This window comes from Aethalodelphis obliquidens, unplaced genomic scaffold (assembly GCF_003676395.1).
Source record: "Aethalodelphis obliquidens isolate GAN/ISIS:26980383/991018 unplaced genomic scaffold, ASM367639v1 scaffold2, whole genome shotgun sequence".
NCBI lineage: Eukaryota > Metazoa > Chordata > Mammalia > Artiodactyla > Delphinidae > Aethalodelphis > Aethalodelphis obliquidens.
In genome coordinates this window covers 1,180,568-1,321,933 of record NW_020837946.1, presented here as the reverse complement: position 1 = coordinate 1,321,933, position 141,366 = coordinate 1,180,568, and the positions used below count along the sequence as shown (strand labels likewise).

The 141,366-nt window shown below is 54.2% G+C and overlaps 4 protein-coding genes across 5 annotated transcripts; all 4 read right to left on the bottom strand.

Moving 5' to 3' along the window:
• Positions 1-34,475: 34,475 nt before the first annotated feature.
• Positions 34,476-83,323, bottom strand: NDUFA10 (NADH:ubiquinone oxidoreductase subunit A10). Of its 2 annotated transcripts, XR_003434900.1 has the most exons (11): positions 83,181-83,323; positions 79,476-79,644; positions 78,518-78,733; positions 77,889-77,975; positions 75,799-75,920; positions 73,785-73,864; positions 69,978-70,032; positions 67,997-68,082; positions 59,240-59,348; positions 55,710-55,807; positions 34,805-34,911 (listed from the first exon to the last, which is right to left on the bottom strand). XR_003434900.1 is itself a non-coding variant. In XM_027116785.1 (10 exons), the coding sequence occupies exons 1-10, from the start codon at positions 83,253-83,255 to the stop codon at positions 34,843-34,845; spliced, it is 1,068 nt and encodes a 355-aa protein (XP_026972586.1). In that variant the 5' UTR covers positions 83,256-83,321; the 3' UTR covers positions 34,476-34,842. The 2 variants fall into 2 exon arrangements, 1 of the variants encoding a protein (XP_026972586.1); XM_027116785.1 differs by lacking the exon at positions 55,710-55,807 and having other exon boundaries at positions 34,476-34,911; positions 83,181-83,321.
• A 4,886-nt stretch (positions 83,324-88,209) lies between these two features.
• LOC113625810 (olfactory receptor 6B2-like) lies at positions 88,210-113,830 on the bottom strand. Its single transcript, XM_027116774.1, is given in 4 exon segments — positions 88,210-88,639; positions 88,642-90,373; positions 104,963-105,126; positions 113,169-113,830. Coding segments are annotated over 2 exon segments (834 nt in total). The 5' UTR covers positions 89,237-90,373; positions 104,963-105,126; positions 113,169-113,830; the 3' UTR covers positions 88,210-88,400.
• Positions 113,831-114,071: 241 nt separating this feature from the next.
• Positions 114,072-118,827, bottom strand: COPS9 (COP9 signalosome subunit 9). Its single transcript, XM_027116777.1, has 3 exons — positions 118,705-118,827; positions 116,697-116,769; positions 114,072-114,341 (listed from the first exon to the last, which is right to left on the bottom strand). Exons 1-3 carry the CDS (start codon positions 118,765-118,767, stop codon positions 114,304-114,306), a joined length of 174 nt encoding a protein of 57 aa, XP_026972578.1. The 5' UTR covers positions 118,768-118,827; the 3' UTR covers positions 114,072-114,303.
• A 4,281-nt stretch (positions 118,828-123,108) lies between these two features.
• Positions 123,109-124,005, bottom strand: OTOS (otospiralin). Its single transcript, XM_027114132.1, has 3 exons — positions 123,948-124,005; positions 123,809-123,835; positions 123,109-123,293 (listed from the first exon to the last, which is right to left on the bottom strand). The coding sequence occupies exons 1-3, from the start codon at positions 124,003-124,005 to the stop codon at positions 123,109-123,111; spliced, it is 270 nt and encodes an 89-aa protein (XP_026969933.1).
• Between the last annotated feature and the right edge of the window lie 17,361 nt (positions 124,006-141,366).

Genomic DNA, 141,366 nt, shown 5'->3' with positions numbered 1-141,366 from the left:
TGAGTGAGGTGGGGCCCCAACAGGAGTTAGTGTCCTCGCCTTGGGGAATCTGACGATGATGACCCCAAGGTCAGGGAAGGGGTCTGGGGGAGGCAGCCACTCCCATATCCCAGCCAACGTGGGCTCTGCTGCAGCAGGTGGCAAGGCCGAGAAGGTTGGAATCACAGCTGCTCTGGGTCTGGCTGGGCTTTCGGATGCGCTCGCCAGCCCCGAACGGAGCCCCGAGGCAGCCGGCGGGTGGGTGGCAGAGGAGGCCTGGTGTCGCTGTCTCCGACGATCAAGGCTGAAGCCATCTCAGGACACGAGGCAAAATAAGCAACCTCCAGTCGGGGTCACTGGACAGCCAGCACGCCAAGAGCTGATTCATGAGTAAAACACCTGTTGTTACCATTAGAAACACGAGCCAGAACCGAAGACGCTGCCCCACGCGCATGAGAAGGGTGGACCAAGCTGGCGGCGCCGCGGAAGACGCAAGCTTGACGCTGAAGGTGAGAACGGGTAATTTCAGTGAATCTGTAGTTAAAAGGAGGTGCTGGACTCAGGTGAGAATCACAGAAGGGCTGGAGAAGAAGGTAAGATGTCACCTGAACAGAGAGAGAAAAGACGGTGGGCAGACAGGGTCACACCTTTCACTGAGGAACAGGTGGGTGTTATGTTTCCTTCGAATACTATCCAGGGTTTAGCACCAGTGCACACCTTGCATTTCAATAAAGAAGGTGAGGGGCACTCACAACAGCTTCTGCAGCTGTGTGGACAGCATCCGGCCTCCTTTGGGGGCACACTGCGACACCGCTGTCTCTGCTGACTCAGGGTCCCTGGGCTGGAACTTCTGATCCACAGCACATAGGAGTGGAGAGCTTTTGTTAAGTGTCCCTTTAATGTCTGAAGAAAGCAGCAGTGCCTGTATGTCTGACTGCTGCTCATAAAGTAAGTATAATCAGGGATTCCTGATGCCACACAGCATGTGGCTGAAGAAAGATGCTCCCCGGTCAGCCTTCACGCGGAGAAACCGCTCTGACGGGGCTCTTCGTGGAGGATCCAGGAACCCCCTTGGAATTATCACAAATAACAGTGTTGAAAATACAGGATGAGAACATTTCTCAGCACCGTCTTCACGTGAAACAGAACTTCAGTGATTATGCACGTTCCCAATCATCTTCTGTGTATCTGAAAAACTAACAGTTTGGCCAGGACAAAACCAAATGCATCAGACTTTGTACCACATTGTTCACTGTCCAAGTTGACTGTCACACGTCACGACACGGACGTTTCAGATCCAACCACTAGCGGAAGCAGTGGTTACTGTACACTCGCAGCGCTTCCCACGGGCTCCAGCACTAAGGGTCACGGCCTTCCAGACAAGGTGTACCAAGGCAGACGCCAGCAGGGCCAGGGGCCCCGGATGCATGTGGGCCGTCACGTGGGTGGAGGGTGCCAGTGAGAGAGCGCGTGAGGCCCTGGGAATTCTGCTAAAGCTCTCCTGGTTCAGGCTCACACCAGCACGGTCGGGCTCTCCTCCCACTTTGTGACGACCAGTGTCTCTCTCCGTAAGCTCCCGGCACGGGGTGGGGGTCTGCTTCCGGCCTCTTCCAGCACCGATTGCATCACCAAGGCCTGTCTCTTCGGCCTCCGTAATGGCTCTGGCTGGCGTCCTCCTCTCGCTACCGATGGGCGCCTTCAGGGCCTGCTTCCTCCGCTTCTCTACCCACGTGGCTCCGTCTGCAGCACCACCCCGCCCCGCATCTTGACCCCCGCCCCTGTGACAGCGCCCCCTCCCGGCTCTCCTCCGCTCTCTGCGACTCTCCCTTCTCCCCTCTCCATGGACCCCCTCTTCTGACACCCTCGCCTCTTCTCTGCCCCTGACGCTCTGTTGATAATGTCACATCTTTCTCATAGGATAGGCTGAAACTTAGGGGCCCCCGACCCCCCCACGAGGCGCCCTCTTCCACGTTGGATGTGGCTACAGGAATGTTCCTGAAGTACCTCGAAGTCAGCAGGTCCCAAATGGACATGCAGTCGCCGCCCAGCAAAGCTGACCCCCTTCTCCACACTCTCCATCTACCCCGTCACCCCAGCCAGAGAGCTGGAGCCTGGCTCCCTTCCCCCCCCCCCCCCGCACCCGTTCTAGCCCGAGGCCGGTGGCTGTGCCGTGAAGAGAAGAGCCTTCACTTCGTCCCCAGCATCACCAGCCTGGTTCCCATCTTCATCCTCCCTCTCCAGGACGTCTGGGAGGCCCCTTGCTTCCCTTGGTTGAGTTACTGACGGGCACTTAGGAGTCTTCTCCACGAACAGTCTGTGCTGAGCACAGGGAACCCAGCGGAGCCCAGCGGAGAACTGAGCAGGGCTGACCCGTCTGTGCCCTGGGTCTGCTGGAGATGAATTTTCTATGCCAGGGGAGTACTGTGACCTCCTTCAGCCCATGGACACCCCCATCCAGGCTGTCTAGCCTCACATATGTCCTTATCAAGATTGATGGCAAAAACAAGAATAATTCTCTCCCATAAACATTCAGAAAAAAAAAAAATTTCGCTTCCACTGAATACCCACCTGAACTACCGGTCAGCGTTGGCCTCATTAAAGGTGGACCCACCAGCCACCACGAGCGTCAAGATGTGATACGGTGAGAAGTCCACGTCACCACCTAGGAGACGTTCTTCCTGAAGACCTGAACCTGAAAATAACTCAGGCTCCGGTCCTAAGTGAACCGGACCTGGTTTCTCCAAGGAGCCAGTGGCACAGAGAATGAAAGGGAGGGGAGAAAAGAGAGTGAAGGAGACGTCACAACCTACGGCGCGGTGCTCTGGTGTCCATCCTGGTTCAGATCAGCGGTGAAAGCACATTCCGGGGTGATTAGGGACCTTTGAACATGAACTTGTGTTTGGTGTAAGAGGGTATAAAGGAAGCCTTGTTAACTTAGTCAGATGTGACAATATGTGTGCGGCTACAGAGGAAACAACCTTTATCGGTGACAGATGCGGGCGGAAGTCTCTACAGGTAAGAGGACAGGACGTTTGACATTTAATGTATTTTATAAAAAGAAAAAAAGGGAGACGGGAATAGATACAACAAGATTGGAAACTTTGAAAATGTTTGCGTCTAGGTGATAGGTACAGCGTTTTATTCTCTCTACTTTTGTAAGTAGTTTTAAATTTTCTGGAATGGAGAGAAGGAAAACAAAACATGTATCATTTTTATTCTGTATTTTTAAAGAGCAAACATTTTCTCTTAGTTTATAAGGAATTCTATTTTCAACACTGAATTATCTTTTTTGCAACAAATTACTAAGCAGTTAATGAAAACACATAAATTCTGTGATCAACAAGTGAGGATTTGGGCATGAAAATCACTTTGTCTCAACTTGGTAGCTGCCTTTTCATTACTTAGAGCAATATGGAAATCTTCCCAGTGCCTAGACACATTTGAACATTCTTTCTTGAAAATGTAAGTATACACATCTAAGTGGCTAATTTTTCAAGTTTCTATTTAATAACAAATTCAAGAGAAATCCTGTCTTATTGAAACATCTATCACTAAAATTATGTGTGACGAATCACCTCCCATGACTGTTCAAGGAAAAGGAAAAACAACATTTTTAATATCACATTTTTTCCCACAGTGAAGAGAACTGAATATGCGTATGTTACAGATGAGTGAGTTAGAGCTTTCGAACAGAAGTAGATTGGATTTGACTAAATATGGCCTTCAATTAATAAAGCCAGAGGGGTAACGTTGACTGGTTTTCAGCTGTTGCGAAGCGCCTGTTGTATTTTGGAAAGTAGCCCTGTGTGATGCAGAGGTTGGGAAAAAACTCCTTAGAATAGACAGAAGCTCCAACAGTGAGGCCAAGGCTGTCTTGCTTTTCCTGATAACCTCGGAAATACTTCTTATTTTATCTTGAAGCAGCTCAGCCAGAAGTTCCCTCAGAAGAGGCAGCTGCCCACGGCTGGTTCTCAACTACGAGACGTGCCACTTAAAACAAAGACAACGGAACCCAAAGGAAGCGTGAACACCAGAGGCTCTTCCCCGTGAGGAGCGCCTCTGGGTGACGTGGGCCGTGGTCTGCTGCTTCTGCGAGGGCACCCGGGCCAGTGCCCAGCCAGCCGGGTCCTTCCTCTGGCCGCTGGGTGGGCCCTGGAGCAGAGCAGTGCTGAGGGAGGGTTTTGTGCTCCTTTGCTGAGCGGTGAAAGGTCAGTAGGTGTATGACTGGGCGGAGGGCTCGTCTGTGAAGACGACTCCCCTTCCTTCCCTTCTCGCGAAGGCAAAGGAGGGGGCCGGTGATGCCCTAGATCCTCCACCCGGTGCTTCTGCGGCTCTCGAGGTGGGGAAGGCACTGGGCCGGGAGGGCGACGCAGCTTTGCCAGAGCGGTGTGGCTGCTTCCAGGCTGTCAGCGGGGGCAGCTCCACCCCACCGGTGGGACACACCTCGGACAAACACCGGGCTATGGGGCACACGGTGGGAGCGGGCACGGACCCTCCAAGGGAGACCTCGCACACCTCCCTGGAATCACGGAACGGTCTTCAGAGGACTCCAGACGGGGACCACAGGGCCTGAAGTGGGCTGGCCTGGGACGGTGCCAGGACCAGGTAGGCAGCGGGCGGCGTCCGCGCCCATGCTTTGGCGTCCCGAGCCGGGGCCTGGCTCCTGACGTGGGCACCTGACACATGAGTAATGGAGCTCAGTGCGGGCCTCCAGGCAGCCGCGCCTCAGGGGCAGCCTCGCCTCGAGGGTGGGCAGGGGAGAGCAGCTCCAGGCCGCCAGCCCTGCCCGCCTGTCCCCCTCCTCCCCCGATCCCACTGGCCCTGCGGGGCTGCCTGGCTCAGTCTGGAAGCCGTTGATGCTGATGGAACGCCTTCGCTTGAGGTGGAGAAACCAAGCCCCAGAGAGGAGTGACGACTCCCTACTGCAAACAAGCGTCCCAGATCGGCGCACGTACCAAGTAGGAAGCCGCTGACCCCAGAGGGTCGGCGCAGCAAGCGGCCTTGGCGGGTGGCTGGAGTGGGCAGAGGCGGGGGGACTGGCCTGGACATGGAGTCTTTCCATTGGGTGTCTCTCACCAGCACAGCCCTGGGCCCCGCAGGAAAGAAGGCGGACTGGCCCGGGCAGAGCCGGGAGGGCGAGGCAGGTGTGGGCCAGAAGGGGAGGTGGAGCTCTGGGCGTCGTGCGGGGCCACGGAGAGGTCAGTAATCGCAGCTCTGGCTTTGGAAGCTCCTGTGAAGAGTCTAAGAGGGATCCCGTGTCTAGGCTCAAAAGACGCTGTTTAAGCCCTAATTCTGTTCCTGTCATTCTAACAAGGCTCAGGGCCCATGGCCAGTGGGAAGGCCCCGGAGCTGGGCCCAGGCCCCCTGGTCTTGTGAGGCGAGAGGCGCCAGGTGCACCCCTCCTCCGATCACAATCCAGGATCGGGGCAGGGTCCGTGGAGAGCAAGTCGTCAGGAGAGAGCGTGGCATTGACTCTGCGCCCAGCGCGTGCGGGCGTTTTGTCTGCCTTCTCTCCGGTGGGGCAGGGTGTCGTGACCCACCTTGCAAGAACCAGGATCAGACAGGAACCTGGCCATGGGGTGTGGTCGGCAAACCTTCATTCTGGGGAAAGTGAGTCTCCCCACTTGCCAGCTAGAGAGGCTGGGCCTCGGAGGCAAAGGCTTCAGCACGGCGCCATCCCGCCCCATCCGGGGGCCCCCCTTGGGCGTGGCACAGGGGAGAGGCCTGTTCGGGGCTGTGGCACAGGCACCACCGGGCACACCTCCCTGGGGGGTGTCGTACCCCGCCTCTGGAGGAAGGGGTCACTGGGCAGGGCAGCGGGGAGAGAGCCCTGCATCCGGAGGGGCTCCGCAGCCTGACCCCGAGGCGCAGACCCAGCGGAGGAGCTTGTGCTTGGACGGGAGGGGTCAGGCTGCAGAGCCCGGCCCTGCCTCTGAGCGGGCGTGCCCTCGCACCAGGGGTGTCCGCTGGGCACTTTGTGGGGCTGTAGGAGGAGGCCCTGGACCAGCCCCAGGGGGCAGGTGGTCCCCACCCCGGAGTCAGACCTGGAAGGGCCCTGGGTGGGATTCCTGGGGAAGGCGTTGGGCTCCTGGGCTCCCGACGCAGGTCTGACTTGATTTTAACTCAGAGAGACAGCTGGAGCCCATCGGATGTTGGGTTGTGTTGAGCCATTTCTTCATTCAGTCTAAGTCACAGCCTTCCAGGCCGGCCACGGGCCTGCTTCACAGACAGGGAACGAGGCCCGGAGTTTAGGGGGCCGTGAGCGGCCGCAGGGGAATTCTAGGGTGTTTTCTGGTCTGACCCAGGTCAGCCTCAGATCTCATTTAAGCGACGACAAATTCTCTAGAGAACCAGACTTCTCCAGTGTGCTCTGAACTTCAATCGAGTTTTCCAGGAACACGGCCGTCATAATTAGGGGCGCCGTGCATTCGTTCCTCATTGAACACAGAGCCAGGAGGTACTTCGTGAACCTTGTCTGGACGTGACCAGGAGGGCGGTGGCCGCGCGGCCCAGTGCGCCCTGTGGTGGGACGGCGCAGCTCTAGGTCCCTCTGGATCGAGACCCCCCGGTCAAAGGCCTGCTTTTCTGTGAGGCACAGGTAAGACACCAGCATGTCTGCCCAAGAGGGCCAGACACAGCCCTGCTCAAAAGGAAGAGAGTTGATCTGCAAGCACGGCACAGGAAAAGCATATACATTGTGCCTATTGTATGTATGGTCAGAACATCTTTGCAGTCTGAAAGCCGTGTCCCGGATCTGCCATTTGTCCCCATTTCCTGCAATTTCCATGCCTGTTGTCCAGCTGCTCTGAGAGCCTGTCTCCCCCCCGCTCGCAGGTGACCACACAGGCCCCGCTGAAACAGGATCACCAAGGCGGGAGGAGGCGGGCAGACCAAAGCTCTTCTAGAGTCGGGGGCACTGCGAGGCCTTCTCGGCCTTGACTCCCGGGGAAAACCGGGGTCGCCTTGCCGGCCTCAGAGGGGAGGCACGTGTCACTGGGCTGCAGACAGCTGGCAACAGGCGGGCAGCACGGGGCGCCCTCGATGACGGGGCGTCTGCTTGTCCCGGGACAGCAAGGCTGTGCCTCCCACTGGGTCACTCCAGGAACAAGACCGAATGCATCCAGCAGGGACCAGGCGTCCAGGCGCCTCGCGGGCACTCAGACGGCCCACAGCGCGGCAAACGGGAAGACAGGCCCGCCGGGGGCAGGGTCTGTTTCCCAGGCGCCCTCACTTTCTGCCCGCTGCCCTCTCCTCAGCACCACTCGGTGACCCGGCACCAGGCCCCCCTCTGCTCTGCAGAGAGGTTTTCTTGCTGGACCTGCTTCTCTCCATTCTGTCCAGACAGAGGCAGGCCGAAGACTGGGAGGGGGTGTCCGCATCGCTGGTCCTTTCCAGAAATGCTTCTCCAGATGACGAGTGGCAAGTTGGGTTCAGGGCATGGACCCCATCGCCCGGACGGGGCCTGAGACCCTAAGTGGCCCCTGTCTTGTGAGGGTCACTGGGGAGGCCTGTCCCCCGGGAAGGGCAGTGCGTCCAGCCAGGGCCAGTTCCTCCCTGGAGCAGGGTGAGCGAGAGCCCCAAGTGTCAGGAAAGCAACTGACCTGCTGCCATCACAGCCCGGGGCCCCCGTGTTGGGGGTCGGCAGCCCTTCTCTCCAGAAGCTCCTCCCGCCGGGCCAGCGCGTGCTCTGCCTGCCGCCACCCAGGTCTCCAGGGCAACAGAGGAACAGAGGCCCAGGACCTGGGAGCCTCGCCATCACCTTCCCAAACTGGAAAGACGGCTGGAATCTCAGATCATCGACATGGAGCTAAATCCCTCCAGCACCACGTTCCGCTGCCTTCCCATTTTCACTCTGCCCCGCCAAGTTTCCGAATTCATACCTTCAGTTTCTGGAAAATGTCATCCCGTTCCTACAGCCGATATCTTCAACCTCCCAGGCTTCAGCTTCCGCTGAGGATTCCAGACTTTCATCAGAAACCCTCAGATGATTTCGGGGCGGAAGCGGAGGGCTGGGGAGGCTGGCTGTCACTTGCTGTCATCAGCCACGCTCCACAGGGGCACAGGCTCTGTCCACACCGTCCCCACCCTGCGCAGGTCCCTCCCGCTGCACAGGGCTTCCACCCTCACCTCAAGGAGGGCTCATACACCCCAGGGGATCCTATTACAGTCCTGCGATAGGAAAGGAAAGCGAGGTCTCTCCTCTGGGCCTGGAGGCAGAGGTCAACCTCGAACTGGACGCCTGACACGCATCCGGCACCACTGGGTGGCGGCACCGGTCCAGACGCGGCGCTTACCACTGGAGGACACTGGACCTCCACGAAGCCCCCGAAAGGCTGTGCCAGTTGCTGACCTGCGTGAGGGATGCAGCCCAGACACTGCCCTGGCCCTTGGGGGGGCTGAGGGCAAAGGTCAACCAGCAAGGGCAGAGCAGGCGGGGGCCTGCACTCCAGGGCCTCTGAGGCTGGTCATCCTGTGCAGTGTCCCCGGGGCCACGTGGTGAGACCAGGCCAGACACCGCAGCCCCCCCGGGCGCCCTCCCCATCTCTAACCGCCAGGCAGTGGGCCAGTCAGTGCCCCAACGGCAGGCGCCCAGCATGGAGGCCAAGGCAAGCTGAGTCCTCGAAGCCGTTCTCGCCCGTAAATGCCACCTCCCACTTCCTACCGCGTCATCCCCTGGGGCAGCAGCAGCCCCAGGACGAAGGCCCCCCGCACCAGTCCCGGGAACTGCGCTTTACCGTTTCCAGTCCCTCCCGCACCCCCTGACTCCCAGGCCAGCCTTGGGCAGTGGGTGGCATGGGGGATCACACCCTCATGAACAGAGCCCCCAATTCAGGGTCAGAACCAAGTGCAACTTTGCAGATCGGTTAGCAGGATGACCGAGTCTCATGGGGTCTCTGGGAGCTGTGTTGTCACTGTCGCCACCGAGGGCAATGACCCCGCCAGCAAAGGGAAGTGACTGCCCGGGGAGACGGGGTCTCCCTCGGGCCCGGGCCTCCCAGCTCTACCTTCTCCTGCAGATCTGGTCACCTTTGCAGCGGGGCTGTCCCCTATAGCTGCTTAAAGCCCACCCTCCCCCATGCCCTCCCCCCATGCCACCCTTCATGGCCCTGTCAGTCATTCGTCAAGCTCACTTCCGTCTCCTTCTAGAAGGGAAGCCCCCCAAGGGCAGGACCATCTTTAGTTTTGATTTTTTCCCACTAAACCTCCAGCACCCAGACCGTTCCTGACACGCAATAGGCATATGATGTGAATAAGTAATGAGTGTAGCCTTAATTGAATATAGTCTTATTAAAGGTTCTACACACAAAAATTCACCACGTGGTCACAGTGATTGCCTCTGGGTACTGGGGACATCGGGTTTGAAGGTTCTTCGTGTAACTCAACCAACCCGTGGACCTGTGAGGTCCCATTTCAAGACAGAATCATATTCCAAGACACCTGACAGGGACTTCCCTGGTGGTCCAGTGGTTAAGACTCAGTGCTTCCAATGCAGGGGGTGGGGTTTCGATCCCTGGTCAGGGAATTCATATCCCACATGTGGCAAGGCCAAGAAAACAACAACCAAAAAAACACAGACACCTGACGTACAAACAAACAAGAATAATTCCCAATTTTTACCTGCTTCGCAAAAGGATTTCTTTTACCCTGCAGCCTCCTCCCAAACGTCACTCAGCCCATGATGCATTTATTTGATAGACTCTGCGGATTTTCATGCCATCTGGGAGGAGGATGTCACGGGAGAGCCCTCAGGTTGGGGGGGCCGTGCACTGGGACTCAGCCATGCTGTGGTTCCCAAGGAGACCTGGTTCCCTCCCATCGGGGGGGTTGTGAGCTAGGGCTTAAAATTAAGGTGCAATTCAGCCATGAGAAAGAATGACATTTTGCCATTTGCAGCAACATGGATGGACTTGGAGGCATTACGCTAAGTGAGATAAGTCAGGCAGAGAAAGACAAATATTGTATGACATCACTTATATGTGGAATCTAAAAAATACAACAAACTAGTGAATGTAACAAAAAAGAAGCAGATTCACAGATACAAAGAACAAACTTGTGGTTACCATTGGGGAGATGGGGGAGGGAGAGGCACGAACTATTAAGTATAAAATAAGCCACAAGAATATATTCTGCAATACAGGGACTATAGCCAATATTTTATAATAACTATAAATGGAGTATAAGCTTTAAAAATTGCGAGTCACTATATTGTACACCTGTAACTTACATAAATTGTATAGAACTCTACTTTAATTAAAAAATAAATAAAAATATTACGTGCAACAGACTACAGAAAAACATTAAGGTGCAACATTAGGTGCCTGACTGTGTGGTGAACCTGGCAGGGCCTCCTCCAGGGGTCTGAGCTCAGGCTCTGTCCCCCACGCTGCTCCAGGGTGCTGCAGACTGACTGTGTGCCCGCCCGCAATTCATATGTTGAAGGCCTAACCCCCACGTGAAGGTATTAGGAGGTGGGGCCTTTGGGAGGTGATGAGGGCTGGACAAGGTCATGAGGGTGGGGTCCCATGGTGGGATTAGTGCCTTTATGAGAAGAGACAGCAGAACCTCATGTGAGGACACAGTGAGAAGGCGGCCAGCCACCTGCAGGCCAGGATGAGAGCTTCCACCAGAACCCGACCTGCTGGCACCTGTTCTCAGTCTAGGACATTTTGTTACAGCAGCCGGAGCCAAGTAAGGGCCCAGAGAGTCCTCCTCATTCAGGGACCAGGAGCAAAGCCTGCTCACCCCTGAGTACTGTCTTCAGCTCACTGCCAGCCTCCAGAATTATGTAAACAAGGTCATCGTGTCCTTTGGAAAGCAGGGAGCCCCACCCTCATGTCACAGCACAGCCCCCCATGTTCATTCCATTGCCCAACACAGCCCATGTGGCCCTGCCTGCCGTGCAGCCCCTCCCTGGGCTGTGAGTGTACGTGACTGATGACTGCTGTCTGTTTGGTCTGCCCAGCATCCCGGGTTCAGCCTCCCCATAACCCCACAGCGGGGACCCCCTCCTTCACCAGCAAGCTGAGTAGAAGGTGACTGAACAGCGGCTGCCTGCCAGACGCTGGGCAAAGCCACCTGCGTCCCACGGAAGGACACTCCCGTCAGAGGACAGGCCTGTGGCCTCTGTGGGACGTGGCAGGAGATGGCTCAGGCCCCCACCTGCTGCGCCTGCAGACAGCCTGGGGCCCGGAAAGGGGCAGCAACGTGAGAGAGGAGGTTAAGCCTTCTGCAGACTGACACCTCCAATTTGAGGAAGTGTTCCCTCCTGGGCTATCCATTGAGAACAGGAGCCTCCAAATAGAAGCCCCATTTCCCAAAAGGAGTCGGGGTCTCTTTAACCTCCCTGGAGTCCTGTAACCCCAGTGGGGCTCAGCCATGGCCCGAGCTACAGAATGTGAGCCCCATGGAAGCAGGAGGCTCTGGGCCCCAAAAGCAGTTGGGGTCAGTGGAGGTGATTGGCTGCAGATCACTTTTAATCCTCAAGCAACTCTGGGTCGGGGGCGGGGGGGAGCAGGGCGGTCCTCGGGAGAGTGCAGCAGAGAGCCAGGCGCGCTGACCCCACGTAAGCTCCCGCAGGTCCCAGCCCATGGGCACTGCTGCAGGGGCCCCATAACAGAGCCCTGAAGCGCCACCTGATCAGACCCCACTTGGGAGTGTGGCCCCCAGACCCCACGGTCTCCCACTCCTGCCTGGGGAGGCTGCTCAGCTGACCTGCTCACCCCACTGACCAACGGGAACAAAACACTTGGGATGAACTGGTCTCCTTTCTCTGGGCCCCTGAGCTTTGGCACCCCACCCTGCACGCAGCCCCCTGCTTAGGGCCCCCCAAGACGCAGCTGGCCTGGGGGAAACTCCCTGGATGGAGGGTGGGGTCATGCCTCCCTTGGTCTCACGTCCCCATTCTTCCAGCCTGTTTGCACCGTCTCTCTAAAAGAAAACCTCTCTGTGCCTGACTCAGACGTGCCAGCAGACTCACGGTCAGTGTTCTCCCCGACAGTGGCCCCCGATCCCCACCCTGTATTGTAATAGCCCCCCCGTGATCCTAAATTCCAGTTTGTTTCTCCTTGGACACCCACCAGCATCCAGTGCAGAGAGGCTCACTTTGAGCGCTTGAGGGATGGAATTTCCACCCGGGGACAGGTGGGTGGAAGGCAAAAATCAAAGTGCGTGGCCACCCGGCTGAAGTCCCTCTAGCGTCCTCCCGTTGTTCTGAGTCAATGAGGATAGATTGTCGTGTCGGACCGATGAAGCAGATGACCGGCATCTCTGGGCCGCGGCTGGCAGGTAGGCAGATGACAGTGGTGACAGCGCCTGGGGCATGAGCCTTGGGGACACGGGTGAGGCCGGGGAGGAGGCTGCCACGTCTGAGCCAAGAGGTGACTCAGGACAGTGGGGCTCCGACGTGAAGAGGGAGGGGAGGCCAGGGAGGCTGAACCCGTGAATCCCACACGGGTTCAGTCCGTACATCCCTCCTGTGCTCACATAAGGGGAAAACGAGAGTGCAAGCGTCTCTTTCAGGGGCACAGAGTAAATGATGACACAATATTTTCTTGTCTCTCAAAATTGTTTAATTGGCAGTGACTTCCGTCTTGGAGAACCAGCGCCTCCTGCCGGGGCTTGGGGGAGGTGATGAGACAGGGGTGCATGGCCTTCCCGGCCTCCCCGTGGGCCCCATGCCTCCACCTCCTCCCGTGGTCCCTCAAAACCAGCCGCTGGGGGCTCCCGGGAGCGTCCACTCCCCCGCTGTCCTTGGGGCAACTCTCGGTCCTCCGCCCCCTCGCTGGTCCGCAGGGCCGCAGGGACCCCGGCCGCCATCCCCGCAGCGTCCTCGCACCGCCTACGGGCTCCCGCCGCTCCAGGGACGGACAGCGCAGAGGATCACCTCCCTCCAGGTCGCCGCATCCACGCGGGGACATTTCTCCGCCTGCCTCTTCCAAGTCTCTCCTGGGCCCTGTTCCCAACACAGAGATGGCTGTTTTCCCCAAATTCCATCCTCACCCCCACCCAGGCTCAGAAGCCACCCTCGCAAGGTCAGCCACACCCATGGGGGAGACCCCCAGCCCCTCCGCCCTCCCGGGGCGCCCGGGGCCCCTCAGACTCTCGCGCGTACACATGCCCACACGTCCTCCGACCGCCTGCGCTGTCTATCCCCTCGCCCTCCTGCGCTGGTCCTCACTGGGCCGCCATCCTCTCTCACTGGCCATCTGTCATGGCTGAGAACTGGTCCTTTGTGTCCCCCCGGTGCTGGAGGGAAGAACGCCCAGAGACGCGCGTCTGTCTCGGCGTGGCGCTGCACGCGCCTCCCTGCTGGAGGAGAGGAGCCCTGAGCGCCCCGGCCCCTTGCGCGACCCTCCGCATCCCTGCCCACTGCCTTGTCCGCAGCTCCCACCTCCCTCAGCCAGGGGAGGGGCCTGGGGTGGGAAGGGCTGGGGAGGGGCAGGAGGCAGGAGGCAGCTCTTCGCTGGAGCCTCTGCTGCCCTGCTCTCTCCTGCAGGAAGTTTCCTTGCTTCCCACTCACGACGGGCCGTGAGCCCCAACTCTGGTGCCACGGGGCTCGTACCTCACCCCCTGGACACTCAGCTCCGGTGCCGTCTTATCAGGCTGCTGTCCCCACGGTTCAAACGCTGATCCAGATGCTGCTGTGAAGGTACCTGGCAGGCTGGTTAGCACCAGCCATCAGCATCTTTGAGTGATGAGCAACCTCAACAAAGCAGGTGGGCCTCACCCAATCAGTTGAAGGCTTTAAGAGAAAACCCGGCGGTTTCCTGTGGAAACAGGGAATTCTGCCTCACGGCTGTGGCTCAAGCCCCACCCCAATTTCCAGACGGCCGCCTGCTCTGTGGGCTTCAGCCCTGCCGGCCGCCAAGCCGTAAAGCTTAAAGATATTCTCTCTTCTCTTGGTTGGGTCTCCCTGGGAACTCACGGTTGATTCACTCCCCAGGTAGAACCTGGGCTGCTGCTTGGAGCCAGGTGTGGGGACGCAGCAGAAAACAGTGTAAACCCCCTGCCCCGGAGGAAACAGGAGTAAAGGGTAAACAGAGCCCGTGGGTTAGAAGGTGAGTGGTCAGGAGAAAAGGGGGAGAGAGGGCAGTGGGGTAGGGGGCGCAGCAGAGGGGGGACAGCTGCCCTGTAACTGCAGCCCCCCTGCAGCGTGCCTGTACACAGGGAGGTGACAGGTGTACAGGGCCAGGGGCCAGGGAAGAAGTGGGCCCAACGGTGGGGCGCCACGTTTGCAGCAAAAACAGAGATTACCTGCCCAAGACGGGCCACTAAGCCTTCCGTTTTCAAAGGGATTTGTCAGTCTGGGTGGGTCGCCACGAGCGGGCTTAAATAAGTGCCCACTTGTGGGACCCCTTCCGTGAACCTGGCTATTCGCTACTCCCTCAAACGCAGTAATTCCGCGTCCCTGACGGCTGGCTAAATGTACGTCCTTCGCTCTGGGAGGAAGTACCCGACAGCTGGCTCACAGGTCCTGATACCGTGCTCCAGAAAGCACTCACGACGAGTTTTGTCACAGCTTCCCGCTGTGCGCTGGACCATTCTGGCTCCTTGCTGAGTGAGGAGTGAATCAAGAGCATCGCCTCTGAACCACAGCGCTGGGGCCAGAGGCGGGTCCTGATCGGGCCGCCTCCCAGAGCTGCCTGGACCCTGTACTCCCGTCTGTGGGCCGGATCCAGAGGGGCTGGCTGCCGGGGTTCGGGTCTTCCCCACACATTGGAGGAAGCCACCCTCTGCCGTCCACAAGGGAGGGTCATGCGGCCGGGTTCCCAGTGACCCCTGCGCCCCACGCCCCAGCTGGGCACACCCCCTCCTCCCCCCAGGAGTTAATGGGTGACCACGCTTCACAGCCACGTGACCTCGGCCGAGGCTCTCTCTCTGAACCCCTCCTTCCTCATCTATAATAGGGTGGGGTCCTGCCTAACAGGGCAGTCGGAGGGTCCAAAGACGCAGAATTTGGGAGCAGATGTGGCTTGGAGACCTTCAGGAGGCCGTCCAGTCACAGAACTTTCTGGGCAGGTGTGCACACGCTGAGGTCTTGAGACCACGCTGTGCCCACACACCCAAGTTGGGGGCCGGGAGACCCGGGACCCCACTCTCTGCGAGGGGCAGCCTGCCTGCCGCGGGCTCCCCTCTGGGCCGCGGGCTCCCCGCCCTGCACAGGTGTGCTCTGGCCCCTCTGTTCCTGCGTGCCCTCCACCTGGACGCAGGCTCATGCCCTGAGTGCGTGGACGGCATCAGGCCCCCCCTCCCTCCCCTCCCGTCCCCTCCTGGGTGGGCCCTGCGGCCCCTCTTGGCTCCAGTCCTGTCTGCTCCATCCTGCACTGCATTTTAAGTGCTCCTTGGTGTTTCCAAGGATCTTCCTAGACTATTCTGGAATCCCGCTCCCAGAAAATGACTCCTAAGATGAGCAAAGTATAGGGCTTCCTTTCTGTGTTGCTCTGACCTCACTGCTGATCCACGGTGTCGACATGCAGACACACCCGCGGGTCCCCACACGAAGCAGACACCCTCCCGCCTCCGGGAGTGCACGCCCACCAAGGTCCGCGGCCCGTCCCGAGGGACGGGGTGGGAGGGGCAGGGGTCCCAGCAGGCGCCCTCTGCCCGAGACACCCTCAGCTGCCCCATGGCCCACCCGTCCCCCGACAGTGATGGCCTGAGCGCGACCCGTGTGTGCACCCCCAGGGCCTCCGGCCCTGCTGCTCACCTGGAATGTCCTCCGCCCGGTCACTGCTCCGGGGATGTCCCAGCCCCCGCTCTGTCCTGCGGCCCCGCGGGCACGGGCGGGCTCTTCTCCCGGGGCTCCCACTGAGCCGGCCACACCGGCCATCTAGCTCGTCTCCGGCTGGAGTTTCCTGGGGCGCCTGCGATGAAGCACCAGGCTGGCTTCAAGCCGTAGCGTGGAGAACAGAGTCCCCGTTCCAGGCGCTGGCGGGGCTCGTCCCTCCCAAGGCTGTGCAAGAGAATGTCCTGCTCCTCGCCCAGCCCCTGGGGGCTGCTGCCACCCTGGCACCAGCCCACCTCTGCTGCATCATCACCTGGCTTCTCCCTGCTTCTTTCTGTGCCTTCTCCGTCCCCTTACATGACACCAGGCGTTGGACTCAGGGCCCGCCCTAAATGCAGAAGGCTGTCTTCTCAATATCCTCAAATAATCACATCTGCGAAGACCCTTTTTCCAAGTAAGGCCACACTCACAAGCCCCAGGTGGACACAGCGTTGGGGGGCCACCCCACACCCACTACAACCATTTTCCAGCAGGCGGGGTCTCTGCACAGACCACTCCCTCCCGGATCTCCAAGCGCCCAAACCAGCGTCTGGAACACAGTAGGCACCCAGTGAGTGTGTGTTCACTCACTGAGTGTAAAGTAAGTAAAATGAGAAGGATGGCCCAGGAATTGCACACAGCCCCTCAAGCCCTGCGTCCTGCGGGAGGACCGCCCCCTCCCCCGCCTCCTGGAGACAGTCGGGCAGCATCTCAACAGGATTTCAGCCAAATCCTATAGTGTGGTGCTCAGCTCTGAATTTTTATTTTGATTAAACACCTCTCTTCATATTTGGAAAGCACAGTAAATAAACCCTCAAATACCCTTTTACCGTAAACGCCAAGGATCCGATTCATAGGCTTGATCCCAGTCCCTATTTTTTACCCTTTTATGTGGTTGAAATAAGCGTATATGCGTTCTTTCACTTTCTCTTTTTCTTCTAACAGTTTAAAAACTGTCTTCCGAGAACCACGAGCGTCCACGCAGCCGCCACGTCGACAGAAGCGAGACGTTTCTGGCTTTGCCGTCGGCACGGTTTCCGGGGCGCCGGCCAGAGGACGGTGGGCGGGTTTCTTTGTGCGTTTGGCTGTTTTCGACAACGAAGCCGTGAATCCTTTTGTAACGTAGGTCTTTCTTTGGGACATGTTTCCAGAAGTGAGACTCTCTGGTCAGCGTATGTCATAGATTGCATAATCCATTTACCCAAAAGTCATTTCTCAGGCTCACACCGTGAATGTCAGCACCCTCCACTCCAGAAGCTTCCCGAGGTGGGGCAGACAGGCCTGTGGACAAAGGGCTGCAGCCCCGAGCGACCTGAGTTCCGACAAGGGCCCGTCCGGGTGGAGGCAGCGCCGCGGCCCCTGCCGAGGTGGAGCCGGGCAGGACCAGGAGCCCGGGGTGGGCTGGGGATGCGGGTCCGCAGAGCTGGGGGTCCATCACGTCTTCACTCCTTCAAGGCTGACAGCAAGTCCGGGAGCCACACTCCCCCACAGTCCTGCCCCTTCTTCCCCATCTGGACTGGGCGCTTCTGACACTGGCCAGAGATCCTCCAAGCTCTTCCACGTCTACCCGGGAGTTCCCACTTCCTACGGTTTCCTGAGGGAGCCCAGGGCCCTGCGGAGATGTCGTCAGGGGGAAAGAGGCCTCAGCCAGGCCTGGGGGAGCACAGGCAGGGCAGCTGGTCCTCGGGGCGCCGTGGGGCCTGGGGCGGCCGCCTCGGTGCTGAGCCGTCATCTCTGACGTGCAGCCAAAGGGCCCCTCCCTGGCCCACGCCGGTCCTCACGGTGCTGGTGCGTGGGGGGTCCTGCAAACTCCTGCGTGAAAACATCTCGGGTCTGCGGAAGCTATGTCGGGGGAACATCCCGAACATCAACAAGATAGGGACGTTCGTTCCCCAAAACCGCGGGCCAGAGAGAGGCATCGGGAGGACACCTTTCCTGGGACAAGCGGCTCTCACACTGAGATGGTCTCATGTTCATTTTTTAAGTGAATTAACAGTGCAGAAGGCTGGGAGTCCCCCATGGCACTACTCCTCTCCTGCCCGGGCCGGGAGGGTGGGCACAGGGCTTCCCACCTCTGAACCTGTAGGCCTGAGCATCCCCCTGTGGGTGTCACACGCCTCCTTCCCGGGAGACTCCTTCCCCGCTAAGCCTCCGTGGGCGCTCACTCAAGGGGCCTGCCTGCCCTTCCAGCAGCACCGCAGGCGTGAATCAGAGCGAACCAAAGCCACCCAAACACATTTAGTGAAAGGATTGGAAGTAACCCAAGGGAAGAGTCCTTCCTAATGTGGACACTGCCCTGTGTCATTGGGTAGGAACATTGATACAGGCGGTCCCCAACTTAGGATGGTTCAACTTCTGAGTTTCTGACTTTACGATGGTGTGAAAGTGATTCGGGTTCAGTAGAAACCGTACTTTGAATTTTGGGTTTTGCATTTCTCCTGGGCAGTGGTATGTGGTCCGATCCCCTCTCGTGATGCCGGGCAGTGCACCTCCCCGTCGGCCCCGTGATCACCAGGTGAACAACCGATACACTGACAGCTGTTCTGTTTTTCATTCTCAGGACAGTGTTCAATAAATCACATGAGACGGTCAGCACTTTACTGTGAAATAGGCTTGGTGTTCAATGGTTTTGCCCGATTGTAGGCTGACGTAAGTGTTCTGAGCACCTTTAAGGTAGGAGGCTAAGCTGTCGGTAGGTCAGGGGTATTAAGTGCATTTTCAACTGACGATATTTCCAACGTAGGATGCGCTTATCAGGACATAACCTCGTTGAAAGTCACAGATCTGTGATTCACGGCAGAATAAGAGAAAGGAACTGCTCTCAGCTCTATCCCAAGATCCCCTGGTCCCGCTGGCCAACGGGACCCCGAGGGGCTGGCTCGGGGCATGTTAACTGCTCAGCTTTTCATTGCGTATTTGCTGATAAACGCTTTTGTAGTCCCCACTGAGCTCACTGGCCTGTAACATCTTCCCACAAAGTCAGGGATGACATCGGCAGGCATGTCCTGACCCGGAGGAGACCCCTGCCACCTTCAGAAACGTCCTGGAAGCCGCCCGTGATTAAGGAAGCTGTCACTACCTGCTCACCCAGGGCTCAGCAGAGCTGGCCAGGCAGCGGGCTGTGTGCTTAGCAAAATGCTGACTGTGGACCCAGCCGTTATTCTTCTGCTCAAGAGCGCTCGTGAGGATGCGGGAGGGTGAGGGAGACGGGGAAGGAAGGACAGAGACAGGCAGTTAGGACGGTTTTGCTGAGAGTAAAGCACAGTTCCCTACACACACCGACTTAAACAGGAACGCTCCAGAACCCAGGATCTCCCGCGTCCCTGCTGGTTTCCTCAAGGCTACAAGACGGCTGGACGTGGAGACGGGGAGAAGTCCAGGGGCAGGGGGTGGGCATCTCGTCCGGTGCCTCCTTCTTAAAAGTGATGAACTCTTTTCCAGAAGCCTCAGCAGCCCTCCCCTCCTGTCTCGTGGGCCAGAACCGGGTCACGTGCCCCCTCTCGGTGAATCAGGAGTGGAGGGAACAGCGTGCCTCATTCCTGGCTCAAACTCCAGGGTGAAGGCGTGGACCCAGGAAGGACACAGAGGCTCAGCCAGCAGAGTCTACCTCGAGACGATCTCCGCTCAGCTGAGATTTACAGAAGTGTCAGTAATACGCAAACTCGAACCCAGTAACTTTATTTTCTTGCCGCTCCGTTTTTTCACAGCTTTACAGAGGCATAACTTACATACCATAAAATTCACCCACTTTAAGTGCACGACTTAACACTTTCTCATCAATCGACAGAGTTGTGCAACAGTCACTGCAAATCCAATGTTAGCACATCCCCACGACCCCAAGGGACCCCCCCGGCTCACTGGCCATCATTCCTCACTCCCGTCCGCCCAGCCCCTGCTTCTCTGGCCTTGAAATTCTGAACATTTCAAATAAGGGAATCGTGAAATACGTGATCATTTTCCGAGTGGCTTCATCCACTCAGTGTCATGGTTTCAAGGCTCACCTACATTGTGGCATGTTATCAGGGCTTCACTCCTTTTTATGGCCAAATAGTATTCCACTGTGTGGACAGACCACGTTCTGATGGACACTGGGGCGTCTCCAGGTTGGGGCTATTGTGAAGAGAGCTGCTGTGAACATCCCTATACAAGGGTGCGTGTGGACACGTGTTTTCATTTCTCTCGAGTATCAACCTGGGGTGGAACCGCCAGGCCACGGGTGACTCTGTTTACAAAACAGCTGCGTGTTTACCCTCCCAGCAGCTGTGCACGAGGGCTCCAGCTTCTCCACGTCCTTGCCAGCGCTTGTTCTTGTCTGATTTTTTTCTACAGCCACTGACTTGCATTGCAGCAAACTGTCTGTGACGCACCTCGCAGCTGCTCATGGCACCCTGATCCTGCACGCTGTCCCTGTGGGACCCACTAGGTCATGGTTAAGTCCCTGGAGAGCAGCCTCTACTTCACCTCATTTTCACACCAGATCCCCAGTACCAGTTTGCGTTGTTGGGACGGAGCTGCTGCAAACACGACCAGCCAGGCTGGCAGCCCAAGATCTTCAGCCGTCAACCATGCAGGCAGAAAAATCAGACCCAGTGCTGGCCCGTCCCCGCTGAAGAGTTTATGGGGTCACGGCGGTCGTGCATGTCCTACGGCTCATCTAACGGGTCAACTGCTCCCCATTTGGCCAGAGGCTGTATAAATAATGCAGGAAGGGACCCTGCGTTTGTGTGCAGAGGATGTGTCCCCTCCCTGTGCCCTCTGCTCCGAGCAGGTGGAGTTGGGTCCCGCCGAGCTGCAGGGCCGAGCTGCCAGGAGAGGACACGGGGGCATGGGCCAGGCCGGGCTCCTGCTTGGCGGGCCTGCAAGGTCAAACCACTAAACCGGAGTGGTCGTGGGGAGACTGGGCGGCCCCGGGCCTGCGGGCAGGGATGCCCTAGGAGTGTTGATTGGCAAGCGCGCCCAGTAAACACACATGGAGTAACGAGGGCAGCGGGGTCTCTCGTCCACCACCTGGTTCCTGTCCAACCATAAAGTTGGGAGAAACACTGCTTGGTGGAGGGACATCACACAGGTGGTGCCACCTGGGGGAGGATGTGGGGGGCCTGTGCCCATCAGGGTCCCGGCAGACAGCACCCATCCTCCCTGGGGGCGCTCAGTGGGAAGAGAGGTGGCTGTCTTAGGCCCCACAGGGTCTCAGCTGGGCGGGCCGTACCCACCCCGGCGTCTTCCCGGAACTTTCCAAGGAGGTGACTCATCCAGCTCACCCCACAGGGCGGCTGCTGAAACAACCGTGGGTTCTGGGGGAGCAGGCAGCAGGGCTCTGCGGAGGAAAGGAGCAGGAATACCCGCCCGCAAAGCTCACGCAACCAGGAGGTGATGCTGCTACGCGCGGCACAGTTCCCCGGGGTTCGCTTATCCCAAGGTTTCCACCGCTGCTTAAAGCATTTCTGCTCTTGCCACACTTTTGTGTGTGTATTTTTAAGAAAAATCTCATTGTTTTGGTAAAAATTATGCAAGTTCATTATAAAGGATAGCCATGCAGAAACACTCAAGAAATGGTAGGAGATGGGGCTTCCCTGGTGGCGCAGTGGTTGGGAGTCCGCCTGCCGATGCAGGGGACGCGGGTTTGTGCCCTGGTCCGGGAAGTTCCCACGTGCCGCGGAGCGGCTGGGCCCGTGAGCCATGGCCGCTGAGCCTGCGCGTCCGGAGCCTGTGCTCCGCAACGGGAGAGGCCACAACAGTGAGAGGCCCGCGTACCGCAAAAAAAAAAAAAAAAAAGAAATGGTAGGAGATGTTTGTAATGTGCACAGTTTCTAGAACAGAAAAGGATTTTCTCCATGTCAGCAACAAAGGGACCACAGCTCTCCCGGCCAGAAAGGAGCCAAGAACGCAGCAGGCGACTCGGAAGAAATCGAGCTCGGGCACGAAGCAAGACCCTAACGGATGACCCTGCCCGCACCCCTCCCACGGGCAATCGTGCGTCAAAAACAGGGCTCTTCAGGGAGAAACAGTCAGGGAGGGGGCGAGCCCGGCACGGAGGGGTGTGGGCAGGGGCTGGGAGCAGCCTGCATTGTCACGTGCAGACAGAGCCGCCGGGAGCCTGAGAGCAGATCTGGGCGGCCCGCCCGGCAGAGGCCTGGCTCCCGGATGTGCTGAAGTGGGTTCTGCTTCACCTGATGGAGGCCCTACCACCAGAACAAGGTCAGAAGGCCTTTCCTGTGTTGGAAAGATTCATCTCTGCCCGACAGAAGAGCCAGTGAATGAGAGACAGCTATGTCCCAATAAAACTTATTTACAGAAACAGACGGTGAGTCGGCCCACGGGCCACAGTTAGCTGACCCCTGATCTAGAACATCACGCATCCCCAGGGCCAGGGAAGTGAGCATGGAGCGCACAGGCCTCATCGGGGGGGTCTCCTCTGCTTTGGAGATGTCGTGTCACCTCTACTCCCGGCCCAGAGACCTGAAGGAGTCGTCCGGTGCCACCTGGCTGTCAGGCACCCGGAGGGAGGAGAGAACAGACGCTGGTGAGAACGTGCAATATGGCCCATCAGCGAGATCCTCCTTTGACACGTTTCCCAAAGAAACACTCGCATGGCTCCCTGCGGAGTCAGGGGTCCCCTCAGCGGACAAGATAACTTTTAGAAAGAAAGTCATGTCTCTCAATGGAGAGATGTAAAAAGGAACACATTAGAGATTTTATTCTATTCATTGTAGGAATAGGACTGACGTTGTAACTGGCTCAGAGAGAATCCGAAGACCAGACACGGATGGACCCGGATTTAAAGGGACAAGGACATTGTGAGAGGAGGTATTGGTTGGCGTCCATGGGTGGTGCAGGGCTTGCCCATCTATAAGGAGTATTTTGTGCTCATCAGTCACCTACGCCCCACAGAGCTGGAAAACAGCCCAAAGCCCACGACAGACTAGAATCAAGTAACCTTGACCGCGTTCTCTAGACAACGTACAGTTTAATGTTGAAGTGGGAACGTTCACACCTGCAGGGTTGTCCTCACAGCGCTGCCGGAGTGTCCGTCCCTGTAGAAGGTACGCCACCACCGAATCCCACGGGGCAGTTAGGGACGACCAGCCAGGTGCACACGGCATCAGGACGGATCTTTAAGACATAGCAGTGGGCAAAACATCCAAGCAGCGCAAGGAGCTGTAGATCCCACAGACACGCGTGTGCATTAAAATGCCTGCACACAAAACAACGCATCAGGCAAGAACACACACGAACGGCACAGATGGGCTAAGCACAGGAGCCCTGCTGCCTCTGTCAGGGGAGAGACGGGGGACGAAACACATCAGCAAACGAACGAGGAGGGGCTGCCGTTGCCCAAGTATGACGACGCACCAGGAACTGAGAGCCTGGTCATCTCAGTCCTTGGTGTCAGACGTCCCTCCATGCCATCTACACAAAAAATCACATAAGGAAGGAGGAAAACAGGCCAAGGTCTTCTCTTCAGCAAAACCACCATTAACATGAGCGAACGTGACACTTTCAAGTGCGTACATACAGAAGGATAGCTACACTTTTATAAAATGAAATCTTACTATAGATGCTACCTCAAAGTATATTTAATTTCATTTAATGTTAGGTTTAACATAATAGAAGTAAAACTAGTGCATTTTCTAAACTTGAAATATTTCTGCACCACAACAGTCTGTACCTTTGATTTTAAAAATCCCTTGAAATGAGAAAAAAAAAACCCACCAAAACTGGTTTTGCATTTTGAAAGATCACATCATGTGCACACACACGTACACGTGTGCACACACACCCACACGTGTACACCCCATATGTGTACATACACCCCACATGTGTACACAGGCGTACACACACAAAACACATATGTGCACTCCACACATACACACACACATACCCCCCCACAGGCACACCTTTTAAGTTCCTTTTGCTGGAAGCTCCACTTCAAGAGCACCAATTATCCTTATGTTGGATTGTCTTGTCTATTCTTAATGTGAATTAGGTTTACACAGTTCTTAATAAAAACCTATTTAACTTACTTCATTTACTGGGTCATCTAAACCAGGCTGGGTGACCCCTGCACCTGGAGCTTCTGAGTCAATATGGTCTGCCTGAGAACCTGCATTTATAACAGAGTTGCTAGCACCGCTGGTCCAGGGACCACACTCTGAGAACACTGCTTTTCGTCCCCCGCTTGACTTCAGCCTTGTCTGTTTTGCTCCTTGCTCTCTGTAATTCACTTATTGGTTCTTTATTGATACTGTTTGGTTTTCAAGTTGTTTTCTGAGGTCTGGAACCTTATTTTCATTTCTTAGCCTTTTGTGTATTTTTGATGCTTATCTTATGAGTCTGCGTTCTTATCAAACTATTCTCTCAGCCAGAGCATGGGAGGAGGTTTCGTTCTGTTCCCTAGCTGTGTTTTTCCTAAGTTGGGTGTGTAGTCATCTTTGCAGGCTATGACCCTGTCCTGTGCACTGAGTCACTTATTTTCCCGTGGTTGTTTGCACACAGCCTGGCCACCCCACCCCTTTCCATCTTGTTCAAGCCTGAGCAACTGTGTCCAAGTGTCCCACTGCATCTTTAACCCTTGTCCCTCCAAGCCTGGCAATGATGTTTTTTTCCCATCGGAGGCACAGATGTTTGTGTTCTGGATGACTTGGGATGCTTGAGGGGCTGGTGGCAGAAGGAAGGTCTCCACGACCTGGGAGGGGTGTTGTTAGAAGCCCGACCTTGCTTCCTCCTGAAATCCCGTGAAATGTCCTGGACTCACAGTGGGAGAGTGGCACGTCCAGTCCCAGATCCCAGGCCACTCCCATGGCCGGTGTGCCTGGAGCCTCCCCTTCCCCCAGGGAGGGTCAGCCCACAGCCTGCCCCATTTCTGCTATGCCACAACCTCCCAGGGTCCGTATGTGCAGACGATCCAGGGTTCCCAGCCCCCAGTCACCAGCCGGCGTGTTTCCAAGGCAGGAGGGCGGGCCCGGGCACCACTGCGCCTCGGCTCTGCTGTGGAGCCCTCCCCTCTTTCCTCAGCAACCTGTGTCTGAAGTTCATGACCTAGCTTGTTTTTTGCTGGGATTCTTTTTCTAATTTGTCATCGTTTCCTTTTTATTCGTTCAGGGACTAGGGGCAGGAGCCTCTGCCTCATCTGCTATCTTTGACCTTTTTTTTGAATGTTCACAAGCAGGGACAACTCTTAGCCCCACAAGAGCATATCTGATTTGGGGATGCTGGGAATGTCCCTGAGAAGGGAAAACGTAGTGCTTTAGGGCCACGACTGGAGCGCAATCCAGGTCAAAAGAGCAAAAAGTAATATCAAGGCCAAGAAGGGAGACGTCCCCCAGGCAGGTTCCGGATCTGACGACGTCCTCCCAGGCGGGACTCGAGCTCCTTAGAAAACGAGGCACTTCCCAGATGCCCTGCGGCCGGCGAAGCCCGAGGCAGGTGGGCTGTGCGACCTGGATGCCGTGCCGGGGCTCAGACATCGCGGTGCCCACTGCTCCTGCACGGCCCGCCCCGCCCTCCCCTTGAGCTCCTGCCCCCTCGGTACCTACCACCCACCCCCTGCAGCCGCGCTGACTTTCCAGACGCAGGACCGGTCGCTCCCCGCTCCTGGGAACTGACTCCAGGGCTCCCCTGCTCTCCCACCCTCCCCACCTCGGCCCACCTCCGGGACCCTGGCCCATCTGTACACGGCCCCCCACCCCTCGCTGCTCTGGCCTCTCAAGAGTGATCCTCAGGGCTCTGTGTGCGACCTTCCACTTGGGCCCCTTCCCCCCGTGCCCCGTCACATCCTCATCCCCCGCAGGCGGCCGGGGGCCTTCCCACCTCCCTCAGTGCTGACCCCTCTCTGCAGAGTGCCTGGCACCCACTGGAGCTTTATAAAGGTGGGAGCGCGAGTGGGGGCAGGTGAGCGTGGGAGCCTGGAGCTCCCGCCTCCTCACGTCAGGGCCCGGTTCCCTATGCCCCTTCCCAGGGATGGACCTCGGCACGCAAGTGCTCGGGGCAAAGAGCTGAGGTCAGCCCTAGCCGGCCACTGTCGCCAGGGGACCTCAGACTCCAGGTGCCCTGCTCCCTCGTCCCGGGGCATCGCGGGGCCTCCCCCGGCATCCTGAGGGTCTGCAGCCACCCAGACTGGTCCTCCCGAGGACACAGAGCACGGATCCAGACCCAGGCTGCTGATACAGGCTGGACAACCCCTGCTGGGCACTGTGGTCCTCCTGCCAGGAGCCCCAGGCCAGACCTGAAAGGACCCGTGGATGCTGAGGCCTTTCCCATCACTCGACGTAGCGGGAGAGCATCCCACGGGGTGGCGGGGTGGGCCTCTGCCCCCCGCTGGGGACCCCTGAGTGCAGTCCCAGACGGTGGAGACCCCCAAGGCCCAGGCTGTCAGACTTGCTCTCGGCGAGCCCACGGGGATGGGTTTTCTCTCCTGTGTTAACTCAGCCCTGGCCTAGCCAGGCCAGGGAGGTGGGGCTCCCACCACGCTGGTTTTGGGAGTGTTTTTCTGCACGGGAACTGGCAGCCTGGATCAAAAAAATGGTCTGCAATTCAATGGAAGCTGGGGTCTTCCTGGGAAGAGAGATCGAACTCCGGGAGCGCGGCTCCAAGGCCCCCTGGCAGCGCTCGCGATGGTGTCCCTGGTCTGGGGCCGCACTGAGCTTGGAGGGAAACGGTCTGCCAGCTGCTACTGACTCAAGGAGCCGATGGTAAAGCAAGGCCGGGTCTCCGGTGCACCCACCCAGAGCCTTGTCAGAGCACAGGCGTGGCCGTGAGACCCCGGGAACCCACAGACAGCTGAAGCCCGCGGAGCCCTCGAGGCGCCTTCCCCTTGGAGATCAGGAGGGTGGCCAGGCCCTTTCCTGCCCTCGAAGACACTGACTTGGGAATCTGACTGGTGTAGGAATCAGAAGCACAGACCCACTCTCCCACGCCCATCTGAGGCTGCAGGCACTGGGCTCGGGCCGCCACGGAACCAGAGACACCCCAAAGCGGGTCCACGTCCCTCACTGGGTTCGGGGGTAGCACCCATGACACCCCGCTTCTTCATCCTGGTGTCCGGGGGCCCCTCGCGCTCTGCCGTGTCCTTAGAACAGGCAGACATTTGAAGGCTACCGTCCCATAGTTTACAGGGAAACCGTTCTCACGACTCCCACACCTGCTTCAGGAAGGCGTCCCGTCAGCGTCCAGCTGACCACGTGCCGGCCACGGCTTCCGTACCTCTCCACTCCAGCCCGGCTCCCTCGGCAGCCAGTTGATCTTGGAGGGCCCTGCCTCAGAGGCTCCGCTAATTAAGTGAAAACTCCTGAATCAACACAGACGGTGCCCACGGAGGCCTCTCCTCGCCAGGCTGGAGGTTGCTGGGCTCCGTGGCCCCTTCTCAGGTCCACACGTGTCCTCGCTCGCGGGCAAGCTCGGCTGAGTCCACGGAGAGGTGCAGGCATCAGAGCTGTGCCCACCACTGCCCGAGGTCCGGCCACAAGGAATCAGGGAACGTTCGTTTTGGAAGAGGGAAAACCAGCAAAGCAAAGTGGCAGAGGTACCAACGCCAGCGGCCCCGTGAGATGCCCGCAGCACTGGGCCAGGGTCCACCGCTCAGCACGCTCCCCCCCCGGTGCCCTGAACCCCCAATACGGGGCACACTGGCCACTGGGCTCAGGTGAGAAACCCCAGGGTGGGATCACAACTTCTATCCCGTCTGGGCAGGGAGCACCGAGCGCCATCACACTGTCTGGGAAAGTCTTTAAGGACGTGGAGAAAGAGAACACAGCTGACTCCGAAGTCCTCTTCCTTGTTGCCACCTGGAATCCCTAAATTGTGTAAAACGGTCACACAGTACTGGCGCATCAGGAAGTGGGGAGGAAGGATTGTAAGGAAACAGGGTACTGATGCCACCGGCTGGGCTGGGGCACTTCCCCAGAGCCCTGACCTCCAGGGCCCCGCCTGGTCACCACCCAGACAGCAGGGAGGGCAGGGGGTGGGAGCATCCCTCTCCGGTCCTGACATCCCCTCCCGTCCCCACGGTCAGGGCTCGAGCAGCGGCTGGTAGGACGTGCCCAGCTCAGCGGGGCCACGGTACCCAGACCGCGCTTGGGAAGGGGCTTTGGTGCCCAGCACTCCTGTCCCCGCCCAGCCTCGGGGTCCAGCCCACGGTCCACACGAGGTATGTGCACGGTGACCCCGCCGGGCCCGGCCCACGCCGTCACGCATGTGGCCCCGACGCTGCATCTCAGAGGAGCTGGGCCATGGGTGGAGCAGCTCGCGGAGAGGTACGCAGCAGAGGCCCCGGGAGACAGAGGCTGCAGGCAGGCCCGGGGAGGGGTTGGGTGGCCGGCAGGGCTCCAGGGACCACAAAGCAGGGCGGCAGCAGAGGGCGCACCCCAACCCGGGCGGGGAGGAGGCAGCGGGTGTCATGGACAGTGAAGGTCCGGGAGGCCAGCGGCTCTGGCGGGGACCCTCCCCAGGGAGCAGCCACCACGCCGGGCAAGCCCATGGAGACCGCGCAGAGCCGCCCCCCAGGTGTGGGCAGCCGGCCTGGGTGCGGGCAGGGTGCCCGGGGAGGGTAGGGCCCACCTTGGGAGCTGCTGGATCCCAGCGAGTGTGGGCCTGGCTCACGACGGCCGGGGCTGTCGACAGCTGCTGGGGACAGCAGGGTACAACCCCGAGGTGGGTCTCAGTGCCGACCACCTTCTCCAGGGATGGACCTGCCCGGCCGGGCCCCTCGGGAGACCATCAGGACCGCCAGGAGCACTGCCAGGCCATCCCCGTGGCCTTTAAAGGGCCTTTCAGTCGTTGTGTTATGGGGTTCGTGGTGGAGAGACTGGCGGCTCCCGAGATGTCCACGTCCTGGTCCCAGAACCTGTGGCTCTGACCCTGTGTGGCAGACGGGGCTCTGCAGATGTGATCGGGGACCTTGAGACAGGACCCCCGGCTTATCTCGGTGGGCCATGTCCTCACAGGGCCCTCAGGGAGGGAGGCAGGAGGGCCAGAGTTAGAGGAGACATGTGGACAGAAGCAGAGGCCAGCTGTGCGAGGAAGGGGCCGCGAGCCAGGGCCTGCGGGCAGCGCCCAGAAGCTGCAAAAGCCAGGGAACCGGCCTCTGTCCGCTGAGCCTCCGGGAGGAACCAGCCCTGCCGGCAGCTGGACCCAAGGCCCGCTGCGAGAGGACACAGGTGTCTTCTGACCCCCTAAGTCCATGGCGGCTGTGACGGCCCCACCCCAGGCCCCGCCGAGCACGCCCTGCAGAATCGCGCGGGGCTCCAGGCACCCACCGCGGGCCCCTCCCGCCTGGACACCTGCTCCATGCGCCGGACACCGCCCTTCACAGGACGGCTCCCCACCGCTGCCTCACCCAGGCTCCAGGCCTGGCCCTGCAGGGAAAAGCCAGTCCCCCGGCGTCCCCATGTGCGCTTGCCACAGCTTCCTCTGGGGTACGTCCCGGCCCCGGGGTGGGGGGGGTGGTCCACCGCCAACCGGCTTCCAGAGCAGCAGCGTCGGGGCGCAGGAGCGGCTCCTAAGGAGGGCGAGGTGACTGCACACTCGGCCGACCCTGCACCTTCGAGGGAAGCAGCAGCAACAGACATGGACCCACGAGAGAGCAAACGTGATGAGACTTGTTGGCGGAGAGAAAAGGGCTGTTTTATGTTACAACAAAGAAGAAGGTCTGGGGTCTTTCTAGCCACCTCTGACCAGGTAAAGACTATCATTAGATTTTTTTTTGTACTCACAGATGTAAAACCTGCTGACAGCTGGAAAAAGCCAGAGCACGACCAGAGATGCCTGACTGCACGGCACAGCTGGCAGGCAGTGACTGACGCCATGACGCTGGCTTCGAGTTCGTTCTGGAAACAAGGGTCCTAAGACCCAGGCGTCACCGCCGTCACCGCCGCCACCCCTCCCTGCCACGGGCAGCCACGCTTCCTCGGACAAGCGGCTCATGTGCCGGCTTTTTGCACTGGGGATTTCTTGCCAGCTGGAATTCTTTCTGCATCTAAGCTACCTTCTCTTGGCAAGACTGTCCCCCTTCACAGAAGGGATTCATTTTCGTTTCAGCTTTGACGGGTGCGTTGCAAGTCTTGCTTTTTATTTCAACAGAAATGGGTTTATTGCATTTATCTCCTAAGAAAGCAAGCCTCACATGAAGTACACAAATACTATAGACGTATATATGTGGAAAACTGCCCTGAGAGCAGGTCATCTCGGCAACCTCAGCACTTGGGGGGCTGGGGGTGGGGGAAGACCCTTCTGCAGAATGTGAAGGGGCCAGAGGAGGGTGGAGGGGCCCTCGGGGTGCCTGGCTGTGTGATGACCGGGCGCCAGCGGGGGCGTCCAGGCCTCAGGATGGCAGAGAGCTCATGGCAACGGGACCAGGATGCGGCTGTCCGGCGGCCAAGCCAGCGCTCAGTGACCAGGCCTCCTCATCCGGGTCCGGCCCACAGGGCCCCTCAGCTCCAGGCTCACAGTGCCCGGTACCCGGACGGAAGAGCCTACGAGGTGAGGGTGAGAGTTGTGAGTCCACTGAAGACCCCCCTCCAGGGCCGCCCACAGGCAGCCTGGGCTGAGGAGGTGGGGAAGCTGAGGGCGGCACTGGGGGAGGGGGCAGCCACCGACCCATGAGCTCTGCGTGGACTCCGCCGCCGGCCCCCTCCGCAGACATGCTCTCCTCCAGCGGCAGCACTGCCTCCCCACTGAGGGACCAAGGGCAGGAAGGGCGGCAGCAGCGAGGCTCGGGGCTGCATGCACCCACGCCGCAGGGGGATGGGCTGGGTGCCCCGGGACTGGGACAGGAGAGGAGGCAGCAACAGGACAAGGGGCCGGGGCCAGGTCAGGGGCCTGGAGTCATCCCTGGAGACACATGCCGCGCTGACGCAGACACACTCATCCCTGGCCCCCGACAGAAAACTGAGCTCTGGACACCCCCCTGCTGACGCGCCGCCCACCTGAGCCCAGGTGAGCCCCCAGGGCCACACAGGTGAGACGCACAAACTCAAGCAAAAACACTGGCGTCCTCACCACGTGTCAGGTGACTCCTCTAGAGGGAGAACAGGTGGGAGCAGCAGCGCAAGCAGGAGGGGGCTTAGCGCTGGCTCCCGTCCGGCCAGGGCCCTGGCCTCACTTAGCACACGTCTGGGAGATTAAAGTCGAAGTCCTCCTTCAGGCTCCCAGACTCCCACGAAAGGGCTCCAGCTGTACACTCCACTGCGACACTCGGAGAAGACGTGGCCTCCCCGGCCCGAGTGTCCCTGCGTCTCGGGAGGGAATGCTCAGCCCGGGCGAGGCTGCCCCTGGTGACCCCCAGCCGTCTCTTCACGGCGCTTCCCAAGCAGACGAAGGCTCAGCAACAAGGAACGGGCACGTGCTCACCCTCGTGTACTTCTGGCGTGGGGACTGACTTTACAAGAAGGCCCAGTGGAAAACTCGGAATTTAACAGGACCCTGGCCTCTGCTCCCAGCTGTCCCCACGTGCTTCCCTGCCCCACCTGGTCCCCACCGACCAGGCTCTCCGTCCACCTCCGGACGCAGCCCTGCCGGGGGTCACATCCCCGGCCGTCTTCCCGGCCCAGATCCTCCCAGGACCTCGGCCCGGCCACCTCCCAAAGCCACACTGTCCCCCGACCTCAGCTCCCGAGTCGGTGCTGGGGTGCCCCGGGGGCCAGCCTGGACCTCCTCGGCCGACACACTCGCCCCGCCAGTCACCGAGCCTCATGGCGTCCAGCGCTTCTCCGCACGAGGGACCCGACATCTGGAGCTGCGGTTGGTGTCTGTTTCTTTTTTGCCCTCCGTCCAGGGCCGCAAATGGTGCCTGGGACCCAGGAGGCTCCACATACCCACGTATTAAAAGAACCCACCGCCACGCAAACCATGCCGAGGAAAAGGCCTTTTTAAAAATGAAAAGCTGGAATTTTATTACAGTCACTAGCATAGCCTCGTGATTAACAAAAAGTTAATTCCATGAAACTACATGGTACCAACCTGAGTACTTTCCAAATTACCAGCAGCAGCCGGGTCTAAGCACGGAGCTTCAGAACCTCAACTAGGAAGCACCACTTGTGAAACACACGTCATTCCTCTTATTACAATTTTTCGTCAGGAATTTCAAAACTAGTAAGTCAACGGTATAGATGTGGAATTTATTTACGTGTTTGAAGGTAAAGTCTGACCACGCTTCACTGCTTCCTGAGGGGAGAATCCTGACGGCAACTTGAGCCAAACTGCGAGCCCGGTGACCACGCTGCGCGGGGAAGCGTCACCTCTTCCTGCAGCCCCGAGGGTCCCAACACCCCAGGTTCATCCTGGCCAAGCCCCCAGCACCTCCCCGAGGAAACCTCTGGTTCAAGTCCTGGATGTGGACTTAAAAGCACACTTTCCTCAGCAAAATTCAAAAAAATATCAGGCGGTCCCTGCAGCGGGGTGGCACCAGAGCCGCTGCCCTTGCGTTTTCCTATGTCCCTGAAGGAAGCCTCAGGTTCCCGCCTTTCATTTGCAGCCACGTGAAAGCCCCGACTCCCTCGGGCGCACGCTTCCATTCACCGAGTCCTGACCAGCCAGGGGCTGCCGCCCACACAGGCGTCTCCTCTGAAGCCCAACGTGACAGTAACCGCAGCTTTCTCTCCACCCGCGCTCTGCCAATGCCCGAGCCTCACTGATCTGCACCCAGTGCGAGCACGGACCGTGCTTTCTTACGAAAAGGCAGCTGAAGGCTTGCTTTGTTCTGACACGTACAAACACCTCTAAGGACGACCAGCCCAGAAACGGGTAACTGGTAAGAACACAGGACACAGCAAGGTCCCAAGCCAAGTTGGTGGCTGATGGGGGGGAGGCTTTGACAAACAAAAGGGGCTTTTTTGGCAGGCAAGGCAGGCGCGCCTTTCATTCCTGTTGTATCACAGACCCCAGCCCTCGAGATCAGATGAGAACAACGTAACCAGAGAGTCCTCGGCACACCTGCCGTCTGAGGAGCCTCGTCACCTGCCCTTGCTGGGCCACACGCCTTGTCGGCACGAGGCTGCGGGCCCCAGCGGGTGACGCTGAACGGCTGCGGCCAGCGGGGGACGGTGAGGCCGCGGCGACCCGCCGGCTAGGGTGGACGAAAGAAACCGTCTGTCGTTTCCCTCTGCGCAGCCGCCGTTCTCACCTTTCTGCTTACAAAACCTGACAGAACAAAAAACGTACTTTAGGAAAAGAATGAGCACTTTTTCCTCAATACAGAGTCTCCCGCCTGGAAACACACACCTGCAAGACACGTAACCGCGTCGTTCCGTCCCGATCCTCGAGCAGGAAACACTCAGAATGTAGTTTGACTGTCACCGTGGGTCTGCCCAGGGCTGCGAGCATTCTTGTGAGGCGACGACGCGGCAGCTCTGGGGGAAGACGTGGCGTCGGCCGGGCCCCTCAGGGCTTCAATGTGCAGAGACTTGGGCACCATCCACTTGCTCTTCTGCCCAACCTCACGGGAAAGGAACCACCGAACATGACACCATTCACCCTCTCAGCCCCACCAATCACAGAGCCACACCCCGTCGGGGGTGTAGGCTGCCCCCAAAGCTGGAACCGGCCTTGCCCGCCCGAGAGGCCTGTCTGCCACCCAAGTCCTCTGGCCACACGCACGCCGACCCCGGCGGGAGGGACACTGCAGGGTGGCGGCGAGAGAAGGGACGCGCTGGCCCGTTACAGCCCAGACGCCAGAGCAGCCAGGACAGTTGAACGCGGTCCCATCTTCCGTCCTCCCCTCTCTAAGGGGTCTGTGCGGCGCCCGGGCCACGAGACTGCAGGACTGGCCCCACGCCTGGTGCACTTTCAGTCAACCGTGAAAGCGCTTTGGGTTTTAGTGAAATGCAAAATGTCGCCCACTTAAATCTAGACTCCAACTCAGAAACTGCTGGGAACCTTTACGTTCAGTTCTTAAAATCCAAAGAGAGAGAGAGGGAGAGACGGGCGAGGGGAGGGAGGGAGGGAAAGGAAGGATGGTGCGGGGGCCAGCGGGAGCTCCAACACAGCCACGCCGGAGGGCACCTTCCACGGTGAGGATGCCGTCTCGCCTGCGCCGTCCGGGACGGAAGCCACGGGCCATGTGGCTTCCGAGCACCTGAGCTGTGGCCAGTGCAACTGAGGACGTGGATTTTAATTCATTTACATTTAAATAGACACGTGTGGGCTCGGAGTGACCATGCTGAACACAGTGGGGCTCCACAGTAGAAAACCCAACTTAACAGGACTCACAGCTTAACTCCGCAACTAAAACGCGGACCTCAGCAATTGGCCTTCAGGAAATCTTACTTTTGTTTCTAAGTTTCAACAGAGGTGGATAAGCAAGTGCGATTTCCTCTCACGTGACTCAGTTTTGATCAACGACTTGACTTTTAGGTGATAAAGAGAGTATGTTGTGCTTTTGTGTTTTACCCACTGACACTGTGCTTGAAAGTCCCCTCAGGAGGAGTCGCACCACCAGCGACGGGGGCCGTCACAGGAGACTCTTCCCAAAGCCCTTTCACAGCCAATACTCTGCTCTTTGAATCTAGGGTAACTGCTTCCTCTTTTTGGTATTTCCTCTTTGCTTTTTTCCTTTTTCTCTAATGTGGTAGTTACATTCTAAAACAAAAAGAAGAAATGCTTCAGAAAAACTCTTCAATCCTAATATATGTCTTGATCAAACCAAACCACATCAAAGCCAACTGCTGGCTAATGGTAAGTGTGTGTGCGTACACACGTGTGTGGCGCGTACGCGTGTGGGCAGATGTATAATGGAGGGATGTGCCACAGGAACGGTTTTATTTCTTGAAGTCTGAACACACAGTGTACAAAACCTGCCTGACACAGAGCATGACTGTGACGAAATGAGATTCTCCAAGTGACACCTGCTCTTTCACAGCAGACTGTTTCTCCCCAGTGATCATCGTCCCAGAATAAAGCTGGAGGGCCCCCCTTTAAATGGGGGCGCCTCCTTCCACTCCCGTAAGTACACTGCAGGGCAGACTGCTGTCTGCTGGGCCGTTTCTTCCACTGTGCAACTTCAGGATCATTCACTCCCACCCCCGATGTTAAGCTACGTGGAGTCCAGGGGAGTCAGGCGGCCCGGGTGCACCTCCATCCTCGCGAGGCAGCTTCCACGGAGGCGGCCGTCACTTCAGCCAGATCCATCTGTCCCCCACGTCCTCGTTGTACCCAGGGCTGTACCTGCGGCCCGGCAGCTGCGGGAGGGAAAGCCGTGGTCACCAGCAGTTTACAACGTCCGTCCGTCCCCGCAGCTCACCTGACGGCTTCCTCCACTCCACCCTTGCCCTCCCCGCGCCGGCAGGGCCTGCTTCTGGCGGTCCCACTGTAAGGGTGAGGGGTCCCGCGGAAGGAAGCACAACACGACCCTGCCCTCGGGAGCCTCCATGCTGCTGGGGGGGCTACAAACGCCAGTGGCCAACCCACGCGTCCGTGCTGCTGCTGGGAGGGTGGCCGTGGAGCCTCGGGCAGAAGTGGCCCTGACCTAGGGGAGCCGCAGCTTTCGGGGGGGAGAGGGCGGGAGGGGAGATGTCGCAGCCCCTCTCTCTGCCCCACCTGCCCGTCTCCTGCCAGCACCTCCTGCCACGGGCCCCACCACAAATCGGGGGCAGGGGCCCAGGGGTGCAGGGCACACACAGGGTGGACCTGGAGGGGCACAGAGGCTCCCTCACATGGCCAGGAGGGCTCCCAGGGGAAGGGAGCCTGCGGCGAGGGCGAGGGGTCCACAGGCTGGGATGGCGCGTCACGGGGTTGGCCTCCACCGTGGAGCGTGGAAGCCTGGCTCTGAAGGCCAGGCTGGAAGGAGTCTTGCGTGGGCCGGGCAGGGAACAGGCAAAGCACAATGAGATTCATCCAGTTAACAGTGGGGACAAAATACGGAGTTTTCTTTTTCCTGCCTTCCAGTTAACGTGGTCCAGCAGTAGATATGTACACACTACATACTGCACACAAAAATCTTCCACACTTTGCCCTTGAGAACAAGTACTGAAGCAGCTTAAAAAAGAAATCCGCCTTTCCTTGATTCTCATCAGCAGAGGGCATTCATTACCAGCCACACCGAGGTGGAGGCAGAGGCTACAGTGCAAGGAGGGGGGTCACAGTCACACCCGAGGCCAGACACAGCCCTGCCTGGACACGCCCCGCGGCCACACTACCCATCCCGCACTGAGCCTGCGTCCCCTCTGGCAGGTGCACAGGCCTGCAGTGGGCGTGCGCGGCTGCAGCACGTGGAGAGAAGCGGGGACCTGTAAGTGGGGAGGACTGAAGTGCAGGCTGACCGCAGCTTCCGGCCCTGGGAGCCTCTGGGCACAAGGTTTCGTCCAGGTGCTAGGAGCACCCTGGGTATACAACAGAGGAGAAAGGAAACACCCAGCTCCCCCCCAGGAGTCATCCTCTTGGGCGGAGACTGGGAAGGGAGCCAGTGGCACACGACGGCCCAGGGTGCCCGCCAAGGGGGAGCCGGCGGGGGGCGCACACGGAGCAGCAGAGCCCGGGGACGGGGTGAGCGGGGACACCTGGCGTGGCCACGGGAGGAGCAGGGGACAGGAGTGGCGGGAGGACCCGGGAGTGAGGGCGGCGCCCCTGCTCTCCAACTCCGACAGGCACTGCGGCAGAAGGTGGTCGCTGGGCCAGAAGAGCTGCAAGTGCGGCCCTGCGTGAGGGTCTCAGCGACCTCCACGGGCCTTAAGGGCTCAGGAGAGCCTGGGCAGCACAGCGGAGCACGAGCGGGGGAGAGGCGGGTGGCGCCCCAGGAAGGCGGGCACCACCCCAGGAAGGCGGGCACCGCGGTTGGCTCCCAAGCGGAATGGAAGCAGCGCGTGGGCCGCCGCGGGGAGACCACCAACGGGAAGGTGGGGAGCTGGGTCGGTGGCCGAGAAAGCGGGGCTCTGCTGGAGACCCAGGTGCACAGCTGCCGCCCCGGCATCTCGAGGGAGGGGCCGCCATCCCAGCGAGGACGGCGCAGGGGAGAACCCGAGGAGAGGAGGGGCCCCGGAGCCTGCGAGCAGGGGGCGCTGTGTGCGGAGACAGGGTGTGAGCAGAGCCTCTGTGTCAAGGGGGTACTGAGATCGCAAAATCCCCCCTAGACTCCCACGCCCTCACCCCCAGACCCTGTGCCTGTGCAGACATGATTCAGCCGGGACCTCGAGGCGGGGAGACCGCCCTGGACTGACAGGTGGGCCCAGGGTCATCATGAGGGTCCTGGGAGAGGGTCAGGTCAGGAGATGCGGTGGCAGAAGCAGAGGTTGGCCTGACCGGGGACGGGAGCCAAGGCGCGACGGGCCCTAGAAGCTGGAAAGGAAAGAAGCAGAGGCTCCCCAGAGCCCCAGTGGGAGCACAGCCCCTCGCCTGGGTTTGTGCTCTGACCTCCAGAACCGGAAAATGACACGGGCACCTTCTCACCCGCTCCGCCGGTGGCCGTTCGTTACAGCTGCTACAGAAAACCCATGCAGCTTGTTCTGCATTTTATGACAGAGACACTGGGCGTGTCTGTACAACGAGAGAGAGGCCGCGCTGAGGCCGTGGAGAGCGGCCACCCCCTGGGAACAAGAACCAGGACGGGGGCAGAGGGGCCACAAAGCAGGAGCCGCGGGTGCATCTCCCCACGTGGTCTCTCCCTGTCTGTCCACAAAGACGTTCCCAGCCAACTGCTATGAATACACAACTGCTGCAGCAATAAAAGAACAATCTTAATTTTTATCACTCCGTAATTTTTATCACACCAGAAAGTGATTTCTTTTCATCGGAAAGGTTTTCAAGCTTCGCCGACACCAGCACACCGGCACCGGGCCAGCCCCCAGCACCTGCTGAGGAAGGGCCGGGAGGCCACAGCTTGGCTCTGCTGTCTTCTTTGCAAATCAAATTTTAAACCACAGAGCAGAGAATAAAAACTCGCAGGATGTGGAACCACTGAGTGCAGCCAGCGTCTATTAACTGCATCACAAAATCTGCTCTCTGGACCTCCTGGGGCACCTAACTGGCCTTTCATACCCAGACAAGGGTCCCCAGACCCTCAGGGTTCCCTTTCAGTGCAGTTAAGCCAACAGGAGGGCTCCCATTTGGGATGTTTCACAACGAGAAAGCAAAACAAAGCTGCTTCCTTTTCATCACTTCATACCTGCATCTGCTTCTTTAAGCCAGCCTTCAAACCTCCCAGCCCCAGTCCACCACATTCACCACTTGAGAAAACACGCTCTGTGGCCCTGTGAGGACGGAGTGGCCCAGGACCTCCTGGCGGGAGCATCTCTCAGAAGCTGACGCGGGCACCTCGTCCGACCGTCAGCACGAGAGCGTGACTCCTGGACGCGGGCCCGCAGTCAGTTTTGTCCTGGGTCAGGCCGGGGAGCCGCAGGCATGGTAGGTCTGAGCTCAGGGTGGTGCGGCTGAAACAAAGTGATGCTGCTGAGTTTGACTGTGAGGACACTTTAAACCCTGGGTGAGTTCTGATTTTAGAAAAAGGCGCCCATCTCTGCATGCTACAGGCCGGGACGGCATGGGTGCCGTGAGTGGCTCAAGAGGTCTGAGCTCACAGAGGCTGCTCCTCCCAGGCACTGCTGTCACACGCAGCTTAGAGATGCCGGCAGCTGCTTGGACAAAAGCCAGCTGAGAAGAGAAACATATATGCACTCATCCTCCTGGAGGAAACTGTGCATTCCTTCTACATTTGATACACTGTGTCCTGGCTGCTTTGAGACACGAATAAAAGTCCCATCTTCTCTAACCTTATAAAATACACAGAACATATAAACCAGTTGGGAAGTGGGATGGTAGCAGGTGGAAAGTGCTGGAGGAGTGGAGGGGATGCAGAAGTCCTCCCTGACCGACCCGGACAGCGGAGAAGAGGACACGGTCAGGAGGACAGGGGGGCAAGGGTGATAGGATGGGGTGGAGCGCGTCCTGCTGGAGCCGCCGGGCGTGGAAAGCTGCTCCCTGATGGCCACGACCTCAGTCACCTTGGCCTCTAGCGGCGCCACTAGGGACAGCCCAAGCGAGAGGACAACCCATGCCAGGTAATGCCTGTAGTTCCCGCCACGAGGGAGTAATAGGGCCTGGACTCAACCCCTGGCCACACGCATCTGGAAACTGGACCACCTGAGTGTGCTGGTGGCACTGCGTAGACATGGGCTGAGTGCTAGGGGGAAGGACCTGGGCAGAAAAGAGCCACGTCAATCCAGCTCGTTTGGTCTCTAGCTGAGCAGCAGGCAGGGTGCGTGGGGCGGTGCCCCCGCGGCGGGTGGAGAGCACCCCAGGCAAAGGACGTCCCAGGGTGTCTCCGGGTGAGCAGTCCAAGAGCTGCCCTGGGGCTGAGCCAGCCAGAGCAGAGGGACCGCTCACTGCACACGGGGGACCGGGCTAACCCTTCCCTGGAAGACAGGCTGCTCTAGACCCACCAAAACGGTTAAACATCAAGCCCCAAAGCTTAAACTGACTTGCAAGTATCTTAACTGCCTGCCATTCAACAGAATGAAACAAACCCCGGTGCTCATAAACATAAAAGCTCATGACTTACGGCAACCGATGTTCTAGACACGTGAGAGAGAAAAATGTAACGTGTAACGAGGGGAAAAAACCAAGCAGACTAAGGACATGACAAAGATGATGGATTAGGAAACAAGGACATTAAAACAGCTATAAAATATTCAATGTAATCAAGAAATTAAATGGAAAAGGAAAATAATCAAAGAACTGGAAAATATAAAAAGAACTTCTAGAATTTAAAAAAACCCAGGATTCCCGAAATACAAATTCCACTGGGTAGGTGTGGCACCCATGCAGATGTGCTGCTCAGATGCCCTGCTGCGAGGAGGCCCGAGTGGCCGAGGGCCCAGGTGCTGACCCTCTGGGCCCGCCACCCTGTTCACGCAGAGGCCACGCCTCCCACGTAAGGGTGCAGCCCACAACCAAGAGCAGCAGAAGTTCCATGGCAGCCCATCCGTGGGCCGTGGGCCTCTTTCAGCAGGAGCCTTTGGCTCTAGGACACCCCGTCGGCCTGGCCAAACCCTTCCTGGACTGTTCCTCCCCAATCTCCTCCCCTCCCCTTCCCTGTCACAGGGCCAGACTCCTTCCACCTCAGGCCTGGTCCGTTTATCCTTCACAGGGGCTTCCCTCCAAAACCTCATCGGTGTTTACTCCCATCCTGGCTGCTGTTTCTCGGAGGACCCAAACTAACGCAATGAATTAGTAGCGTTATTACATGTAACCGCAGAGAAACCAGCAGTGAACTTGAAGACTGAGCAACAGAAACTATCCCAAACAAGACACAGAGAAAAGGTCAAGGACAAATGGACAGACCCTTAGTGGCCTGTGGGACAGGATCAAGTCATCCAGCATACGTGCACTCAGGCGAGTCCTCGATGGGGGAGGAAAACGATCTGAAGAAATAACGACCAAACATCTTCCAAATGATAGGAAAACTAGAAACCCTCACCGCCAAGAAACTCAGTAAACGCCAAGCCGGACAAACAGAGAGGAAACCACAGGAGCACATAATAATTAAAGAGAGAGTAAGCAGCCAGAGAAAACAGCGCCACTAGGTACAAGGGCCAAGGATAAGAATAACCGCATAGTTCTCATCAGAAACTGTGCAAGCCAGGAAGCTGTGGAGTATCTTCAGTGTTGGCAGAAAACAACCGTCAACCCAGAATTCTATGATGAATGAAAAATCTACCAAAATGAAACGGAAATACATATCTTTCTAAACAACGGCTAATAGAAGTCATCACTAGCAGGCCTGTAGTAGGAGCTCAGCTATTGAAGGGGGCTCTGCTCAGCCAGGTGAAACCTGGACCTGCATGAAGGAACCGAGCACAGCAGGAACCACAGCTGCAGGAGGAAGGGCAGGAAGGAGGAAAGACGGAATAAAAAGCTCGAATGAACTGTTTAAAGCCAAAGTAGTAACAGTATATCCTGAGGTTCCTAACATGTGTGGAAGTGAAATACACACGTGTAACAGCACAGAGGACAGAAGCGGGGAGAGAAGCCGGCTGCGAGGGGCTCACGTCATGTGTGACGTGGCCCGATGCTGGCTTTCTGGGGGACCGTGACAAGGTAAAGGTGTGCACTGCACACCTCACAGCAGTCACTAACGATGAGATAAAGAGGTGCAGCGGATAGGTCAACAGAGGGAATGAAACAGAACCACGTTAAACAATCAACTAGCACACAGAAGCCAGGGAAAGAGGGAGGAAGACGCTGCTGCAGGGCTGAAACGTGAGCAGGTCAGGAGCAGCGGGTCCCTCAGCGGAAGCGCCTGGCCCTGACCCAGGAAGCCCCTCCCCGGAGGCGGCTGACAGCACAAAGGTCACGGGCGCACCCCCTTCAATGGATGACCTTGGTGCTGGTACTTCGGTTTCTGCTCAGAGAACGTCTAACTCTCCAGCCCCAGCTGCTACTGCACGCAGTTATCTACCAGTTAGAGAATCACTCTCAGGAAAGAAGTCCCGTAAGAAAACTGCCGCTTTATGAAAACTAACGATTCGGGAGGAAAGAACACTCAGTGAGTCTGATGACCCGATGCCCTTGGAAATACCATTCGGGAGAAAGCCGACCACACCCCCGCTGCTCAGCCCCCATCAGACGAATCCAGGGTCCTCACGGGCCCACAGCGAGCCTCCTGGACGTGCGCGGACCCGCTCTCCCCAGCACTGGCTGCCCTCCCTGGAGCGCCCTCCTGAGCATCTATCTCTTCCTCCTGAACGCCTGCCCTAAACGACGCCCGCTCCTCCACGACACCTTTCCTCAAGCTGAGGGAGCCAGCACCACTCCTGGGAACTCCCGAGTCCACCGTCCCATCCTCTGGGTACCCACCTTGGTGACGCCTGCCGTAATCAAGATGGACTTGGATCCTAGAGGGCGGCCTGCCTACCAGTCCCAGCACCGCCTTGGGATCGGACACGGGAGGTCAGCGGGCAGGCACCGTCTCGGAGGTAAAGGATGTTAAGCGACGCAGTTGAGGTCACCGGGCGGGAAGAGGCAGGCTGACACCCGAGCCCAGATGCTCTGACCCTCGAATCCAGGAACGTCTTGCCCACCAGCCCCTGCAGGTATCCGCTGTATTAAACGGCACGTCTCCGTGCGCTGTTAGCGCGTGAAGTCCCTGCACCACGTGGAGCTTTCCCCTCCTGTCAGCCAGTACACACTGAGCTCTGCCGCTGTGAGACTGCAGGACGCATGTCAGGGTCCAGTCCACAACCATCCTGCCCTGGGAAGGCCCCGCTTTTCCTGCCCTTTTACGTGCGCCTCAAAGAACTACCCGGGGAGCGGGGGCACTTCTATTTCTTAGCACCACCTCAGGGGTAGTCAGTGATGCTCGGGGTTTCCTGGTTGGAAGAGTGTTCCTGGAGGATTAAATATATGTCGTAATTCTAGCATCAAATCCTGTGTTGTATTACCGTAAAAAGGAGAATTTTTTAGAAAAGGATGGACTACGCCTTGCCTCTTCTGGATCTGCTCTACTCCACTGGAGCAGTAAATAGTACTGTTAGGTACTGTTGACTCTGCTCTGTCTAGGTGCGCCAAGGAGCTGGAAACTACTACCTAACTGTGGGGTGGCTCGGGGACGCCAATCCCCCACCCCTGCTACTCATTATTGCATACGAATGCTGATGAGCCCGGCTGAGAACTCTTTAATTTTAAAGAAGAGCGCCAGAGAAATTAGTTATTACAGTCACTGCTTTGATACACAATCTCCCCAGTTTTCCATTACCGTTAAACATAAGTCAAGTATAAAGAAATGAAATCAACGTCCAAAACATCTAATTTTATCCAAGTCCATTTCCAAAAACAATCTTTTTATTTTAGAAATGAGTGCCTCCTATGTTTAGCACACGAACACCACAGCCTGTTACACATACATCCACACCGAGGTCCTATCTTCACCCCACACGTGTCACAACATCATATACTTTAAATGTCTGAATCCCATTTAACTCATATTAACTGTGAAGAAGAAAAGCTCCTAACTCAAGCGCCCGTTCAAATACCTGGAAGCGGGATGTGTCCTAAAAATTCCAAAACCCAAGTAATGACTGGACACACGCAAAGTCCAGGCACCCCTGGTGGGCCAGGGTGCGTGTGAAACACTACCCTATCATTTCGCACCAGCAGGTCCCTGTGAAAACCTGCAACTGCACACCAATCAGTGCACCTGGTAGAAAGTCTACCTTTTATACACTAACTTTCTTCTCCAAGGGACATACGTTATTTCCTGCACGCAGAAATATAAATAACGGGACATGGAGACGAACACTGGACTTCGATCGTGAGCTTTCCATGGGGCATGCACTGAGGGCAGAGGGGTGCATGCCTCCTCCAGCCACAACTAATGAAGGACAGACTGAAGACATTTAGCACCTACTTTCATGTTAAACGACTTCTAAACTGAGAATCGGTATTTTAACATAAAAGATAAATACCAAATTAAGCTCTAACTAAGGTTTGAACATCGAGAGGAAACATGAAATGACCGAGTCTGTACCTTTCTTCTTCAGCAGGTTTAGATACATTGATCCTAAGGCCTTTCTGTTTACTGCGAGTTTGTCTTTATTAAGGTGAACTTCGTAAAGGCAAGAACATACAGTGTTAACATATTAAAGTTATTAAACATCTCTATTTTTAAAAATGGTAACGAGGAACTTGATACGGAAAATGAAAATAGTAACCTGAGATAGTAAAGAAATAAAAATAGCAGGAGAGAAAACCGAAGATCCTGTTGTCCTAGCAACTGTCTTGGACAAGATCGGATTCATGGAAGGAACACAGTATCTTAACAGCATCTGGCCTCCTTAAATTGGAAAGAGATGGAATCGGTAAAGTGGAGACCGACTCACAGCTTGTCTACCCCAAGGGAGGGCTGCACAGTAACAAAAAGTGACCTGGCACAGTGCCTGAAAAATGACTTAAAAGAATTAGCAGGCACTCATGCACACACTAGGTATTTATATGAATTTGTCTATAGGGTCACTTCCAAACAGAAAATGGGAGGGGCTGTGTGCATGAAAAATGCGTTGACACATGCTTCTCAGGCTCCGGGGACTCACGCCCCTCTGAGAGCCCCGGGCAGGCCCTGGAGACCAGAGGGGAGGCTGAAGGTCAGCAGGACCCCAGCCAGTCCAGCCACAGGACTGAGCCACACGCCCAGGCCACCAGATCCACCAAACCAAACCAAACCGACGTTACAAGTCCTTCTGTTCTATGAAAACCCGAGCTCCCTTCTCTCCTAAAAAGGTCGCTCCGCACTAGTGGAGGCCCCAGGGCCACAACACAGCCGAAGGGGCAGTGCTGACACGTGAACTGTGCCACGAGCCGCCGGCCCAGGCTGCACAGGAGGCCCCACGGCCCCAGCCGGGACCTGGGCGTGAAGGGCTGCCTGCCATGGACGGCAGACGCCGTGGCCTCACCTGCCCTCGCGGAGCCGCGGGGCCTCACCTACCAGCGGCGACGAGAACCGTCATGCCTTCCTGTGGGCACAGCGCGGGGCCCGCCCACACGGGGGCTCAAAGCTGGCCAGCGAGGCCACTTCCTCGTCAGCCTCCTCCCCCACCCCGCTCCCATCCCGTGCCCTCAGGCCTGCTCCCACCGTGACCCTCCGGCCTCACCCTCAGGCCAGCCTCCCCGACCGGGTGCCCCAGGTGCGCGGCCGCGGGGAGATGCCTTCCTGACCCGACCTCCACCCAGCTTCTGCCGCACACCTCCTCCTACCAGTGTCGCCCTGGGCTGGCCCCCGAGCCTCACGCCCTTCCCTCGTCTCTCAGGTTCTCCTCACAGGGCTTCTTGCAGTCAGTGATTCTAAACAAAGCCCGCGGCTCATCCCAGGGGCCCACAAAAGCCCTTTCCCGCAGCGAGACTCAGGATCCCCGAGCAGCCGGGAGCCCCCGGGACCTGCCTCGGTTCCCAGTCCTCACCACTCCCCCTTCCCGTCATGAACACACGCCCCGGAGCCAACACACCAGCCCCCGTGCCCGCGGCAGCCCCGTCCCGGCGGCCTCCAGCCCTCCAGCCTTCTCCTCTCGGAGAAGACCCAGGCCCCCAGGCTCCCGACGACTCGGCTCACCCCCTCGTCCTGTAATCCCAACACCCGGGCCACCACCGTGAGGCCCTCTCCCCCGTCAGCCCCCAGCGGGAACCACGTCGCATCCTGTGTCCACGTGCCTGTCGCCCCCACCGGTCGGTGACTCTCCAGAGCTCTGTGTCCTTAGAGCCGCGTCTGGCACTGAGAGCGCAACGAATGGGCACCGGATGAATACACAGGACAGGGGAGCTCCCAGGGCCTCTTCCTGGCTCTGCGGTGTGACAAGCGTGGCCACCACGGAAACGTATCACCCTGCACGCTGCGGAGCCAGATAGCAGGCGCCCGACTCCAGGGCTGCAAGAGCTGAGAGGCCCCATGAAGAAGTTCCCGGAAAAACAGGCCCCTTCCCAGGATATGGGCCACCTGTCGGGGCCTAAGTCATGCAGACCGCATGCCCAAATGTCAGCGTGGACCTCAAACTACACAAGGGCAAGCAAAAGAAAGAATTACAAACGCCCAGGAAGCAAAATGAGTTGCCTGGACCCTGTGACCTGGACACTTCCCACTCAGGCCCCGGCGCCCCTGAGTCTGTCCAGCCTCTAAAGGAAAGATCTCCATAAGCCAGAGTGCCTGACGGTCTACGAAAGGCCACTGTTGCCACAAGCAACTCCCCCTCTTAGGAATCCCCTGCACCCCCACATCGTCCCCACTGCCACCAGCATCCAGTTCAGAGCACACCCAGGTGTGGTCTACACTGCTCCCCACTCTCTTCCTAGGACCATACACGTGAGTCTGAAAGTCGTAAGACCAATACCCACGTCCATCGAAGGGACCTCAGGTGCCCACTCTCCTGTCTCGCAGTCACAGCCCTTCCCCTGTGGACCCTCTTTCGTTTGAATCCTTCAATGATAGTTTAGTTTTGAAAACCTAGGGAGTAAGAACAAATCTGGCTGCACAGGGAATAGCAAGGTTGCCCCGGGAGACAGCAGCTGCAGGGAAGGAAGGTGAGCTTGTCCTGGTCACAGCCATGCCCCCGTCGTCTCTCACCCACACCCTGAAGCTCTGCTTCCCCGCCTCCACCCGTGCCCCAGTCGACATCCAACACGGCACGCAGAGCCATCCTCCTAACACATGGTTCAGATTCTATCGCTCAGAGCATGCCAACGGGCCACAGCTTTGCTACGACTTCAACCAAAGTCCTCACACCACAGCCCACAGGCCCTTGCTGCGCGCGCCCTGCTACCTTCTCACCTCACCTGCACTGGGCCCGCCCCTCCATTTCACCACATGGGCTCTTCCTTTCCTAGAACGTGCCAAGCCTGCCTCTACCTCCCAACCCTGCCCCCTCCCCGCAAGTGCAGCCGGGACACCCACGTCTTCTGGTACCCAAGGCCTCTCTCCACAAAACAGCTCCCACCCGGGACGGCTTTACTTCCGCCCCACAGCACTCAGAGGCCCCCCCTACGTATTTGGTGATCGCTTGCCCATTCCTCCCCCAACTCTGTCTTATTCCCCAATATCCCCAGTGCTCAGAACAGTGCCTGCAACAGAAAGTATTTGCTGAGGGGTAAGTGACTCGATGTAGAACATGGCCTGAGATGACCCCACTGGGGCGTGTCTGCAACGTCAGGCTCAGCACCACGTGCGCGGGCTGAGCCACCATCCCTCGTGCCACTCAGTGCTCTGGAGATGCCCGAATAGCTCTCCCGGACAGAATCCTCCCATCACCGCACAAGCCTTTTATCCTCTGCGTTTCCCTCCTACGCCTTCAACGCTGGGGACTGAAAGATTTCTCCATCCTGGGGGTTCACTGAGCAAATACATACTGAGCAAAGGAAGATACAGAGCTCCCCACTTGGACCCTCTGTGGAAGGGACATGGGAAGAACCAGCACCAAATCAGCTTTCAGATCATACAGAGAAACAGACGCCTTCCATTTCCAGCAAAACAACAGCCCAATACCCTGAAAAACCTCGTGATATAAAACCTCTACAAATGCTTTTAAATGCACTGATGGGCTCTGCGAGAAATCATTAAGGGGCTGAAATGAAGAGCGAGCTGGAAACCAGAGGGAGAGTTGCAGCCTCCGCCACCCCGGGGCATCTGCAGAGCCGCTGGGAGGCAAGGCAAAGCGGCGCCCCGTGCAGGTAGACACCTGTGATGCACCTCTGCACATATGCGCAGCTCCGAGGGCGCACCCTCAGGGGAAGGCGGGAGGGAAGAAAGCGCCCTGACGGCAAGGGGGTCTCAGCGGGCGTCTTAAGAATTCACAGCCTCAGCCTGTCCTCACACAAGTGTGGGGTTCCAATCCTCACCATGCGGGGCCTGGAATCCCACAGGCAGCAAAGGAAGCTTAATTCCTGGTTCCTCCTGAATCTCAGGGCCTGGAGGCGGCAACAGACCTTCCAGGAGCAGGGCTGTCAGCGTTAGCAAACAACACAGGATGCCCCGTGAACGAAATATTTGGGGCGTGCTTACACCGAGAGAGTCTGGGTTCACCTGAAATCAAACGTCCCTGGGGCCCAGGGATAAATACCCACGAAGCATGAACTCAGTGTCCAAAGTCTCCAAAATGCAGAAGGAAATAAGCCACCATGGGTGAGAATCAGAGGACACAATAAACGACAAGAGTCAGGCCTCCAAACCTGAGATCACACACAGAAGACAGTGACTACATTTAAGATGTTCAAAGCAAGAGAAGAAACTGAAAACAGAAGCAAGGAATAAGGTCCTACCAACAAATCAGAAAGTACCCACGTAACAAAAGAGAAATTTAAATCTAGACCTATCTTGGTTAAACTCTAAAACACCAGACAGGAAGAGTAGAAAGTTCCTGAAAGAGAAAAGGAGACCATAATATTTCATTTAAAAAAAAAAAAAAGGAAGCAGACACTTCTGGGGAAGAAACTGTCATAAAGGGACTTCCCTGGTGGTGCAGTGGTTAAGAAGCCACCTGCCAATGCATGGGACACAGGTTTGAGCCCTGGTCCAGGAGGATCCCACATGCCGCGGAACAACTAAGCCCATGCACCACAACTACTGAGCCTGCGCTCTAGGGCCCACAAGCCACAACTACAGAGCCCGAGTGCTGCAACTACTGAAGCCCGCACACCTAGAGCCTGTGCTCCACAACAAGAAGCCCACGCACCGCAACGAAGAGTAGCCCCTGCTCGCCACAACCAGAGAAAGCCCGTGCGCAGCAACAAAGACCCAATACAGCCATAAATTAATTAATTAATTAATTTTTTAAAGAAAGAAGAAACTGTCATAAATTCCTATTGCTGGGGTGTTTATGGCCATGAACATATGGAAAATACCACTTGCACCTGCATAAACAATTAGTATCACAAATTTTCTTACCTCCCGTTTGTTCCCCTAGAAACAAAATTGTTCTTCTGATGCAAGCTTCTTGTTGCCCCTCCCTTTCCCTTCTGAAGTTAACCATGTAAGCGTCTAATTTTAGCCATTTACCACCTACTTATTTTATAATTCCCCATATGCATATGAATAAATTTTGGTTTACTTTTTCTGTGTTTAAAGAAAAAAAAACACAAAAGGACGTTGCATGACTTTTTCCAAGAATCAGAAGTGTTGGCCAATAATTTCCAGCCACAAAGTATCAACAAGTTCCATATCTACTATAAAATATGCATACGATACAATGGATGTATCACGAGAACACCTCCCTCCTCAGGCTTCCCACAGCGCAAGTGCCCTTCAAGCTTCTCAGGAGGCCATGAGGTGTGTCTCTAAGTTTATTCCCTTGTTGTATTAATCAGGATGATACAGGGGACCCCTGAACAACGCGGGCTGAACTCTGTGGGGCCACTCATCTGCGGATACTTTTCGATAGTGAACACTACCGTGCCACCCGGGCCCTGGGTGGCTGAATCCACAGACAGGGGGAACCACAGACCGTGCACACCGAGGCCCGCCTGTAAGTTATATGCCCCCACGTTGTTCAAGGGTCACCTGTATAAACTTCTCACGTTGTCAGTGGAGTTTGGCTAAAACATACTTAACATTAATTTTTTTTTTTCCTAGAATATGAGGAACCAGGGAAACTGATTTCTACAGACCACTGCCATAAAAAAGCACCCCATCAACCCCTCCTTATTCCAGGAAATAAATGACCACAAAACACCCTCCACTCTAATACTGAACCAGTCCTTCTCTAAAAGAAACAATTCCTTAAAATGTTCCCAAACTGCTGGCTCCCTCCCTGCAGGGAACCAACCGGCGTCTCGGTGTCTCAGAGACACACCAGCCTCCCGGCCGCTCGCCTGGGCGTTTCTAGAAATACGCTCTGCAGCCTGGCCAGGGAACCTTCTCTGAGGAGCAACAAACCTTTCCAGCTACAAACAGCTGCAGAAGACGCTCACAGAAGGGCTTCACTCATTCGTCTTTATCCCTCATAACACGTTTTCTAGAGGGAAATTTGGTAATAACTGTTGCTCATGTCTTCAACACTCAAAAGAAATTCTGTGAATGAAGAAATATAGTCACTCTATTTACATTCTAATTTCAATTTATCATTTTTTAAAATATCAAGCAACTAAATTTCCTTTCAGAAAACAGCATTCCTCTAAACAGTCACACAATTTTTACCCCACAGACAAATATAAAGGCTACGGCAGGCATGGTGACTTCTGGGAAGGGGGAAAGAGCAAACACACAGCGGAGAGGCCCGACAGACATACCTCAGCCAGGTGTCAACGTCAACACCAGCAGTGATGTGTCACGTTGATGGTACTTAACCCTGTGGTCTTTCTCCCCCAAACACACACATCCAGGCTAATTGTAAGGAAAACACCAGACAAACTGCAGTTGATGGACATTCTGTAAGACACCTGACCAGTACTCCTCAAAACTGTCAGAATCACTAAAAACAAGCAAAGTCTGAGAAGTCGTCACAGCCAGGAGGGGCCGATGGAGACGTGACAATTGAAAGTCACGTGCTATTCTGCATGGGATCCTGGGACAGAAAAAGGACATTAGGGAGAAAACGATGGAAATCTGAATAAGGTATGGACTTTAGTTAGTAACATGTATCAATATTGTTCAGTATTGGTAACAAATATACCACAAATATAAGACGTTAATATGGGAAGCTGGGGTATATGAGAACTCTCCAGTACCTTCATTTTTCTGTAACGCTAAAACCATTCTAAAAAATGAAGTTATTTTTTAAAAACAGTTAAGCATTTTAAAAGTTAGATTTCCCCAATCATTTAAATATTGATTAAAAATTTCAACATTTCTAAAGTTTAAAATTGTAAGTCCAATACAGTATTAATAGATTCCCTTTAATGCTCACAGATTAAAAATAAGACAGAACTTACCAACGATGAAAACCTGCCAAACAGCCTCCCCGTGTCACTGGGTAAAGCGACGAGTACGTCCAGCTTCTGGTGGACTAGTGCAGAGCAAGCCCCTCCCAAGCCACCAAGACAAACGGACAACATGAAAAACACCTGTGCCGAGACATCAAAGGCAGGGCGGTGCCAAGGCCCCAGGAAAGGAAAGCAAAAAGGACGGCTGCAAGGTGACTGCTGCCCCCCACGGCCCCGCCCACTCTCTGGCAGGAGCCTGGGGGCTGAGCCAGCCCTCAGCAGGGAGGGGGCCATGGGGACAAAACTGCAGGTCAGGACCCACCAAAGAGGAGGGGCTCTAGTACAAGTGCTCCACCAGGAAGGTCAGACAGGAAATACGCCAGACCGCACACACCTAAGTGCAGGGTCCCCTGGCTTGGTTTCTGACAGACTCGGGAGCCTGCCCTACTAAAACGCTGCCAGAAGACAGCAAGGACAGCGACAGCAGCCTCACGCTAGCTGTACAGTTCTTCCAAAATAATGACTGGCCTTTTAAAAAATACCAGCATACCAAAAAAGATTAAATGTCCCCAAACGGAAAGGACAGAGGGAGAATCAGTTTAAACAGATGGAACAGAGGTCCAGATATTACGGTTACCAGATAACTTTGTGATTAATATGTCAAAGAATTTAGATAACAAAAAAATTTCAACAGACAACTCAAAATTATAAAAAAAAATGGAAATTCTAAAATCAAAAAGGACTACAATTAAAGTTAAAACTTCAAATATAGAAAATACATGTCTAGGAGCAGACTGGGAAGCGCTGAAAGAGTAGTAACTTAGAAGACAGACTGAAGAACATATCCGGGCTGAAGGTCACAGAGAAAACAGAATGAGAGACACAGAAAAGAGGGACACAGCACATGGTGAAAAGGTCCAACATGTGGTCAAGTGGAGCCCAAGGAGAGCAGAGAAGACGGGGTGTCGCAACACTGACGAGGTACCAGCAAGACTCTTCTAAAACTGACAACGAATGTCAGCCAAAGAATGTTCTGAGCTACAAGCAAAGCACACACAGAAGCACAGACGCACACACCCCAAGACAGCGTGACTGCGCAGAACCAAGTCAGAAACACCACCTAAAACAAAACAAAACCAAACCTTGCCAGAAACACAGGAAAACGGTCTTCAAAAGAGGTTCGCACCTACATGGGTGGGCAGCAGGACACAGCAGAGGCTGGAGAAACACCAGTGGAAACTGTGGAAGGGAGCAGTGGTAGCAGTGGTGGGAACCTGGTGATACACTGGGGGGAATGATCCAGGAAGGAGACGCACTGACCTGAGGGAAGCCAGGTTTCTCACTATCTGAGAAGGACGTGGGCTGGGGGACAATGAGAACGAGCCTTGTTGTGTCACTCTGGAATTGAAGGTACTGATGTGAATTCACAGCTGTCAGTATACTGAGAGACAGAAACGAATATAGATGTATACGGATAAAACAGAAGTCTGTGAGTCCACAGTGATATAAATAAATAAATGAAGAAACAGAGCATTTCTTTATAGTAGAATAGTAACTAATAATGTAGAAGGAATGACAGAATTAGGAAAATTACCTAATAATTAATTTAGCCATGAAAATCAACAGATGCTAACTTCTGGGTCAAGGTTTGATGAGAAAATGGATATTTACCTAGTTTCAAAGTACTTCCCCTGAAAATACTTATTAATTACAAGGAGTAAAAGAACAACTCTACAGCGAGGACGCTATCTCAGTCAAGTGATCAAAGTTAATAGAAGCAGTGATGGGACAGAGAGGGATCCCGGGCTACCTGATAAGGTAATGAGTTCTGTGACCTGCCTACAAAAAACACAGGAAACCTAAATCCAATCATGGGAAAACATCAAACAAAACCAAATTGAGGGACATTAAAAAGTAACCATCCTGTAATCTTCAGAAGTGTCAAGGTCTTGAATATCAAGGAAAGCCTGAAGAACTGATCAGATTCAAAGATTCTAAAGAGACAAGATAATTAAATGCAATCCATTATCCTGGATTAGGCCTTTTTGCTCTGAAGAACATTCCTGGGACAACTGATTAGCCTTGAACAAGGTCTGTAGATTAGAGGTAGCAATGTATGAATGTTAATTTCCTGATTTTGATAGCTATATTGTGGTCATATAAGAGAATGTCCTTGTTTATAAGAATTACACATTAAAGCAGTGGTTCCCAAACCTTAGTGCATATCAGAATCGGCTGGAGGACTCTTTAAAATAGATTCCTGGGCCCCATCCCCAGAGAATCTCATCCAGTAGGCCTGGGCTGGGGCCTGAGAACTTGCATTCCTCATGAGTGCCCAGGTGATGCCGATATGGGGACCACACTCTGAGAATCTGTGCATTAAGATGTTTGAAGATAGTGGGGTATAATGATGACCACTGACAAAGGTTCAGAAGTTATTTTTCTATTCTTGCTATTTTTGTAAGTTTGAAAAATTCCAAAATAAAAACTAGAACAAATTAAAGACCATTTTAAACAATAAGGGTGAGAATTTGTTGTCAGCAAAGCTTCCTCAGTCAGAAGAACTATGATCCTACGTGGAGGTATGGAGACCAGGGAGGGTAAGAGCAGCAGCAGGGCAGCCATGGGTCAATCTGCACGAACTGACCACATGAACAATAACCACAGTGTCCCGAGGGCTTAAAATACATGAAGAATTACGATATATGACAAAAACAACACAAAACACAAGAGTTGGGTAAATGGAGTTAGAAGTGTTATGAGGTCCTTACAGTGCTCTGGAACTAGAGAGCTACTAACTTATACCAGAAGTTAATAAATCAAGGATGAACACTGCAATTACCAGGTTAGCCACCAAAAACCACTGAAAGGATGGTAACTAGTAAGCAAACAGAGGCGGAAATGGAATAAAAATGTTAAAAAAACACCTCTTAATCCAAAAGAAGGCAAGGAAAAAAGACAACAAATACAAAGAACAGGTAAGAAAAATGTAAAACATGTAGTAGGATAAGCTATTTAAACACAAATGTATCAGTAATTACACTAAATGTGAATGGACAAATATTCCCAATATTTAGACTGGACAAAAACTGAAGACATAACTGTTTTCAGGTTAAAAGGTGTCCACTGGAAATACAAAGATACAGAATGAATGAAATTAAAAGATGTAGAAAGAGCAATACCATGCAAATGCTAACCAAAGGGAAGTTGTAGACACTACATAAGATTCAAATAAAGTAACCTTTAAGGTAAGAACCATGACTAAAGTTAACAGGGAAAATTTCATAACACATAAAAGGGTGACTCTATTAGGAATGTAGAGCAAGTCTAAATTTGTGTATGTCTAATAATACGACCTCAAGATACACACAAAGCAGAACTTGACAGAAATACAGGAGGCAGAAACCCACACAGAGTGACAGATTTCCAGACGCCTCTCACAGCAAACTGACAGAAGAAGGAAACAAAAATCAGTGAGCATAGAGACAATCTGAAGAATGTGATCAAGAGACTTCCTTTCAATGACGCTGCAAGAACCTTGCACACAATGGGGCAGAGTAGGCCTTCTTCTCAAGGACCGTGAAACATCACCAAAATGACCAATGCTCGGCCGAAGAGTCAGTCTCAGCCATGTTCCAAGAACAGAAATCATAAGACTGTTTCTGCCTAAAGTGAAATTAAGCAAGAAATCAGTAACAAAAAGACAATTAGAAAGATTCCAACTGCTTTTAAATGATCCAATATAATTTGAATTCGCACACTGGTCAAAAAAGAAACCAGATTAAAATCAGAAAATATTTTGAATTGAAGGATAATGAAAACATAACATCAACAATTATGAGATCAGGACTTCCTTGGTGGCGCAGTGGTTAAGAATCCACCTGCCAACGCAGGGGACATGGGTTCGAGCAAGCCCTTGTCCGGGAAGATCCCACATGCTGTGGAGCAACTAAGCCCGTGCGCCACAACTACTGAGCCTGCACTCTCAGTAGCCTGCAAGCCACAACTACTGAGGCCACATGCCACAACTACTGAAGCCTGCACGCCTAGAGCCTGTGCTCCACAACAAGAGAAGCCACCACCATCAGAAGCCCACGCACTGCAACGAAGAGTAGCCCCGCTCGACGCAACTAGAGAAAGCCCGCGTGCAGCAACGAAGACCCAATGCAGCCAAAAACAAGTAAAATTTTTTTAAAATTTTATAAAAAAGAAAGAATTATGAGATCAAGTTAATTAAGACAAATTTGGAGGGCAATGTGACCAGCTTTACACGCATATATTCAAAAGCAAGACAGGCTGAAAATCAATGATCCACCCACTCATACTAAGAAGATAGAAAAACAGCAAATGAAAAGGAAAAAATAAGGAGCAATAATCAGTGAATTCGAATGTACAACAAACAATACCAAGCAAGAAGCTAGTCCCTAAATGACAAATTTCTCTCAAGAGTATAGAAGGAAGGGACACACCAGGACCAACAACAGGGATGGAGAAGGGGACAGCGGTCACCATCAGATGTGATCTAATTAAAAACATTAAAAAAGGACACTTTAAACAACTTAGTGAAAGAAATTAGAAAATTAGAAATGAGGGCAACTTCCTCAACAAACACAACTTTCAAACCTAGGAAGTAACAGAATATTGGACATTCCGCATCGATTAAACAAATTTATAATTTAAAATATTTCAACATAGCTCCATCAGTCAATCCTAAACACTGAAAGAAGCAGTAATAACAATCTTAGGCAAACTCTTCCAGAGACTAAAATGTGAGGGTCCCACCTCAGCTTAGTGTTTGATAGCAGCATGATCCCGATAGTAAATCTGACAAGGATATCACAAGAAAGAAACATTACCATCCAACATAAACACAGAACTCCTAAACTAAATACGTGAATTAGGTTCAGCTACACATGGAGAGTTTATAAAGCACACACAAGTGGGACTGATCCAGGAAACCAAGGTTGGCCTCACATGAGAAAATCAATCACTATAATTTTTATGACCATATTAACATAAAGAAGAGGAAAATCACCCGTGACAGACAAATGTGATAAAACTCAACACCCGTACTCGACAGAAGGTCCTCGGAAACTACTAATAAAATGGAACTTCCCCAACCTGATATACAGTATCTACACCTAACCCAGAGCAAACATAGTATCTGGTGAATTATTGAAAACTTCCTCCACGAGATCAGAAACAAGAGAAGGACGACCACTGTTACAATTTCTATCCAACCATGAACTAGAGACACACCCAATGTATTAATAAGGCAAGGAAGAGACACGGGTATAAAGATTAGAAAGAAACAAAACTGTCATTATTTGCTGGCATGCATTTTCCTTTTTATATGGGACTTTCAAATGCCCATTTTCCACACAGATTTAATTTTTGAAACTTGTAGTGTTTCCCGTAATTGTCGTGACGATGGCCTGGGCTGTTGGTTTGTTGGAATTTATTTGCTCTGAGAAGTGTCTCCTCCCAGCAGTGAGCAGGGCCACCTGGGGCCCTCACCCACTCCACGAGGGACAACGTCGGTGCAACTGGGTCTCCTCCACGACACGTCAGGCCACTCCGTCCCCAGGAGCCCTGCTGGACCTCCTGAGCCCCTCATCTGCCCACCCATGCTCGACCACAGTGCACGCCCCCCTACCTGGCTATGAGGGTCCTGCCTGTTCTGGGTACCATTCAACTTCTCTGGGGTCATTTGGCTCAATCCTCCTTGCTTACAGAGATAGAGATAAACACAACCTGTTCATAAAGAGACATACATTAACAGAAGAGACGAAATTCCTATGAACAGTCTCCCACTTGTAAAGATAACTGATGAAGTAATAAACACACAAAAGCATAAGCTCCCTGAAGACAGTGACTTGGGCCCCCTGCCGTCTCCCGCCCCTCTGAACCCCGTGCTCCCCTTCTCTCCTCACTGCAAAGCCGTCTCAACCAGGACCACAGCTTCACACGACAGTCAGACGCTGACAACTTCCAGACTCCAAACCCATTACGGGCAGACCTTGGAAGCAGGTTCAGGTCCAAACAACACAATAAAGCAAGTCACGTGAATTTCTGGCTTCCCAGCGCGTATAAAAGTTATGTTTATGCTATACTGTAGTCTATTAGGTGTGCAGTGGCATTATGTCTGAAAAAAACCACTGTGCATGCCTTAAGGCAAACCTTCAATCGGTGAGAAACACAGTATCCACACAGTGCGATGAAAAGAGGCCGACCACCACTCAGCACCTCCTCTGGGGAATAACGAGCATCTCGAACTTGCCATGGCCAATGAAAAATTCTTGATCTTTCCTGGAAACCTGTACCTCTGCGCCTTCCCAAAGTCTGCCGGTTCCAACTCCAGAGTTCTAGTTCCTGAGGCCAGAAACCTAGAAATCAGCTTCCTTTTCTCACTTCCCAATACAAAAGTTCAATAGCCTCTGTCGGGTCTATCCACGACCTGAGCACTGTCCAAAACGCCTACAAGGACCACCCTGGTCCCAGCTGACATACCTCCCAGTCCGTATGCCGTTACCAGCCTCCTAGCTAATCTCCCTGCTTCTGCCTGCGCCCCTACTCAATCCATCCTTTAATCAGAAACCAGAACGTTCCCACTACCAAGCGCATCTCACAAATCATTCTTATTCCCCGTATCCTGCACAGGACAAGCCAGAGCCCTCACACCAGCCCGGGGGGCCTCCGCCACCTCTTACTGCTTGTCCCAGCCCGCCCTCCACGCTCCAGCCACAGTGGCCTCCTGCCTGTGTCTCTGATGTCCCAGACACGTGGAGCTGCGCCACTGCCTCGGTTCTCCTCCCCGTGTGGCCACCTCCCCCAGCACACCCACCCCCTCCCCTCGCCCCTGCAGCCTCTGCTCACCCATCAGCTTCTGGGTGAGGCCTTCCTGGACCACGACCGGACTTCAAATCCAACTCCCCCAGCCCACAACAGCTGGCCCTGCCCTCCTCTGGGAATTTAATTTTCTCCACAGCACTTGCCACCGTCACTTAACGAATTCTTTGCTTCACCTTCTGTTTATTTTCTGTTTCCTCCCACTCGGATGTAAGTGCCTGGGAGGTCAGGGATTCTTCTCCGGGTCACGCGCTGCTTTGTTCCCAGGGCCTAGGACAGGTCTGGCACCTAGTACACACTCATAATACCTAGTACCACTCATAACACCTAGTACACACACATAAATATTTAGTGGAATAAATAACTGAACTAATGAACAAATGGAGTAAATGCATGAAAGCACAAGATGAAAGCGCCTGATGCCCGAAGAACCTGAAATGAGCAGAGGCGGCTACTCAGGTCATCCGAGGGCACCTTGCCCATCAGGTCACAGCTGCATACCAAGTGCACTGCCGCTTACATTAAAAAATGCAATGCCTTTTTTTCTTACATAAATTCATTTTAAAAGGAAACTTTGTATCAGTAATACAAGTGAAAAGCCATTACCACGCAACCACAGTAGGAAGCATAAGAAAAACCGCCGAAGCAAAGCCACGTCCCTAAACCCCACTCCACGTGGGCGACTGCACAATCTCTGAACCCACTGCCCGCTGCTTCCTTGTTTAAAAGTGAGGTCACAGAACGCTACAGAGGCGTTAAAGACACATTATCAGTAAATCACTACTCTGGTGTAATCAGAAAAATTTACAAGTTAAAAGGGCAATTTATTTATCTGTTTCAAAATTCTCTGTGCACCACCTCCAAACCCCCAGGGCCCCGTATATGGACTCACGGACACCACCAGTGAGACCACGGGCGCTCGCAGGGCTGCGATGAGGGAGGGGACTCTGCAGGGGCCAGGGCACCCACCCTGCAGGACCGAATTCATCAGAGGTCACGGAAGGGCTACAGGCATGGGACAGACTCTGCCGCTTTGGCATTTCAGCTCAGGCACTTCTGCACTGCAGAGGAGGGCTGCAGGGAGAGACCCGACGCGGAGGAGGCCAGACAGGAAGCTGCAGGACAAATTTAAGTAGGACGGTGGAGGCCGGCACAAGGTAGCGGCCCTGATGACAGGACAGCCGCCTGTAAGACAGCCTCATCAAGGCCGGGTGGGTCATTACATGTAGGGTGGGGACAGCGACGGGGTGGGTCTCTCGGCCTCGGCAGGAGCGGCATCGAGGCACCAGCGGCCGAGAGGAGCCAGCTCGGCCTCTGGCCTGCCAGCTCCCCTCAAAAAGAGAAAGAGACACCACGCATGCACTCACATCCCCGCCAACATGAGGAAGAAAGAAATGTGCCAAAATACTAACTGTAGGTCGCTCCGAGTGACACCTTTACAGCTTTACGTACTTCCCCGGATGTCTACATCTAATAACACCACTTCCAAGGCCACCAAAAGAACTTACGTAAAAGAAAAGGCCAAGTACCTCAGGTAAGAAAGAGAGCAACGGGGCACCCCTGGGCATTCGATCGGCGCAGCTGCAAGCAATGCGCTAAGCATCAAATCAGAGAATCACAGTCATGCAAAAATATCCAACCCAGATGCCAACTCACCGAAGTATCGACTGCTCAGCTTGAAGTTCTGACCTAAGTACGATCATTTCACACCTTTGCCGATAACCAAACACAACCACCACTGACGCGGAAACGGGTCACGTTCTCACTACCCCACTGACGCCACGATTCTCAGAGGAGGTGCTCACTCACCGGCCAGGTCCCAAGGCAGAACTTACAATATTCTCCAAGTTCACCATTCACCATGCTGAAAACAGGTAATTCACTAAAAAGCTACGGAAATTGGAAAGACGACCAACAAGCAGTCGGCCCCGCCCAGCTCCCGCCTCACTCCTGCCCCTCCCCCTCCCGAGGGCTCCCGTCCAACCGAGCGCCTTCTGCAGAAACACACACCTTCCCTCCTTATGGAGGATGTACCGTGAAGAGGAAGGCGACGCCAGAGTGAAATCTGACATGAAAGGACATAGAGGAAAGCTGAGGAAGAGAGAAGGGTCTGATGTCAAGACAACACGCTGACCCGGAAGGCTGCCCGCGGCACACACGGCCCAGAGGGGCAGCGCCCTGCACACAGCCCTGCTGCGTCAATACACTGATGAAGGGGGAAAGGAGAATTACTGCAGTGAAAACGGAGCTCTCTCACTAAAACAAACAAACAGAAAGCATTCTTCAGAGAAGTGACTTTGTGCCAGTCGTCTGAGACCCGGCACTCGAGGGCCTCACCTCCTTGAACTCGTGGAAGACCCGGTCGCTCTGGTGAGAGCCGATGGTGACCTCTGGGAGGTACACAGGAATGGTTGTGTAATTCAGCACCTCCAACTTGTTCTGAACCCTAGAAGGTAAGGCAGATATAGTCACACTAAACATCAAAGTAAATATAACAAAATAAGCTATCAGGCTGGTTCTTTAAAACATCCATGTTGAGAAATTCATCCACGCGCTCCCAAGCAGGCATCTCAGAAGCCAAACTCCCCCCCAGAGACCATCCGGGCTGCGGCGGCTGCTCTTCTGAAACCACCTCCGCAGCCGGGGTCTTTCAAGAGTCTCATGGCCACAGGTGACTCCCTTTGGGGACAGACACAGTTTTGAAAAATAAAAAAGGAGCCGCAGTGTGTTTTAAACATAGGACTACCAGGAATACAGAGCTAAACACAAACACCACATGTCACAGTGCCGCGCGTGGTCTGCTCTCATGAACAATGTGCACATTTAATGACTCTTGGGGGAAAGAGAGACGAGCAACTCTCCTGCGTCTCCCCCCGCCCCGCGCGACGCCCACGCCGCCTGGGGGACCAAGGCCAGGGCGGAGGCTGACGAGGCCTTAGCGGAACTGCAGGGCGGGGCGGGGGGAACTGCCCCGCGGACGGCCGGCTGCACCCCTGCTCACAAACGTCTCCTCCCCGGCTTTCCTCGGCACCGAGGAACACACGAGAGGACACACTCCTTGCCTGGCCATTTTATTCTGAATGCTAAAATATTTATACTTTGTTATAACTTGCTTATTTTAAATTAAATTCAGTCTGAATATAACCACTATACTTGAAGATAAAAAGCATTTTGAGTGCTTTTAGGAAAAAATGTTAAAATAAAGTTTCCTTTCTTAAGGGCTCAAAACAAAGAAAATGATTCTTTTAAATGGCCCCTTTCCCATTAATGACTTAGTTTCTGTCTGTAATGGCCCAAACGGAAGCTCTTTTAAATGGATCTGGCTCTCAGACGCTTTGTGAGGACAAGCCCAGCCTGTCCCCTGCACCCTGGGCAGACTCAGCCGCAGTCAGAACCGCCTGGTCCCAGCCCAAGCCCAGGTGACGCTCGGCCCCTCTCCCATAGAGGACCACAGAGCACTGAGAACCTGTGACAGGCTGAATGTGACTGAACAGGAGGCACAGGCACATCCCAGGGTCACCGTAAACACTGTGTCTGTGTCACTCATATGACAACTAGTAATCCAATAACCTAACATCACTCCAAGCAAACACTGCTGCGACATCTTGCATATGGCTATAACGTACACGCTCAAACATGAGAAGTGTTTCTCAGTTTTAACCGTAAGTTGGTTATAGAATACCTTTCATCAGCATGTATCAATAAAGTACATATTTATTTTTAACACAAATAGAATTATTCTATACTTATTACAGCAAGGATAACTTTTAAAGTGATCTCACCATAAACAATTTCAACTAAAAATGAAGTTTATATTTTTAAATGTTAATAAATATCAAAGTGGGGTATGATTTGATTTTCTCTGTGGTTTGAAAAACCTAACACAACCCTGAAGAACTGGAAAGTACAGACTGGCCTAGGGGCTTGTGTGGAATACACAGAGCAACGGCGCCATCTATGCATAAGTTGGCAGAATTACAGTTTACACACAACCCCCCCCCTTTCAAAATGGGCGTATCTTTGAACAAATATCTTCAAACTGCCTTTGGAGATTAAAAAAATAATCTACAGTGACTGTTCTCCCACTTACTCAAACTTGGATAAACTGCTCCTTCACTTTCTGACTACCAGCTTAAACGATGACCAAAAAGAGCCCGTGTGTCCTGTCTCCAGTAAACCCGAAATCTCAGCCTCCAAAAACTACAGACACATTCTAGATTGAAGATAAGCGAGGAACGAAGACAACAGGAAGCCTTTTATGACTCAGGAGCAAAAAGCAGTGAAAGGAAAAATTCTGTTCACAGAGCACTTAGTTTAATTAAGGAGATTCAAAACCTGAGCACACGCTCTTCACATCACAGGCCAAAGTGCCCCCCCACCCCCCGTAAGAAGACAGAGCATCCTACAGTGTGGTTCACAAAACGCGGTGCTCTGCCACATAATTCCAAACAGAAGAGTGAGGCCAAGAGAGAAAGAAAACAAAAACAGTAAACCATGACTTATGACTCAAAGTGTTTCCCAATTAACAGAATGCTTATACTTTCTCCTAAAACATGTCCAAAGCATATTCTTTAGTTTCTCCTGAATTGCAAAGTTCTGCTTGAAACCCTATACTTCTGATACCAAACTCATACCCTGCAGTTTTTGTCGCACTGGAATTTCCTGTTAGAAAGCCATCCTCCAGGAGTCTTAGAAACACAAGTCGCAGTGATGAAGCAGCAAGGGCGAGAGGGGAGCCCAGGCTCTGGAGGGCGGGAGGAAGGTGGGCACAGTGGAGGCCTCACTGGTAACAAGTCTCCAGCACGAGGATGAAACCACCAGGGCGGCGCCGGTCAGTTATGGATTACGGATACGAACACAAAATGCTATCAAGGTTGGGAAATAAGCACTCACACGCACATAATTATACCCCACACACGTTCGGAGATGGTACAAAAATGTCCTAAACCAATAATTTGGTCAGGTTCTAGACAAAATGAGTACAACTGGTAAATGGCAGGTTTACCATAATTATCTTAGAAAATTCTGGCCATAATTTTCACTTGAGTCTCCCAAATTACGAAATGGTACTTAAATGAAAGTAAACACAATTACCATTGTAAACCGTTATGCAATATCCTTGGGAGGCAGAGGAGCAAAAAACTGCGAGAAGGAAGAACAATACCATTTATTTCAAAAATAATTAAACCAATTGAATGCTGTAATCTGTAAACTGTGAGGGAATGACAGGCTCCCTCTCCATGCTCTGATATCAACATAACCGAATAACTAATAAGACTATGATCTTAAGACACGAACTTTGGACATGGTCTAGCATCTAACTGATACACATTCCAGAGTACCTTTAGGAATTACACTGTGCTTACCACCCGGGGAAGGAGTGGAAAAGGCAGCCCACTGGGCTGCTGAGCCCAGTCTCAGCAAGATGTCAGGGTGCCAGGACAGTCACCTTTTTGTATGTTTTTCACGTACTCTGCCCTGCAGTAGCTAATGCTAATGCTAATGCTAACAAGAATCACATATAAATCCACATAAAGCGACAGCCGGAAAAGTTAAGAGAAGGGTTCAAGTAGAAAAGAAGGTGCACAGAGCGAGGCTTAGGAGAATGCTGAGATCTTTGGGTAATTACTGGGCAGAGGGGGAGGTAATGGATTCAGGAGACCGTATCCTGATGGAAGAGGTAGAACCAGATGATTAGGACTCTGAATTAATTCTAGGAAATGAAACTTGGATTTATGCCTAAACCAAGATATGCCACTGAAGGATTCTGAGTAAAGAAAGAACAGGGTCACTGTGATATTTTATGAAAATTAACCTGGCGGGCGTACGCACAGGGGATGGGTGGGATGAAGAAATGACTAACCAAGGAACGGAGATCAAACCCCAAAGAAGAGTCACCGGAGACCAGCACCACCCTGAGGGCGGGACCCAGGGGAAGGTGAGGGGTCAGTAGGGAAAAGGAGGGTTCAAGCAGATGACCCCAGGGGAGGAAGCAACGACCCCACCCGGCCTCCAGGCTGAGATAGGAGGGAGGGCACAACAGAGACCGCAGGAGGGCGCGGCGAGCTGAGGGCGCCAGGACCTCAGCGGGGCAGTGCTCTTGGAGGCCCAGTCCCCCACCTGCAAGAGGACGGGAACCTCCACCAGGCGGAGTGCTGTGGACTCAGGAAACGTTTCCCAGACACCTCCCAGACACGGTGTCGACGCTGACTGTGTGCCTGGGATCAAGCTGACACCTCGAGTTCTCAGCAGAGGGAGAACACCACGCAGCAGCTCAGGCAGACCTCATCTCACGTGCTCTGCTCTACTGCACTGTGCAGATGCTGCGTCTCTTACAAGTTGGAGGTTCGTGGCAACCCTGTGCCGTCAGATGGTGGTTACGATTTTTTAGCAATGAAGTATTTTTTAATTAAGGTATGTACGTTTTTCTAGACATAATGCTACTGCACACCTAACAGACTACAGTTTGGTGTAAACATAACTTTTATATGCGCTGGGAAACCAAACAGTTCATGTGACCTGCTTTACTGTGAGACTTGCTTTACTGTGGTGGTCTGGAACCAACCTGCATTATCTCTCAAGTTTGCCTGTAAAGATTACTTTTTTTAAACAAGGTTCAGAACGAAATAGTACATAATATCATTTAGGTAAATTTACAAACACATATACATATGTAAGTATCTGACAAAAAACAAAGCCAACCACTAAGCTTTAAAAAACAAAGAGGGACTCCAGGTTCAGCGCCAACAAGGAGACAGCCTGGAAACCACCTCTCTAGTCCTTTACAACAAAGGAAGCTGAGAAAAATGAAAATCAATTGCTTGTCCTGGAATAACAGTAGCAACAACATATGGGTGATTAGAGCACACAGAGTGGAATGAACGACAGCAACGCCATAAGGGATGGAGGGAGGAATCTGCCCCAGCCGGGAAGTGGTATCGCCACCTGAAAGCAGGCAGACGTGAACTGGAAACCACAACAACGATGACAAATTTTTACAGAGTACAACAGATGTGCTAAGAGAAAAGATAAAATGGAATCATACAGAATGCCCAATTAAAACCAGAAAAGGTAGAAAAAAGGGGCAGGGGAAGGAAACAAAGAACAAATGCAACAAATAGAAAATGATGACAAACATGGTAGAAATTAATCCAAATATACCAATAGCCACTTTAAATGTGAACTATCCAACTATACTAATTAAAGCTGGAGACTGACAGAGTCGATTCAAAAACATAAGGCCAACTATATGCCGTCTATAAGAAACCCACCTGAAAGCAATCCAAAGACTCGGGCTAAGAGTAAAGGGATGGAAAAAGATACACCACTGCCAGATTAAGTGAAAGCTGGAACAGATGCATTAAAATCAGACAAAGCAGACTTCAGAACAAGAAAGGATCAGGAATCCTTTACACAGGGGCACTGTGTAAGAGTAAAGAGCTCAGTCATCCAAGAAGAGACTTAACATCCTAAACACGCCCGCAACTTACAGAGCACCAAAATAAACGAGGCAAAAACGAATAAAACTCAAAGGAGAAACAGACAAATCTGCCACTGCAGTTAAAGATTTCAACACTCTCCTTCAGGATCGGGCAGATCCAGCAAACAGAAAAGCAGTAAGGACATGGATGACCTGAACATCACCACCAATCAGCTCAGTCTCACTGACATTTGTAGAACACGCCATTTGACGACAGCAGAATACACACTCTTCTCACGCTCAGTCAGAACATTATTCAAGACAGAAAACACTGCTGACCACATGAAACGTCTTAACAAGGGTAAAAGGGCAGAAATCATACAAAGTACGTTCTAGGACCACAGCGGAATTAGACTAGAGGGAAATTTATAGCATCGAGTGCATACATTAGAAAAGAAGAAAGATCCAATCACCTAAGCTTCTACCTTAGGAAACTAGAGAAAGAAGAGCAATTGAAGCCCAAAGGAAACAGGTTAAAAAAATAGCAATAAAAATTGGAGTAGATGTCAATGAAACTGAAAATAAGAAAACAACAGAGAAAATCAATAAAACAAAGAGCTGGTGCTTTAAAAAGATCAATAAACATGAAGAAAAAATTCACAAAGGACAAATAAATAGCCAATAAAAATACACCTGTTTGAAGTTCAGTGTTTATGAAATGCAAAAATAAAGCAAATGCTTTTCTTTGATATCAAAATCACAAGTTTTTGTTCGCTTCTTATTTTAACTATTCTGGCTTAATAAGGGCTTTCAGAAGACCGGTCCAAGTGTGCAAGCTGGTACACATCTTCTGGAGAACAATTTCAAAATGTGTTCATATAATCTGACCAGGTAACTCCACTTTTATACCTTAAGAAAGTAACCTGAAATGGAACAAAAATAAATACACTATGCTCATTACCGTTACTACGATTATGAAGAAATGGAAATAACCCAGAAGACTGATATTAAAGAAGCGGCAAATGGATTATGCCTGTATCTCAGAGGTCAACAACGTTTTCTGTAAAGGGCCAGATAGTAAATATTTCAGCCTGAGAGAGCTACGTACGGCTTCATATGTGCACTTTTTCCTTCAGTCTTTTAAAAATGTAAGGACCATTCTTAGCAGCTGAGGCCTGGGTGGGCCCACAGACCATGGTTTGCCAACCCCTGACCGGCATCAGTCAATGGATTTATGCAGTGTGGGCAGCCATTAAAAAATCGAGTTTTAAACGTCTAACAAGCTAGGGACATGCTCATATTAGAAGTTACAATACAAAGACATAATGCAAGGTAATTTTTATTTAGAAATATATGAACACACCGACACTTTACAAAAGACTGGAAGAGCCTGCATTAAACTCTGACGCTGGCTCCTGTGGTGGCAGAACTGTAGGTGATCTGGCTCCGCCTTGGACTTCTGTTTCCTGACTTTCTTCTACGTGTGGGTGTGACTCTGACCTCTGACCCTCCCGATCCCCGTCTTTTTTCAGTGCCCCTCCCCAGGTTAAATTCTTCATCATCACACTCTCTCAGCTCTCCCGCTCGCTCACATCCACCGGCAAAGCCTGACCCTGTTCGCATGCAGAGCTCTGCCTCACCCCTACGGTACCTCCATGACCATGCACCCCCGTCCGCGGCAGCCGCCCACAGCTCCTTCCCCGTCCGGTCCTCTCCATGGGCCTGGGCGGCGTTCTGGACCTTCTCCTCCCTCCTCAAACCGCAACACGGCCCCTCCCACCCTCAAGGCCTCTCAGGGCTGATGACCCCTCTCTCATTTCACTGTGAAGACAGAAGCCAGCTGAAGAGAAGCTCCAGGCACGCCTGGCACAGACCCACTTCCCTAAGCCCCGCCCTGTCCCCGCCTGCCCAGCGCCAGCGTGGGAAGCAGGAACTGCCCATCAGTGCACCAGCCCACGCCCTCCTCCAGGGCCTCTCCTGTCCTCTCAGCATCCTTACCCCCAGCCCAGCCACAGGACCTCTCTCATTGGTACAAAACATGCGATTTCTTCCACCTAAAACACACAACAGGGTTCCCCTGGTGGCGCAGTGGCTGAGAGTCCGCCTGCAGGGGACACGGGTTCGTGCCCCGGTCCGGGAACTTCCCACATGCTGCAGGGCAGCTGGGCCTGTGAGCCATGGCCGCTGAGCCTGCGCGTCCAGGGCCTGTGCTCCACGACGGGAGAGGCCACAGCAGTGAGATGCCCGCGTACCGCAAAGAAACAAAAAACACACAACAAAAACAGTGAAAAATGAATAAAATTTTAAGTCTTAGTTTTAACAACTAAATCAACAGGTTCAAAAGGAAAACTTATTCACTTTCAAGCACAGGATGTGGAAAACTAACGGCAGGTCCATTTTCCATACACGCTCATATTAGGGTGCGTCCAAGTGGAAAGAAACAAGTGCGTTCGCTATTGAGAGAGACTGACCTAGCAAAGGGCTCTGCACCGCGGAAGGCCAGCAGACCAGCTCCGCGGCGCTCACCCGATGGGCCGACGGCAGAGCGGTCACCCAGGCAGAAGGCCATGCGAGGGTCACACAGACGTGTGTTCCCCAACACTGACCGAGCCCCGCCACCGCCTGAGCCCGGGTGCCAGCAGCGCAGGCTGATGCGAGCCTCCGCCAGGCCCCCGCCCCGGGGCACTACGGGGGTCGGCTCCCCGGATCCCTCCAGCACAGGGGCAGTCACCTACGCTCACAGGAAAGTGACGTTTCCTGGGTCGGAGCTGTCTTCTCTGCCTGGAACACTTCTGCAGAAGCACAGCTCGTACGCCTACAGAACTTGCCCATTGCTGCGAGCACAGCAGGCCTGCACCGCCGTCTCCCTGGGCTGGAGTACCAAGCCCCACGCACCAGGGACAGCGTGACCACGGTGAGCACCTGCCTCCTCGCTGGGAGGCTGGGACCCAAGGAGGTACTAAAGCAGAGGGTGCTGTGTGACCAGCACCCAGCACAAGTTCTGCGCACTGAGTGTCTAATGGGCTTCCTAGGCAAAATACTGCCCACGTGTCACTGCATCTTTCATGAACAAAGTAGCCCACTCAGCATGTCCCCTTCTGCCGTGGCCTCCCCCACCTCCACGTTCACCATGGCCTCCCCGCCCCTCCTCTCCCGGCTCCAGCCCCAGCAGCTCCTGTCTCAGGACCTCTCCACCCGCCGGCATCCCTGCCCCACGCTAACCCCAGACACTGCGGGGCCCAGTCCTCGCACACTCGGCTCTCCTCAGAAGAGAGGCCTTCAAGCCTTCCCCAGAGCGCCCTCTGTCACTCACCCCAGCCACTGGCTGCCCCATTACTCAGGGTTACCTTTCTCCCCGGCCTTTAGCACCCGTATGGCTCTACTGTTTGAGTGACAGCAGGACTTTTATTTGACACTATATTCCCTAAATCTGGAACACTGCCTGGCACAGGGTGCAAGCAAAATACTTGGTGAGTTGATAACGGCTGTCTATCAATTCACCGCCAGGTCAGAGAGAGCAAGAGCCTGTGTGGAAGGGAACAGGAAGTACGCCTCATATCTGGCAACCTGCAACACAGTTACTCCAAAATTCTGTAAGTTCCCACAGCGGGCAACGCGCCATACTGGAAGCCAGCCCTGCCCCCCCCGGCACCGCCCAGCTCCGGCAGACTCACCGCATCCTCAGACTGTGGAAAGTGCGGTCGTCCTGGTCCAGCCACGGGCCTTTCTCATACTTCAGATACTCAATATCCTCGATCACCTGGACAGAGGAATTTAATGAGACAACATTCAGTGCACGACAAGCCACAAATACCTGGCGGGAGAATCGCACCGTGAAAGTCAAAACGAAAGGAAGGTGGGCAGACAGCCTTCTGTGAGGCGGGGGCCGAGTGACGACGCCCAGTGTGGGCACCTGGCCCAGCTGACACCGGGGTGCTGTGGAAACTCCCTGGCAGGCTGGGAGAAAAGGAGCAGGTGCAGGAAGAATCCAGACGAGGGAGGAAAATCAGCATTCCTCAGACTCCTTATTTCCTCCCATGTAACCTTCCTCCAGAAGGCAGGATTCAGCCACTCGAAACAACAGGACAAGAAAATAAATACATGTCCTAGAGAGCGCCAATAATCCAAGTCCTCAGCCCCAAAGCCTGCGGTCCGTACAGCCTGACCTCCCAGAGGGCGGCCATTCCAGACGCACTCTCCCCCAAAACACACCGAACCTGGGCACCTCTCTTTAGCTTTCAAGAATTGGAGCACATTCAGTTATGAACACAAATAATAACCCAGTCTCAGAGAAAATGTATTACTCTTCTGCTCAGGCACATGCCACAGAAACAGTCTGTCAAAGGAACAAAAATTACCCAAAGACAAACAAAAACCAACATCACAGAAAAAGAAGGCTGGAAGGAAATGAAATGCAACTTAACGGGTCCAAGTAGAAAGAGCCAGGCCGAAAAGAACTGCCAGGGCCGGGCCCAGAGCCGGACTTGACTGCAGGTCTCCCGTCCTGGAGGAGAGAGGCCTATTCCCTCCAACTCTCTCCTCCCCTCTCCCCACGCCAGGAGGCAGCTGAGGCTGTGCTGTCATTAAAGCAGCCGGCTGCTTTGCAAAGCTTTCTGTCTGCTGTCACCACCTACACCCCAACCCCACAGCATAAAACCTGTACTTTCTTCTAGATTTTTTACACCTTTTGTTGTGTGTTTTTAGTAATTTATGCTTAATATATAACACAAAATACGGGCCTTTTTTCTTTAACTTAACAGATGGTCATTTGCCTCAATACCATTTAAGAAATAATCTATTTTCCTCTGTTTTGTTTTTTATCAACCTTTAAGGTACTGACTTTTCCAAGCTAAAGTTACAAACACACACGAGCACACATATGCACCTGTTTCTGCACTCTGTTCTGTTCCATTAAGGTATTTATTGATCCTTGCATTAATACCACAGTGCCTTAATTAACGTAAATTTGTAATATGTTTTCATACTTGGGCAGGAAAATGTTATTCTTTCTCAAAATTTTTGGTTATTACTCACTAAGTCCTGAAAATTGCAGAGGGTGACTTGATTTCACAAATGCACCTGCGAATCTGGGGAGAGCTGGTACCTTTACACAGTTGGCTGCTGAACACGCTCCACGCGGTCAAAACCCCGAGTCCAACTTGGAGGCGGCCCTCCCCGTGCGTGGACGGTACCCTGCACATCCGCGCCGCCGTGTAGCACCAGGAGGTTTACTACTGGAAACTGAAGACCGTGCAGTGCTATAGGATTTACTACTGAAAAAATCCACGTATGAGCAGACACGCACGGTTCAAACCCGTGTAGTTCAAGGGTCAACAGTCTTAGTAAGTCTTTCCCGTTAACTAATCCAACTTTCAGTTTTACCATCTGTTTAACAAAAATGTTGGTGCAGATAACCTAAGGTTCTTTGCAGCTTCACCATTCCATAATTTTAAGATTCTAGAAGCTGAATAATTTAAAAGAAAATCAAAATCTCATGACCAGGGGAATGTGATGGGTTGGCTCAGTACTTGTTTTAGATTGTAAAACAAGACGCCTCTAAGACCAGTAGGAGCTGAATTCATTACCTGATTTGTAAAAACCTTATACGTGAATTAAATTTAAGAATAATTATAAGTTTTTCAGCCATTTTCTTACCTTTTCTGCATCTTCAGCTTCCCTTGCACTGTACTGTAAAACCTCACAGTTTTCACTGTTAGAGAAAACAAGACGACATTCATGTAAATTTCCCACGTGGACGTTACTGTACAAATGAATACCTGACATCAAGGCTCCCACTCTAAGTATCAACACTCCACATTCTCTGAACTGGCTCACGGGGCACGACCAGCTAAGGAGGGCAAGTCAGAAGCAGGGACATGCTCGAGGCTGGACGGTGACAGCTGCAGGTCTGTTTCCTGACTTCCCCTCTGCATGGGCGTGAGGCCAGCGTCTACAGGGAGCAGGGACGCGAGTCATCTCTGCTGCCACGCAAACCATCTCCAGCTGCAGCACTCGCTACAGGAAGGTACAGGGGAGCCCGGGGCCTGAGTGGGACGGACGCACAGAGAGCAGCTAAGTGGTGTTTGGAGGGTGGGTGTCGCGGAGCCAGAGGGGGGATGGGAGGGGCACGTTACTTGAGCTGCTGGAATTTCGGAGACAAATGAAACCCTCAAAATAACCTGTTTCAACCAAACTATTTAACAGGACAGCAGCAACTCGGTTCCCTTAGTCCAGGTCCTTAGTCTGGACACTGAAAAGTCACGCTGGTCCCAAAAAGGGGGACAGTGGAGGGAGCTTCCTGCACGTCTACCCGTTTCCTCACCACATCTACTGCTGTGCGGAGACCTGGCTGCCCAGCCAGGCGAAGATGAAACCCGCCTCCTAGTCAGTGCGCCCTTGCCTCCGCCACCACCTCCAGACCAACCCGAGGGACGCTTCAGAGAGGCCCACTGGAGAGCCTGTCTCTGCAGGAGTGTTTGACCCCGCCCCCCCCCCCCCCCGCCCCGCTTCCAGGAGGGTACAGCAGAAAGGCAAGGCTGGACCACCGCTCCCGTGAACACCGCTCCGCATCTTCTCATTCAGGCGTCTTTACACCAGAGCGCCCCCTACTGACGGGAGCCACATCTACACCAGAGTCAATACTCCAAGAACACAGGGCCCCCCACGCATATGGCCACATACAGCTCCTCCAATACAAACTACTGGAAGCAGAGCTCCACCCAACATTCCTGCAAAGCGGCTCCAGGCGGGAAGCCCGGCCCCTGTGCAGTGTCGGGCAGCAGCGCACAGGACGGCCTGTAACACCATCATAAACAGAGTGGAGTTTCCTCCTTTCAGGTGAATAAATGCATCATCTTAAACAGACTCTGTAGTCACAGTGCCGCGCTACATGTGTCGCGTGAAGAGCAAACAAACATCAACAAAAAACCCTCTTTTTTATTTCTTCTGGTTTGCTCACTGCTTATCAAAGTAGAAGCCAGCGTTCGGGCCTGAGGGGCCCGACTGGTGGTGAGTCTGCAAGGAGAGAGACGGAAACAGAAGGACAGCAGCGCAGCCTCTCGGAGGGGAAGCCCGACTCCGTGCCCCAACAGGTTCGGCTCCACAGGCAGAGCCAGACCGTTGGCTGCAGCTTCCCCTTTCAGGTGGCTGAGGCTGGGGACCAAGAGAGAAAGGAACCAACCCGGGAATCTGGGAAGTCCGTGCGGCAGAAACAGAGGTCCGTTTCACAACGCACAGCAGGTCCAACACTCCTGAGCGACTCTGAACTAACTGAGCCCGTGGCACTTAAAAACATCCAGACCCAGCCCAACCTGCGAGGACGCCGGAGAAGCCTCTCCCTCCAAGTGCGACCTGACTCTAGGAGAGCGAGCGGCCCTGGCACGAGGGACCAGCAGAGGCCGCAAAGGCCCCGCTGTACACGGCTGGCGCACCGCACGTCCTCAGGGGCACCTCCCGACGAGGGCCCCGCACACCACAACGCAGGAAGCTCACCCCGCCCGCAGGTTCCTCAGAATGAGGTGCAGAGAAAGCTGCTGTTTCAAGCCCGGGAATCAGCTGGAAGGCACAACACCTGCGCCGTTACGGTGACACCACCAAGCTCCCAGACTGACCCCGCGGGGTGACCCAGCGTGCAGCACCACCGTCCAGCAGAGACCAAGAGCCAGTAAAAACCCATCCTTAGGAACTACCAGTCCATCACCAGCGAGCCACGGCCTCCAAATCGTGCGGCGACCCACAATGCCCGTGGCCGACCACCGAGGCAGGGATGTGAAAACAGAACTGAACGTCTGACCGTCTGCCCTGACCGTCCACTCCACGCTGGGATTCACCAGTCACCAGAGGGCAACGTGCTGGGCTGGGTTCACCAGCGGAGGAGGAGGCTGTCTGGTCTCCAGCACAACGCAAAGCGGCCCCTCGGGAGCGCTGAACCTTGGAGAGGCCACGAGCTGACTCCCAACGCGGCTCAAGGGCGGAGCGCCAAGTGGAGCAACGGATACTTAGAATCACTGCTCAACGCTTCATGATCAGGGAGCCCTGAGGGTAAGTTCTGGAAAATAACTGCCACGTACAAGAAGAATCCCACCCCATCTGCAAGTTCAATCTAGCCCGTGCTTTGCTGATGCCGCAGCTGAGCGGCCTATTGGAGAACCTGCCGGGCAGCCTGTCGGTGGTGATATTGTAGCCAGAAGATCTCCAAGAGGAACCTTTGGAACTGAAATCCGAGGGCCAACCACCTCTGTTTATCCTCATAGCTCTATACATGCCCCTGGACAAGATTTACAGAACTGGCTTTTTTCCTGCACTTCTGGCCTTGAAAATAGAGCAGTACGACCTACAGTCCGCCCTGTTGCTTCTACTGCCTATGAGAGAAAAGCTTATCACAAGCAAGCAGAGATACTATAAGCCTCAATGCTCACAGCTAAAAAAATTACATTCCAATTTAAAATCAAACTTTTCTTCCAGAACTGCTAGACATTACTTTGTTTTTATTCACAATTTTACAGTTACTTCGAAGTTTTAAACAACAAGAGCATAATACTTTAAGGTATCAAGAGAGGCTTACGTTTTCTAAAAGTCTGAGAAATACTACTAGAGACCTTCAGTAACAGCATTATTCAAACATCCTAATTTTACTTGGACTTGAGTGACAGTAGGAGATGACTCCTTCCACACGACACACACACAGACCACAGAATGACCATCTAGAGAGAATGGATGAAACCACGAATCCCTCGGTGCTTTCAATGAAGAAAGAGGGAGGGAGAGAAGAAACCAAATGGAGAAAGGTCTGGTGGTGTTTTCATTTAACCCAGACCCCACTTAAGAACATCTTTCAAAGGTATGTACAGACGTTGCTGACCTTTCACAAATTCTGTGTGGACTCACTGAGCACCTTCGGGCAAGGCTTCCAGGTAATAAACATGACCATTCAGTTGCCACCTAGAGTGAACACATGAGTTCTCTAACCCTAAAACCTGTCACAGAATACAGCTTCAGCTCACTTCTAGCATCAAATATTCTAAAAACACAACAAAAAAATGTCTTGGCAAAATAAGCAAATCAAAAAACAAAAGTCAACCCCAAACCTACTAACTCAAACTGAAATATCTGCTGTCACTGTTGCTTATGAACGTCACATTAAAACTCCCCAGACGACATCCACTGAAATCAACAAGAGCGCGCCCCTGGGCTGGTGGGGCCTAAGGAACTGCACGTATGGAGTTCTGGCGGATAAATCCTTGCGACTTCCCTGGCGGCCCAGTGGTTAAGACCTCCTCTACCAATGCAGGGGGTGCAGGTCTGACTCCTGGTCAGGGAGCTAAGGTCCCACATGCCTTGAGGCCATAAAACAGAAGCAATACTGTAACAAATTTAATAAAGACTTTAAAAACGGTCCACATCAAAAACATCTAGAAAAATAAAATTAAATAAATACATCAATCCACTGTGCCCTGGGCTCACCTCATCTCAGGAAGGAAGGTCCTCTTATAGGCATTCTCGATGCCCTGAAGGTAGGCGGAGGTGATCTTCATCTCATGTGGCTAAAAAGAAGCAGAGAAGTGTGATACGTTTGGACTTTTCTTTTTCCCGTGCTTATGGAAAATGTGAGACAATCAACGAACAGCTTTCCTAGAACGAGTCACGCTGGGTGCTCTAGGAACTGTGGGGTGATGGGAGGGGCTTCGGTACCAGTTAGAACAGTTCTCATTGCACCGCAGAGAGCACGGAAGCCTGCCCAGGTGAACGTATGGCATGACCTTTCTTTCACAGACTCTAAGAGGTGGACTTAGAACAGGATCAGGAAGAACCCCCTTTATAGTTACAGCCCCGCCTCCCGTTCTGGGCCGTGCCCGAGTGCAGGCGATGCAAGACGACACGCCACACGAGGGGACTGGGAGGGGCACTGGCCCACTTCCCCCCCGAGCCGCAGAACCTGCCCCCGTGGCCCACCCCGCTTTTCTACCACTCACCCCCACCTCTCCCGCTTTTTCCATCTCCACTTCCCTTTCATACAACGTTTGCCAATTTCAGAAACATAAAGCTCCAATTATGAGTGGCAAGTCTCCATACTGAAAACCTCTCACGGTTTAGCAACGCTAAAGGCTAAGTTATCTGTCACCCTGTCTGATTTTCTTCATGGCATTTGCCTTTACTTCCCGTACTTCTTATTTATTTCCTTGTTTACTATTAGTCTCCCCGCTAGAATATAAGAACACACAACTATTAATGACATAATGTTTCTTTGATAAAATGTCTCCTTTACTTAGACACAGTGGTAATTTTAGCTGGTGACAGTATTCATGGAATACTGGAAAAATAAAAATGTTCATAGTTCTAAGTTGTTCCTCAAGATGGTTTCTAAAATATTGCTATCCAGATATCAAAAGTTATCTAGAGAATTCTAAATATATATCTTCATATTTCTCAACAAACGTCACTCTAATAAGCAAAAGTGTTCAAAATTATTCCACTGAATGATAATTAAATACTTTTGACTTGCAGTTCCCTCCTTCCGCCACCTGATGGAATATTCTCCAAAGTCTACCTTACACATCACACTTAGGAGGAAACTCTCACACAGGTGCAGACTGGTAACCAACAGGGAGCCACGGGTGTCACATGTGTTCACCACCAATGAGCGAGGAGGGGGACCCACAGCATCTTTCAGTTGCAGCAAAGACGCCCAGAGCGTCTCTGCCACCTTGGCAAGGACCTGCCATCAGAGAGGCACTCACGGAGCACCCACAAGACTCCCAGCGCTAAGGACGGGCCCTGGGATGACAGATATACAGGCAAGCCTACCTTTTCATCACAATGTCAAAAAGAGCATTTCCTCCCAGGAAAAAATACTCCAGGTAGGAGGGATCTTTCCAAATAAGAACTAGTCAAAAGGGCAAAGACGGGCCTTGTTGACCTGCATCCTGCATCACACCTGCAGAGCCAACCTCAAATCGCAGGGTTTCTAGGCACCTGTCTGTCTCGACGCCCCTAAGAGTTAATGAACGCGTGTGGAGATCACTGCTCTACTGTTTTAGGGTCACTGAGTAGGAAAAAGAGGAAGACAGGCCCAACATATGGGAGTGGTAAACTGAAAGGGTATTAGAAATTATTTTCAACTTGTAGGAAACAACAGGGCATGAAAAGCCCATTAGAAAATCAGAAAGGGAAGTCCTGTCAGGAGATGCACCCATCCTCAGAGTGGCTCAGGTGACCCAGGGTCAGGGGACAGTGGCAGGATGGTACCAGGGACGGAGAGCACTGGAGGAGAGCAGTGAGCGGCCAGGGCCTCCTTCAGTCGCCCATCTCACAAGTGCCCGCTCCCCCGGGGGGACCCATGTGCGTGCCCCCGTCCCTGTGGGGGCCATCAGGAATTCACAGTATCCCACTATAAGTATCGGTGTGAAGCGCTGATCTATGTCAAACGTAACGAGGACACATAAAGAGACAGCGGTCTTGGACTTAAAGGCTGAGTTACGTTTCCCTTCTTCTGGATCCGGCTCTGGATCTCGGGAACGGGCACGTCGACGTAGATGACCACGTGAGGGGGCAGGTACTCGCAAATGGTGACCTTCTTCACCTCGTTGTAGTGGTCCACACCTGGCACAAGAGAGGCACCATTTGTCAGCCGATGGTCCACGGACAGCCCTCAGATGCACACTTCTCTTCAAATAAAAGGCCAAAGGTACACGCGGTTCTCAGAGCCACGTGTCGACCTGCGAACCACGTAACAGTCACGGCCGTTACCGCCAGCTGCACACAGTGGCACACGGCGACCTCAGCACTCACAGCCACCCTGCAGGGCAGGGCTTCTCATCTCTACAGACCAAAAGAGTCAGGCCAGAGAAATCAGGCAACTTATACCAACACTGGGATTTAAGGCCCGGCCTAAGAGCTTTCTAAAGGCCAGACCTGAAGTGCGCCCGGCCACACGGAGGGTGCAGCACCTTTACCCCCTCCCAGCCTGCTGCCCCTCCGGGTCCTCCTCGCTGCTGGCCCCATCGGCCCAGCTGGGTCCACTCTTCCTCTCCCACAGAGCTGAGCAGCCGGGCTGGCCAAGAGCGCGCCCGTGTCCAGGTCCGCCCAGCCCAGCAGGCTGCTCCGCTGCCCGCCACGGGCCTCCCTCCCGCGGGGCCCCCTCCAACCCCGACTTGCGCCCAAGGCTCTCCTTTTCCTTGACCTGCCTTCCCCGAACACATCCTTCAGATAAACAAATTCAAACCTAACCACAGGCCTCCCGCACCTAAAACCCCTCAGGGGCTCCTCAGTACTTTCAGGAGAAACCTAAGCGTCCCGGCCAAGGTGCCCATCCTGCTAGCGCGGCCCTGCCCGCCCCTCCGCCAGCACCCGGCCCCCTCCAAGCCGCACCAGCGCCTGCTGCCCTCAAAGCCCCTGTAGCGGCACCACCAACGGCCCAGCCAGCGCTCACACCTCAGGGACGCTGCCCACAACACCCCGTCTCCCGACGGGTCAGACACTCTCGACACGCTTCCTCTGCACCAGGGACCATGCTGCGCAGCCAGCAAGTGCGCTCACTGCAACCACGCACCTAGGCTGCTTCCCCCCCCCCCCCCCCGGATGGCTGCTTTCCCCCCCCGCCCCCCAGGATGGCTGCTTCCCCCCCCCTCCCCCCAGGATGGCGCGGGCCTCGTCTCACCTAAGGCAGAGCCCGGCACACAGCGCGCACTCCGGAAAGGCCGGCTGGCTGGCCTCGAGGCTGTCGGAGTGTCTGTGTGACTCAGCGCCTGGCTCAGCAGCACGGGCTCTGGCTGCCCTCCGCACAGGCACCAGGACTGCGCAGACAGCAGGACGGGCCCGCAGACCAAGGGCGGCCCCCTCACCACTCAGCCTTGGCTGGCTTCGGTCTCCCCATTCAGGAACCCACCGCTCATACTCTGCGCTCCAGATCTAGCCACCTGCTGGATCCAGGCGACCAAGCTCACGGTGAAAATGCCCACAGGCTGAACGACAACATGGCCTTTCCACAGCCCTGTCCAGCACACGCCTAGCTCCAGACACCCCGGCCCCAACCGGACGGGTTCCCTCACTCCTCACGGCCAGGCTACTTTAGCCAGGAGTCTTTGTTCTTGTCACTGGCCACTTGCCAGACTTTCAACAATCCCCCAACCCAGTGCTAGTGTCCCTAAAAGCACTAGACCAGCACGTGCAGGAGAGGAGGAAAGGACACGAATGCTGCAGTCACAGGGGCCAGCAAAGAGGAGGGAGGGAGGCACGGGAACAGGACCGCTCAGTGAAGCTAGGCACGGGCCACGGAGCCACGTGGCTGTGCCGCAAGGTGGCTGGAGAGCCAGGGAAGTTTCCTGGGAGGCTGTGTGGAGTCGGCGTAAGCTGTGCGTTCAGGATCCAGTACACCACCGTGCTTTCACAGGGAGAGACGAATTTAGGAGGGAAAGAGGGTGGAAGGAATTGCTTTTTCCTGTGGAATGGCATTATTCATCTATTTAACGGATGTTCACAGAACGCATACTAACTGCAGGGTGAGTGTAGCAGGGCCTTTACCAAGTCACCCCATGCGCCCAGGAAGGCCAGCCTGCCGGCCGGACTCACACTGCTTCCGGATGAAGCCCTGTCGGTACATCGCCTCCACAAAGACAAAGTCACTGTAGACGGAGCGCTCCAGCACCACACCCTGCCCTGTGTAAAAACATGGAGACAAACATCAAAACCCAGATAGTAATTAAAGCAACGAAAACTAGCCCTTTCGTTTTAGAAAGGGAAAAAATTATTTACAATTCCATTTCCAAACCAAATATTTTCAAAAGAACATACTTGCACTTCTAAGTGGGAAATCATTTTCAAAACTACAATACTTTTTTGGTTTTGGCGATACAATGTTCTGTTTCATTCTTTCAGCCCTGATGAAAGCATCCGGCTACTAGAGAAAGGGATTTCGTTTTGGAACCATAGGTCCTGCCCCGTGCCCCCCCCCCACCCCGTCCCTGTCCACTGCAACCCTGCCCCCATCCCAGATGCTCAGTAAGACCCCCGGGGCGTCCGCCCCACGCCCACCACCATGGATCTCAGAGAATCCATGATCTTATTGGAAAGCCAGAGCTTGCCTCATCAAATACCCTTTAAAAAAAGCTCTAATGAGCAGCAATCTAAAACGACTGCATTTCAGAAAAGGGTTCAAGTGCAGGACACGCCCGACAGCTACCCAACCACAGATACTGCACCTGTGCTCAGCAGGTGCTCCAAGGCGTCCGCGTACTGCAGGAGGCGACTGGCGTACAACCAGGACTGCAGGCGGTAGCTGTTGCCGTCATTACTTTTCGGGTCGTCGTAAAACTTCTCCAAACTGCAGTTGCTGCTGAGCTGTATGTCCAGGGGTTTCCCATCCCCAGTGGTGCTGGCTGCATAATGGATCCCCGCCTCGGGAAAGTGCTTCAGGCCTGAGGAGAGAAACAACCGGACAAAACATGCTATGGGCACGGCGCATCCCACCAGCAAGCGGCGGAGATGCATCTGAACACCATCGCTGAGGCCGGTCAGCGAAGACCTGGGGAAAGTTACCCTGACACCTGTGTTCTTGGTGCGTGAAAGGGAGCACACGAGACACGGAAGACGACATGTCTGAAGCACGTGTGCAAGGGCAGCATGAAGCCCCAGGGCCGCATGGCAGCATTTCCCACTGCACCGCCGTATGAACTCCTCCTGAGGAGAGCTGCCCCTGAGCGGGGTGCCCGCTGCATGCAACTGGGCTTTGGCTTGTCAAACACTAGAGAAAGGCACGGGGACGACGCCAGCTCCAGAGTCGGGAAACGGAGTGGACGCCTGGCCCTACACAAAGCAGCCTGTGACCCAGCTTCTTACTGAGGTTGCCCGTCCGTAAGTGAGAGGAGATTGTCAGCCCTGTTCCACGGGCTGTTACGCAGTTCAAATGAGACTGCTCCTGTGAAAGTGCTCTGCTTACATGGTCAAGATAATCCCAATTCAAACTGACAACCAGTGTGGACTTCTAAAATTTTCCAAATCTGAAAGACTAAAAACAGCTTTTTCAGTAAATATTTCAAAAGCGTAAAATACCTACCTCAGGCGCAGTTCTACCTGCTCAATATTAAAGCAAAATCCAACTCAGATAAGTAACTGTATATCTGAGAAAGTCGTGTCACTCTGCAGGACACAAGTTCATACCTAGCTTCTCTGCTATTTCTTTTGCAAGCCTGCCTTTCCCCGAACATATGTTGCCGTCCACAGTTATCACTTTGCTCTTTCCCGTCAGCTTTTTGGTCGTTCTTTCACCAAGCAGGTACGCCAGCGGGCCGTACTGCAGCTTGCACTGGACACTTGTGTGAATTCCTCCCTGAAAAACACACAGCAGACAACAGCACGTGAGCATTCTGGTCACCGCGGGCACCAGCAGCTATTAGGTAAATATAAATGCCAAGAAGACCCCTGGTGACAAAACACCGACCTCTGTATAACCTATTTGTTGAATTACTGCCTCTCAGCCCCACCCCCGACGTAAGTTCATAAAGACAGCGATTGCCTGCTTTGATCACTGCTAAATCCTCAGGGCCTGGAACAGGACACGCTTACCACGTTCAATAAAAATTGGATGGACGGATGGATGGACGGATGACAGAAAGGCAGGAAGGAGGGGGAGGGGGGACAGGGCGGAAGGGGATAAGGAACATTTCTCTAGTGCAGGCTCCCGTCCTGAGCTCTGGAACGGGTTATCTCATGCCTTTAAACAGCTCCTGATGTCCTAGATGTCCTGAAAGTACCTGAAAGCTAACAGACCTAAAACTGAAATTCAGCATCCGCACCCCAAGCCCCAATCTGCTCCCCTCACAAGCTCCCTATCCACCATCCACCAAGCAGAACAGAGCAAAGCCACGAGTCACCTTTGATACCCTCCTCCTTCCTCCAACTCCATAATCACTCACAAAACCCTACTGATCCTAATCTGAAGTCTCTCGGGCCAGCGGCCCCTCCCCACCCCCAGTGCACCGATTCTGCGACATCCTCATGTCTCTCGTCTGCAACGCTAATGCCTGCTCTGTCTCCTGTCTCCAGTGTCCCAATCTACTCTCCACACTGAAACTCAAACAACCCCTATCCCTGAAAAACAAAAAACCCCACGGATCAGCAAGGGGAGGAGCTGGAATGACCCATGCAGTACCGCATTAGAGCTACAGACACAGCATGAACTCGTTTAGTGGACACAGAGAAGTACTTGTAGATGTGGGCACGTGCACAGGTTAGTACAGTACACTCCCTTGCTCTGTCTGCTGAGAGGACCTGGAAGCAACAAAGCTCCAAGATCAGTCACACGGAGTACCTAGGTCTTGGTTTCTAACGCCGTTCTCCAGTAAAAGGAACAAGGGCTCCTCAGAGAAATGGCTCGTTCTACGCCTACCAGCTTGCCAGGCCAGGTAGTAAGGACGTGCTCAACACACACCGTGAGGGGCAGGTTACAGGGACACAGGAGCCACCTGAAAGAGCTCCCAGTGGCCACAGCTGGAACGGTCTGAGCAACAAAGGAGAGCTGTACTGAACTTTACCCCCAAATTTAAAATAAATATACACAAGTCCATACTGGTATAAATAAATAAATGCGGAGAAGAGACAAACCTCCCATAAAGAAGAATTCCAAACAATTTATGTGGCTGCTCTGCCTTCGAGGAAGGGAGCCTAACCCCCCACTCCCCGTGTGCACGCAGTGACTCCCCTCCAAAGAGGACACGATGGAAAGGAGGAAGCAAGAGTAGCTTCACAGCAGAGACACTACCGCCACCTCAGCCAGGTGACGAAGGTCCTCAGTGATAAGTCATGCTCACAGTGTACCTTTCATATTATGTGATGAGAACAGCACTTTGCCTCTGTGCTCTTCCTCCTAAGAACACACAGCCCCAGTCAAGTCACGAGAAATATCAGACGGGTCCCACTGAGGGACAAACTACCCACACAGTACTGCTCAAAACTGCCAAGGTCAACAGAAACAAGGAGAATCTGAGAAGCCACCGCAACCAAGAGAAGCAACAGGAGGAATGATACATGTCAAAATGCTCACAGAGTAACACCTGCAACAACAACAACAACTGGAACCAACCCAAGGTCCACTGACAGGAGACCAGGAGAGTAAACTCTCAAATCCCAACAACTGCGAATACCCAATTTACTCAGCTGCAACTGTGTGTCATTCACTCATTCATTTATTCATTCAGCAACTGTTCATTAGATTCCCATACTGTGCAGTCTTTTTGCTAGACGATGTGGATACAGCAGTGAGCCAAAAAATTCCACAGGATAACAAAACAAGTAATTATGCAGCATATTAAGTAAGTGCTGTGAAGGGGAGGTCGGTTTACGGGATGGGATGTACGTTAAAACGGGTGGTCACGGAACCCTCGCAGAAAGAGTGACATTTGAACCGAGACTGGACGGCAGTGAGGGAACTGGCCACGTGGCTACCTGGAAGAGGGTCTCCCTCTTGGGCGGGGGGAACAGTAAGCGCCAACACCCTGAGGCAAGGTCAGCAAGGCCAGTGTAGCTGGTGCCAAGTGGACTGGGTGCGGGAAGAGTAGCAGATGAGATAAGTGACGGGGTGTTAATCATATTGGTACCTTGCAGTCAAGAAATTAATCACTCTCTCCTCCAGGTTACCTCTGAGCCACGTGCAAACTGTCTCCCATCTGTGTCCCCAACTTGAATCTACCTCGGATGTGGCTCAGAGCAGGTGCACAGTGATATGTGAATGAAGCAATCAACTCTTCCCCGACTTCAAATCTTTAGAAAGTGTTTTTTTACGGTTATGACAGTTTTTCTATTATTTCCCATCCTCAGTCCCATTCTTCTGCTCTCTGGAATCACAGGGAATAAGTGATCTTTCACGACACATTCCCAATTCCCTCAATTATTCCAAGTATCAAGCTGTATACCCTTTTCATCTTATTCATTTTCTCTGGACCTACTGAAGGCCATCTACATCCCCTGTAGGGAGTAGCGTCCAGAGGTGAACACAGTTTTACAGGTGGGTCCATCTAGTGTGTGCCCGGCAGCCCCCTCTACTCTGGGGCCCTCACTGTCACTAATGCAGGGAAGTACGCTGGGTGTTACAGACAATCACCTTTCCCTCTTTCATTCTTTCTCTCTTTCTTCTATTTTGCAGCCCGAGTTATCTCCTGAAAACATTTATATGACTTTTTAATAAGGTTATTGTACTGTTCTGTTCAAAATCCTTTGCTCATCAAAATCCTGAGCACAGAGGTCAAGTCCCTCTACAGTTCGACACCAACGTTGCTCCAGCCACTAGTATCCAAAGGAGCTATGATAGTCACTGTCATAAAATAGTTTTCCTAAGGTTTCCAGCCACAGTTCATTTGCTTGTCTTGTTGAATCCGCGTACGACGTCATTCCACTGTCTCTACCATAAGAAGTTCTCCTAATCCTTCCAGATCTAACCTGAACGCCTTCTGCTCAACGTTTCTGCTCAACGTCACATCGCCCCTTACCTGGCCCTTGACAGCGCTGCCACATGAATTAATGAATGCATGAGCGCCCCCAGGCTCTCGGGGCTCGCCCACACCAGCTCATTCGCCTATCGCACAATCGCACTGGGTAATAATATCTGCAACCTGGCCTCCCCGAGGAGGGCGGCCAGGCCGCCTATTCCCCTCCGGGCCCCACGTTCTGCTCGGAGCTGAGAGAAAACGACCTGGAGAAGCTCGCGACGGCCCTTCCGAGGCCTACCCTCGCGACTGAGGACAAAACTCTCCAGGGGACAGTAGGATCCCCCCCGAGAATGACGCCGGGAGGCCCGGGGAGGTGAGGAAGGGGCGGCGCCACGAGGACAAGCCAGGTCCCACCCGCGGCCTCCGCCCGCCGCCGCCTCACCACGCGCTGGACGACCGCCGCGAGGCCCCGGGAGGTCGCGGACACGGGGACCAGTCTCAGCAGCCTCAAGGCCATGGCTCCGCTGTCAGCACCGGCTCAAGGACCCGAGGGGACGCAGTCGCAGCAGGGCCCCTCCCGCGACCGGCGCGCCACAGTGACGTCACTGCCGGGATGTCCGCGCAGCGCCTATCGGGAACTTCCGGACGGCGGACGCAGGCGCGCAGAGCGCAGCTGGGGGCTGATTAACTTCGGGTCTCTCTTGGCGTCCGCCTCCTCTGGACCTTGTAGTGCCCGCCCGCCCGCCGCCCGGGCTCCAAGGGGAGGGTCTCCCGCCGCCCGGGCTCCGAGGGGAGGCCTGCCCACTGCCCGGTTTTGAGGACGCGCAGTGCGGGGAGCCGAGGCCGCCCCAGACCTCGTAGTTACTGCTGCAGCACATCCCGCGTCCAGGACGCGCCCCACCCTCCCAAACTCCCTAGACCGGCAGGTGCGGACTTCAAAACCACCTCCTTGAAAGTGTCTCCATAGCTCACAAACCACCCGAGGCTAGGAAGGCGGCCTGGGGCTAGGGGCGGGGGGTGAAAGGAGGGCCGGCGTGAGAGCGACCCAGGACGAGCGCGGGCGTCCGAGAGGCTCTGAAGGAGGACCGTAGACTGACCTTCCCGACCCACGGCGCTTGTCCAGCAGGGCCGGCCTGGCTGAGGTCCGCGCATCCTCCGCCTCTCCAGGGCCCATCTCCCCGCCTGGCTCGTGACTCCAGGTCTAAGAGGTCTCATACCCCTTGGCGGGCCTGGTGTTGTCAACACCTTGAGTAACATGCAAACAAAAGCTGTCCTCATTCCCCTGTTAAAAGCTCAATGATCCAATGACCGGGGGCCTCAGTTCCTTTCAGGTTAGAAGGTGACTTTAATGTGAGATTTCTTACCTACCAGGCTGCCGTTTGAAAAGCCTTTAAGATCCTCACTCTCCTCCGCGGGCTTATTGTTTTTAACACCCTAACTTTTGTTTAAATTTCATTTGGTTTTCAACTTTTCAGAATGATCATGGAGTTGTAAAAACGAAGGTCCTTTCAATGGCTGTTTCTCTAATAAGAGAATCCCTGCTTGTCCAGAATACAGATTCCTAGTCCCCAGTGCCAGAGGGTCTGATTTAGAAGATCTGAGATGGGCCCTAAAATGTGTTTAACAAGCTTCCAGCTAATTCTGATGTCAATGAGCCACATCGAGAGAATAGTGTTCTACACCCTGCATTGTCCGGCAGCATGGGCCACTTCCAGATCCTACACCACTGTGCCCCCAGCCCCAAGCAAAGCTCCTAACACATCACAGGTGCACCTCAAATACAGCTGGATGAGCAGGCGTGACCAGGTAGCCCTAAGTCATCCAGCCCTGTGGAATCACCGCTTGTTACCCAAGGCGTGGCTCTATATTCTGATGTGTCTGAGAAGCTCCGTGTCCTTGCCAGCGCGTCTGAGAAGTCCGGGGGGGTGAGGGCGGGGACACCTCCCTGTCAGACTCTCTGGCCTTGTGTCACTGTCCACATCATTTGCATCTTCCCTCCAGCACTCCGGTTGTCTTTCCTGCTTCACCCCAAGCAAACACACATCCTTCATCTCACTTCCCAAGAAAAAGTTCTGTGTTTAACAACTTTTACTGATGCCCTAGCGAAAACGGGAGAGCGATCCCAGTAGGAAACAAAATAACCTTAAATTAAATATAGGACATCACTGTCTTAGGACTAGGGAAAGAATTCTTTGGCTTGACACCAAGTGCATAATACAAAAAAGGAAAAATTGGTAAACTGGACCTCATCAAAATTTTTAAAAAGTTTTGCTCTGTGAGAAACCCTTAGAGGATGAAAAAGCAACTGTGGGGATGGGGGTGGAGGTGGACACCTGCAAACCACAGGTGTGACCAGGCACTTGCATCTAGAACACATAAAGAAATCTCAGAACTGAACAGTAAGAAGTAATCCAATTAAAAAGTGGGCAAAAGACATGAACAGACATTTCATTGAAGAGGTTATACACATAGCCAATAAGCACATGAAAAGATGTTCAACGTGATCAGCCATTAGAAAAATGTAAATTAAATCCACAATGAGATACCACTTCACACTTATCAGAAAGGCCAAATGAAAAACATAGTGATAACACCAAATGGTGGAGAAGATGAAGAGAAGCTAGTTCGCGCATACACTGCTAGTAAGAATGTGAGAAGGTACAGCCGCTCTGCTAAAGAGCAGTTTAGCAGTTTCCAAATTAGAAAAGGTGTAAAACTAAAAATGAACTGTAATACAGCCTAGCAATTACAGTCTTAAACATTAACCCCAGAGAAATGAAAATTTAGGTTCACAGAGAAACTCGAATGAACGTTCGTAGCAGCTTCATTCCTAGCAGCTAAAAACTGAGAACCACCCACCTGTTCTTCAAAGGTGAACAGCTAAACAAAGTGTGGTACATCCATACCATGGAACACTGCTCGGCTAGAAAAACCAATGGACTGTTGATACAGGCAACAGCCTGGACCCCTGGAGAGAATTATGTTGAGTGAAGAGAGTCCATCTCAGAAGATTACATACAATGTAATTCTGCTTAAGTAACATCCCTGAAATAACAAAATTATATAGAGATGGAGAACAGATTAGTGGTCACCAGAGGCTAGGGAATGGGGGGTTGTGATGGAAACGTTCCATATCTTGATGGTGGTGGTCCACGAAGCTACACAGCTGACAAAATAGCATAGAGCTACAAGCGTATCTGCGTGCATGTGCACGCACACACACACAGGTGCACGCACATAGGTGAATGCATGTATAACTGGTAGAATCTAAGTTCCATGGATTGCATCAAAGTCAGTGTCCCAGTGTGGAGGCTACCATCATGTAGGACAGTGTCATCGGGGAAGACAGGGTGAAGGGTGCACAGAACCTCCCTCCATCTTTCTTTGAAACTTCCTGTAAATCTGTAATTGTTTCAAGAAGAAAGTTTAAAACATTGTGTTCTATGTACCAGCAACAAGAGAGATAAAAATTTTTAATTTTAACTTTAAAAATTTAAAAGAAAGGATGTCATTTGTGTTAGAATTTTGTTTAAAAAACCCAAAAAACTCAAATCCCCAGAAACATGTGAAAGAGCCCTACACTGAAAACCACAAAAGTATATCAAGAAATTGAAGGACTTGCAAATGAAGAGAGGATTTGCCGTATTCTTGGATCAGAAGTCTCAAAATTGTAGAGGACAGTTACCTCCAAATTGATCTATAGATTTAATAGAATCCCAATAAAAAGCCCCCCAAGTTTTCTTTTGTTGAAATCGACAAGCTGATTCTAAACTGTATCTCCCCCAACCCCCATTGGGAAGGACTAAGAATAACCAAGGCGACCTTGAAGAAAAAGAACGAGGACAGAGGATTTACTACCAGGTATCAAGATATATGAGGAAGCTGTAGTAATTACAACAGCATGGTATTAGTGCAGGAATAGACAAACAGACCAATGGGACAGAATGAGGAGTACAAAAAGAGATAAGGGTAGATAGATAGATAGATAGGTATTTGGTTTATGAAAAGAGTGAGGTTGCGGAGGGGAAAGCATGGTCTTTTCAATAAATAGTGGGTTCCTGTCAATTTCATATCCCTATAGAAAAGAATTAATGTTGACCCATATCTCATACCATAAATAAAAATCAGTTTTGGATGGACTGAATCTAAACATGAAAGGTAAGACAACAAAGCTTCTGGAATTAAACAGGAGAATATCTTCATGATCTTGGAGGCAAACAGATGGAAAATAAAGGGCTAACTATAAACGGGGAAAATGAACAAATTGGACATCAAAATAAAAACCTTCTCTTCATCAAAAGACACCATTAAGAGAATGAAAGGCAAGCCCAGCCACTAGGGCAGTTTTGCAGTAAATATAACCAACAGAGGGCATGGACCCAGAATATGTAAGAACTCCTGCATGTTAAAAAGAAAAAGTGACTCAATATAAAAATAGGCAAAAGACCTGATTGCAAGAGCCCTCCAGAAAGGGCACATCCGGAAGGACATTAAACCACTAAACTTACAGAAGTGCCCAGCAGCCTTGGTCATTGGAAATGCGAGTTAAGGTTGCAGAGAGAACTTCTTCTGCAACCCCAGAAGAAAGGCAAATAGAGAATGCTTAGCGTGCCAAGTGTCGGCAAGGATATGCAGCTACCGGAATTCCCACGCACCCACTTGGGGAAACAGTCTCGCCGTTTCTATGAAGCCTGATCATACATGAATCTTTTGTTGCAGGAACTGTAGGCGTAGCCTTTATGTACGTAGGTCTGGCCTAGCACACAGCTCACAAAACTGTATGTACATTCATGAAAAGACACAAATCAGTTATTTATAGCGGCGCTATCCGTAATAGGCAGTACCCATAATTCTATCCCCAACAGTAAAATGCATAAACGTGTTGTGATGTATTTGTACTGTGGGATATTACACATTAGATGCATGTATTATTGCTACATGCAGAAACATTGAGGATTCACTCAAACATCATAATGAATGCAAGAAGTCAAACGTAAAATCATCCTTCATGGTTTTATTCATAAAAACGTCAAAAAGTAGTATCTGGTGTTAGAAGTCTGGATAGTGGAAATCTTGGGGACGGGCCGTGAGGGTAGCTTCTGACTCTTGATCTGGGTGCTGGTGACATAAGTGTGGTTCTTTTGTGAAACCAAATCCGGATGAAGACTTTTTATTATTTATTATTTATTCACAGTTCTGTAGGTTTGCTAAATTTCATTTTAAAATTTACTTTAAAAAACCTAAGGTGGGGGCTTCCCTGGTGGCGCAGTGGTTGAGAGTCCGCCTGCCGATGCAGGGGACGCGGGTTCGTGCCCCGGTCCGGGAAGATCCCACGTGCCGCGGAGCGGCTGGGCCCGCGAGCCATGGCCGCTGAGCCTGCGCGTCCGGAGCCTGTGCTCTGCAAGTGGCCACGTACCACAAAAAAAAAAAAAAACCTAAGGTGGGAATTCCCTAGTGGTCCAGTGGTTAGGACTCTGCACTTTCACTGCTGAGGGTGCGGGTTCGATTCCTGGTGGGGGAACTAACATCCTGCAAGCTGCGTGGCACAGCCAGAAATAAACTAATTAATTACATAAATTGTCACTATTAAAGAAAGTAAAGTGTCCTATAAGGTGTTGTTTTTATTATCACCACAGATTAGACTACAGGACATTTAACTGTGCTACTGTGAAAGTTGACCTAAGTCCAGAGCCTTTTTCAGAGCATCCTTGAATTCTTTGTTCCTCAGACAGTAGATCAAGGGGTTGATGACTGGGGGGAGGACAGTGTAAACAGCAGAGATGAGCTTGTTGGAGCTCCGGGAATCCATGGCCTGGGGCCAGACGTACATGAATATCAAGGCCATGTAGAAGGTGGTGACCGTGTGGGAGGCGCGGGTGGAGAAGGCTCGCCGACGGCCGTGGCCGAGGGGACGCGCGGGACGGCTAGGGTGATGTGTCCATAGGAAAGCATGGTGGCCACGAGCGGGAACACCAGGATGCTGAAGGTCAGGACGAAGCCGACCAGCTCGGTGGTCGAGAAGTCCATGCAGGCCAGCTTGGGGATGGGGGAGATGTCACAGAAGATGTGCTTCAGGACATTGGAGCCACAGAACATGGTGCTGGAGATAGAGGAGACCTTGATCACAGAGATGGTGAAGCCACTCACGAAGGCGAAGGCCACCAGCTGGACGCACAGCCCCATGGTTATGATGGCTTGGTAGCCGTCGCAGGCCATGGAGGCCAGGAGCACACGCCCGGTGCACACCAGGAAGCTGAAGACGTAGAGCTGAGTCATGCAGCCAACGAAGGAGATGCGTCCCCGCTGCATGAGGAAGCCGTCCAGCATCTTAGGGATGGTGTCAGAAACGTACCAGATCTCCAGGGACGACAGGATGCCCGGAAAGTAGTGCATGGGCCTGTGGAGGGAGGAGCTGCCCCAGATGGTGAGGATGACGGCCAGGTTCTCCACCAGCACGAAGAGGGAGGCAGCCGGGGCCGTGAGGAAGCCCACCAGCATGAAGGTGCCGACCTCAGTCACGTTCTCCCCTCATCCTTCCGTGTGGGGAGCCCAGGGCTGCAAACCAGCTTCGTGCCAGATGAGGGCCGAGGACAGCTGGGGAAGAAAGCACAGCTCAGCCTGGGGGTGAATTTTGGCCCAAGGAGGGGACAGCTGGCTCCTGGAGCAGCAGGAGAGCAGAAAGTGTCTCCAAGTTAAGCTTTTACCACTGAACATGGCAGCTCTAGGTCTCCTGGTGACCCGTGGGCCTCCAGAACACGCTGCCCTTTTTCTCCCCCAGGCAATCTTGAAAGCATCTAATTGCTCTTATAGCCCAGACTTTCCCAAGGAATCTAACAACAGTAAGGACGCACAGCCCTTCGCCACAGGGTCATCTACACTAGTAGGTGCTTGGCCTTTCACCTGGTTTCAGAGACAACTGTACAAGAGGAAGGGACACCAGGAGGGCTCATGGGATGCTGGGGTGTGTGGCAGCCAGCTTAACCAGACCCCAGACCCATGCGGTCCCTCCACAGGGCTGGGGGTCTGCAGGAGCAGAAGCAGCCTCCCAGGCCAAGAGGGGAGAGTGGTCACGTGTCTGTCTTTGCACCATGTCAAGGCCCCCTTAAAATATGGTAAAGGAAGAAAAAGATAAAACCCCATAACATCAAAAAGATCTGGAGGGAGTATCAGCAAGGGGAGGTGTCAACACGATTCTGGAGGAGAGAAAACAGAAGGCAGAGGGTGGCTGGGCGGCAGAGGGGAGGAGTCCAGAACATTCTCGAGGGACCTGTCGCTGAGGGAGAGGCCACCTGTCCAGCACGTGACGGGGTGATGGGGGAGTGAAGGGGGCATGAAAACAGGGCTCCTACATGCAGTGTTTCCAGAGCAGTCCGGTGGCCGCGCCAGCACGCTCTCTCCATCCTGCAGGTGGGTCCCCCAGAGCCAGCCTCAATGCCATAAAGGAGCACCTAGCCCTTATCAAGTGTCAGACGTATCCACATAAACCCCCCCTGTAATCCTCACCACGGCCCTGGGAGAACAAGGCTCACATTCTTCAGATGAAAATCTGAGGCTCACAGTGGACAGTTCAACGACTTACGCAAGGTCGTGGCAGCACCAGTGCACACCGGGTCCTCAAACGCCAAGGCTGCGGCTCTTCCCGAGGGATGTCAACAAGAGAAAAAAGTCAACCCATTTGGGTGTGGGCTAGAAATTTGGAATTGTTAAGATGGACAGTTAGAGTTTCTGGTTGCCCCCTGACACTATTCTAACAGGCTATAAAATGAAAGTTCACAAAATAAACAGTATTGGCCAGAAGAAAAGGCAAAGATTTACGCAGTGGTTCTTTTTTTTTTTTTTTTTTTTTTTTGCGGTACGCGGGCCTCTCACTGCTGTGGCCTCTCCCGTTGCGGAGCACAGGCTCCGGACGCGCAGGCTCAGCGGCCATGGCTCACGGGCCCAGCCGCTCCGCGGCACGTGAGATCCTCCCGGACCGGGGCACGAACCCGTGTCCCCTGCATCGGCCGGCGGACTCTCAGCCACTGCGCCACCAGGGAAGCCCAGTGGTTCTTTTTATAGCTTCATTTTACAGATGAGGAAAATGACACACCAAGAGCCTAGGCGATTCCTAAAGGCAGTCGGTCATGCAATGGTCAGTGTTAGAGCCTCAAAGTCACCACTTTCCGAGAGCACTGACAAGTGAAGACAGAAACCTCAACATCACGACAATATAAACACAAGAATTGTTCGGGGTGCTTCAGAGAAAGCCAGTGGCCTCAGATGCTTCAGCAGCACGAATCTTCCCTTTATACCAGGAGCAGAGCTTCCTCATGTTTTGTAAACTGTCACAGGGCATGGGAATTTCCTCCCAATTCATTTCACAAAGTGGCAAATTCCTTTGCACAAAAGGAGAACTCTATGCCAATTTTCTTTTTTTTTTTTTACTATAGTTACAAAAATCAGATAAAAAGCCAGCAAGTAGCACCCAGCAGCACATGAGGAGGGCACACGCTGCAGACAAGCCAGCGTGCCGCCGCTCGGAGTGCAGGGAGGCTGCCAGGCTGGCAAAGTGACCAAAATGATCACACGGGAGCCCAGCTGCTGTGGAAAGGCTTAGATTAAAAACCATTCCAAACTTGTTATACATTTGTCATCCCCAAATAAGGGGTTTATTTTCATATATAAATAATCTCTGACTCAACATAGAAAACAAACTTATGGTTACAAATGCGGAAAGGGGGGTGATAAATTAGGAGTTTGGGATTAACAGATACACACTACTATATATAAAATAGGCAAACAACAAGGACTTACTGTATAGCACAGGGAACTCTACTCAATATCTTGTAATAACCTCTAATGGAAAAGAATGAAAAAGAATAGATATATATACACATTATATATATATTTATCTGAATCACTTTGCTGTACACCTGAAACTAACACAACCTTGTAAATCAACTAGACTCCAATAAAAATTTAAAACCAAAAAAATCTCAGTACCATTTGTTGTAGATTCTTTTAGCAATGGCTTCTGATAAATCATGACATCAGGTAAAAAAAATAATAATAATCTCTTAACCAACAGCCTGTAACATCCCTGTGGTTGACACCAGCATCACTCCCGTCCCACTGAGATCAGGATGAAGATGAGTCTTCTTCTTAACCACCACTACACAACAACACTGCCCTCTGCTACCTACTACAGAAAGGAGAAAGTAGACAAAATTACCATTATTTCCAGATAACATGGCTTTTATTTATTTTATTTTTTTAACATCTTTACTGGAGTATAACTGCTTTACAATGGTGTGTTAGTTTCTCCTGTGTAACGAAGGGAATCAGCTATACATATACATATATCCCCATATCCCCTCCCTCTTGCGTCTCCCTCCCAGCCTCCCTATCCAATAACATGGCTTTTAACTTAGAAAATCCAGAACCTTATTATAATTAAGGGATTTCAAAACTGATATTATAACTGTCTTCCTATATCCAGCAATTAATAACAAAGACGTTCCTTGATGAGAAAAATATATGGTAAAGCTATCAATATTTCCAAATGGATTTTAAAATTTAATTCGATTATAGTTGAAATCTCACCAAATTTTATTTTTCTTAAAACAGAATGAAGGGCTTCCCTGGTGGCACAGTGGATAAGAATCCGCCTGCCAATGCAGGGGACACGGGTTCGAGCCCTGGTCCGGGAAGATCCCACATGCCGCAGAGCAACTAAGCCCGTGCACCACAACTACTGAGCCTGCGCTCTAGAGCCAGCAAGCTACAACTACTGAGCCCGCGTGCCACAACTACTGAGCCCGTGCGCCTGGAGCCCGCGCTCTGCAACAAGAGAAGCCACCGCAATGAGAAGCCCGTGCACCACAACAGAGTAGCTCCCGCTCACCGCGACTAGAGAAAGCCGTGCACAGCAAGAAGACCCAACACAGCCAAAAATAAAAACAAATAAATTAATTTAAAAGAACAGAATGAAATAATTCTTAAAATCATCTGCAAGTATGAACAGATGGGAATAGCAAATAAAATTCATGAAAAAGAAAGGAGAGGATTAATGAAGTGGACTTGCTATTTTGGAGATAAGAAAATACAATAAAATGGAACTGATAGTTTAGTAAAATAAATGTTAAAAATAATGAGTACTGCCATTTAGTCAATGGGCCAGTGTGGAAACAGTGTAGAAAGTCCTAAACCAGAGCTCATGGGATATAATTAGTGAGGAAAGCGTGGATTGCTTAATAAGTGATGCCAAGGTCGTAGGTTAAATATTTGTTAAAAAACGAAATGACTCTTTTCTCTGTATGTTACATCAGAAAGCAAACCTCCGCTGGATAAAGCATCAGTACTTGCAGCCCAGCAGTCCCAGCCTCCTTGTCCACGGACACCAGTGGAGCAGAGAGCATGGCCGGCAAGCGTGGAGGCATAATCGACTCGCCAGGGGCCTGCCTGCTCCTCGGTTTCCTTTGAGCTTTGGTTGTTAGAGAATAAGTGAAAGATTTAGATGAGCAACATTTTAAGAATACCTGGGGGGCAGGTTTCATGGCGGGGCAGAGGGAGAATTTAAATGAAGCCTGAGCAACGCTGCAGGTCCCTCCCAGACACCATTGAGTTATTACGACCCTTTTTATCCTACACGTTTTATAACAGAAAACTCTTTACACCCCTCACTTTTTTTTTTTTTTTTTTTTACAGTACGCGGGCCTCTCACCGCTGTGGCCTCTCCCGTTGCAGAGCACAGGCTCCGGACGCGCAGGCCCAGTGGCCGTGGCTCACAGGCCCAGCCGCTCCGCGGCATGTGGGATCTTCCCGGACCAGGGCACGAACCCGCGTCCCCTGCATCGGCAGGCGGACTCTCAACCACTACGCCACCAGGGAAGCCCTACACCCTCACTTTGATCATCGTTTTGGAAAATCAGCACATTCCACACAGAAGCACAGATTTCTTGCTTCTCCTGAACAGTTGGAAGGGCTGGGGCAGCTTCCATGTCCCCGTGCACCTGGAAGGGCTGGACCCTTGGGCAGGGCGAGAATGGCCCTCTCAGCGGGCAGCACCTGCAGCTCCTTTGTGGTCTGGCTCCAGCTGTGGGGTGCGGGGCTCCTGCCTCAGAGCCGAGCCACCCCTGCAGCTCTGCTCACGCCCCGCAACCAGTCTCCTTGGGCACATGCTTCCCGCCCTCTCTCCTCCGGGCTCTCCTGTTTGCCCCTGTCTCCGCTGAGTCCCCAGACGTCCCCCCGACTTGGCATCTCTGTCACGCCTGGACCCCTCTCGTCCATCAATGCTCATGGGCAGCCATGGTCTGGGTTCCTGCCCCCTCGGCCCGCAGCCACCTGGCTTCTGTCCCCACACGCCGCGGACCGGTGGCCCCCCAGATGCCAGTAACCAGCCCTTCCCTAATTTCTGGGGGATGTTTCGTTCCGTCTCCACTCGCCTCGCCTCCGCATTTGGTGCTGTGGCCCCAGCCTTCTGCTCTCACTGTCCACACTCAGCAAAGCCACCCACCTCCAGTCTCCACCAGATGACGCCCGCACCGCCCTGTCTGTCTGCAGATCCCACCCGTGCGTCCAGCCGATGACAGGAGGCCTCCACGGGCCCTGGAGTCCACGCCCTCCTCGTGTTCATCTCGGACCAGGGCACCACCATCTACCCCGCTGCCCGGGCGGACACCAAGCTTCGGCTCTCCTTACCCCCGCGGCTAAGACAAGGCCGGTCCCACCCCTCCCACAGCCTCACGTCTCTCCAGCAGGCTCCCTTGCCGCCACCCTCGTGGGCTTCCTCCAGCCACCGCGAATTCGGGCTCCATCACCGCACCGGAATGATCGTAACCAAAACTCTGACTGGTCCTCCTCCACAGTCCCTGACTCCATCTGGTCCACCCTGCGCGGGGCAGAGAACTGCACGCAGATCCCTCTCCCAGCCGCATCCGTCCAAACGCCGCTCTCCTGAGCAAAGCCCTCTGCTGCCCCCTCGCTCCTGTCTGTCCCCGTCCTGCCCGAGGAATCACGTTCAGTCCCTGAGAGCCCCTTGCTGACCTCAGGTAGCCCTGCCGCCCCGTCACCAGCGGAACTTGGGCGTCCGTCAGGTCTCAGCTGTGATCTCCTCCCGAGGGCTCCCTGGGCTCCCAGCGCTGCTATGAGATGCCCCCAAAGGGAGAGCTCAGGATTTGGGTGCAGAAGGGAGGTGCACACTTGTGAGAGAAAGGAGGAGGAAGACCTTGTTTTGGGACGTGTTGGATCTGAGGGACCACCATGTAGAGACCCAGTGAGTAGGGTCGCAATGTTCAGACCTCACGGAGGAAGCAGGGGAGGGGCCCCTACTTATCCATCCATCTGATACTGAGCGCCCACTATTGGGAAGTGATGGTTTCAAGGTACTTGGGGTCGATGGGGAGAGAAAACGGTCGGAAACTTCTGCCTCCATGAAATGTAAGTTCTAGGGAGGGCAGGGAAGCAGACAGGACAGTAAACACCACTCATAACACGCAGATAAGCTGCTTAGGATGTACGGAGGTGGAGAGTGAGACCGGAAGGCGGGTCCGGGTTAGGGCCGTGGGGAGCAAGTATCAGTGAGAAGGCGACACCGACCCAGGGGCAAAGTCCCTACGGGGTGAGGATTGGCCAGGGGGCTACAGGGGGAGGGGGGGACACCGGGGCACCTCTGGGTGCGTGGAGGGCGGCAAGGACACAGCCTGGCTGGAGCAGAGTGACACAGAGCAGTGGTTGGGGGCTCTGTCACCAAGGAAGGGGGGACGTCAGCAGAACCTCGTGGGCCATGGGGAAGCCACTGGCTTTCACGCTGAGATGCGCAGCAGCCCTTAGTCTGCTGGGCCGGAGCAGAGTGTTTCAAGGAAGTGACTCTTAGGTTCCTCTGCATTTCTTGTTGCTCTCAAAGTTCCCAGTTATGAGGGAAATGTGTGGTCATTTCCAGCCTCATCAGAGAGGGGATCAGTGGAAGTTTACATGAGGGCCAGACACAGTGGGATTGAGGGAGACAGTGGAAGGGGGTCGGAGCCGGGTGAGCAGAGGGGAGGATGCAGGGGCCAGAGGGGAGGAGGCAGGGCAGGAGGGGAGGATGCGGGTGAGCAGAGGGGAGGATGCAGGGCAGGAGGGGAGGATGTGGGGGCCGGAGGGGAGGATGCGGGGCAGGAGGGGAGGATATGGGGGCCAGAGGGTAGAATGCGGGGCAGGAGGGGAGGATGCGGGGCCGGAGGGGAGGAGGCGGGTGAGCAGAGGGGAGGATGCAGGGCAGGAGGGGAGGATGTGGGGGCCGGAGGGGAGGACGCAGGGCAGGGGGGGGGGGAGGGGGGGCCGGGGGGGAGGATGCGGGGCCGGAGGGGCGGCGGTGGGGGTAGCTCTCCCCCAGATCGGGGGTCCCTTGCACTGAGACTCAGGGCACCCCGACAAGGGACGTGAGCAAAGTGGAGACAGCACCAGCCTGCGCCCCCCTCTCCCACCAACACCCGCTCTGGCTTTGCAGCAAACGGCGAATAGACACAAAGAGTGTTCCTGTCTGGAAACGTCCCTCCATGTCCCGTTTCAGCAGACTCCTTGTGAGGACAGGAGGGAACGGGAGGGGGCCCGGGCAGGCAGGCATGTGTTGGGGAGAGAGATGGAGAGCATCCTGTAAGTAGCTTGGGGTGGCGGGCAGGGACAAGCAGACCTTCGGCAGGGGTTCCCGCATGTTCCTAGAGTGGGAGGAGTCTCCTGGGGGGAGGACGAAGTGGGCGGTGGCAAGAGTGCCCCTCGGTGGAGAACTTCAGAGCTCAGGGGGGAGGATGCTGGAGATGCGGGGTGCAGTGGGGTGAAGCACGCGGGGAGGAAGCCCCCACCTTGTGAGATCAGGGACCTCTCAACCCCGGCCCCGCCCCAAACACTTCCCTCCGAGGGACGAGGTCCAGAGGCAGCCAGACCGGCCACTTCACCGAGGGGCAGGACCCCACGGAAACCTACCTGGAGAGCCGCGGGTGTCCCTGGCCTCCCCGAGCCCACCGCAGGCTGGGCATCGCTCCTCTCTGCCCACTGGGCCCGGAGCGGGCGGCCCCCAGCGTGGCCTGGCCTGTCCTGAAGCAGCCGGCCTGACTCTGACATCTGCCTGTTCAAAGGCGGCGCCGGAAGAACGGCTGTTGGCCATTTCCCCATCGTGCACAGATGCGGGGCTCCAGGGTCCACTCACCCCTCCACGGAGATGTAACTGCCCACATCACCAACTAGCGCGGAATCTCCCCTCCCGTCCCGGGCTTCTGGTCCTGCTCGTGACGTCTGCTGGGGGCACAGCCCCGCTGGGCTTCGCTGCTGACACTCCCTGTGCCCTGTCCAGGTGTCCTGGCCCCTGACCGCGCTTCCTCGCCAATCCACTCAGTCTCCAGCCACACAGCACTGTCCTTACCAAGACCTACGCTACCCCTTCCTTTGGAGCTGGGGAGGGGTATGACTCCGGCTTGGGGGCAGGGGTGCTGCATGTGCCATGACCGCGGCGTGGTCCGGGGCGATGGACTCGGTGGGGACCCTGCCCTACCTCAGGGTTCATGGATGTTATTACTCACAAAGGGGCAGGGAAATTTGAGTTTCTGGCATAAGAACCTTTCCCCCATCTATGTAATCAACACACACACACCATTGTGTTAGTCTCAGGCTAAACAGGCCCGTCTTGCAAACGTTTCCAGAAGATGGTTTTGTGTTGGCTGGAGAACAGGAGTGACCTAGAGACCTGTCCTTGCCCAGTGAGTCTGGGGCTGCCCTTGATGGAGAATCACCGAGCTTGGACATGGGGAGGAGCATGCAGAGGGAGGTTGTCATGCTTGTAAAGAAATACCCCAACTTGCCAGTGACTTTCCTGCTCTCGGGAAAGCCAATGGAATGAAAAAAGGACGGCCGATTACAAAATGGGCGGACAGACGCTTCATCAAAGAGGATAAAAGGACGGCCAAAAGCACAGGAGAAAGTGTGCACCTCCATTAGCCACAACCTCACCGCTGGCCAGGATGCAGGGAGACTGGAACTCCCGGACACTGCTGGTGCCGCTGCAACTCTGGTCGTACCGCCACCCTGGGAAACAGCTCAGCAGTTTCTTATAAAGCTAAGTATATTTGCACAAAAACCTATGCACGAATGTTTACAGCAGCTCTTTTCATAACCGTTAAAAGCTGGAAATAACTCGGATGTCCTTTAATAAGCAAATTGTACTACGTCCACGCAATAGAAGCTAAGCAACTAACGAAGAGTGTGGATCGAGCTCACATTTTTATGTTCTTGTCCACTTGGATGATGTCTTCTTACATCAGCGTGCATTTCCCTACAGCTGCAGGTAAAGTTGGGCCCCTGCTCATACACTTAGCGTCCAGCTGGCTCTCTTTCTTCAGAAACAACTACTAAGTCTTTTTTTTTAATTTATTTATCTATTATTTTATTTTATCTTTGGCTGCATCAAGTCTTCATTGCTGCACATGGGCTTTCTGTAGTTGCGGTGAGCAGGGGCCACTCTTCCGTGTGGTGCGCGGGCTTCTCATTGCAGTGGCTTCTCTTGTTGCAGAGCATGGGCTCTAGGTACGCAGGCTTCAGTAGTTGTGGCACATGGGCTCAGTAGTTGTGGCTTGCGGGCTCTAGAGTGCAGGCTCAGTAGCTGTGGCACACAGGCTTAGTTGCTCCGCGGCACGTGGGATCCTCCCAGACCAGGGCTCGAACCCGTGTCCCCTGCATTGGCAGGCAGACTCTCAACCACTGCGCCACCAGGGAAGCCCCTACTTAAGTCTTTTACTTGTTTTTTTTTAAAATTTTTATTGGAATATAGTTGCTTTACAATGTTGTGATAGTTTCAGGTACACAGCAAAGTGAATCAGTTATACATATACATGTAGCCACTCTTTTCTAGATTCTTCTCCCATATAGGTCATTACAGAGTATTGAGTAGAGTTCCCTGTGCTACACAGTAGGTCCTTATTAGTTACCTATTTTATATATAGTAGTGTGTATGTGTCACTGCCAGTCTCCCAGTTCATCCCTCCCCTCCTTCCCCCCATCCTCTTACCCCCTGGTGAAAGACTTAAGTCTTTTACTTGTTTTTAATTGAACTCACTGTATTTCTTTCATTGATTTGAATTCTGTGTTCATAACTTCAGGTGTTTTTGGTAATTTATTTGTATTACAAGTATATTCTCCACTCTGTATATTGGTATATTCTCCATTCTTCATCCTCTCACTAATTTCTTCTGATGAACAGAAGTCCTGGGCACCAGTCTGTCTGGGGGCCCATCCCTTCCCTACTGAGTCCATGGGACTTGGGGCAAGACCACCTGTTCCTAACTCCTGGGAGAGTATTAACTAGTCTAAGCCTGTTTACTAAGCGTGGTTGTTACACCCATTTGCCCTCAACAGATGCACAAGAACCCAGAATTCAGAAAACCAGCTCACAGTGTTGCCTTGGAGAGAGTTCAGCTTCAGGTAGACGTGTGACCTAAGTTGGTCCATGGTGCTGATAGAGGGAAGTTACTCCTTATTAATGGAGAGATGCCTTCTCCCTTATCAGTCTTGCTCGTTCACATTTTCTTTTAGGTTGGCACTGTCCAAGAAATGTTTGTTCTCTCAAAGTCACAGGGGGTCTCCCGTGTCCAATTTGGGAGGCTATCTGGACTTCCCTCCTTGCAGATGACATTTATGCATTCCTTTGCCCTCAGGTATTATCTTTCTTTCTCTCCATTTGTCATCGATTTTAGTCCAAACTTTTCCACCTTTGCAAGGGACATTAGTTTCAGCCCCTGTGCTACTCCAGAATCCTGGCAGCAATGCCAGTCCAGCAAGGGCCTCCCCCTCAGCCAGCTCCCCCAACATGGGGGGGCACCGAAGGGCAGAGTCCATGGGCCTCCTCAACCAGCGACCACACCACTGCATTCCCCGCCTGCTCCAATGCTTCCAGAGACAATGGGGCACAATTCACCCCATCTCCCTCGGAAATTCTGGCCTAAAGGTTTAAAGCACCCTTATAGGTTCTTGCTGAGGGGCCTTCCCTGCTTCCAGTACCTGCAGTGGCAGCCCTGGTCCCAGGACCACTGCACAGGAAAAGGAAAGTTGAGAACTGCATCTCCCCTCCCCCTCCCCCAGCAAAGGAGGGGGCTACTGAGTAGGGACCCTCTCCTGGCCTCCCTCATGCTGAGAGGGAGCCAGTGCTACGTACCCTTTAAACAAGTGTTTCGACGACCCGTTCCAACTCCCCATCAAACCACTACTCTGAGGATGAAATGCTACATGATGTATCCACCGGATACGGTGTCTCTTTGCCCACTGTTGGACACCGTGGGCTGTAAGGCGTGTTCCCTGGTTTGAAGAAATGTAGCTCCGCGGTCCAAATCGGTACAGTATCTTATTTCCAGTCTTTTTACAGTGTTTCAGCATTTCCACCTACCGTCAGGTGTGCAAAGCCTTGTCCGGAGTGTCTCTTCCCATCAGGACCCATTTACAGCCTCCTGGAGTGCTGGGACAGGATGCTTCCCTCCCTGAACCAAGACTCTTACGGTTGGTCAATCAAGCGATGGTCATAGGAAGTTGTCCGCGCGGCAGCGGTACCTGGCCACTCTGCATATGGCCCTAAAGCCAGCCATAGGCGAAGAGGCTCCCAGCGCGTGAATACAAGGAACCGGTCCTCCCACCCCCAGGCAGCGTGTTCCTGAGTGTCCATTTCCGGGTCATCATGGAACTCCCTCCGTATCGCAGTGTTTCTCTGACATCGCCCGAGACATTATGGGTATCCCCGGCTTCAGGACCATTTTACGTCCTCAGTCTCAGGGACACTCGCACTCAATGCCCAACAGCAACTGGTGACTGGCTCTCAGACGGTGTGTACCATCACCGCTGGGTCTGGAGCCGTCCTGGTCCAAAATCCCAGTGTTTGCCACTGGGCGGCACTCACGGGCTTTAGCCATGAGCTCCGGTCTGCAAAGTGTGACTCACAGATTCTTCCAGAGTCATAACTGAGTGGGGATCATCAGGGCCAAGGGCACGGTAGAGCGGCTGCTTTTTGCGACTCAGATATAACCTGCTGTTGTTTAGTCCCCCATTCGAACATGGCCTTCTTTAGGGTGTGGACTGGAGCTAGCCGTATGCGCAAATGTGGCGTTTGCGTCCTCCAGACAACCCAACCATGCATGGTGTTTCTCCTAAGTTCCAGGGATAGGAAGGACTACAGTTTATTTTCAGTTGCCAGTGGGATGTCAAGAGTGGCTTCTCCCAAGAATTTCAGTCTGGTCTGGCCCCTCCGTCTTTGCTGGAAACATCAGCCAGCTTCTGTTAATCACGGGTATCAGCGTCGTACATGTCAGGCCCAGCTTGCCCTTCAGTGTCTGATGTTATTTTGGCGATACTTGTTCTTTCCAAACGACCCTGGCCATCCTACCCAGACACTTTGGTGGGACTCTCTCACTCAGGCTAGTGCCCTCTGGGGGGCTGTTCTCGTCCCTCATCTCTCTGTAATCATTTGCCCTCCCTCGGTGACCTCCAAGATCACTATCTCCGTATGAGGTCGTCCAATCTCCTCCATCCCCATCCGTAATGCACAAATACTAAGTGTGCAGCTCAGTGATTCTCATGAAAATCCCTGTGAAACTACCATCCATGTCAAGACTGAAAACACTTTCAGAACCAAAGAAGGCCCGCTTTTTTGTGTTCCTTTCCAATGAATACCTTGCTCCGAGGGTGACGACTCTTCTGATCTCTAATAACATAAACTGCTTTTGTCTGCTTTTGAACATTATAAAAATGGAATCACATAATGTACGCTCTTTTGTCTGGCTTATTGGTCTCACTGCAGTGCCCGTGAAAGTCATCCACGCTGTTGCACGTAGCAGGGCTCCATTCTTTCCCACTGCTGCCTAGTATCCTATCACATAGATATACAGAACTTATTTATGCTCTCTACTGTTCATAGCCATTTGAGTTGTTTCACCTTGGGAGCTATTATAACTCAAGCTGCTATGAGCAATCTTTTGCATATCTTTTGATGGTTGTAAGTACTGATTTATATTGCAAATATACCAAGTAAACTAAAATTGCTGGGTCACATGTTTAACTTTAGTAGATAATGCCAGTTAAGAAGACTTCATGATTGTTTATACAGAAAATTTCAAAGAATCTATAAAATATCTCTTAGAACAATAAACAAGCTTGGGCTTCCCTGGTGGCGCAGTGGTTGAGAGTCCGCCTGCCGATGCAGGGGACACGGGTTCGTGCCCCAGTCCGGGAAGATCCCACGTGCCGCGGAGCGGCTGGGCCCATCAGCCATGGCCGCTGAGCCTGCGCGTCCAGAGCCTGTGCTCCGCAACGGGAGAGGCCACAACCGTGAGAGGCCCGCGTACCGCAAAATAAATAAATAAGCTTAGCAAAATTTCAGGATACAAAGTAGGCATACAAAATATTTATATACTAGCAATAAACAATTGGAATTGAAATTTTAAAAGTACCATTTACAATAGCGCCAGAGAAATGAAATGCTTCAGTGTGAATCTAACAAAATAAGCACAAGATATATTCGCACAAAATTATAAACACTAATTTTAAAATTAAAGAAAGCCTAAATAAATGGAGAGATAATTTTTGGTCACGAATTGGAATATTCTATACTGTTAAGATATCAATTCACCCAAATATGATATATAGATTCAGTCAATGCAAACCCAATCAAAATCCTCACAGATTTTCTTTTTTTGGGTACATATTTATGAGCTAATTCTAGAATTTACATGGAAATGCAAAGAAACTAGAATAGCTCTGTTATCTATTACCGATTAATAAATTACCCCAAAATTAGAGGCTCAAAAAACCAAAAACAAACAAAACAAAACAACAAAACATTTATCATCTTACAGTTTCTGTGGGTCAGGAATGTGGAAGCAGCTTAGCAGGGTTGTTCTGGCTCAAGGTCTCTCTTGAGGCAGAAATCAAATGTCATTCTGGGCTGTGGTCATCTAAAGGCTCAACTGGGGGAGTATCCACTCCCAAGATCACCCGTGTCCACGGACAAGACTCAAAAGTTCTACTTCCAAGCTCATTAAAAGAAAAGCATCTTTTCGACAGTACTAATGACACTGCAGTTGACTTCCTCCAGAATAAGCAATAAGAGACAGAAACAGAGAGAGAGAGAGAGAGAGAGAGAGAGAGTGAGAGAGAGATGGGGAGAAAAAAACCCCAAGGTGGAAGCCAGAGTTGTTTCATAATCTAATCTCAGAAATATATCCCATATTTCTGTGTATTCTATTCATCTGACTCATTTCTATCCCGCATGAATAATACACTCCTCATTCCATCCCAGGGTTCCCCAAATCTCATCCCATTACTGCATCAGCTCAAAGTCTAGGATCTTATCGTTTATATTAGGCCCAAGTGTGGGTGAGGCTCCTCAGGTGTAGTTGCTTAACTGTGGCTCACTGAGTACAGTTTTCCTCCATCTGTAGACTTGTAGAACTAAAGAGAGAAGTTATTTGCATCCCCGCACATCAAGACACAATGGTGGGTCAAGAATAAGATAATGTCTACAGACATTCCTGCACACAAAGGAAGGAAACGGGAAGCACGAAGGTGTCACTGAACCACAGCAGGTTTCAAATCCAGCTGGGAAATTCTGCAAGTTCCTTAATTGTGCCTGGACTGCCTGGGAATCATTCTCTCCGGCCCTTCGCTCTGCCCTCTGGGCTCTCAGTTCTGCTATTTGGCCCATCTTTCCTTTTACACGAAAGGTGTAAAATGTTTTTAGCTAAGTAGCTCTCTCACCCTGACTTCTGCCAATACCCACAGTTCTGGGGACCGGAAGGCCTCTCCGCGTTCTGATTTATCACCGTCCTCCTCACGGCTAGCGGGTGCTGCTTCCGCATACTTAACTCTTTTAAGAACCTGGAAGGTGTCCTGCAAATCTTGGGGGTCCTCGAGGCAACTCCTTCTATCCTTCGGCATCCTGCTGGCAGACGATGTCCTTGTGCCACGCGGAGGCACCATCGCGTGAGTGGCTTGGGGTGCAGCCTTGTTCTCTCTGAAAGAGTTTTTATGGCTGAGGCACCACTTTAGATCCTTCTAAGATCTTAACGAAGGATTTCATGGTCACACCCTTGGCTTCATTTCTTTCCCCGTTTTCCTAGCAGTGCCCTGGATTTGAGCTTTTCTTAGAGCTCATCTCTTTTTTTTTTTTTTTTTTTTTTTTTGCGGTACGCGGGCGTCTCACTGCTGTGGCCTCTCCCGTTGCGGAGCACAGGCTCCGGACACGCAGGCTCAGCGGCCATGGCTCACGGGCCCAGCCGCTCCACGGCATGTGGGATCATCCCGGACCAGGGCCCGAACCCGTGTCCCCTGCATCGGCAGGCGGACTCTCAACCACTGCGCCACCAGGGAAGCCCAGAGCTCATCTCTTAATTAAAGCACCATTTGTCATCTGGAGAAAATGAGAATTTTCAAAACCACAGATTCCTGGCTCCTTTTTGTTTAATAGCATTTAATTTAGTTTATCTATATCCTCTTGCATTTTACCACAAGGATCAAAAAGAAAACAGGTGGCACCTCCAACACTTTGCTTGGAAATCTCCTTAGCAAGACATCTCAATTCATTAGCCGTAATTCCTACTTTCCCCATTAACGCAGGCAATAGCATTAACAAACTTTCTGCCACCACAAAACTGGTGTCCCCTTCTATACAGTTTCCAAGAAAACGCCCCTCACGTTCCTGTAAGCCCTTATCAAAGACCATGGGGCTTCCATAAATAGCTTCCTCAAGGCACCCTAGACTTTCACAAATACCTCATCAAAGCTCAATGCCTGGTTCTAAAACCACTCCTACATTTTAGCATTTTGTTATGGAAGCACCCACTTCCAGGAGCCAAAATCTGTTCTAGATATCTATTAATGCACAACAAATTACCCCAAACTTTAGTAGCTTAAAACAAACACATATATTATCTCACAGAGTTACCGAGGGTCTCCCATCTGGGAGCAGCTCAGCCGCAACACTTTGAACTCAGTCAAAGTGTTGGCTGCAGCTGCAATCGGCTGAAAGACCCACTTCCCATCTCACTCATGTGACTGGGAACAGGTGTCAGGTCCTCACTGGATAACTCACTTCCTTGCCAAGTGGATCTCTCTATATGGTGCCTGAGTGTCCTGACAATAGGAAAGCTGTCTTACCTCAGAGAAAATGATGAGGGAGACAGAGGAGAGAGAGATAAAGAAAGAGAACAAATGAGAAACCACAGCCTTTACATAACTAACCTATTCTTGGAAGAATCACATCATCACTTCTGCCATGTTCTACTCATTAGAAGGAAGTAACAAAGTTCTCAAGGGAAGGGAACTAAACAAAAGCATGAAACCAGGAGGCAGAGATCTTCTGGGGGCCATCTTGGAAGTTGCCTACCGACCACACAAATCATAGACTGGAAGAAAAAATATATATACACATATATATTTTGCTACCAGTCCTTATTTAAAATCATAAATATAAACATATATAAATATATACATGGAGAGAGAAAGAGAGGCATTACATAATGATAAAGGGGTCAATTCTCTAAGAAGATATAACAAACTTTAATGTGTATGCACCAAACAACAGAGCATCAAAATGCATGAGGTAAATGTTGTAGAACTGCCAGGAGAAACAGATGAATTCATTATTACAGCTGGAGATGTCAACACTCCTCTGTCAGAAATGGGTGAATCTAGCTGGCAGAAAATTAGTAAGGACATAGCTGAAAACAACGCTATCAATCACTATAACGGACATCTATAGATTACTTCATCAACAACAGTAGAAGACACATTATTCTCAAACTTGCTTGGGACATTCACCAAGATAGATCACCTGCTGGTCTGTAAAACACCTTAACAAATTTAAAATAAAAGAAATCTTACAGTTTCTACCCTCAGCCCACCATGGAATAAACTAGAAATCAGTAACAGAAAGATAGCTGGAAAATTTCAAAATATGTGGATATTAAACAACCTACTCCTAAATAACATATGGGTCAAAGAAGAAATCTCAAGAGAAGTTTAAATATATTTTGCACTAAATGAAAATGAAAACACAACTCATCAGAGTTTGTGGAGTACCGTGAAAGCATACGTTAGAATACAAGAAAGATCTACAATCAGTCATCTAAGGCTATACCTTAGGGAAACAAAGAAGAGAAAATTAAATCCAAAGTAAGCAGGAGGAAAGAAATAATAAAAGTTAGAGCAGAAATTAATGAAATTAAAAGCAGAAAAACAAGAGAGGGAAGTAATGAAACCAAAAGTTGGCACTTTGAAAATATCAATACAATTGATAAGCCTCTATCCAAGCTAACTAAGAAAAAGACAAAGAGGACAAAAATTACTAATATCAGAAATGACAAGAACAGAACTACAGATACCATGGACATTAAAAGGATAACAAAAGACTACTAAAACAACCCTATGCCAAACAATGTGACAACCTAGATGAAATGAAATGGACTGATTCCTTGACTCAATCTTCCAAAACTCACACAAGAAGAAACTGGCAACCTTGTTATGGCTGTCTCTTTTAAAGAAATTAAAATAATAATTGATAACCTTCCAAACCAGACAGCACCAAACCCAGATGGGTTCACTGGTGAATTCTACCACACATTCAAGACAGAAACTGTGCCAGGGCGCACCGCAAGGAACAGGAGCCCCCGCTCGCCACAACTAGAGAAAGCCCACATGCAGCAATGAAGACCCAATGCAGCCAAAAATAAATTAATTAATTTTTAAAAAAAAAGAAATTGTGCCAATTCTCTGTAATTTCTTTCAGAGGATAGAAGCAGAGGGAACAATTCCCAACTCATTCTATGAGGCCAGCGTTTTTCTAATACCAAAACCAGATGTAAACATTACATATGAATGGGGGGTGGTAGCAAACTTCAGTACATAACACAAAGAGCTTTTTTTTTTCATATAAATTTGTTTATTTATTTGCGGTGTGCGTGGGCTTCTCATGGCGGCGGCTTCTCTTGCTGTGGAGCACGGGTTCTAGGCGCACGGGCTTCAGTAGTTGTGGCTCGCAGGATCTAGAGCGCAGGCTCAGTAGTTGCGGTGCACGGGCTTAGTTGCTCCGCAGCATGTGGGATCTTCCCGGACCAGGGCTCGAACCCGTGTCCCCTGCATTGGCAGGTGGATTCTCAACCACTGCGCCACCAAGGAAGTCCCACAAAGAGTTTTAAAGAAGAAAAAATATTAATGATAATACCTACCTTGCAGAGTGGTTGTAAGGATTAAGTGATAAAATGAGGTAAAGCTCTGAGCAGGGAGCCTCACCCACACTAAAGAAGAGCGAGCCACAACCCTCGCTCACGGTACGCTCTCCAAAGCCACGTTGCTTTGACTACACTCTGGGACTGTTAACCAGTAATACGCGTAGGTCACGGCTCACACTGAAGTGAAGTTACTAGGGAGGGGTGGGGGGACTTTATCGATTAATGTGTTGTTTTTACTCTGGATTTTGGCCCTTCAAGTCAATGTGAAAGGACGTTGCTCTGTCATTTCCCCGACTGTCGAGCATCTTCTCAGATGCTCAGTGGCCATTTGCATGTTTCCACGTATCCATTTTTCATTCCTGTCTTTTGCCCACGTTTGCATTAGGCTGCCCGAGTTTTACTGTTGGTTTGCAGGAGCTCTTTATATATTGTGAATGAGTCCTTTGTGAGCTACGTATACTGCAACACTGCCACAGCTGCAGTTCGACCATTCCTCAATGGCATCTTTGCTGAGCAGAAATTCTTCACTTTTTCTTGAGCTGGGTGTTTCTATGACCTCCACTTGTGCAGATGGGAAATGCAGAGGTAAGGAAGTTAACGAATTTAGAGACAGAACCACGACCCGGGCCTGAGTGTCCGAAGCAGGGCGCTCCACTGCGCTGCTCCAGGGTGAAGCCCGCTCTGTCCCCTCGGAGGGCCAGTCCAGGCAGGTCTCGTCACCTCCAAGAGCCTCAGCTTATCCACGTGCAAACGGAGCACACGACCCTCCCCTCTGGAACATTCTGAGGACTGGATGGAACATAAATGCTGCGCCCGAAGTTGGCTCTCAATGAAAGGCACCTTTGGGGCGTTCTTAGGATCGTCAGCAAGATGCTAAGTAAAGGAAAACTACAGCGAACTGTCCAGATGCTCTTCTCACAGCAGGCTTGGCGGTTTCCCTGTCTCAGCAGCAAAGGTTCCAGCAGGTTCCTTCAACATTTATTTAACTGCGCTGGGCACAGTTGGGGACAGAACTGAGCCTTACAAGTGACAGGATAAATTAAGTCTCAGCAAAATAAATGTTCAAGTTGAAAGTCAAAGGAAAAAAATAAAACACAAACGAAAGCAGCAGCAGCGGCCACGGACTGCCGGCTGGAGCGATCATCTGGGTCCCCACACGGGCCCCTTTCGACAGGAAGCCTCCATCTGCCGACCCCAAGTGCCCTTCAGCGGTACAGAGTTGTCTCTGTGCTGCCAGGACATGGGCCAGTCCTCAGGGGAGCAGAAAACGCTGCGGAGCGGGGCAGGCTCCCGCTGAAGACGGCCCAGTGCGCCTTCCTCCAGGCAAGGCCCACCCGGCCTGCAGGGCTCAGCCAGGCCCCGACAGTCTCTCCAAACTCAGGAATTCAGCCATGAAATCCGTCCCTCCTTTAGCGCTAACGTCCCTGACCTCGAAGGCCAGGCCTCCCTTCTCTGCTTCGGCTGCAAACCAAGGACCAGAGGAAACGGAGCGGGACCCCAGCTTGGGGCGGACGCAGGAGACGGGAAGAGCCGTGTGAGCGCTGTCCTCCGCCCCAGCACCCCTCACTGCTCGGGGGGGCCCCCTCGCCACCCTGCTGTCGGCCCACCTGCCCGCCTCTGGGCCCTGCACACACCTGGGCCGCTCTCTCCCTCCCTCTCCTGGGGTTCCCTCTCCCATTTACCTCAAGGAGCGGGGATGGCCCCTGGCTGCCTGCTCTCACACCTGCCCACACACCTGCCCTCACACCTGCCCTCACACCTGCCCTCACACCTTTACAGTGTTTTCACAGGCTCTTTGCTTGTTGTCCTTTCCCACAGGGCTGTGAGCTCCACCTTTTGTGAAACTTTCACACACACACATCTGATCATATATATACACACAAGTATCATCATAACCCGTGGGCTACGGTGGGTGTACAGGAGGAGGTGTATGTGCACACACACACACTCACCCCCAAAACGTACCTCTTTACACACCCGAGAGGCAAGTTCTATACATCAGATGAACAGGTATAAATGTGCCCGGTAACAGCCCACCTCCTGCATCTCAACTTCCCCACCCACAGGGCCCTATGGAACCCCCTCCAGGTCAAAGGCCACTCGGTCTAGGGGTGCAGGGCTCCCCGTGGTGTGCATGCACCAATGCTTCTTCAAGCGACGACCGTTCACTCTTTCCATGGTCTGTTGCCAGGAGGGAAAATGCTGGGACCAACCTCCTGTCCTGGTTCCGCCGGGTCTCCAGTCTTCATCATGGCCACGTCCCATGGTCCCCCCCACCCTGCATCAGCGTGGGCAGCCTTCCATCACTCAAAGCCCTTGCCCTCCAGTGAGTAAAGCGGTGCCTTGCCGCCTTAATGGACGTTTACCAACTTCTTGTGATTCTGAGCACCTTGAAGTACTTACTGGCCCTTTGAACTTGTTCTTCTGCAAACTGACTTTTCAGTAACCTGTGCCCATCATTTTCCAATGCGTCACCTCCTTCGTGCCACTTTGTAAAAGTTCTCTACGTCTGCAAATGTGATCACTTCAGCCCTTTGTGTGGGAGCCAGGTTTCCTGTATTCCTTCCAAATCTACTGGTTGTCTCCTGGCTTTGTTCGTGGTCTCTGCGGAGAGAGAACGCAGCCCTTGACGAAGGGCCACAGTCCGGCACCTCTCTGCCTCCCAAATGCTGAGTCACCTGGGGCAAATCACTCGCGCCATGAGAAGACAGTGTTTGTTCAAGGATAGGGACTTAGGGAAGGAAAAAACCCAAGCACAGAGCACAAGGCGTTCCTGTGACTCACGAAGGTGAAAACAACACTGCAGCTCACGTTCAAGGCACCTGCTCCACCACACACAGGGCGCTGTTCCAGGTGCAACTCGAATTCACTCAGTGACCCCTCTCGTACCCGCACGGGAAAGGTGTTCACGGTACCCTCACTTCACAGGCTCAGAGGCTGCGGGTGTCCCAAGACCATCCAGGGGGAGTCGAGCTCCAGGGACGCTGTTCACCACAGCTTCGTCTTGAGAGCTCTTCTTCTCCCCCCTCCCTCTCCGCATCCCCGGCTCAATCAGAGCTGAGGCCAGGACATTTCTGGGGGCAAAGGAGGGGGCGGTCTTGTTTGGCAGGGCGTGTTTGACCCCGGTGAGGTCTGGCCTGTCCCACCTCCAGGGCCTCTGAATTGAGGGTCTCACACGGCACCTCTCTCTGGCCAGGTGTGACCTGAGAACACATGGCAGCACTTGAGTCCCAGGCTCTCCCTGTGAGTCACGCGTGGGCGGTTCCTGGGGCCTGGAGTTCGGTGCACGAGGCACGGCGTGGAGCTCCGGGCAGGTGCTCTGCACCCCTCTGGGTCAGGCTTCTCCCCTCCCAGCAGCACCAGGAATCGGTTATTACACTGCTGTCTGTTTACATGGATCAGACATGCACCGAGCACCTGCCACGTGGGGGACACTCTGCTCAGCTGCAGGGACAAAGGGACCAGCTGTCTTCTAGCGCAGTCACCCTGCAGGTCAGCTGACTGTCCTGGACATCACTCCACTGTCCCCTCCCCTGGACAACCTCTCTGACTGCAGAGCCCTTGCTGTTTCCACAGAATCACACTCCCTCGTGACGACAGCCATTAAAGCCACTCATGAGCAGTTTATTTTGTGACTTATCAGATAATAATTATTCACACACAACACAGGCACCTAAAAGACCCCTCAGCGCGGCCGTGACCATTCAGTACTGACCCCGGCTTGATGCTGGGGGTGGACGAGTGACATGGAGGCCTCAGGACGCTCGTGGAGAAGCCGCTCGTCCCGTGAGCCTTGTCGGGGAGGAGCGCGGGCAGAGCTGTGCGGGGCACTGGGGGCCTCGCCCTCTGCCCCCTGCTGAGGCCCGAACTCTTGAGACCCAGGCTCCGAGAGCCAGTGGAAAGGCCCAGCGCCCGAAGGCCCACCTCTGGCCTCCTGAGGGACAAAGGAGCTTTTCATTTTAGCGCCCTTTTCTCAGCACTTTCTCATCTTGGCTCCAAGCAGAATTCACAGCAGTAAATTTTCTAAAGTCAATAACGTGGCTTCTTAAACATGTGACTTGTTTGGAAGCGCCCCTAACCCGCTGCTCAGTGCTCACCCAAGAACGCAGAGGCCGTCGCCTCTCCCCGGCGGCTTCCCGAGCATCTTTCTACCCAACAAGCGGCCAGTGCAAAGGCTGACCGTGAGACGAACGCTTTCCCTCCACCCGGGAAGAAGGAGAACTCTAAGGGCAGGGGAAGTAGATGGTTTCTTCACAGGCCATGACTGAAGTCCTCCAACAGCTCAAAGCATCAAAACAGTTCTATTCTCCGGTTACCTCCCCAAACCCAGATTCTCAAAAACCAAAGCGTGTAAAAGCCACGTGCTTGATCACATGGCTTAGGAAGGGCTCCCTTCATGGAATCCTACCTTCCAAGAGCCCGCAGCTTCCCAAGGATCCACAACACCCCACCTTAGCAGGTGATACTCTCCAGGTCCCCACCCCAGCTACCGAGCGGCGGTCCCCATGTGCACCCTCCCCCGGAGGAAAGGGCCTTCCCAATCCTGCGAGCTGTGAGTGGGCGCTGCCCTCCTGGCTCACAGCGAGAAGCGTGGACACTGCCGACGGGCCAGGGAGTGGGACGCACAGAGGGTGCGCCAATCAGAGGCCTTCCCGAGCGCTTGCTGCGGACCCTCAACCCCCAACGGGGTGGCGCTGGCAGCGGAACAGCAGGGCACCGTGGGAACCACACCTCCCGTGTGGATGAAGACCTCCTGGGCCGAGGAGCCAACAGGCGGGTGCGCCCGCAGGTGGCCTGAGCCCCGGGGCCCTCTGCTCGCCTGCCTTCCACAGCTTTCCGACAAATTCTTCTTTCGCTTCCAAGGACTCCAATGCAGGGTGCTTCCCTCCTGTCTCTTCTCCAGCCCCCAGGAGTCTCCCTCGCCTTCCGCCCATTCTTCTCCCGGTGGCCGCAGGCACTCCGGCCAGGGTCGTGCTTTGCCGTCCTCTGTTCTGCAGCCGGCTGGCAGCCGAGCTCACGGGGGAAGGTAGTACAGCTTCCCTCTGCCGTGGGCTTTCCAGCCCGGCACGCAGGCCGATCCCTGTGACCCTGGCAGTTAGGAACAGAAAGTGAAAAACACGTGCTTTGTCACTGTGAGCGAAAACACACTACGGACAACGGCTAGAGTTTCCTCGTCAAAGGCATGAGCATGTCCTGAGGAAGCCACCGCTCCCCAAGGTGCCGGCCAAGCCACAGCGAGAGGAGGAAGAAAGGAAGGGACTCTGAACCGCGGCCTCACGGTACTGAGGAAGCTGCGAGGGTTCTGTGAAAGCAAAGGAGGCCTAGAGCCTAGCGCGTAAGCAGAGGCCTGAGAGTGCAAAAGACCCGCGCGCGCGCACACACACACACACAGCTGACGTTCACTGAGCACCAGACTGGTCTGAAACTCTGAGGCCAACACGGAGCCCGCTGGGGTCCTACAGCCGCGGCCTGGCAGGGACAGGCCAGCTCCTCACCCGGGCCCGCGGCAGCCCTTCCTTTGCCTGGGCTGCTTCCTCCCTGCTGAAGACCACAGACCCTGAACCAGAAGGCGCCGCGGGGACCAAGGGCTGTGTCTACCAACGAGGAACAGAGGCCTGAGGCAGGGGAGCTGATGGGGCACGACCACTGCTCCTCGGTGACATGCTCGACGCAGGGACAACTCGGGGCGCCACCGGCCTGAGCTGTCACCACGCCCGTAACACGGTGAAGTGCAAGCCCCGAAGGGCCTCAACTGAGCCGGCTGCAGGGCAACCACCTGCTGGCTAAGGACTCACCCAAATGCCCAGGTGCTCCCCACAGAGCCTTCCAGGCCTGCTCTGAGGAGCCCGCTGAGGAAACGTAGCTGCCTGTGACTTGACCTCAAGGACAAGCAGATGTCTCTCCCTGAGGTCAGACCGTGCAGCTCGCCTGGAGGCCCTGTCACTCTGGCTGCAGATCTGGGCTGTGAGTCTGACACAGATATAGCCCCGAATCCCGACACAGGGCGGGGCTTCAAATGAAGGGTGTTCCCAGTTTCTCCCAAGCTGGTCTTCCCAGGGTCGCTGCCCTCGTGTCAGCCCCTTGAGCCGTGCTAGATGACTGGCCCTCCCTCCCGGGGGCCGAGCTCCATCAGGACGGGCCTGCTAAGTGGCAGAAGCCCACTCGGCACTCATGAGAAAACAGGCAGAGGGAACGTCTCGTTCTGTTTAAAATCTCACCTGGTCTTCGGTGAAATGTCTTTCATAACCAGGCCATCGAGGTGCTCCGTTCGGCAGTTCTCACGGGGAAGGTCAGCACATCCCAACTCATCTAAGTGGCTCTGCTCGACTCTGAGCTGTGGGGACCGATGAAGCCATGTGCCCTGGGCCCTTCCTTATCAAAGGAACATTCTTCACTTCGAGACTGATATGAAATAGTAATCTTAGTGTTTACAACCATTATCAATTGCTGAGCTGGACCAGCAAGAAACTTCCCCCGTAGGTGCTGCGCTCTCCTTTGAGATGGACCAACGCACGCATTTCTCAGGTAGGAGGCGTCTCTTCCAGAGTCATTATCGAGTTGCCCTGCTTCTTCCAGCCTCAGATGTGGGGACAGCAGCTGCTCTGACGTTAGGAGGGGAAACACGCAGCTACATGTGCCTCCAGGGGAGGGGTGGGACCCGAGTAAGGTCTCACAGGCACTTCCAGGAGCCGGCCTGCACCGCTTACGGGTCTAACACAAACACCACGTTAGCAACCGTGAGCTGTCAGAATTACTCAAGGCCACAGAGCAAAAAGTGCACCATGTGGGGCTTCCCTGGTGGCGCAGCGGTTGAGAGTCCGCCTGCCGATGCAGGGGACACGGGTTCATGCCCCAGTCCGGGAAGATCCCACGTGTCGCGGAGCGGCTGGGCCCGTGGGCCGCGGCCGTTGGGCCTGCGCGTCCGGAGCCTGTGCTCCGCGATGGGAGAGGCCACGGCAGTGAGAGGCCCACGTACCGCAAAAACAAAAAGTGCACCATGTATTTCTATGCTGAGACCTGTTTCTCTTAGCATGGAACACAGGCATGCATGTACACGTATGCACACGGAGACGTCTAGGGATTGTAATATTCACTCAAAAATGCAAGCATTAAAATCACCCTGCAAGTAATAACATCACTTTTTTAATTGAAGTTAAGGACAAAAGGCGGTCACATTCAGAGATTAACAGGCTTCATCCAGATGGTTAAAACTATCTCTTCCTTCTTCGTTAACCATCTCCGAATTTCAAGTGATTTCCACAAGTTCTCCAGAACCATCTAAAACTGTCCTTTGAGGCGATCCACCACACCAAGGCATGGCAAAGCCTGAGCAAACGCACCGCCGGACACACCTCACTGGATATCATCGTCATCAAAGAGATCTTCAAAATCTACAAAATGAACAAAATCACACATTGATGGGGCACACGAGGTCTACAGCTGAGGAAATAACTATAAAATGAGGTATATGGTCATTCAAAACTAGAGAGAAAACAGTGAACAATCTGATAAAGAACTTTTCCCAGGACAGGTTCTCAATTTTATAAATTTTATCCAACCGGGGCTCATACAGTCCAAAGGGACAGTAGTCCAGAGTGCACCTTTACTCTTGTTTCTATTTAGATGACAATCTTAAGAAAATGCACGAGGGCGTGTTCTGGACCACGTGGGCAACCCCTCACAGCCGTGACTGCATGCCTGTGAGTACGGCCAGGGCTCTGCTCTCCCCAACGCTGCGTGGAGGGCAGGGGAGGCGGGCTGAAGCTGCCTGCGGCTCCCAGCCGTGAGCAGGAAACTGTAGAGCTGGGGGGAGAAAGGCGGTGGAGGGACAGAGCCCTGTGAGAACGACTCCCTTTAAGAGAGTCTGACCTATAGTTAAGCTTGAGAAACACAGCCTGATCCCCATTCCCACTAGAAGAAACGCCAGAAATTCACAGCGCACTGCATCCTGCGAGGGGGTCAAAGCCAAACTCATGGTTATTTGTCCTTCTGTTTACTTCTTTGTATATTTTCTACATCCCCACCACGGGTTATGTGTTACTTTCACAAGAAGAGAAAAAGCCACTCACGTGTACCGTGCACTGAGAATGTGCAGAGTAAACGAAGAGTCCTCAGGAGGACGGGTTGGTCCCCACACCCCTGCTCCCCGGGGAAAGGCACCCAGGCACCTCCTGCCCCCCCCCCCCCCGCCCCCCGGACGGCCCCACCGGTGCCTGCCTCTGCCACCGCCTGGCCTGGCCTGTGGTCCCGCAGCTCCGCCACTCTCCCCCTGCGCCCACCTGTCTGGGCTCTCGCCCCGAGCCGTCCCGGCCCACCCCGTCTAGCGCTCCCATTCTGTAAAAGTGAGTGAGCAGAGCGAACCTCGCTCGGGGTTTGAACTCCACTGCCTAGGGGACGACCGGCCATCAAAACCTATCTGTTCAATCATGAGTGAAAAGGACTACGGACAAGTCCTTCCAAAGGCCACTCGGCTTCCTTGCGGGAACGGCTTCCGGCACACCTGGGCCGTCACAACCTGCCGGGCGGCGTCTGCTCGCCTGCGCCCCTTCTCCTCCCTGCCGGACTCGGACTCGGAGGGAGAAGCGCCCTCGTCTGCTCCCGTGCTCACCTGGCCTGGCGGCCTGGGTCCTTCTCACAGGTGCTCTGTCAGAATTAAAGGGCTGTAGGTGGAAATCAGCCAACTGTCTCTAAGCCCCGGGCTGGCAGAGGAGGAGGGGGGCTTGCAAGGAGACCCTCAAAGTGTGAGTGGATCGTGCCATACTGGGGACCACACACCCCTACCCGGGTGAGGTCCTAGCGGCGGCTCTGCACCCCGTGCTCCCCACACCTGCTCCCCCGGAGAACTTAACAAACGTCACCCCCCTCAGAACTGCGGGGACGCTGCCTGGGGAGAGCAGCTGGGCTCCCCGGGAAGGCTGCCCTCATGCAGCAGGCTGGCTTCTCTCGTTAGGCAACAACACCTGAAAAGCAGCCAGAAAAAGCAACACGGGCTCGGGCGCCAGAGAGGCTTGGGGCCCCTGAAAACCAACATGGCAAGGCAACATCCTGACCGCCACTAACTAGTGACGAAAGTTCTCTGTAGTGGCAGGCACCCTGGATGACAGACGGACGATAAGAGATAAAATACCACTTTACTCTCCTAAGAAAGTGATCTTGTGTTTCTTATGATTTAACCTTTGGTAGGGATGAATATACTCTATAGGAACAAGGCCTTAAGAAACCAGAAGAGGACACGAGAAGGACCCCCTCAAACGTATATGAAGACTTCCTATAAAGTTAGTTTCTCACTGTTTATTTGGTAAAACTCCACCCATGTTCCTGAAGCTAGCATTAAGCCCTTACATGCGAGTAGCTCCAGGTGTCAGAGAAAAGGGGCGGAGAAGAGCAGGAGTGTGGCTGCCACTCTGCACAGGCAGAGCCCAGGGGACAGGAACCCAGTGGCGAACAGGGAGAGGAAAGCAAACCAGCCATCGCGAGAGAGGGGAGACGAGAAAGCCAGATGGACCAGACCCTGCTACAGTTTCAGTGTCCAAGTGCACGTTCATGGCTCAAACTCAACAACTGGAACATAAGACTGGAAGCTTTTTTCCCTCCTGAAAAACAGGGCTGCGTGGCGTTCCAAGAATGGCACAGGATCTGGCCTTTACTGGTCTACGATCCAAGTCACTCATGTCACGAAGTTGCTCCACTGCATAACTTGCAGAAGAAACAGATTAAAACCGGCCAGCCAATCCCAGCGTCCTTACCATTAAAAAAGTCTGCGTGAACTGCCTTTTCATTGGCCGCCAAGTCCATCAGGAGCCCGGTGCTGCCTCCTGCCTGGGGAGGGAAAGGAAAGCTCATGGCAGCGGGGTTTTCCGAGAGAACGAGTGGTGTAAGTGCCACGCAGGCTCCACACCACTCCTGGGCAGAAAGTGTCCAGGTCGGAGACAACATTTAGTCCAGGGGAAGGGAGGGAGCGCGGGCAGGGCTGGGGAGGCGGCATTCCAAGGAATTACGGCGAGGGTCCCCTCGGGTCGGACGTCCTCGACTCCTCTCGCCTTTTCCGTAGAGTCCTGCCGCTGCCCCAAACAGCAGCACTGCTGCCCACACCTGGACAAGAGGCCCCGAGTGCGCGCAAGACTGAGCCCGACCACTGCTCTGCTCTGGACTGCTTCTGAGCGTTAAACCATTTCCCCTGAGAAACCGACCTGCTGACCTGGGGTTCTGGGGAGGGGGGCGGGGCCATCACGGGCCTTCCCACTGCCACCACTCAACGGTGGCAGTGAAACAACGCCACAACCAAAGCTGGGCAACGTGGCGAGGATTCTGAGCCTTTTAGAGTCACATGGTGACAGCCAGAGCAGAGGCCTCTGGTGGCAGCACCCTGGACGGCCGGCCCACAGGCCCGCTGCCACCCTGACTCCCGACCGCCCCCAGGCTGTCTGCCCTGCCTCTTGCTGGCTCAAAGGGCAGAGCACCTCCCGCCCTCCCTTAGCAGCGGGGACTCTCAGAGCCTTCCTTCCTTCCTCAGGCGCCCTCCTGCCCCGTCCCCACAGGAAGCTGTGCACATTCTACCTGTGACACAGCTGCGGAGTTTGCGCCTACCTCCCTCTGGAGGCACTGCCTTCATTCAGACCCTCCTCGCGCCCCCTGTCCCCCTGTTTGTACTGCCCCACTCTCTCACCCCAAACCCTCCAGAGCGACGGCGCCACGAACCAGTCAGAGCCGTCACTCCGCACCTTAAAGCCCTCCAGCGACTCCACGCTTGACTAAAGTAGCGCCTGGAGCACAGGGCTGAGAAGCAGGGGGTGAGTGCAGGTGCCTCGGGACTGCGGTGCAGAGGGCCCACCTGTCCCAGGACGGCTACAGGCCATGCACCATCTGCCCCCCAACCCCACCTGCCCGGCTCCATCCCATTCCCGCTCTCTCAGGCACGACCTGCCCTCCCCTAGACCCTGCAGGCCTCGCTCCCGATCCCGCCAGGCCTCGCCCCTACCTGCGCCCCAGCGCGCCGCCAGCATCTGGCTGCAGCCAGCTGCTCTCCTAAGCCTTTGCTGAGCCACCCCAAAGCCCAAGGGCTTCTAGCAACCCGCACCGCCTTTTGATGCACTAAGAATTGGCACCCAGCGTCTCTCTGTGCTCCCGGGACGCCCAGGAGCACACAGAATGGGTCTGTCCCCCCTGAGGTTTGACAAGGAGAAATCGAGGTCCGGACCCCGCGAAGCCGGCCTGACACTCCGAGCACACACCACCAACACCAGACAGGAACGCCCTGTGCCCAGAGCATGGGGTGACACAACCACCCTGCGCAACTGCCCCGCGCGGAGCACAGACCTGCCAGGCGCCCCTCTCCCCCGCTCCGCGGGCTGGCGGCCGCTTCTTTTCCAAGGGCCGTTGGTCAGCCGAGCTCTCGTCTCCCCTCCTCCCAGACGGGGACTCGCCCCCGCCGCGCCACAGCACGCCATCCCGGCCGGGGCCTACCTCCTCCCCAGCACCTGGCACGAGCTCAACCCCGTCCCCGGGGTCCCCACCAATCGCTCCTGCGGGGCTCCAGGCCGCGGGCACCGACGCTCACCGCAACCCCGGCCCGTAGCCATCCCGGCCGCCACCTCACTGGGTTCCCGGAGGCCCCATTCTCTCGCCCGAGGTAGGAACCGCCGGGACGGCGAGCACGCCCGCGCAGACCGCCGCCTTCTCTCGCCCCAGACCCGGCCCGCGCCCGACAGCTGGCCTTGGCTCCGCTCCCGCCCGGCCCGGCGCCGCCCGCCTTACCTCGTCCAGATCCACGTAGGGCCCCGCACCCTCGGGAAACATCTCGTCCACCGCCGGCTTCATCTCCGCCTGCAGCTCCGGCGTCCCCGACCCACTTCCGGCCCGCTGACTCCCTCTTCCGGTGCAAGCCCCGCCTTGGCAAGTCTAGACTCGAGAGGACGGCCGACTCTATGGTTCCCCCCCCCCCCCCCCCATCTGGCAGGTCTAGCCGCCGGAGGACCTTCCACGCTAAGGTCCCCTCCTCCATTAGTCGGGGCGGGCAGGACTGGCCTGGTTGGGGCTAGGGTGGGCGGGGTCTCCGCGTGGCTGCCGGCACACAAGGGAAGCCGTGACTTCACCGCGGCCACAGACAGTTTGGACCGAAGGGACTGACACTGCCAGGTGCCCAGGAAATACCCATTAAAGAGTATGCGTGGGTAACAGAGTAAAAAGGCAACCCACAGAATGGGAGAAGATATTTGCAAACCATGTATCTGACAAGGGATTAATATACAGAATGTACAGAGGACTCCTAAAATTCAACAACAGAAAACAAGGAGTCCGATTAAAAAATCAGCAAAGGACTGGAATAGACATTTATCCAAAGAAGATTTATAACTGGCCAATAAACCTATGAAAAGATGTTCAACATCACTGATCATCAGAGAAAGACAAACCAAACCACAATGAGATACCACCCCACATCCATCGGGATGGCTACTGTCAAAACCCCAGAAAATACCAAATGTTAGCAAGGATGTGGGGAAATTGGAACCCTTGCGCGCTGTTGGTTGGAATGTAAAATGGTGCGGCTATTGTAGAAAACAGTATGGAGGTTCCTCAAAAGTGAAACATAGATTTACCGATGGTCCAGGATTCCACCCTGGGCATAAACCCGAAAGAATTGACAGCAGGGTCTCGAAGAGATATTTGTACACCCACGTTCACAGCAACATTTTTCACAATGGCTAAAATGTGAAAGAACTCCGGTAGGTATCCATCAACATTTCAATGGTTGAGCAAAATGTGGTCCATCCATACAATGGAATATTATTCAGCCTTTAAAAGGAAGGAAATTCTAACAGCTGCTCCAATGTGGATGAACCTTGAGGACATTATGCTTAATGAAATCTCCAAAAGACAAATACCGTATGATTCCGCTTCTATGAGGTATGCAGAGTAATCAAATTCATAGAGACAGAAAGTAGAATGGGGCTGGGGGAGGGGGAGCGGGAGTTAGTGCTTAATGAGGAGAAGAAATAGCCTGGAGATGGACGGTGATGATGGTTGCATAACAATGTGAATGCACTTAATGCCTCTCAAAAGTAGTTAAGATAGTAAATGTTCCGTTGTATGTATTTTATCATAAGTTTTTTAAAAGAATGTGAATGAGAGAGAAGTGAGGGCAGGAGGGAGAGGGGAAGGGATGGTAGGGAAGGAGAGCATAATTTATCTGAGCTAGACTTTTAGAAGTAGGTAGGCTTGGGGGCTGGGCTGCCAGAGAAGTGGGGGCAGGGAGGGGGAGGGGGAGGGGAAGGGGGAGGGTGTTTCCAGGGAGACGGGAATTGAGCCTAGATTGAGCAGGGATTGTGGCCCCGGGTCAGGCGTGGGTGGACAGCGCAGGGCCAAGGGAGAAGGGAAAGTGACTGGCCGGGTGGCTGAGCCTCCAATGTCACCATGACACAAGTCACCCCAAGTGCCCGAGGGAAAGTCAGACCAGTGAAGCCTGAGTCCGTGGTACCAGCCAACTCCCCTTCTGAGTAGTTTCAAAGCACAGGGACCCCCATTCCTGTGGAGAGGTGAGGTCTCCAGGAGAGCGGGGCACAGAGTCCGCCCCAGGGGACACATGTTTATGGAAGAGCAGAAGCAGGGCAGTGATGTCACAGGGGTGGAAGGACAGGGTCGGCTTGGGGAACCTGGAGAGCACCAGGGGATTGGGCTTGTCGCTGGGTGACCACATCCAGACCACATCCTTTGAGAGTGAAAGGGACCCTATTGGTGACTGCTCCAGGACAGCAGGTGTGAACAAAAATGTCGCCGGGTATATCAGTAAACAAAGGATGTTGAGGCCGTCAGGCCCTCAGCCTCTGCAGCGGCTCCCACTGTGCACCCTGAGGGGATTCAGGATGGAGGAGAGCCCGATCCTGGCCCGCAGGAGAGTTCAGGTGCATATCAAAGGAGTAATTTCAGTGAGCCCAGACGCTTGCATCTTCCCGTACAAAGAAAAGCACTAAATTCATTAACTTGAGATGTCTGGTTTTCTTTAATTAGCAGGAATCTTTTGATGTCCCAACTACCTAGTCTTTTTTGGCAAAAACTATAGATCCTGGCTCCTCCCTTCCCTCTTCAGGACCGTGAGATCTGAGAGGCTGTCTCCTGAGCTTAAGTCCTCAGTATGTCTGCCAAATAAAACATAATTCTCAACTTCTAGGTTGTGCGTTTTTTTCAGTCGACGGGGCATTGACTGCTGGGCACAGCGGGCGTGTGGTCCCCAGGCCATCAGCGGCGAGGCAGGGATGAGAAGACAGTGGCTGCCGGTGGTGCTTGTTGGTAGCAAGCATTGAGGGGTGAAGCCAGCTGAGGACGTGGGGCAGGAAGTGGAGGGGTCCCCCGCCACCAGGTCTGACTGTGAAGGGAAACCAAGAGGGGTACACAGAAGGGAAATGGAGCTGTGTGTGCTCAGGTGAACAGAGAGGGTCCTGAATGGGGAGCCAGGTGCCCCCGGGGCCACAGGGCAGGTGGGCAGGGCGTCTGCTGAGGGTTGCTTGAGGGTGGGGTTTTCTCCTTCTGAGAGCAGAAGGAGGGCAGCTGGGACTTTGAAGACACGCAATAATGCAGCTATGTGTCTTGGGTGGTCATGGGTGTGTCCAAGAGGGGACACAGCTCTGGCCAGGGCACCCCAGGGGCTTCCCCGGGAGGCGCACGGGAGGCCCTTCGAGCACTTTGGAGGGGCATCTGGAGCCGTCATTCTCCAATGCTTGACGTAACTGGGTGCATGAAAATCCGAGTGGCATGTAAATGACCACACACACGCAAACACACACGCACGCACATGAATTAACACACAGGTCAGCACCATGTCCAGGGGGTGAGGGTGCCTTTCGTCTGGTACGTTTGGTCAAGGCCCAGCTGCTACAAGTGGACTCTCATGGGAGTCGGGACTTTGTGTGTGTGTGTGTGTGTGTGTGTGTGTGTGTGTGCAGTTAATTTACAGAAACCAAACTCAGACCAGCTCAAGGGGGAAAAGAAACAAAGAATGTACTGGTTTTTCCCAAAGCGACAGGCTAGGCCAACAGATTCTTCCTCTTTCACACTGAAGCCTGGACACAGGGAGGGAAGCTACACGTTGGCCACAGGAGGTGGCGACAGAAGTGAGGGCAGGAAGCCTTGCTGGACGGCTGGGGCCAGTGGGCAGCCACTGCCTGGGCGCCGCGGCCACCTCCCCTCCCCCTCCCAGGTCCCTCCCAGCACAGCGGGGTGTCCATGCCAGGGTCCCGGGAGAGAACTCTCAGAATAACCCCTCCTCTCACTCACCCTAAAGGACAGCCTGCAGACCCTGGAGGCCGCACACGGGATGGAGTTCATCCCATCACACATTTCCAACGAGCAGAACACACAGCACCCGAGTTTCACAAAACCTTACAAACTTCTTACTGTGTGTAGTGGCTTCTATGTTAGATGCTAGTACAAATACCAGTGTCTAAAGTTAAATAGGGAGTATTTTCTATTATTTTATCTTAAAGACAAGCAGCTTGCAGCCCATTAAACCGATTTCTTCGCCCCCTGATGGGGCGGGGCCCGAAGCTCGTGCGTCCTGGCTCTGCCAGGGCAGGCAGCCCCACTCCCCCCAAGTCCCCGAGTCTGCACTGCTGGTGGTCATGTTTTGGGGGCCCTTCTGCCTGCAGACCCAGCGCCCAGGCACTCGGCGATGCCCACAGACCGGCTGCCCTGGTGTGAGTTGAGCGCGAGGGCTGGAGCCCCGGCAGGGCGTCCAGCCCAGGGAGGCCGCTGTGGGTCTGCCTGTTGTCCAGCTCAGTGGCCAAGGGTGGGGGGGGTTCCTGGGGCGCAGCTGCCTGGATGGGACCTGGGTCCTGTCAACAAGCCAGGCAGTTACCTGGTGTCTGCTTGCCTCAGTTTCCCCCCCTACACTCCGAGGATCCTCCTAGGGTCAGTGAGGACAGGGGGCATCGCAGTTGGTACTCTGTGGACAGACACCATGCACAGGCCTTTCTAAGAAGTGTTCCCTGATGGGCAAGAGGGGCCGGGCTGATTTGTCAAATGAGAGAGTAAGTGGAGCAGAGTGGAGATGCTTCTCCTAAGAAAACCAAGAAGACCACCACGTGCGTCGTGCATTCAAGCCAGGAGTTTATTCAGTACGAGGCCGGCCCGACTCCCACGGGCTGGGGGCCCCCCTGCCCCGGATGCTCACTCCTCCCTGTAGGGGACGTGGAAGCCCAGGGTGGTCCCCAGCGGGAAGTGGGCAAAGAAGGTGCGGGCCATGTCCTCCAGCTGGGGGTAGGCCCCCATGGCCTGGAAGTGTTGCACATAGTTCCAGAAGTCGGACGTGGAGAAGGGCCAGTAGGGCATGGCCGGCAGCTCCGCGTAGGGGTCTGGAGGGAGGACAACAGTTGCTCAGGGGCTGACCCACCCGCACCTGCGCGGAGGCACTGAGCCTGGCCATCTGAGGAGCAGCTGCGGGTAACACCAGCCCTGCCCCTCAGGACTCCTGGCCCGGGGGACAGAGGAGGGGAGAAGGGCGAAGTCTGGCCCATCCTGCAGACACTGAGCGGGATGCAGGGCATGCGGGTGGGATTCGGACGACACCACAGCCCCCAGCCTTGGAGTCCGGATGCTCTGCACCAAGGTGGGACTAGGGGCCTGAGATGAGAATGCTGGGGTGCTCGGGGGCTCAGAGGGTCTCTCCTGCCCAGTGTGTCCCCAGTGGCTGGAGGAGAGGGCCCAGGGAAGAGGCTGCAGTCCCTCTGCCAGTGCGGCTCAGCCTACACCTGAGCCGGGGCTCCCACTTCCCCTGCTCTGGACCGGAGGCCAGCTCCCACCCGGCCACTCTTCTTCCCCCACCGCCCCCCAGACACGTGAGACCAGAACCGGGAAAGCAATACGGTACCTCCTTCCTCCTGCACCGGCTTGGCCCCTGCGAGGGAAGGGAGAGAAGTCACCCCAGAGGCCCCCCAGGAAGGACCTCACCACCCACCGGTACTCCAGTGCCTAGACAGGACAGCACAGGAGGACAGGCAGCCCCTCACCTGCCAGAGGTCCCAGCAGGAGGCAGAGGGCCAGCCCGGGCACCAGGCAGGTCTTCATGTTCCCCAGGCCTGTCCCCCACCGACCAATGGTGCTCAGGTCCACCTGCAGCAAGAGGAACCCGGACAGGTGAGACCACCCACCCCTCGGACCGCCACTGCTCCCGCCACCCACAGGTGGGCCACTCCTGGGAAAACAGCTCTGGTGAAAAGAGAAGTTGCCAGTGTTTTCCTGACAATTTCGATTTCAGTGGCTTCAAGCCTTTCCTCTGAGGCTAACCCCCAGGCAGAATCAGTTGGCCTTATTTAATTTAACTATTTAAGGAATCCTCCCCCAACCCCGCATATGCCCTCCCCAGAGGTTACCTCGCAGCTGCTGTCCCCCAGCCGTGTAGCCTGACGGGCGTCTGCTGCCAGCGCACAGGCTCCCCTTTATAAAAGGCCGGGGACAGGGGCAGACGTCACCTCCGTGAACTTTCAAACTGAATATTCCATCCCCGCCCAGAGGACTGAGGGCTTCTGTGACCCTGCTGGCGGCCAACTCCCAGGAGTCCACTTTTGGGAATCTGATCCAAAGATCAAATTGGGAGAAAAATATTTTTGCACAGGCCTAAGGTTTTAGGACTGAATTCAACATTGGTACTCAAAATAAACCCAATTTCCTTTCTACCAGGAGAGAAAGACATTCGAAGTCTGACATTGGGGCTGCGATGCCCCCCTTGTGGGAGCAGGGTAATCACAGAGCTGCCCCGGGGACAGGCAGGCAGGACGGGACCCTCGGGGAGCCAACAGCAGCCCTGGGTCAGCTGCCCCCGCCGACAGGTCACCGTTGAGCCCAGTGACAGGCAGGAAGCGGGGTGTCCAGCCTGATGTCCCACCTCCAGACTGGCGCCTCTGGCTTATAAGCAGTGATTAAGTCTGTCGCCACGCAAGACAGCTACTTAGCAGGTGACCGTTAGAGGTTACTCAGGTATGAGGGGACTATAGCCCCCAGATGCGCAGGAAGGATGTCTTCTGGCAAAGAAGCCCCAGCAGAATTCAGGGGTTCGAGTCCCCGGCTCCACCAGAATCTGCTCACACGTCCCCACCCAAGTGAGGAGGGGCTATGCTTCCCCCCAGAATGCCCAGACTTTCAGAGATGGGACCCGAGAGTCCTCTGTTCAACCTGCCTGTGATGCGGCCACACACCAGGCTGAACTTTGGGTTTTGTTTTCAGAAGTCGGACCCTGTGCCTCCACGAGAGAAATTCTTTTAGGGAAGCTGAGCTGGGGTCCTCAGGTGGGCACTTGGTAACTGTGTCGGGGTCCCCAAAACCCCTCCCAGGTTCGCTAGGAGGCCCCCAGGATTCAGCAGAGGCTGTGCTCACAGCTGGATTCAGGACAGAGAAAGGATACAAAGCAGCATCAGTAAAAGGAAGAGGCTGGTGGGGACAAGTCGGGGACCAGGCGTGAGCACACGACACACTTAGCTCTCTGCCACCAGCCGTGATGACCTGTGACATGCTGTCTCCCCGGGGAGCCCGTCAGAGACACAGCGCCTGGGGCTTTTCCTGGGAGTGGTCGCGGGCACCTGTGCCTGGTGAAGGTTCCAGACTCCCAGAAGGAAGTGGCACTCCGCAAGAGCCTCACCTGGCACAAACGTCTAGGGGCCGTGAGGCCGTCTGCTCCACGAGGGGGCTGGGGACCCTCCCGGCGCACCCAGCCCAGGGCCAGCCTCGCGGGCAGGCTGTCTGAGGGGCTTTTCTGCACAGCACAGACGCTTTCTGCTTCTCTGTCTGCCCCTGGCTGGGAATCTTAAGCTCTGAGCTCCTCATTTCCTTTTCCCAAATTCTCCAGCACACTTAGAAGCTACCAGCCAACGCAACAGTCTTTACTCCTTATTCCCACTAAGGGGCTGTGACAGCAGCTGCCCGGTCACCCACAGCTGTGCCTCCTGTAGGCACTTGGCTTCGGGACTCGATCTTGCACTTGGCGCCGTGGACGACGGAGGCCCTTGCCCACTGCGAATGACGCCACTGATGTCAGAGGCCAGAGAGGCAGCTCCCGAGCCCCTCCTGAGCCCTGTAACCCCCTGGGCCCCTCTCCCGGCTCCAGTACTCCACCCAACAGGGCCACTCGGAGCGTAAGGGGACACGGGGTTTAGGTAGGAACAGGCCTTATGCAGTATGGAGAGCTGAGGATGTGAAGTCTGGAAGGGCGGGTGGGAGCCAGCCTCCGCGGGGTCTTGCGTCTCTGCGTTTCGGGCCCGGCGTTGCGGTGAGCCTGGGACTGCCGGTGCTCTGCGGGGGAAGTGTGCAGCTGGCCGGGGCGCGGCGGGGAGCGGGGACCAGCCGGTCTTGCTACCGTCATCACCACGTTGTCCATCACTAACGGTTCCATGTCTGAAGACGATGTGCGAACATCCCTGTGATGTTGGGGAAAACGAAATAAAATTACAAGTACTTATTTTATAACTGATTACTTCACTATAAAACACTATGCATAGAAAAAGTCCACAAGTAATGAGCAGTGATGGTGTTGGGAGCTATGAGCAGTGATGGTGTTGGGAGCTATGGGCAGTGATGGTGTTGGGAGCTATCTGTATATATGTGTTTCTTTCTTTCTGGGTATTCATGTTTTCCTTAATTCATTACTTTTATTTTTTTAACTTAATTTTTATTTTATATTGGGGTAGAGTTGATTTACAATGTTGTGTTAGTTTCAGGTGTACAGCACAGTGATTCAGTTATACATACACATATTTCCATTCTTTTTCAGATTCTTTTCCCATATAGGTTATTACAGAGTATTGAGTAGAGTTCCTCCCTGTGCGGTACAGTAGATCCTTGTTGATTATCTATTTTATATATAGGAATGTGTATATGTCAATCCCAAACTCCTAATTTATCGCTCTCCCACCTTTCGCCTTTGGTAACCATAAGTTTGTTTACCTTTATAATGGGAAAAAAAATCTTAAGAAAACCCACCACCCCAAGCTTCCTGTTACGTAGCTTTCTGATCTGCTGGCCTGGGTCAACCTCCTGGGTCTTCCATATCCACCCCCAGGTGTGTCCACCCCCAACCTTTTCTTGCCTCCTGAGTTCTTCAAGCTCCTCTCCCTTGCTGACCTGCACACAGAACGTCTTGGGCACCACCTGGAGGGCTCTACCTGGAGGGGCTCCACCTGAAGGGTCCCACCTGGAGAACCCCAACTGGGGCCCACTCCTCTGCCCCCTGGAGGATGGCCCCTTCACCCCCTCACCAGGTAGCCTTCCCCCAGCGACCCTTGCTGGGCTCTGCACACCCAGCCGTGTGCTCTTCTTTTTCAGTGGGACCCCAAAGCAGTGGTTCTCACACTATGTACAGATCGCCCAGGGATCCTGCTAAAATGCAGTTCCGATTCAGCAGGCTGGAGGTAGAGCCTGGGACCCTGCGCCCCTCAAGGCTCCCAGGAGATGTCTGTGCTGCTGGTCCCAGAGCACATTTAGGGTAGGGAGGCACGCACAAGCAGGTTCTCCACCTGGGCAGTGTCAGAATCACCTAGGGGACATGGCAGAATGCAGATCCCTGGGCCCCTACCTCTCAGAGTTCTGATTCAAGAGCTCAGGGGTGGGCCCAGGACTCTGCCTTTCTATCACATTACCAGGGGTGCGCTCAGCAGATCCAGGGCCAGGCTTTGAGAGCCGCTGTCCAGAGAAGTTCTTAACCCTGGCTGCACATGGGGACCACCTGCAGAGCTTTTAAATAGTCAGGACTTCCAGCCCCCAGGCTCCTGAGGCAGGATGCTAATATAATGGTTCAGGGGTGGGACCCAGGCTGGTGGTGGTGAAATCTCTGAAGCCTGGCTGACTGCCCCTGCCCCTGCCCTGCCCTGCCCAGCACCCTCCTTGTGGACGCCTCGGAGCCTCCGAAGGCCCCACCTGCCTGCGGTGAGAAGCAGCTCTGGTTGCAATATACGGGTCTTGAGGGACGAAGTGGACAGAAGCTGCCCGTCTCCCTCTTTGCTACCCAGGCAGAGAGAGGGGCCGGGCTGCGGAGCTCTGCCAGCTGTGCGGGCAGGCGGGGCCGGGGCGGCCGACCTGGGGACCCTTCACCTCTGCGGCTCCACCTGCCCCAGGGGCGGCCTGGTTCCGGTCCTCCCGGGCCAGGGCCGCAGTTGCTCCCATTAGGAGGTCTCGGGGCGCCCCCTGCTGCCAGCTCGGGAGCACCAGGTGTGGCCTCCTGCTACGGTGCCTGAGCCCCGCACACTCCAGAGCCTGCGTCCCCCAGGACAAGCACCTGGCCCACCTCGGGTCTCCTGAGGGCAGGACGGCGCTGGCGTCACAGTTCTTTCAGCCGTCCCAACGCAAGCCAGAGCCCTGTTCATTATGAAGTCCTAAAGCCACAGGTCCTCCGGGACACAGGCCCCCCTGCCCGGTGCTTCTGGAGGCCCCTCCTCCCTGAGCCCCTCCCAGGGCCACCCTCAGCGCGCCTCCACCCGCCGTGTTGATCTGCTTCTGGAAGGGTCCACGCTGCTCACCCAGTCCGCTCCCGGGACCCCAGTGGCCAGCTCGCTTTGCTTTCGGGCCCTGGAATGTGCCCGCCGCTTCAACGCTGGGGAACTTGCTCCCCAGCCCAGGAGCCCCGCCTCCTCTGGAGCTCCCCCATCTCCCAGACCACGTCGCTCTGTCCCACGTCCCTGGTCCCAGCAGGCGACACTGCCCTCCTTCTTGGCTCCGTGCTCTGCCCACTTCCTTTCTGAGTCCTAGGCTCCTGAGAGAATCCGAGTGTCCCGGGCCTGGAACAGCTCCTGGCCAGGGTGCATGGGGCTGGCTGAGAGCACGGACTGAACACCTGGGTCAGGTCTGTGCTTGGCCGGGCTCACCTGGTCAGTGTGAGAGCCGGGTCCTGCCAGCCACTCACTCGGCTGTCCCTGCGCCCAGCTGTGCTGCCCTCACTCCCCCCCATGACCCAGGTCCGCTTCAGAAGCGCCCGCCCCTCTGCTCCTGCACGGGGACGCCTCTCACAGCCACATTCTTTTTTTTTTTTTTACATCTTTATTGGAGTATAATTGCTTTACAATGGTGTGTTAGTTTCTGCTTTATAACAAAGTGAATCAGCTATACATATACATATGTTCCCATATCTCTTCCCTCTTGTGTCTCCCTCCCACCCTCCCTATCCCACCCCTCTAGGTGGTCACAAAGCACCGAGCTGATCTCCCTGTGCTATGCGGCTGCTTCCCACTAGCTATCTATTTTACGTGTGGTAGTGTATATATGTCCATGCCTCTCTCTCTCTTTGTCACAGCTTACCCTTCCCCCTCCCCATATCCTCAGGTCCATGCTCTAGTAGGTCTGTGTCTTTATTCCTGTCTTACCCCTAGGTTCTTCATGACATTTTTTTTTCTTAAATTCCATATATATGTGTTAGCATACGGTATTTGTCTTTCTCTTTCTGACTTACTTCACTCTGTATGACAGACTGTAGGTCTATCCACCTCATTACAAATAGCTCACTTTCGTTTCTTTTTATGGCTGAGTAATATTCCATTGTATATATGTGCCACATCTTCTTTATCCATTCATCTGTTGACGGACACTTAGGTTGTTTCCATCTCCTGGCTATTGTAAGTAGAGCTGCAGTGAACATTTTGGAACATGACTCTTTTTGAATTATGGTTTTCTCAGGGTATATGCCCAATAGTGGGATTGCTGGGTCGTATGGTAGTTCTATTTGTAGTTTTTTAAGGAACCTCCATACTGTTCTCCATAGTGGCTGTACCAATTCACATTCCCACCAGCAGTGCAAGAGGGTTCCCTTTTCTCCACACCCTCTCCAGCATTTATTGTTTCTAGATTTTTTGATGATGGCCATTCTGACTGGTGTGAGGTGATATATCATTGTAGCTTTGATTTGCATTTCTCTAATGATTAGTTATGTTGAGCATTCTTTCATGTGTTTGTTGGCAATCTGTATATCTTCTTTGGAGAAATGTCTATTTAGGTCTTCTGCCCATTTTTGGATTGGGTTTTTTGTTTGTTATTGAGCTGCATGAGCTGCTTGTAAGTTTTGGAGATTAATCCTTTGTCAGTTGCTTCATTTGCAAATATCTTCTCCCATTCTGAGGGTTGTCTTTTCCTCTTGTTTATGGTTTCCTTTGCTGTGCAAAAGCTTTGGAGTTTCATTAGGTCCCATTTGTTTATTTTTGTTTTTATTTCCATTTCTCTAGGAGGGGGGTCAGAAAGGATCTTGCTGTGATTTATGTCATAGAGTGCTCTGCCTATGTTTTCCTCTAAGAGTTTCATAGTTTCTGGCCTTACATTTAGGTCTTTAATCCATTTTGAGCTTATTTTTGTGTATGGTGTTAGGGAGTGATCTAATCTCATACTTTTACATGTACCTGTCCAGTTTTCCCAGCACCACTTATCGAAGAGACAGCCACATTCTTTGTTTCCAAGCCCACAGGCTCTGATTGTATTTGTCATTTTAAGAAAAGGATTTAATTAAATACCATGAAAGCCAATGAACGTGAACAGAGTTTCGTGCGTGAGAACTCAGTTGCCTTGGCAAGGCCCACTCGAGGTGAACATTGCCGGAAACTACTGTCGAGTGTGGGTTGGAGAACTCTGGAAAGTTGGAACCGGGACAGACCCGCGCGTTCTGAGGAATCCCACACCTGACATCATGGACGGCGCATCCGAGAGTGGGCTCCAGGGGGCGCCACGCTCACTGGAATCCGAGGATGGCTGGTCAAAGCCCGCGAAGGCAGAGGGGAGATTCGGGAGTTACACGCCTAGGGCCCGTGTGATTCTTCATAAAAATCATTCCGTCCTTTCAATGATCTGCGAGAATTTCTGACCAGGTCCCAGTTCACTCCATGGGAAGCCTTCTCCTGAGCTGAGGGGACCCTGGCCTGGGGTGGAGTGAGGCCAGGCAGCGCGGACCCATCAGGTGCCGGGGTGGACAGGTGGAAGGCAGGACACCCCGATACTCAAAAGCGTTCACTGATTATTTGAGATTCTAATCTAACTGGAGCCATGTGGCCCTGCCTGGCCCGTGGTGACAAGCCCAGGCTCTGGCCCAGGCCAAGGCTTTAGGCTCCAGCAGGCAGTGAGAGGAGGCTCCAGCCCTGGGGGCGGGGCAGGCATGGGAGGGTCTTTTCCAAGATGCTTCTTCCTGGAGCATCACAAAGGTCTTGTCATCACACGGGATGGGCAGCCGGGCTGCAGCCCTGAGCTCCCCCGGTCAGCAAGGCTCCTGGTCCGAGACACCCCGAGTCCACAGCTGTCTAGGGCCCAGCTGAGCTCGAAGAGAGAGAGCCGGATGGAGCCGGAGAGGTGGGGCAGACCTCCCTAGCAGGGCCCTCTTCCTCTCAGGCTCGGAGCTTAGGGACCTTGGGGCCAGGGATGAGGACGTGGGGGCAGTGCCCCAAAGCCCCAAGACTCAGAGAATGAGAAGCATTGGCATGAGATGTGAGCTGTGACAGACGCCAGGAGCCTGTGACGCGTCTGTGACACAGCGCTGGACCAGCTGTGCCCCAGGCCCCCAAGGCTCCTGTGCAGTGGTCGCCTTCCTGGAAATACTCCCCAAGAAGGCAGCCCAGGGCCTCGGCAGCATGGTGGTGCAGGAATCGTGTCCAGGCTGTAGGTGTGGCCCTGGCTATGCGGGAAGAAAGGGCCCTGGAGGGAGAGGTCTGTGGTCGCCACCTGGGAGAGTGATGGGAGACGCAGGACAAGGGGCTGCCCACTCACCCCCCACCTCCCAGGGTACTGAGAGCTCCCGAGGGCCACATCCAGCACCGCAGGCCTCCATCAGCATCGGGCCGGTGTGGGCGTAGCCAGCATGCTCTGTCTGGGGCGTGGTCAGGGAGCAGGGCTGGGAGTCCGCGTGGAGCCGTGAACAGAAGGGGCGAAGCTGGGCCCGGGGCATGCCGTCGCCCACCCGGGGCTCCCAAGTCCTCAGACCAGAGGAAGCGCTGATTTGAGGTCTTCTGTCTCGTTGGTTGGGGGTTGCCCTTGGGAGTTAACTCCCCAAACTCCAGGTGAGGGGTGCCCGCTGGGGTCCTGCAGGGGTCTGGTGCTGGGGTCTCAGAGAAGCACGGAGGGAATGGAGGGGGGCCGCAGGCGAGGGGTTACTCCAGGTGAGGGATGCCTGCTGGGGTCCTGCAGGGGCTGGTGCTGGGGTCTCAGAGAAGCACGGAGGGGATGGAGGGGGGCCGCAGGCGAGGGGCTGCAGAGCAGGTGAGGCCTGGGCGGAGCTGGGCACTACGACTGAGGCTGAGTGGAGGGATGGGCGTGAGGTGGGCTGGAGACCGCCCCAGACCTGTGTATCCCTCAATCCTCCCAAGGACGCAGTGCAGCGCTCTGAAGCCAGACCAGAGCCAAACCCGGGTCCATACTCCCCTCGTGGCAAAGTCAGACTCAGCGATCTGTGTGCCGGAGGGCGCGGTGAGCCTCGAGGGTACCCAGGTCACCTCGCTGTGTGATAAAACACCGTGACACTTACTCAGGTGACCCCATCCCTGGGTTTCCACCCGTGTCATCTGCTAAGGGCCTGGCATCGTACGGCATTCTCTGTGCCAGGCCCCTCTCTGGACCATCCACCGAAATCCCTGCCTCCCAGTGTGGTCAGAGCTGTTGCTTTTGTCCCCACTCACTGGGGAAGAAACCAACCGAGGCTCTCAGAGTTGGGGACCTGCCGGAGCCGCCAGTAAACAGTGGAGGCCCAGGGGCAGCCCCGCTCAGAGGGTCAGACCACGCTCGTTCCTGCACCACCCCCCACCCCGCCCTGGGTACACACCGTGCCCCTGCGGAGTCTCATTCAGAAGGCCTAGCCGCGAGCCCCGGCATTTCGAACACGCTCCTGGCGTCACGATGCCCCTGGTCTTCTGAGGGCCCCTGGGCTCCCAGGAGCTGGTGCGTCCAGCTGGCTGCCCAGACAGAACCACCCGTCCCGTCCCAGGAGGCACACGCCCCAGGTGCTGCTGCAGCCTCCCTGCGGTGGCTCGGGGCCCACCCTGGCCACAAGAAGCGCAGAGGTTCTGTAACCCATGGCTCTGGAAGGACAGCCGAGGGCTCCTGAGATGGGCGGAGCCGGGTGGCCGCTCACTGGACAGTTACTCACGTTCAACTGTGTCCAGCACTGTGGTGTCTGGACCGCAGGGCTAGGACGCCCGCCTCAGGCCTGTCTCACTGAGGGGTGGGGAGGCCAGCCAGGTCCCTGGCTGGAGAGGAAGCCCCTCCTCTGGCCTGGCTCAGGGGCCCCTGCCCACCCCCTGCCCCTCTTCTCCCAGGCTCTCGGCCCCTCTCAGTTAGCAGGCAGACGCTTGCTGGCAGCCCTCGGGGTGGATCCAGCCCAGATGTCTATCCCTCAGAGCTGCGAGTTTTCTTTCACTGGATTTGGACATCTTGGTGGGAGGGGGCTGGGGACTGCATGGCAGGCACGCTCCAGCCCTCTGCAGGCCGCGTGGGCCCACTCATCTCGTGCCCTCCCGGGTCTGCGGTTTGCATGTCCTGTCCGCTCTCTGCAGGCAGTGGGTGGGGCATAGGGGGACCCTGCCTCCCCAAGGCTGGAGGAGAGAAGGACTTTCCCGGGAGCCGGGTGAGGGCCGGGCAGGAGAAGGTGGCTGGGAAGGGCGGGTGGAGAGGAGGGTGGTCTGAGGCAGGCTGGGGGTGCACGTGCAAGATGACCCCTGGGTCCCTTGATGCACCCGGGGCGACCCCGGGCTTTGGGCTGTGTGAGGAGGCAGGGTCTGGGGACAGGGAACAGGGTCTGCCGTGCCGCTTGGTGTCCCTGGGGGCTGGGGTCGCTTCCACAGCATGTCCTGGACCCAGGGGCGGCTGATCCGTCTTTTAGGTGCAGTGTCCTGGCCCCCATCCAAAGGCTGGGGGCGTCTTGAAGGACTTGTGCTCTAGAGAGACGGAGAGTGAGCCTCAGGCAGAGACGAGCTCAGGGTGGACGGTGAAGGGCCTCTGTCCTGCCAGCCAGATGTGTGGGAGTGAGGGGCTCCGCCTCCCGGGCTGGCCCCAGACTGAGGCAGGATGGTCCAGTGGTCAGAGCCCAGGCTCAGAAGGGGTCCTACTGCCTGAGTCTGGCCTGACCTCTGACAGGCTGTGAGACTGGGCAGGACACACCCCGCCTCAGGGCCTCAGATTCTCACCCGAGAAATGGGCAAAATCATGGGATAACATCCAGGAAGCTCTGGGCATTTGGTGACAGCTATTACAGTATCAAGATTAACAAGATTAAAGGTATGAGCCTACATTTAAGGGAGCAGGAAAGAAAAAACGGCTTAAAACATTAATATTATCAGTGCCGGATGAGACATTGTGTCCACGAAACAAAATGGGCTGTCACAATGAAAGTAGCATTCTGAAAACAAGAAACAGAATTGACAATTCAAAATATAATAATTTAAAATCTTAAAAATCAACAGAAAGACAGGAGGGTAGAGTAATGAAAATCTCTCCTAAAATACAACAAAAAGACAAAAAAAGAAAATCGCCGAGGAAAGATGGGAACAGTGGAGGATGAATTCAGGAGATCCGACATAAACGTCAGCAGCGGTCGTACAAGGAAGTGTCCTCGTGGGGAAGGACTGAGCCTCCAGAAAGACAGGGCTGCACCCCGTCCAGTGAGAAAAAAGACCCGCAGAGGCGCAACTCTGGAAATTTCAGGACACTGGACACGAGAGGAAGTCTACAAGTTTCCAAGCTGCAAGGACAGGTCACATAAAAAGAGTGGGAATTCCAGTGGCGTCAGATCTCTCTGGCCACCCTGGAAGCTGGGCGACACAGGAAGATGACCCCGGCCTTTGGATGGGGGCCAGGACGCTGTGCCTAAAACACGCATCAGCCACCCCTGGGAGAGAATACAGGCATTTGGGGACCTACACAGACTCAACATTGTATCTCCCAGGCTCCCTGTCCCGTGTTGTTGTGACACAGTGTTCTGAGAAGCAGCGGAACACAGAAAGTCGGTCTCACACCCCCAAAGAGAGGTGAAGGGAAGCCCCTAAGCGACAGGTATCCTGCAGGCCCAGGGAGCCAGGACTCCAGGGACGGGGCTAGATTTTCAGCAGAAAAGGAAATGGCAACAGTAGGTTATCTGAGCATTTGAGCTCTCGGGCAGATATGGACGGCATTTGGAAATTCTGATAGAGCATTTATTGAATAATTATAAACGGGTACATGGAAACTACACTTTCCCCCCACCCTTTTTGTTTTTAAATAAAAGCAAGGCAATAACTAACTCTGGGGGGAAAACATAGAGAATGAAACACCATCAGAATGCACAGCTTAGCTCAGTAGCACATTTTCTTTACCTGGTCGTAATCCCTTGAGGCTGGAATATTGATTTTAACCAAACTTTGAGACGTGTTGGGAGGCCAGAGAAGGGAGAATCAGAGCTGAGAGAGGAAGCTGTCAAGAGATAAGTTCTAAGATGATAAAGAAACAGGTGTGTGTTAGTTACCTGCTCCAGTGTAACCAATCACCTCCAACAACAGACCCCAACCCACAGGCTCAATGTGAGCGGGTTAGAAATCCAGGCACAGGACAGCGGGGTCTCCCAACTCGGGGTCGCCCACAAGGTGTCGCCTGGGGCTGTACCTCCTGAAGGCCGGGCTGGGGAAGGAGCCACGTCACTCGCAGGGCTGCTGCCTGGACTCAAAGCCCTGGCGGCGGCAGGTTTCCTGCCCCACGGACCTCTCTATGGGGTAGTTGAACTCGGGGCCGCTGGGCTCCCTCAGAGGGAAGGTTCTGACCCCCGAGAGAGAGAGGAAGAGAGGGTGAGCACGACGGGCATCCTTCTGTACCCTAATCCCAGAGGCGGTTTGCCCTGGGACCGTGGGGTCGCCAGGCTCTCTGTATTAGGATCCGTCACCAGCCCCCACCCACACTCACGGGAGGGCATGGGTACCCACAGGCAGGGATCACTGGGGACCATCTCGGAGGCTGCCCGCCGCAGGGTGTGGATGAGTCCAGGTCTCCAGGGAGACAGAACCGACAGGACGTGTCTATACAGACAGAGGGAGAGAGGCGTACTTTAAGGAGGTGGTTCATGCGATTGCAGGGCTGACAAGTTCAAAGGCTGCAGAGCAGGCTGGCAGGAGAGACACCCAGGGGAGCGTCCAGGCTGCAGGCCTCAGTCCACAGAGGGCCTGGAGGTGGGATGCCGTCTTCTTTGGAGACCTCAGTCTTCTCTCTTTTAAAGCATTCTGCTTAGCCCACCTGCACTGTGGAGGACTGTCTGCTTTCATTTAAAAAACACTTTCACAGTGACGTCTAGGCTGGCATTTGAGCAAATACCTGGGCACCGTGGCCAGCCCAGGTGACACACAGAGGCAACCGTCATGGGGGGAACACTGTTCTCTGGACAGAAGTAGGTGGAGACCAGAAGAACAGCTGGTAGAGGTGAACGTGGTTGCTTCCAGGAGGGACAGGCTGGGCGTTTCTCCCCATGCACGGGGAGTGCGGTCTGGAGCTGGGTGAGGGCCGTGTGGCACTAAGGGCCCCCGGCCATCCCCATGCCCTCTGCCATCCTTACCTGGGGGAGGGCTGGGAACAGGGTGATGAGGGTCTGGAGAAGATGCACTTTAGAGGGACGCTTGCCTGGAGGAGGAAGATACGGGGTGGGAGGGTGCTATGCCCCCCTGGACCGTGGCAGTGACAGGGAGGGCTGTTGTGCAACTGTGGCCAACGCGCTCCATCAGGCTGCGCCTGGCGCACTAAGTGTCCACCCCACGGGCGGGCTGAGTGTCCGCAGGCAGTGCGGGGCTGGAGAGGAAGCCCAGGGGCTGGAGGGGGGCACCGTGGCTTCTGAGACGTCTTCGGGGCGTGCTCCAGCAGGAATGGGGAGGTCCCGCCGAGGCTGGCCGCCGTGCGGGAGGGGTCGTGGAGGGGCTTCCCGTTCTGAGGGCAGCTGCGGGACACCTCTGGAGGCCAAGGGCCAACCTGTGCTCACAGAGACAGGGCGATGGGACAGTCAGCACCAGCTGGGCCCTGCTGGCAGCCGGGGCTGCCAGCATCACTTCCTCCCATGCTGGGAGAGGGGGCCCTGCCAGCAACAGACCCCAGGGGAGGGTGGAATCTCCTCCCCCAAACCAGGCAGACCTGGTCTTCGTGAGGCTTCCACGCCAGCCAGGGCTTCCAGGCCCCGCCATGTTGAGGCTCCTAATTGCAGGAGGGAGACCCAGGCTGGGCCAGTTTCTCCGCAGCCTAAAATAGATCCATTGTTTACCCCTATTCATCGCCACATAAAAGCCGGATTTATGGGAACCGGGGCTCGGCGTGTTTCTCAGCCCGACCGAGGCGTCCGGGCAGCGGGGCCCTGTCCTGCCGCCGTCGGGGGCTCCCGGCTCTCCTGCCTTTGAGGGTCTCTGCTGGGAGCTGGGCACCAGCCATCCTGGCGGCCGCCCGCCGGCCTCCTCTGTCTGATCCTGTGGCTCTTCCTTCCCTGGTGTTGGTGGAAACAGGTTGATGACAGAGCAGCTTGCCTGGCTCAGTTCTCGCCGGCTGTCCTAGATTCCCCGATTCATCTGAGAAGCAGGTATTGTGAGCCCGCAACGCAGGCGGCCAGGAGGCCCGAGCTGGGCCAGAGTGGCGGCTGGGAATTAAAGGGCTGCGAATGGCTTTTGAAGCAGCGCTAAATCCGGCTCCTTGGACGGCCGGGAGGCAGCCCACGGGCCTTGAAAGCCGAGGCTGGCCGCCTGCTTTGCTCCCAGGGAGATGTCAGCCGCTGGCCCCTTAAGCTGGCCGAACAATGGGAGCACACCGCACACAGAGAAATATCTTTAAAGTGAAAAAGAGAGACAAGGTGGTTACCACCCCCCTCCACTCTGCTTCTCTGAGCAACCCCTCAGTGCTAACGGCCCGGCGTGGACAGACCCTCTCCCCGTCCCCTCCCCACCCAGCCAAGCACTGTGTGTGCCCAGGGCGCCCAGAGTTTGCCCTGCTCTGTAAACACGCTCCCCACTGCTGCATTTTTCTCTCTGGACCTCTGCCAGGTCTCTGTATATCAGATTCACCCGCTCTCTGCAACAGCCGTTAATACTCTAGCACGGAGTGCCTCCGCCTCACGCCACGGAGGCTGGGGTGGAATAATTCTCCATGGAGAGGCTGTCCTGTGCATGGCGGACGTGTAGCCGGATCCCTGGCCTCCACGCCCTGATGCCAGTAGTAGCCCCTGTCAAGACAGCCCAGAATGTCTGAACACTGTCACGTGTCCCCAGGGGCACACTCACAGGAGACCCTGGCCCTACTGTCAGCCCAAAGCCACGTCTATTCGACAGTTCTCCTGTGGGTCCCAGGACCTGGCCGCTCTAGCAACCATGCAGATGCTGGAGTTGTATCTTATATTCACAGTTTTACTTTATATGATTGATTCCCCAAATGGGATTACCCCCAAAGGCGAACCTGCTTGAATTCAGGGAGCATCAGGACTTGTGTGAACCTGTTCCAAAGATCTGGGAAGCCTCAGCACTGAGTGCAGACAGTCACACGGTTTTGTACATTTTGCAAAGAGCAAGAAACCAAACGTTAAGCCTGTTACCTTTGCTCTGCTGCCCGTGTCCTGGGTGCTGGGCTGGCCGTGGGCACTCGGGCACCGTGGAGGACATCTTCAGCAGCCTGGGTCTCGTGGGACCCATTCAGGACATCTGCAGTCTCTCTGGGCAGAGGTGCGTCACCATTAGCTGTCCTGGGCTGGGGTGAGCTTGAAGGACTGGTCCCGCCCACACCGTGCCTGGAATCGTGGCAGGGAGGGGCAGGCCAGAGGTAACATCCTACAGCGCACGGAACAGAAGCACGAGGGGTGGGGGAGGAGAGGCAAGGTGAGGTGTGCAGAAGCTGCCCAGGAAAATGGTCTAAGGTGGAGGATGCAGTTCTCAGGGATGCTCGGGCAGGACACCAGTCCTTTCCTGCCTCAGGCCAGGAGTGTCAGCTTGCCTGGGCCGAGGGATGCCCAGAGACGGGGACACGTGCTTTCTGGGTGCGTCTGTGAGGGTGTCTCAGAAGAGACTAGCATCTGAATCGATGGACTGAGTAAACGTCATCCTCACCAATGCGGGCAGGCATCCTGCGGTCCACTGAGGCCAAATAAGACAAGACGGCAGAGGAAGGGCGCCCTTGCTCTCTGCTCGAGCTGGGACACCCAAGGACATCCGTGCTCCTGGTCTCAGGATTCCGACTTGGACCGAATTGACTAAAACTCCGGGCGCACGATTAAAAACTCACCACACACTTTTTTCTTTATAGAGAAATGTGCAAAATAGGATCTCAGAATCCCCGTGTCTAGGGCAAGCGTGTAGGGCAGCGACACCTGTGTGCGCAGGTATGCGTGACGGGCGCCTCCACCTCCTGTGTGCACAGGTATGCGTGACGGGCGCCTCCACCTGTAGCGCTGCGTCTCGGCCTGGCTGCCGCATCTTGTCCTGGTGGCTCAGATGCAGACGAGAGAGCACGTGAAGTCCATAAAGTGATGTGGGCTAAAGTCAGGGTGAGGCAGTCCCTGCTGGGGGCCTGGGGGGGCCCCTCACTGCCTTTCCAGCTCCTGGCTGGCCGGCCCCTCCCCCGCCCGCAGAGGCAGCGCCGTCTGTCCGTCTGGTGTCTCGGAGCCGCTTCCCTGTCGCATCTCCTTCTCGGACTCCTGCTGCTGTCGGCCACGTTTAGGGACCCTCGTGAGGACACTGGGCCCACCGGACAATCCAGGACGCCCTCTCCCTCAGGAGCCTTACCTTAATCCCAGCTGTGAAGTCCCCACACGGTCTCAGTTCCGGGACATGGACGCCTTCAGAGCCGAGGTTCCCCCACCACGAGGCCCAACCCCCCCTTTGCTCAGGCGGTTTCGGGGTTCAGATTCAGCCACGGGGCAGGAAGTCCTTCTTACGATGGGAGATCCGAGGCTCTCAGCAGGGAAAGTGGGCCACCTCGGGGCCGTCGGGACGCTTCTCCTCCAGCATGACGGAGGGTGCCAGTGGGGACGGCGCTGCCTCTGGTCGCCGGGCTCGGGGTGAGGGTGGGCGGTCAGGCCACCCCAGGGGGGCCCGCCCTCCTCTGGCTTGCTGCCTCCCCACCCGTCCCCACCCCTGGCTGGCGTCTGGGGCTCCAGGGGGCCTGTTCTAGGGTCACACAGACAGCCTGTGGCGTCCCCCGGCAGCTCTTTCAGAAAACCGTCTCCCGTGCAGCTGAGACCCACAGCTTCCTCCTGGAGTGGGTGCTACGCCCAGGGTGGCTCAGGGTCGGGCACTGAGGCCTCCGTGTGCCCTCTACCTGCCTGCAGGTGTGCCAGCCGGGGTCTCTAGCCCTCGCCGCACAAGGATGGACAGACAGACCCACTGCTCCTGAGCTCCGAGCCAAGCGGGTGATCTCGGGCCGGCCCTGCCGTTTGGGCAATGCTGCTGCCGCCCCTGGGCCTCCGCAGGGCGTGGGGGGAGGTGCCGAGGCCCCCCTGAGGCTTGGCAGGTGGGGGCACACGGAGGGAGGACACTGGCCTCGGCTGCGAGGTCAGCGGTCAGCTTGGCTGGTGGCAGAAGGGGAGGGCTGGGTCCTGGATTGGGGGGCAGCGGGCCATCAGCCTGTAGAGAGGGGGAGAGAGTGTGGGAAGAGCAGCGCCAGCCCAGGAGGGGACTCAGGGTGCGGCCGTGGGGGCAGCTGGGCGGAGGGAAGTGGGGGATGGGGGGAGGAGGGGCGGCCACCCTAAGGGGCCTCACGGGGGGCCCGCATCTCCGGACGAGGTTTCCAGGAGGAGGGCAGGGGCGGGCCAGCCAGGGTGCTCAGGAGGGGAGACAGTCGTCCCCGCGTGGGGGGCTTTCAGAAGGGGGGGAGGGTCAGAGTGGAGGGACGGCAGGCAGGAGCTGGGGGTGGAAACGGTGAACAGACCACTGGCAGGCAGTGGGGTCTCGGGTCAATGGGCTCAAGAGGGAAGTGGTGTGTGTGGCTTCGGGGTGGGGGGCCCCCTGGGGACCACAGCGGGGAAGGCCTGGGACGCAGGCTCTGGGGACGTGCAGGCTGCGGGGGGAGCCTCCAGTGGAGAGAAGGGAGAGGCGGGTGCTTGTGGGCCAGGGCAGCACCTTCCCCGAGAGCTGGGGCTTCACTGATTCCAGGCACCTCCTCCCGGAAGCCGAGCGCCAGCCCACCCGGCGCGCCCAGGCGCGAGCCTTCCCACGCGTGCGTGCGTGCGTGCGGCGGGCAGGCAGCTCTCTCTTCAAGCGCTCTCTCTGCTGCCCCCCTTCCACGCGAGGGCTCGGGGGCTCGCCGTGATCAATTGCTCACTTGGCCATCAGAAAATTGCCTTTCAGGAAACTGATTTTTGTTGAGTTTCCCTAAAGTGGCCAGTGACATGGTGACTGATGGCCTCATTTCTTGAGGAGTGGCCGGGTAGGCGTGGAGGAAGGCTCTGGGGTGGGGGGCATCCATGGCTGGAGGTTCCTTGGCCGGCTGCCATCAGCACCCTGTGCCCAGACC

Bases quoted from the DNA above. Each gene is read 5' to 3' on its own strand.
- NDUFA10 (XM_027116785.1), bottom strand. From the start codon at position 83,255: ATGGCCTTGAGGCTGCTGAGACTGGTCCCCGTGTCCGCGACCTCCCGG. The intron at 77,976-78,517 runs GTGCAGTATCTG...GTTTTTACACAG, and splicing joins GGAGCACCTGCTGAGCACAG to GGCAGGGTGTGGTGCTGGAG. The intron at 59,349-67,996 runs GTGAGTCTGCCG...CTTACCTTCTAG, and splicing joins TTCCACAGTCTGAGGATGCG to GGTTCAGAACAAGTTGGAGG.
- COPS9 (XM_027116777.1), bottom strand. From the start codon at position 118,767: ATGAAGCCGGCGGTGGACGAGATGTTTCCCGAGGGTGCGGGGCCCTAC. The intron at 116,770-118,704 runs GTAAGGCGGGCG...TTCCCTCCCCAG, and splicing joins CCTACGTGGATCTGGACGAG to GCAGGAGGCAGCACCGGGCT. The intron at 114,342-116,696 runs GTAAGGACGCTG...TTCATTTTGTAG, and splicing joins TCACGCAGACTTTTTTAATG to ATTTTGAAGATCTCTTTGAT.
- OTOS (XM_027114132.1), bottom strand. From the start codon at position 124,005: ATGAAGACCTGCCTGGTGCCCGGGCTGGCCCTCTGCCTCCTGCTGGGA. The intron at 123,836-123,947 runs GTGAGGGGCTGC...CTTCCCTCGCAG, and splicing joins CCTGCTGGGACCTCTGGCAG to GGGCCAAGCCGGTGCAGGAG. The intron at 123,294-123,808 runs GTACCGTATTGC...TCCTCCCTCCAG, and splicing joins GCCGGTGCAGGAGGAAGGAG to ACCCCTACGCGGAGCTGCCG.